At 38.9% G+C, this 144,179-nt stretch overlaps 1 pseudogene; it reads left to right on the top strand.

Moving 5' to 3' along the window:
• The first annotated feature begins 73,695 nt into the window (after positions 1-73,695).
• LOC144454862 (heterogeneous nuclear ribonucleoprotein H2-like) lies at positions 73,696-74,522 on the top strand (annotated as a pseudogene).
• The last annotated feature ends 69,657 nt before the right edge of the window (positions 74,523-144,179 follow it).

The following is a 144,179-nucleotide window of genomic DNA, read 5'->3' as shown; positions in this document are numbered from 1 at the left end:
CTTCACAGCATTCTCTTCTGAATCTCCTCATTGGTGATGGGTCTCCATTTTTTGAGCTGTCTGTGAATCTTGGACATAGATCAAAGTCATTTGGAGGCCCAATGACCCAGGTAGGTGTTCACCCTGAGTAACATGCTTGGGGTCTGAAAGTCATTTGGAATCTTGAGATGATATATAGGGAGAAGTGATTGCTCATAGGTGGGAAGAGATGCTGATAATCTACTTTACTCTGTTCGGTTATCTCTCTCTCTCTCTCTCTCTCTCTCTCTGTCATTTCCCCCTAAATAATCCAGAACACCATTTAGCCACAAAACATTTTCCGCGAGATCTTTGGAATGCCTTTTTTGCTTGGACAGCCGGTCTCTCTTGTTAATCATGCTTTCCTTAGACTAATATTAAGATTCTTTTACATTCCCTGAACATGTGTCATCTGGACAACACAGGGAGGTGGTATTGAAATGGTATGGAACCATGCTGGGTTAGGGGTACTGGTGGGGGTGGGGGAGGAGAAGGGATAAAGGGAGCAAGGACAGGAAAACAGAGTCCCACAATAGCTAATCCACCCAACAAATAATGCACACAATGGATAGTTGAGAATTGACTTTAGGGGTAGGGCATCAGAAATTTCACCTTATTTCATCTTTCTGTCCTCCATAGAAAGCCATGTGGCTGTGTTTATCAATCCATTATTTTTTTGGCACCAGTTTCACTAAGACCTTTGTGGTGGTAGGAAACGTTTTGCTTAAGGAGGAAAACTGTCAGAAAAGGTCTTTTCAAGTGATCATAAACAATGTAGAAATTCAGTCTTTGGGGGATGAGTTTCCAAACACCAAAGAATATACTGCAAATTCAGTTCATTCGGAGTAGAGACAATGTGATACAATGAAAAAGTGTTGGCTTTGTAGCCAGAAAATCTAAGTTTGAATTCTAACCCTGCTCATTGCTACTCATCCCCTTTGGGCCTCATTTTCTGAATCTTGAAATGGGGGCATTGAGCTAAATGACCTTGGATGTCTCTTCCAACTCTATGACCCTAAGATTATTTTTCCATTACTTGGTTGACAGTTGGTTGAGCCAATATAGTTAGAGCCAGTATTGCCACCTTTTAGAATCCTAATTTTAATGCAGTCCAAATTCAGAGCCTCCTTCCTGGGAGAGGATTTTTGAATTCAGGGAATTGCTGCCCCTTATACTTAGAGCCAGACTTACCAGAATCTCTTTTCCAGTTTTATGTATGTCATAATCCATTTATGACCATTTGCATTTTGAAATCCTTGTCACTGCATCAAGGTATTAATCCAAGTACAGGGCAGCTGTTCCAAAAACGGTTTGCTTGCTTCCTGAAAAGGCTTTTTACAGACAGTCCAGAAAACTGCTTAGAGAGGATATTGGGGTTTGCCTGGTTGCATTTTTTCTTCTGCCAGTGGTAAGGTCAAACACTTAAAGGGCTTCTTTCCCCCGCTGCTGCCCTGCACTTTTCTCCTTTTTTGACTCTCAATTGATTAATTTTATTAGTAGCCTATGTAAGGGCATGAAAGTCATTTGCTATTAAACACAAGTGTTGTAATTGCTAAAGGAAAATCCCATGGATTGTCTCCCTCTGATCTCTCTGTCAAAAGCAGGGTCTTGATGTTGAAAATCAAAAGCTCTACTTTAGATTAATCCCTCTAAAAAGCACATTTACCTCTTTATTCTTAGGAAACAGTGCCTGGTATAGAAGGAAAAAGGGGCCATGAGTTAACTTGGAGCTATGGAAGTTGAGGAGATTTTGGTTCGGCTAAGCAAATCAGCCACACATAACCTGGCCACATTTCCTAGAGGCTACTATTTTGTGATTCCAGTGGTCCTTAAAGGGGAGATTTAAGTCATATGATCATAGAATCAGAACTAGAGATCTCAGAGGCCATTTTCTTCAAATTTATTGAAGTCCAAAGAAGTAAAGAACTCACTCAAGGTCTGATGTAGAATTTGGATTTGAATTCTCTGACTCCAGAACCAGTGGCAGTGGTGGTAGGAACTAGGTAGAAATCTTAGCAGGACCAAAATATATCATGGGATTTTGTGGGTTGTTTTCTCTTTTGTTTTTTTTTGGTGGTGGTGAAGGGGGAGGAGCCGTTACACTTGGGAATACCTAGGCTCTGCTTGGAAAAATTTTCCCCCAGTTATTAATTTTTTCATGCATCCTGCAGGTATTTCTTGGGCCCTCCTGGTATGAAGTCCTTCTATCCAGCCCTGGATCCCAGGATAGTTGAAACCATGTTTATGTGAATAAGCGTTAGGTTGGTTTTTCTGATACCCTTTTAATATTCACAAGTCAATTTCTGGGTTTCTGGTATCGGTATTCTGGTTAACCTGTCTGATGGATTCCCTAGATTCTGTGCCCTTTGGGGAAATTACATATTCTGGACAGATGGTTTGTTCATTTGCTTCCCCCCTTTCCCTTATTTCAGAGAGAAAGGAAAAGGAAATACCAACTGAGAAAAGGATATTCTGATCCCAGTGGCCTTCTTGGAAAGAATCTTGCCCCTACTTTTAAATATAAGACTGGGCATGGGGGATGGAGTGGCTGGGGCACATGCATCCCTCTGAACTGAAAATATACTGTGCACAACAAATCATTCACAGTTTAAAAAAGAAAGAGAAAATGGGCCAGGAATGCAGCTGGATTGGATCATTCCTCTCCCTGACACGTTTTATTTTCTTTATCCACTTTAAGATATTCTAACAATTGCTTACCATTGCTGTTGATGACTAGAAATCCACTGGAGCCTCATGAAATTGTCCTGCCTTAGTGCAGGCCACTGAATGGAGGTCACCTGTATTGGCAGGCTTGTGGGTACCTTCTGTAGTTAGCCATGATTGATATGGTGGTTTAGTCTGTAGAGAGAGCTCCCAGTCTATTCTCCAGGACCCTGGGACAGCTCTGGAGACATTGGGTAGTCTTTTCTCCCGACACTCTCTCTTCCTTGGCTTTTCATGACACTTCTCCCTTCCAGTTTTCCTCTTACCTGTTGACCACTACTTTTCAGGCTCCTTTGTTGATAAATTGCTTTTATTCCACCCCTGATCAGAGATATCTTCCTAAAGCTCTGTGCTGAACCTTCTTTTCTTCTCTTGGTGATCTTCTTAGCTCCCATTGGTTCAGTTATCATCTCTATACAAATAACTCACAGATCCAACCCTTGGCTTCTCAGCTGTACTCTTGCATTTATCCAATTCATCCACCACTAACTTGTCAAATTGGTCTTCCTAAAATGCAAGTCTGACATCTCACCTCCCCCTTCCCCATCACCCAAAATATTCCATAAAGACCATTGGTTCTTATTACCTCCAGCATCAAATATTAAAACCTTTGGCTTTCAAAACCATTCATAAACTGGCTCCTTCCTACTTTTCTAGTCTTCTTACACCATTCTCCTCTGCATGTACTTTGTGATTTACTGACGCTGGCCTTATTGTTATGGTCCCTCATACCTGATATTCTATTCCATCTCATTTTAGCCTCCATGGCTTCCTTTATGTCTTAGCTAAAATCTACTTTCTGCAAGGAGTCTTTCCTGGTCCTTCTTAATCTTAGTGCCTTTCCTCTGAGATTACCCCAAATTTGTCTTGTACATTATGTTTGGGCATAGTTTTTGCATATTCTCTCTCCCATTACACTGAAATCCTTGAAATCAGGGATTAGGGTTTGGTTTTTGTTTTGACATCCTCAGTGCCTAGTACAGTGCCTGGCACTGTAAATGCTGGCTGACCACCTGGCTGTTGTACATCTCCATTTGCATACCTCACAGGTGCCTCAGTTTCAACACATCTAAACTGAACTCATCACCTTACCCCTTGATGTACTCTTATTCTAAACTTTTCCAGTTCTTTTGAAGGCACACTCATCCTTCTAGTGAGTCAAGATTTCAACCTCGTTCTCATCCTTTATTCCTCTCTTCTTCACTTTTTGTTGTTGTTCAGTCATTTCAGTAATGCCCAACTCTTTATGACCCCATTTGGGGTTTTCTTGGCAGAGATACTGAAGTGGTTTGCCATTTCCTTCTCCAACCATTTTATGGTTGAGAAAACTGAGGCAAACAGGGTTAAGTGACTTATCCAGTGTCACACAACTAGGAAGTATCTGAGGATGTATTTGAACTCAGGAAGATGAGTCTTCCTTACTCCAGACCCAGCACTCTACCCACTGCACCACCTAGCTGCCACTCTTTATAGCCAATCAATTGCCAAATATCATTGATTCAACTTCCATGACATATCTTACATCTATTCCTTTTTTTCCACTCATCTGACCACAACCCTAGTTCTTGACCTTATCACTTCTTGCCTGGATTACAGCAATAGCCTCCTAATTGGATGCTTAGCTTCTACCAAACCATCTTCCACACAGCTGACACAAGAATCTTCCCAATGCAGATCTGACTGCACCTCTCCTCTGTTTAAGAATTTTAATTGACTCCCTATTCCCTCTCAGATCAAATACATATGCCTCAGCCTGGTGCTTAAAGTCCTTTGCAATCTGGCTCTGGGCTACCTTTCTATGTTTATTTCATGTTACTCCTTTTCATGAACTCTTTATTGTAGCCATCTTTCTACTTTGTACTTTTGCAACTCCAGCACTATCTCCCACCCCCATGACTTTGCCCAGGCTATCTCTTTTGCCTGGAATGCACTGTCTCCTCACCTTTGCATCTAGAACACCTAGCTTCTCTCAAGGCTAAATTCACCATGTACATAGAACAGTGCTTTGGACATAGTAGCATTTTAATAAATGCTCTTTAGATTGAATTGGATTGGATTGGAGATTCTAAATCTACTATGAATCCTAGGAGATCTGCAGCTGGTCCTAGGGGAGGGTGTGATTCCTGGGGTTGAACAGCATTGGCCAGCACCTCTAGTATTATTTTAAACTTTTCTGGAGAGTCCTGGACTTTCTTTAGTCCTAGACTAGAGTATTTTGGTTTAGTTCTATAGTTATTCAGCCTGTCTTCAATGCAGTATGACTGAGAAAGAAGCACCTTCTTGTGAATTCTTTTTTGGTCATTATGTGAAAATGGAGCTTGAGGTCTAGAGGTGGTACAGGGAGGGCAAGAGAAAGGGAGGGTGTGTGGCATAGGTTGCAAGGATTTGACAGAGATCTTGGGTGTACTAATCTTCTTCATATACTCTATGATTACTGGTGTTCCTAGCATACAATGCTTTATCTCCTGTGCCTTTTCACTGGTTCTCCTCTCTCCTTCCTCACTTGTGCCTCTTGGCTTCCTTCCAGACAACTCAAATCTCACCTTCTGCAGGAGGACTTTCCCGGTGCCCCACCCCAAGCTAGTACCTTTCCTCTGGGATTATTCCATTTCCATTGTAATTATCTTGTATATACAATTATTTGCATGTTGGTCCTTTCATTAGGATGTTTGCTCCTTGAGGGAAGAGATTGTAACATGTGTTTCTTTGTGCTTCCAATGCTTAGTACAGCATCTGACACACAGTAAGTACTTAATAAGTGTCTTTTGACTGACTGATTGATTACCTCCCTACAAACTGGGTCCCTCAGTCATTCTCAGTGATCTGAAGGGAGATTTGCTGTGCTTCTATCTCCTCCACCTCCATCCCCCAACCCCCAGACATGGAAACTCACTCATTGGCTTCTTTTTCTTTTTAAGATATACTATTTTTATTGATCTTTTGTCCCTTCCCCCTTCCCTATTCAACAAGTCATCCTTTGTAAAAAAAAAGATTAAAAAAATAAAGAGGAAAAGAAGGTGGACCAGCTAAACTAATCAACCTATTAGTGTGATGGATAGCATATACCATATTCCAACCTCTTAGGTTGTCACCTCTATGATGAAGAGAAGAAAGCACATTTTCTCAACTTTTCTCATGGGCAAAAGCTTCCTTCCTTCCTTCCTACCTTCTACCTACCTTCCTTCCTTCCTTCCTTCCTTCCTTCCTTCCTTCCTTCCTTCCCTCCTCTCTCTCTTTCTTTCTTTCTTTCTTTCTTTCTTTCTTTCTTTCTTTCTTTCTTTCTTTCTTTCTTTCTTTCTTTCTTTTCCTTCCTTCCTTCCTTCCTTCCTTCCTTCCTTCCTTCCTTCCTCCTCTCCTCTTTCTTTCTTTCTTTCTTTCTTTCTTTCTTTCTTTCTTCTTTTTTTCTTCTTTCTTTCTTTCTTTCTTTCTTTCTTTCTTTCTTTTTCTTTCTTTCTTTTCTTTCTTTCTTTCTTCTTTCTTCTTCCTTCTTCTTCCTTCCTTCCTTTCCTTCCTTCCTTCTTCCTTCCTTCTTTCTTTCTTTCTTTCTTTCTTTCTTTCTTTCTTTCTTCTTCCTTCCTTCCTTCCTTCCTTCCTTCCTTCCTTCCTTCCTTCCTTCCTTCCTTCCTTCCTTTCCTCTGAGCTCACTCAGAAAAGCAGAAGGCCCAGAAGTTCTCCCACTCAGTAAAGGTTTAGTAAAACCATTCAATAAGGAAGTAGAACCAACTCTTGAATCCCTGGGCCCAAGCCCAAGCCCTTGCCCTGATTATGAGGGAACATCAGATAATCCTCTGTGAACTAAGGCTGAGGTCCTTGAGTACTTAACAGTATTATCATTCTCATTAAGTTTGTTCCCTGTCATTCACCCTATCTCTCCAGGAAATGATGCATATTTGCATGAGTTTTTTTCTCCCCAGCCACATAATCCATGACGGCAGTTCCCTTGACTCCTACCCACCTTATTAAGATGCTGCATTGCCCATGTCTTTCTATCTACCACTCACTTGGGTACTAATGTGCCCATCAATTTATCTCTGTTTTCCTTCTGCCAAATATCATAGCAACACGACTTCCTAACTGACAGTGGTGACAGTGATGCTAAGGGGGAATGCCAGGTCTGTAGGGCTGCTCAGCTGGGGGGTTAACTTTGCAAAGCCACATAGCTGATCAAGTCTGAGTACCAACAGGGGGTGTCACAGACTTGGGAGATTGACAAGAGCAAGGAAAGTGTTTGCCAGGTGGGACAAGTAAAGCTTTAGGAAAAGAAGGGTAAGTTAAGGAAGAAAAGAGCCCCATTGGAAATTGTTGCAGTGTAACTGGATCTTAGCAGAATGTTGCCTGCCCACAAGTGTTATTCATGGAGCTCTGCCTAAACTACAAGGCACCAGAGAAACAATGCACTTCTAAGTCAGATGTCTAATAAATCAACCAGGCTGCCATTATCCTTTAGCACCAGAATCCTTGGCATGTCTCAATGCTCAACTGTACAGAATCAACATTTGGCTTGCCCTCACCTAGGATGTATAATGGGAGCCAATTTAGATACTTGAGACAGAAGTAATTTTAGCCTTGTTTAGAGAAGAAATATTTCTGACCTATTTGTTATTTGTGCACAACAGGTCCCACTTACATATTCAATTCAACAGCCTTCAGTACCAGATGTAGAAGAAATTGAATTCTGTGCTACCAGCAACCTGAAAGTGAACAGTAAGAAGAAGAATTAGGAGATCCGGATGGGAAGGAGTTGGATGGGCTCCCTTAAATAGATTAAAACTGCACTGAAATTTTTGGGACAACGTGTACTTCAATTACTTAAATAACAATGGATAAACAAATTTAGCAAACACAAGACTTCCCTATTTTACTGATCCCTAGAAACTAAATGAACTCTTAATCCCAGATGCAAAAACATAGGAAAACCAGAACCTTATTTTGTACTCTGTCCTCGGAAGACCACACCTGGAATATTGTGGTCTGTTTTGGGTGCCATATTTTAGGAAGGTTATTGCTTAGCTGAAGAATGTCCAGAGGAAGGTGATCCAGGTGAGGATACTAATAATAGTTAGCATTATGTAGTGTTTTAAGGTTTGGAAGATGCTATGCAAATATTATTTCATTTTATCCTCACAACAACCCTGAGGTCAGTGCTATTATTATCCTTGTTTTATACTTGGGGAAACTGAGGCAAACAGAGATTAAGTGACTTGCTTGGGGTCACACAGTTAAGAAGTAGCTAAGGCTTGATTTCAAGTCACATCTTCCTCACTTCAGATTAACTCCACTTTAGATGGTGAAGGATCTGAGACCATACCATATAAAGACTGCTTGAATCGACTAAAGATGTTTTGCCAGGAAAAGAGAAGGCTTATAGGGGATATGATATCTGTCTTTAACTCTCCTGAGGTCTATAAGAGGGATTATTTACCTAACCCAATTAATTTGCTTGGTCCTAGAGCAAAGACTCAAGAGCAATCAATCAGTCAATCAACAAGCATTTATTAAGTGCCTACTATGTACTAGACATTGTTCTACGTGCTGGTGATACAAAGACAAAAATGAAAAGTTCCTGCCCTTGGGGATCTTACATTCCACCAGGGGTGAAAACTTATACACATATAAGTTTATATGCAAATAAATCCAAAGTAATTTTGGCAGGATTGTATTAGCAGCTGTGTGGATCATGGAGGACCTCATGTCGGAAGCGGCATTTGAGCTGAGCATGGAAGGAAATGAAAGATTATATATTGCCCTGGAATACAGAGAGTTGTTCTTCATGGGAGTTTTAGAGCAAAAGTTGGATGACTACTTACTAGGCATGTAGTAGAGAGGATTCTTACTTGAGTATAGGCTGAGTTGGATTGCCTCTGAGGTCCCTTCTACCTCTGAAGTTCTGTGATTCTGATATTATCTTACTGACCAATACCCTCTGCTTGCCTCCCCATCCTCAGCATGTCTCCTTGGAAATGGAGGCCAAAGCTGTCTCCAATGTTCAACAGCACGCCACCATTAATAACAGCTTGGGAGCATTATCATTTGGAAGTTTCCATTTCTGTCTTTTGCATTTCATTTATACAGATCAGCATAAATTAGACAATCAATTTTCTTTTCTATTGTATTCTGTCCCCATAGTCTCTATTCTCTTTCTTTACTCTGTAATTTGTCTTTTCCAACACTATGGGACTGAAATAGTATTTGTCTGAAATGCGACCTACTCCTGAGATTAATAATCCCTATCCTGGGGAAGATTATAAAATATTTGAGATTCAGAGGTTCCCTACTCCACCTCCCTTGTTTCACAGAGAACGTGATTTGCCCAAATTCAGCATGGCATAGTAAAAAGAATATTAGCTTGGATTTCAATCCCCACCTTAGACACCAGCTGTGTGACACTGGAAAAATCATTTAGCCTGAAACTTAATTTCCCCACCGGTAAAAAGGGGATAATAAAAGCTACTCTCTCACAGTTGTAGGATCTTGGGTCTTGAAGTTTTGGGAAACTTTTTTTTTTTAGCAAGTGAAAGAAAACAGATCTGGTTGGCATAAGGAGATTTGATGGTTTAACTTTACTATTTCCCCCCCTTTTTAGAACATTAAAGCTCAGACCTTCAGGGAAGCAGAGACTGTGGGATGCGTTTGAATGTTTCAAATCAAAGGTTGCTAAAGAAGGGAGAACGATGGGTTTCAATAAGCACCTTCTTTCAGTAATTTTAAGAATTTTGCTTGCTAGGACAGAGAGAACCTGGGGGCGATGCCAGAAATGCACACACATGCACACAAACGCACATGCAAGTATCATAAATGGAATTTTCCTTAGCTTGACTTGCCGGAACTAAGTCCCTTTCTGCGCATATTCTGAAGACTAGCTTGGGTCTAATTGGACCATTTGGGAGCCTCCAATTTTGCTGTCTCTCCCATCCTCTAGCCTTAACCCCAGGGCAGGAAGGTCCACAGTTGGCCATCAGGGCTCTGGGGGCCAATGTGGAGGTAGGACTATTGCTTTGTGCCTCTGGCGAATGCTTCAGCCGTGAAACCTGGATCACCCATGCAAAAACCTGGGTGATCTCCACCCTATTTGTCATATGAAACAAACTATTTCTTGCCACAAATAAAAATTTGCAGACACAGACCAACCTCCAAGTAACCAGGGAACGAACCATTGATTCTCGGTTTTTTTTTTTTTGTGATGGGGGATGGAGAATTTTACCCCACGTTTTGGGACTGAGTTATGTGTCATGTGCCTGGAGGTCTGGATATAAAGATAACAGTACACAGAATGTGTTTTTAATGATAGTTGGGAAGGAAATTTGAATAACTAAAAACCAGCAAATGCTTCATTTTTATAGGTCTTCATGAGTTGGCCAAAATTCATTTCAAGCTGTTTAAAAACAGGAAAAGAAATGCTTCTTAAAAAGAAAAAAGAGCCCAATTGGGTATAGCATTAAGAAAAGATGAACATATTTTGAAAAGACAATAAAAGTCCTCAGAAGATCCATGTAAAAGGACAAATTGACATTTAATTGAAAATGAGGTGCATGAAGAGATCTTGTACTTTTTATAGGATCAAATTACCTGGAAAACAAACAAAAAAAATGGCTGGCTGGGCATAAAATGGTTCTATAATACCAACCTAAAGTGCAGTTCAATGACAAGGGTGCCAACAGGCACTCTTCAAAAAGACTGTCCACCTTAATTAAGTACAATAGAAAAACCACTCCTTCTGGCTTTGGTATTTAACATAATTTTCAAATCCAAAATGAAGAGAAAATCCTTTGTTTATGCCCCATCTCTGCTGGTTTCTAGCTGTCTGTGGGATGCCAGAGGATTGGCTTAGTGAGGTTCACTGTGTTTTCCTTACCAAACGCTGAGAAGTTATTTTTCCCAGAGAGCCAAAGCAATGCTGACATTGGGGATTCTTGAAGGCGAACAGAAAAGAAGCTATTTTGTGGCTTCCTTAAGGGAGCTCATTAGCTTGCAAATTCATGGGGTACTAGGATGAATATTTGCCCGAGGCTCAGCAGACATAGTCTATAGTCCTGGTTCTGTCTCTCTCTCTTGTGTTACAATTGAGCAACTCATTGTCTTTCTATGGGCTTTAGATTTCTGCTCTTTGGGCTAAAGGGTTGGGCTAGCCTGGCCATCCCATTATAAGGATTCATACTCATTTATGGATTCAAAGACTCTAAGGTTGTGGGCAATGGGTGCTTACCTTCTTCCCCTTTGGGACTTCTTGCATTCTGTCAGAGCCATAGCTAGGTTGCACCTAGAACAAACAACATTTACATATGCCCTCAAATCACCTGTGGTGGGAATGATTTCAATACCAAATTTGTGGGGAATTTTCTTGGCAAAGATATTGGAGTGGTTTGCCATTTTTTTCTCTAGCTCGTTTCACAGATGAGGAAACCGAGGCAAACAGGGTTAATGTCTTGCCCACAGTCTCACAGCTAGTATCTGAGGCCAGATTTGAACACAGAAAGATGAGTCTTCCTCACTCCAGGCCTGGCAATCTATCCACCACACCATGAGTTAAAAGAATATAATGCTCTATAAGCCCTGCCTCTTAGGCCAGGTTGGGGCTGGCTACATAGATACTAGGTAGTCTATAATAGAGGGCCTGGGGGTTATAGGGGACAAGGCAAGAAGATGAGTTTCAGAAGTCATAAAAACAAGAACAAAAAATGTGCTTCAATTAAACAGTTCAATTGGAAATATCCTGAAGGCTCTGGGAGGGAGGGTGGTGTAAATGACTTAGAATCAGAAGACGTGGGCTAGAATACCAGCTCTGCCACTCATCAGCTGCCCAAGTGGGGGCAATGCTGATCCCCTTGCCTCCCATCTCAGGGACTTTGTGCTGTCTGCTCCCTGCCTTCCTTCTGATAGTATATCCTGCATAGATCTCTTTTGCATGTGCTTGTTTGCCATGCTTCCTCCCCATTAGGGGATTAGTTCCTTGGGAGCAAGGACTGGGTTTTTGGTTTGTTTATGCCTTTCTTTGTATCCTCATCCCATGTGCATGGCACATAGCAGGCGCTTAATATTTTTGCATGGATTCTTTCTTGGTTTCCCTGACTTTCTTCAAAACTTAGCTGAATGTTTACTTTCTGCAGGAGGGCCCTCCTGCTCCCCCAGCTGTGAATGCCTTTGTCCCTTCAGATTACCTTCATGTACTCTCTATATATCTTATACATATCTAGTTATTTTACGTGTGGCCTCTCCCATCAAAATGTGCTCTCCTTGTGGATGGGGGCTATCTTTTGCCTTTCTTTATATCCCCAGCACTTAGCACAGTGCCTCATACATAGTAAGTATTTAGTAAGTGTTTATTTACTGGTTGATTAACTAGGCAAGCAGAGGCAGCTAGGTGGCTCAGTGGATAGAGTGCGGGGCCTGGAGTCAGGAAGACCTGAGTTCAAATCAGGCCTTGGAAACTTACTAGCTGTGTGACCCTGGACAAGTCATTTAATCCACTGGAGAAAGAAATGGCAAACCACTCCAGCATCTTTACCAAGAAAACCCCATGAACAGTATGGTCCATGGGGTCGGGAAGAGTCAGACGTGACTGCACAACAACAAATAATTGGGCAAGAGGTAAAATTAAAAAAATAATGTTGGACCCACAACCAGGATAGCTTCAGATTTAAATCCTGGCTCTCATACATCCTAGTTGTGGGATCTTGGACTGGCCTTCTCTGTGTTTCTCATGTACAACACTCTACCTCCCATCTCCACGACTGCACTTTCATCTCCCATGCCTGGAATGGCCTCCTTCCTTATCTCAGCCTTTAAGATGTTGCTGAGGCACCAGTTACCGCATGAGGTTTTCTGATCTCACCAACTGCTAGTGAGCTCCCTTCCTAACTACAATGTAGTTAATTGCTTTCTTCATTTCTATTTGTTCACTATTTATAATGTGTACATTTATTTATGAACTTGAATCAAATGAGATCACATGTATAAAGTGCTTTTCGATCCTTAGAGTACTATATAATTACTCTCTACTAGTATCATCATCATCATCATCATCATCATCATCATCATCATCATCGTTGTTTCCTTGTTTGAATGTAACAGGAAGAGGTCTTGTTTCATTCTTTTCTTTTAAAATTTATTTTATTTTCAATTGTATCCTTAGCTTCTAGCATCTAGAATGTGCTCATTAAATACTACTGATTGATTAACTGTACAACTCCCTTAATCTCTTTGAACTTGCAAATTGGGGTTAATGATCTTTCAAGCCCTGGCTCTGTTGTTGAAAGGAGAGGCTTGTGAATTATCATTATTGGTGAGTTATTATTTCTTCTTATCTCTAAGCCTCAGTTTCCTGGTCTGTAAAAGAGAGATAACAATATGGATAGTGGCCTTAGATCATAAATTCAGAGCAAAGGTAATGAGGGAGTGCATTATGGAAAAGGAAAATGAGATCTAGAGAGGGAAGTGATTTTCTCAAGGTCACATAGGTTAGTAAGTGGTGGAGTGTGGGATCTGAACCCATACCAGTTTTAGTTCAAACCGAAAATTCTTTCCAGCTTTGCGGACTACCGTAGGATTGCTGTGTCGGAGCTGGTAAGATAATGCATGTGCAAGTGTGTTGCCACTCCAAAGCACTATAAAAATATGAATTGGCGTTATTATTGTTGCTGTTATTGTTATTATCCTATTATCCAGCGGCTGCTGAAGACCATTTCAACCAGGTGGGGAATGACTGTCAATAAGACAGTCTGCCTGGAGCCACACAAGGTTTTATTCTGTGTGAGAACACTTTTTTCCCAAAGAGTGACAGAAGCCAGAATAGAATCTAGCTGACCTATTTTGTGGTTGGCTATCTAAGCAGCAGACCACGCAGCAGCCATTTTAACCAGCTTTTCAAGGTCAGGACTTTCCGTGCAGATAGAGCTCCTGTGCTTGACACAAAGCCTCCGAACATCAATCGAGTATTTACGAAATTTAAACACCTCCCCTGTCCCCAGTCGTTCTGTGCAGAATCTGTGCTTCCCTGTCTGGGCCAGATAACGAATGCTGGTGCTGGAGTTTGAATTGGCTGCCTGGTTAATGCAGCAGGTGCTTAAAGAAGTCACTACAATTATCAAGCACCTGGATGAGATCAAATGAAAAAGGAGACAGCAGCCAGCCATAAAGAAGTGGGGGGCTCCATTTTGGGCCATGCCGATAAATGCCTGTAACACATGAACACAATATCTTATTTTTCACTTTTATGAGAAAATCATTTGAAACCACCTCTGCACAGATTAAAAAAGAAAAAAAAAGCCATGGCTTTATGTATCTATTACTGTGCTTTTCATCCTGTAGTGCTTTGAGAGAACCTTCTAGTTGTAGCTGAATTTCTTTATGTTTTGATAAAGATAAATTGCATTCAGTGAGGAGAAAAGGGGAAATTTTTCTTGATTATTTTCCCAAATAAAATGTCAGGGGAAATGTGTTCTTAACTCTGAAAGGAGTCAACCCCTCCCCAACAACTTGAAATGTTCTGTGCTATTCAGGATCCTATAAACCTTTGATCCTAAGAGAAGGTCATTATGTTCCAGGGCCTGAAGAGAGTCATCAGAATGGGAGGGTGCTCATCTTTTACCGAGTGAATTTTTGACAGCCCCTGCCCAGGCTTATTAACCAAGGGGAAAGAAGAATGAATGTATCAGCGCTGTGTTTTACAGACCCAGAGAACGGAGAAAAAGGTAAAGGAATAAAAAAGGAAAGGGTGAGGAACAAGGCTGCAACAAGACTGGGACATTTGGAAATGCTAGCCTCAAGCTAGAAACATTCTCTTTTCTCCTTCCCAAATATAGTGGGAGCCAGTTGTGGGAAGAACTTTAAATGTGGAATCAGAGGGTAAGTCTGCTACTTACTATGTGGCACGAGGTAAATCACATCACCCACCTGGGACTCAGTTTCCTCATCTTTAAAAAAATAAGGTTAGAGTAAATGACCATCTGGCTCATAGTCTCCTAGCCCTAAAACTATGATTCCACATGTAACATTTTTCGTCACTGTTTCTGGGCCTCACCAATACAGTGTAACATCCTAGATAAGAAATAGAGAAAATAACCCAGGAATAAGATGAACAGGAATGGTTATAGATACTTACAGGATTCTCCCAAAGTCAGTCACTAATGACATGGGTAGACGTTAGCCTGAAAGTGCCAATTTTGCCTTGTAAATTGCCAGGGTTTTTGACAGAAGGACAAACCAACTAGGTAATAGCCCAAGAAGGCTGTTTGGCATTCACAAGAAAATGGGATTTCTGTTAATGTTCCTTTTAAATATTGAGCCAGTTTGATCTCCTGGCAGATTTGGCTCTGAATTTCAGCAGCATCTGTAAAATGGGAGACAGAGAATTTGAGTGGGTCATCAGTAATAGGTAGGGAGCCCTATGATACATTATAACACTATGAACCTGCAGAAGAAACAAAAAGAAAAAAATTAGAAGATAATGCAAGTCCTCTAGAGAAGGCCTCTAGTAGAACTGCGATGGAGGGTAGGGGAGTGGGAGGTGGTGGGATGGGGGGAGGGCAGAGCCTTCTGTGTAAACTTGAACTTAGCCAAAAGGCCAAGATCTTCACCAAAAGGTTAAGTCAACGTATTCCATTACCCCCTTCTTCAACTAGCTAATTGAACTAGGGTGGAGAGTTTAGGCAGCAACTAGTGAAGAATTCAACCCAATTCAATAAGCATTTATTGAAGGTTTACTATGTGCAAGGCATTGTGACCAGTGCTACAGATAAAATAGCAAAATAAGTGGAAGCCCTTAAAAGATTGTTTTGAATGGCAATCTTATCACAGTGGTAAGAGGAGGATGATGATGATCATGGGAAGTAGGTGCTATTATTATCCTCACTTTATAGATGAGGAAATTGCTGAATGACTTGCCCAGGGTCTCACACAGCTAGTGTCTGAGACTAGATTGAACTCAGATTTTCCTGACTCCAGGCCCAAAGCTTTGTATACTATGGACCCCTCCTAGCTAAGAGGGCCAAAAGAAACAAGGAGAAAAAAGTTCATTGTGATGAGTTGTGTGGCATTCTGGGAAATGTTTGCTAATAGAGTAATAAGCCAATATAATTGAATTCCCTCATATTTACTTTGTGTGTATTTTGAACATTATGATACATGTGTGTTGTTTCCATGGTAAAATCTTCAGTTTCTTAATGGCAGGGACCATTTCACTTGCCCCAGGACCTCACATAGCACCTGGTATGAAGAAAGTGTTCAATATACAATTGTTCAGTTATTGAATTTTCAGGGACATCCCCCCACTCCCTAACAAACAAACAAATACTTCATGGGCAAATATCAAAGACTTGAATTCTAAGAGGAAGTGAGTGAAACAGAAAGATACCAAAAAGAACCAATTACAAATATTAATAGCTTATATTTCTTTATATGGTCTTTTGCAGTTTATAAAGAGCTTTGCTTGTAACAATTCTGGTTGTTGAGGCAGGTGCAACAAATACTATTTGTAACATATTTTACAAATCAGAAAACTGAGGGTCAGAAAAATTAAGTGACTTAACCAAGGCCACACAGCTAGTCATCAGTGTTGGATTGGGGTCTTGAACCCAGATCTTCTGACTCAAAGTCTAGTGTCTTTTCATTATAACAGAGTGTGTCTCCTAGTAAGAATACACACAGACAGATACACATACAACCATAGTGTGGGTAATCATATAACCTTTTTTCCAATCATAACCTGGGTTATTTCCACACAATTTTTCCTCTGTTTCTTCCACATACAACTCAGACAATTCCTTTCTTTCATATACATATCTATCCTCATTTTCCTTCCTTCTGATTTCCTGCCTCTGTCTCAGTTATCTCAGTGTCCTCCCCCTTCCACCTCTTTATTCCATTTGTGAATATTTTCTGTATACAATAATGGAATATACCAAATCTTTTCACCTTTTCCTTCCCCTATCAGTCAAGCTGTCCTGGAACAATAGTACCACTTTGCAGCTGCATCTTCTTCTTTTCTTTCTTCCCCCCAACTCCCATCCCACAACTCTAACATGAGACAAAGGGAGCTTTGACCCAAAGAGTTGACATAGGGAGGGATAGTAACTTTCTTTCCATCACAACTATTGCCTTCATCCTCTTCCTTCTGTGCCCCCCTTCTCCCATTGGTGATTTCTTCCTGGAGTGTCCATTTTGAGGAAAGGACATCAGACTAGTCATGCTTTACTCTCTGGACTTTGCCACCATGCCTTTGCTTTTCAGTTGTCTTTCCTGTGTTGTCTTCCTGTTAGAATGTAAGCTCCTTGAGGGCAAGGATGGTCTTTTTATTTGTAATTGTATCCCCAGCCCTTAGCACAACACCTGGGACATAGTAAATGTTTAATATATGCTCGTTCATTTAATTCATCTCACAGTCTTCTACTTTCTCACAATGCCACACAGTACAACTCCCCTTGGGTTACCTCCCAACTCCAAGGTTCCATTGGGATAGGGATGCCTTCTCCTTCAACTCAGTTACTTTAAGGTTTAAACCAACCCCTCTCCTATTAAAGCTGCATCTACGATTGAACTGTCCTTGATGTCACTGCTACACTACCTGCCTCATCCAACAATTTTTGCCCTTATTGAAAAATTCCTGGTTACAGTTCCCCTCAACCTCAGGGGATTCATGCCCAGATGCTTCTTCCTTTGTTTCCTCTGCTTCTTCTGCATACAGACTCAGACAATGCCTTTCTCTCATGTACACATCTATCCTCATTTTCCTTCATCCTTATTTTCTGACTGTCTCTGTTACCTCATGAAAATTTCTCCCCTCCCCCTCCCTCCTCTTTGTTCCACTTGTGAGCCAAAGAACAGCTCTAATCATGACTGATACACGTAGTCAAACTAGTGATACAGCCTGTCAAGGGAAAGGCAAGCCAGGCATTTTGAAGGGAAATGAGATATAGGTAAAAACCAGCAAAACCTCTATACCCTTGGAAAGTGCTCAGGCATTTCCTTCAGATTCAGGATCCTTTCTAAAGCTCTCATTGTTTTCTAATGAAAGTTGTTTTTCCTCGACCACATTCCAGGCCAATTATTTTTCATTTCTGTTCACTCTTTTTGACAGAGTTACCCCCTTAGCCCTATCAAAAGGAAATACAGTATTTAGCTGAATTATGAGTTAAATTGGAATTTGTTTGCTGATCTGAGTAGCTAACCACAGTGTGGAACATTTTTCCTGTTGGGAAATACATTCTGAGTTTCAGACAACTGACCTAAAAAGTGAACTTTTGCAATACAACTTGTTGTTTTAAGTTGGTGATTCTTTGTGAATTTACATCATAAGGAAATACTCAACAGATACATCTCCTGCCCTCCTAAATTATTTTGGGTTTTGTCTATAACAAATTGAGTGTTAAATACTATGTCTATGCAACTGAAACACCAGATAAAATGTTACATGTGGCTATCTAAACTTCATAAGAGGATCTGGATTAACTCCATACATCCTGAAACTGATTAAGATGCCCCAGAAATCAGTTGAGTAAGCAGGCTTCATCAAGGATCGATCATGCATGACTGACTTTATTTCCTTTTTTTCACAGTCTTACTAACTGGTAGCCCAGGAGAATGTCACAGTTATATTTTACCTAGACTTAAGCATTTGATATTGTGGCATATATGGTGCCATGTGGGTTAGACAGTGGTACAATTATACACATTTCAGAGCTGGTTGAAACCCATACTCGAAGAGTATGGATCAATGTCAACTTGGCAGGAGGTCTTCATTGGTCAGTCACAGGGATCTGTGCTTGACCCTATCTGTTAAGCAATTTTATCAGTCACTTGGATAAAAGCACAGATGGCAAACTTATCAGATTTGCAGATAACACAGAACTGGAAGGGCTAACTCAAGTGATGGATAACAGAATTAAAAAAGATCTTGACAGTCTAGAACATTGGGCCAAATTGAACAAGATGAAATTTAATAGGAAAAATATAAAGGCTTAACTTTATAAATATGAAGAGAAATTTTCACAAGTCCAAAATAAGAATGATATACATGACAGCAACTAGTCTGAAAAAGATCTGGGGGCTTTAGTGGACTTCAAGCTCATTATAAGTTAATGATATGATATGGCAGCCAAAAAAGCTATTGACATCTTGGGGTCCACTAAAGAGAGGCATGGCTTCCAGGCATAGGATAGCAACAGCTTTGCTAGATCTTGCCCTCAAGATGTCATAAGTAGAGTAGCATGGTCTATTCTAGGAGAAGCATTTTTGGAATGAGATTAATAACCTGGAGGGAGTCCAAAGGCAAGCAATCAGGGTGCTGGAAGGCTTGAAGGTCATGCCGTATACCAGGGATCTGTTGGAGGAACTGAGGGTGTGTAGCTTGGAGCAGAGAAGACTTAAGGAGAATAGAACAGTTATGTTAAGGGATTTAAAGTGCCAACACCTTAATGTTTGACTACTTTTGCTTGGTCCCAGAAAGCATAACTAAGATAATTGGGTGCAAGTTTCAGAGGGTCAAATTTAGGCTTAATGTCAGGAAAACATTCAAATGATTTTAGGGGTATCTGAAAATGGAAGGGGCTATTTAGGAAGCTACAGAAGTTATTCCCACTGGAGACTGTCCAGCAAAGGCTGGATACTCAATTGTTAGGGATATTGGAGCAAGGATTCTCACTTAAGTTGGAGCCAGACTACGTGGCTTTGTGGTTCCTTCCAACTGTGAGATTTTGTAATTTTGTGATCCCTTTTGTCATGCAAATATTGCCATTATATTAGGCAGACTTACTAGATATAGGAACCTGAGATATCAATGAGTTGGGTTATGATTATGTGTGGTTTGATAGAAAGTGCCACATTGCCCAGTACCTCCACATGGTCCTAACATAGCATCATAGAATTTTAGGGCTAAAAGTTATTTCAGTAAATAAAGCTGAAAAAATGGAGGGGGACAGAGAGAGAGAAAAAAAAGGAGAGAGAGAGAGACAGAGAGACAGAGAGACACACAGAGAGACAGACACAAAGACAGAAAGTGACTTATTTGTACAAAGCCATAAAGTAAAGTGTTGGTCCACCTTGGCCAAAGGTATGAGCAATTTGAAATTAATTTTCATACCCTGACCCCAAATTTTCTGTATGCTTTTCCCATCTCTAGTCCTTGAGTGGTATTAGGGTTGCTTTATCTAAAGAACATTAATTTCTGGAAGATGGTTTGGCAGAAATTAAGTTTAGTCTAATATCTCATACCATACACTAAATAAACTTCAAATGGATACCTGTCTTAGATATAACAAGTCACATCATAAACTAATTAGAAGAACGAGGAAGAAATGACCTTTCAGCCCTTCAGATCTCTGGAAAGGGGAAGTGTTCGAAACCAACTAAGGGATAAAGAAAGTCATAGCAGATAAAAGCAATGATGTTAATTAGGTAGAAACTAAAAAAGTTTTACACAAACAAATCAGATACAGCTATAATTAGAAGGAAGATAGTAAACTGGGAGAAAAACTTCTCTGCCAAAAAGTTTCTCTGATAAAGGTCTCATTTACACGATATAAAAGGGACAGATTCAAATTTATAAGAATAAGAGCCATTCCCCAAATAAGAAATGGGCTGAGGATATGAACAGGCGATTCTTAAGGGAAGCATGCCCACCACTTATCAGCAAATGCTTTCTAAATGAGTGCCTTTTGTGGAAAATCAGCATCCACACCAGAAAATGAAAATAATCCATGAATAAAACTTCTATATCTGTAGTCAAAGGTATCAAGGAAAATTTTGGAGTATAGTCATCTGGGCCCCAGTCTCAAATGGATAGGAACATGGCTGTTGGAAAAAGATGGGACCCAGAGTGTTTCCACTTTGAGATGTGCTAGGTAATGGCAGTTTCTGGCTTTGGACTTGTTTCTGATTTCTATCAGTGTTAGTGTTAACAGTTAGAAAAAAGCATAAAAGTATAATATGGTATAATTTAAAATGTCTCTAAGAAAGGGAAGTCATCACTTGACTTTCTATAAGCTTTTGCCTCAGACTATATTTTTTTAACTGCAAGTAAGGAAAATTCTGCTTAGCTAAACAAAAGTCAAAAGCAGGATTTTTTTTAAGGTTATTTCTTAGCTGGAAATGAATTGGGGAGTAATGTGACTTCTTCTTGTGCTGTTCATCAAATATAAGAGAAAATGGTACCTCTAAACCAAAGAAAAATTACTACTATTGATTTATAAAATTTAGATAATGAAAGTATGTATTTTAACAAATATCCCTGTCTGGGTTGTTACAAAGAAGAATGATCCTGTATCTTGAATGAGAGCAAGCTTTCCTTCTTAGTGATGGTCTCAGAAAGGGAAAGAAGCCTTTAATAGCCACTTCTTCTGGCTCATTAGTTTAGAGAGCTTGAAGGTTATTGTCAATTGCATAAACAATGAAAATTTATATGAAAAAGAAGAGATGAAGAAATGAGACTTTATCCTAATCCCATTTTAAAAAAAAGTTCATATGGTTCTGGAATGTTCGGGGGAGAGAATTGCTTTGAGAGCAGATCTGATAATGTGCAATTGGAAGATAGGAAAAAAAAACCCAAATGGACTAATGCTTCTTGTTCATTTGTTTCAGTTGTGTCTGACTCTTTGTTACCCCATTTGGGGTTTCCTTGGCAAAGATACTTGGCAAAGATATTTCCTTTTCCAGCTCATTTTACAGATGAAGAAACTGAGGCAAATGGGGTTAAGTGGCTTGCCCAAGGGTCACACAGCTAGTGTCTGAGGCCAGATTTGATGTCAGGAAGACGAGTCTTCCCGGCTCCAGGCCTGATGTCCTGTCCACCATGCCACTTAGCTGCTTAGTGGACTAATGAGGGGGTGCTGATTTATAACCTCACAGTCCTTCTTTGTGCCCTTGAATGTAAATCTCCATCACTTCCTAGAATTGAGAATTTATAGTCACATAGAATAAATTAAATAAGGATTATTTTAATACTTCATATATGGAACACATGGGGTATCTTGTATTTATGAGATGGATCTGTAGACAATTTTAAGAAAAGAGGAGGAAAGAGCCCACTCATACAAGAAGTATGAGTTTCCATTTCTGGTTTTTAAAATGTCAGTTAGTTAGAACATCTGAGGTCTCACAAAGCTGCCTCAGGTTGTGTTTTTCTTTTTCAGTTTTCTTACAGAAAAGGTAGCTCATAGAAAAATTGCTTCTGGCCTTTAAAAAGATAGGTTATTCTGATCTTCTCTAAAGCCAGGTGTAGATAAGCATAGCATCCCAGGGAGGCAAGCAGTGTGTAGGCAATAGGTGACTGACAGATGTTTGTTGAATTAATGATAGGTTTGATCAGGAGTTAAATCTAGAACAGAGATCGGCTGGTGAGTTTAACCCCTTATTGGGCCTTAGGATCACTAGGAGACTCACAGGAGCCAAAGCAGTCACTTGCTTGTGTTGGGGATATCATTCTGTGACCCTGCTATCTTTCCACTGGCATTCCTCCAACTTCTTCATTTCTGTTATGCTCTACAAGTGGCAGCCTGGATTTTATTATTGCTCCCTCCTCTTCAGATAAATAGTACAGATAACAGTGAGATGAGTTGAACATTTTTCTTGGTGGGAGGGGACAGGGTGTGGGACAACTGATTTTCAGTGGGTTTTAATGACACCTCAGGCTGGGTAGGATGGATTTTAATAACACCTTGATGGGGATACTTTGTAAAGAAAACATCATAAGCAGCAATTTTGAGACTCTCAGATTCTCATGGTTTCTTTAATCCCAAGGAAATGGGCATGAAAACACAGTGAATGCAAACTAGATCTTTGAAATTCCCTTCAGTTTCTCCCAAGAAACTTATTTCTGCAGAAGTGCCTTCTAATTGACAAAGGCTCACTTTTATATTCACAATATCACACTGTCAAGGTTTAGTCTAAAATCACCCTTAGAGAATGTTATTCAGTAACCTTAAAAAAATCCTTCTTCTTTTGAATTTATGCATTTCATTTATTGTTTTTCTTTTTCAGAGTTCCTCTCTGCACAGATGAAAAATCTCAATTCTGAAGGCACATCCTATACAAAATGGATCCAGGATTTTGGAAGGCATTTTTGATTTGGAGCTAAAAATGATTTTATTTTACTTTTATGTCTCTGTTTTTTCTTCTTCTGGAAACTACACATACACCTACACACACACACACATACACACACACACACACACACACACAATACTGATGAGGGACTTGATCAGAATACCTTGGATCAGTTGATTTCCCCTCCCCCCAAGTCACTTGATGAAATCACAGAAAATAAGGAGCAGGTAATAGAGACAGTATGATATTAAGATCTTAAACAAAATATAAAGAGAGGTTGATACTTCATTACCCCTTTAAAATGTGTGAAGGAGTTCTCTGATCAAAGTTGATAGAATTAGAGGACAGCTGGCCATTGACTGGGCAAAGATTTGCCATATCCCGGTGGCTCTTGAGAAACCACCTAAGGAGTTAGATGGGCCGGTGATAGCTCTGAGGAAGGTGACCTCTGGCAGCATGGAATAGAGCCAGCTATAAAGGCAGAACCCAGCTCTTTTTCATTTTTTTTTTCTCTTGCACCTCTACTGGATGTAAGTTGTGGGGAGGAGATTTCTTTATTCTTTTCTCTCATCAGCCACTGTGCAGCTAAGGCTATTAGTTCACCAGGAGACTTTTTGCTCAGCAGAAGCAGGTCCAAGAAATCAAGGCAGGAGACAGCTCTAAAAAATGTGACTTCTATGACTTAAGCCTCCCCTGGATTGTAAGAGGTGAACTACAGAGAACATTCTGAGTGATCTGCTCAGTGGAGACACTGTAACCTCGGGCCCTGGAATGCTAGAGGTGTGAATTGTCATGGTCATAACTATTACACAATTAGTTTTCTTGTCTATATGTATTTTCAATGTTTCAAGTGTGCTTTTCTACTACTAGATTACTCTAAGTGTTTATTCACTTTTTCCACTAACACTGGACACCGTATTTAGTTGTTGGGTCATATGTGCCCCAGGTCGATGGAGAGAATGTTTTGTAGTTACTGTTGTAATGATGCCATCTTGAGTCCATTGGTTGACCTGGTAGATGGTAGTTGGAGTTTTATAGTCATTAGCTAGAGTTTTAGGACTTCAGACTCATAGAGTAATTTGCACCTTAGGTAGTCACTCCCGTGGGGATTCAACTTGAAAATGAGAGGTGGGGAAATACATTTGTCAAATTTGGTCTGGCTCTGTGCTTTTTTTCCATATAAATGGCTCCATATAGATCCAAGTAGGTAAAAAAATCTCTCCATCAACACAGATTGGTTGTAATTTCCAGCAGATAAGGGAGAGGAAAGAATCAAAGCCAGTTCTGAGGTTTTGGACCTGGAAGGATGCTAATGCCTTTCATAGAAAAAGGGAAGTCTGGTCTAGGAGGAAAATGATGAGAATGGTTTTGGATATGCTGAATTTGAGAAATAGGTCATGTATTTAGAATTAGAAAGGATCTTAGATGTCTTCTAGTCTAATCTCCTAAATTCACATATGAGGAAACTGAGACCCAGGACAGTTAAACTACTTGCCTGATGTTGGTTAAGTAGTGATAGAGGCAAAACTGGAGTCCAGCTCCTCTGACTGCAAAATCCAGAATGTTTTTTTTTTCTATACCACCAGGCCTTTCTATGATTGGAAGTAGGTCAACTCCAGAAATGCATTAATCTATGAGAAATTAAATAGGCTTGTCTCAATCTGGGGGGAAAACTCTTTTTTCAGAAGCCCATGAAGATGATGAAAAATATTTAGGAGAAGTAACAGAGAGTGCTGATGGTGACAGCACAATCAGGCTGATTAGACAGAGATCCATCCATATGGCACACTCATTCAGGGTAGTAAAGGCAAGGCTGGGCGTGAGCAGGGTCTTTGTTTTCTCAGCTCTTTTTCTGGAAATGGGTATTTCTTCATCTGTTTCACACTCTGGAGCACACCAAATCCAGAAAATAAATGAACTTTGCTTTATTCTAACACTTAAGGGTTTCTTTTGTTCTCACAGTTTTAATGCTTCTCACAAAGTGGAGTATAACCTCACCTCAGAGATGTGAGATTCCTTAAAATTCAGCAGCATGCAACACCATTTGTAATGAAAATGAAAAACATTTAAAAGTAAACTCAATTAGCAAATTTGTAACTATTGTCTGAACAGATTATACTTTTAAATTTAATATTCTAAACATGATCATTTTGGGAGGAAGCCAAGTGATACATCATACACTGTTAGGCTTCTGAACTTTAGATTTGTAGAGAGGCCCCTGTGGTGTCATGAAGCCATAGACCTGGGAGACAGGGAAGCACCACTGACTCCTCCATGAAACATGGTATAGTGGACTGTGTTTGTGGGGACTTTGCCTCCGGAAGACCTGGGTTCAAATTCCATCTCAGACGTTCATTAGCAATGTAACCCTAGGTGAATCATGAATGTCTTTGAGCCTCAGCTCCTTATCTGAAAAATAAGGGGATTAGATTGGGGGTCTCTAAGGTTCCTTCCAGCTCTAAATCTATCATCCCCACTGCTCGATACCACTCATCCCTACCCTAGTCCACCACCAATCAAGCTAGCGCTAGCTGTAAGAGCCATATTCGAAGTTTTCACCTTTAACAATTTCCTTAGCTTTTCTTGTTTTCTTACTACCAGGGTTCTGACCACCTGGGATCCCAACAGTGATATGACCCTCTCCTTTACCTGCTCACAACACCACAAATTTAAAAACCAAACACACATTTATTACAAAGTATTGCTAGGAAAATGTACAGGATGTCTCAAAACTCAGTGCCATTTTAAGCTTTAATTATCATTTATTACAATTATATAAATTTATAATTAATATAATTTATGTTATAAATTACAACAAGGGTGGGATGGTGGGGGGGAATGCAGAAGTTCTCATTATCTAATCCCATTCCTAAAGCAATAACTAGAAGATACCAAGCCCATTGTTCTTAATTTCTTCTTCTGCCTTGTTTGACCTCCGACCGTGAGTTGGCCTTGATGTTAACCCAGTTCTAGATCTTACTGTAGATTGGATTGGCCAAGATGCTGCATCTTAGACTTCTGGAATCTGTCACTCTGACCCTTAGTTACTATGGCAGGATGCCAGATGCTACTTCCTTCTCAAAACCCGGCCAGCACCATCACACCTTTTAAAAAAAAAAGTACAAGGTTTTATTGATAGCTTAACACTGAATATTGATAAAACAAACTAAACTCCTTTAACAACTATTTACATTTGAGTGAATTAATGCCAATACACAAAAGTATCAGAACAATTTTTCAGTCATTCCCTCTAAGTCCTGAGCAGTAAGAATTCTTTGTCCCTGCATCTTAATCACTTTCTGTCTTCTATGGTCATGGGTCATGTATTCCCTGTTCTTCTATATCTATTTTTTTTTTTACTTTGCATTATCTCATCAAGATTTTTTTTCCTTGTGATTTCTTTATATTCCTTTTACTTGTTGGTCTTAATTGCATTATTTACTATTCCATTACATTAATGTACCACAATATTTAATTATTCCCCTACTGGTGGGCATTGAGGTTGCTTCAAGGTTTTTATTTTTTCAATTGCATATTATGCTGCTAGGCAGTCTTTGGATAGACAGCTTCCCTTCCCTCCCCTCCTCCACTTTCTTCTTCTTCTTCTTCTTCTTCTTCTTCTTCTTCTTCTTCTTCTTCTTCTTCTTCTTCTTCTTCTTCTTCTTTCTTCTTCTTCTTCTTCTTCTTCTCTTTGTTTTTGATAACACTTTCAGGGTATCTTTCAAAGAATGGAATTATTGAGTCAATAGCTCTGTCATTTCTCAGGATACATCACCCTTAACCTGTTGGCTGTAGTCTGGGAAAGCGGTTTTCCTCATTATTAAACCTTAACTCTACCCTACCAAGGCTAGAAGAGCTCTGAAATATAGATTTTTCCCTGTCTGGGAGCTAAAGTTTTCTTTCTCTTCATTACCCTCACCCTCTTAGAATTTTAAGCCTTATACAACCTCACCCTGTCTCTGAGATTCTACATACTCTGATAAACCTAGAAGCAGGTCTCTGCCTCTACCTTTATTTATCTCTGTCTCTGGATGCTACTTTCAGAGTAACATCTGTGAGTCTGTCTATCTCTGTCTCTGTCTCTCTGCCTCTGTGTCTGTAATTTTTGTCTCTATCTCTCTGTGTCTATGTTTGTCTCTCTTTCTCTGTCTCTAACTTTATCTTTCTGTTTCTGTCTATCTCTCTCCTTAATCTATTTTCTCTATTCAGTTGATCTGCCTGAAATAGATTCCAGTATAAGAATCTTTTTCTTTTGCAAGTTGGAATGGTGGTCATAACAATTAGAGCTGGATGATAACTCAAAGATCATCTGGTCCTAATTCTTCATTTTTCAGATGGGGAGAATAAGACTGAGAGAGATTACATGATTTGCTTGAGGTCCCACAGCTAGGAAGTGCCAGGATACAGATCCAGTTTTCTTTCTATTGCAACATGTTACCATGTCTTTTCTACCTCTGATCTGTGTGGGTTTTGGTTTACAGGCTTCTCTGACACTAGGTTCTATACCCTACCTACAATATGACCTTTTTTTTTCTTTGCTTTTTGATGAGGCAATCGGGGTTAAGTGACTTGCCCAGGGTCACACAGCTAGTAAGTCAAGTGTCTGAGGCTGGATTTGAAGTCAGGTTCTCCTGACTCCAAGGCCAGAGCTCTATCTACCACGTCACTTAGCTGCCCCTTCTTATTCCAGACCAATCTCCATCTCTTTCTGATCCTCAGTGATTCTTTCAGTCCTCATTTATTGACTGAGCTGAACTAAGCCAGTGGAAACACAAACAATGGAAACAAAGCAATATGGGATCTATTTCCCTATCTTCAGCTCAAGCTCCAATAAATCATTAACATTGTAGCAAACCATGGCTCATGGTTGGGTCTTACCCTTAGGGTTGTATCCCAAAGACTATTTTTGCCTTATTAAAATTTTTTAAAAATGCTTGTGAATACAAGAAGATCAACATGTATAAAATACACCTTCCTACCATTCTCCTTCCTAGGGAAATAATTTTGCCTCAAGCACTTAATGTCATAAGCGGCATTGACATGAGCCTTATCTGGCAGTTCCTTTTTGTCATAAATCTCTGAACAGCCAAATTAATGAGAAGCTATCAGCTTCTAATTCTTATTCATTGCCCAGGAAGTCTAGGCATCCCTTTGCTATTTGACTTACCTTTTGGTCTCCCATGTGTCCTTGATGCCTCTGTATCTTGTGGCTAGGGCTGTAGGCCTCCTGGATGAGCTGGCATTTCTTACTTGTGGCCTAAATTAGAGCCTGAATTTATATTCACAGATCTCTCAATGCTCTTGGGGAAAGAAGCCAATGTACTGTTTCTTTTTCTTTTTTTTTTTTAAAATTTTTAATCTCATTACTGAAAGTTCCCTTTATAGCCTACATAATATTCTAGGAGTCCTTATCCTAACTCATAATCACACTGATTCCTCAGGAAGAGGTCGGCTACATCATCACCCCCAGTGTCCTAGGTGTACACCTAAGGGATTGGGGCTGTGTCTTTATTTTTATTAGCTCAAGCTCCCCATTCCAGCATAATTCGGCAATATCAATCCTACAGTTTGCTGACTCATCTTGTGTAATTCTTGTCCAATGCTCTTGCATAAGTCTTCCACAAAGCATCCCTCACATGTGCCAGATGCCTCCTAGTTCTTTTTTATATTTTGTGGGTACTAGTGCAGTCCTCAGGCTGTACATCTACCATCTGACTTTGTACAAATGATGAAACCAAATCCTTTTCTGATTGTTTCCCCAGTGATAGAATTTAGACTCCTTTTTGTGTTTGTAGCATCAACAGAATATGCTTCTGCCCACTTGTGCTCACCCTGTGTCTCTCCAGTGTCACTCACAATTTTGGTTCTTTGAGAGTGTGGTGTTTTAGGATTCATAACTGTATAACAGCACAAGGAAAGAAATTCTGTTTAAAGAGGTGATTTCCCTACGGAGGAAAGTAGCTTTGAGATCTTTGAAAACACCAAGCATTTTGCCAAATTCAAACTAGCCCATTCTACTCCTATTTATTTCTTAGCCAAATGGATTGTCCATCTCTAGTGCCTGCCTATCCTATTCAATTTCAAAGTTTTCTCTCTCCAGCTGGAATAGGGATAGGGATAGATTTGTCACATTTGCATGGGGAACTGAAAATCTCTCTACTGCTGCATGTTGACCCTTTTGCTACAACTTCTAGGTTTAGAGAGTTGCTCAGAGCTGGGAGAATTTAAATGTCCTGTCCAGTGTCACACAGACAGTTTGTGTTAAAAGTGGAACTTGAACATGTTTTCCTGACTGTGAGGCTGTCTCTTTATCCCCTATGCCACACCTGACCTATGGTGTGATTCAAGTCAATAAATACTTATTAGCCACCTTCTATGCAGAAGGCACTGTGCTAGGTATTATAAATGAAGATAAAAATGACAAAGTCAATGTTTTAAGGAGCTAATATTTAGATGCAAGTTAGGGAAAATTTGTGTGTGTGTGTGTGTGTGTGTGTGTGTGTGTGTGTGTGAGAGAGAGAGAGAGAGAGAGAGAGAGAGAGAGAGAGAGAGAGAGAGAGAGAGAGAGAGAGAAGACATGTATTCAGGTACATATAGTGCAAGATAGGGAGTGATTAGGGTATAAGAGAGATCTAGAAAAAGTGTTCTTGGAAAATTGGAGGAGAGATCAGTTTCAGCTAGAAACAATCAGAAAAATCTCCATGGTGGAGGAGACTCACACACAATAGATAGAATGTTGAACTCAGTAGATGTCCTTGTAAGTTGTGGCCAAAAGACTCATCACCTAGTGCCTGACTCAGTGTTGTACCTCTTCAAACTTTGGCTAAGCTGGTCTTTGGACAACATGCACGCAGTCTATTGCAGGAGATATCAGAAATTTTGCTCCCCTAGCATAGACTCCCCAAACCCATAGTCACCCCCAAGCTATAATGAGGTATTGATGTCAGTGGAGAGGAGGTTTGCAAATTGATCCCAATCATGATGCATGAGAAAATAGATCATCATTAAAAATTATGGATTAGTTTCATATCAATGTCTAGGGACCCAAACCATTCACTTGGGTGACTTGGTGGGCCAGCACGAATACAGAAAATTATGACATTCCAATATATGTGCTTTTCTACATAGAGCTGAATATTTATATTAAGCAACTATAAATAAAATTCAGCTGTTCAACTGAGGAGGCAAGGATGGCATAACTGTTTTGGTAGCTTAGACTTGATGGCACTTAGGGAGATAGTTCCTAATACTGTGGTCCAAATAGACTTTCATTCGGCAACTTATGTTCATTATCCTCTACATAATTTAGATATTACAAGAGCAAGTTCAATTAACTCTACAAAACAAAAATAGCCATTTATAAAAGCAACTTCCAGAAGTTTCTATGTAATTCCATAAGATGTCTTTATGCCGTTTGATGAATATAATAAAGACACTAGAAAAAAATGGCATTTGAATAGAATTTAGAGTAGAAAATGGACTCAGTGGGAATATTAATAAATACACCAGCTCTAAATGAAACTACAAGTCCATTAAGAGTTTTAATGCTACACATGGAAGCCATAATTCCAGGCAATTCCCTGTCTGACTTGGCTTTAGTAAATGTTTATTTTAAGAAATGCTCAGTCATCAGTTTCACGTAGAGCTTCTCCTTTTACCTGAGACTTCCCATAAGAATGTTATCGACATTAAAAAAAATCTACCCCCTCTTATTTATGGGTAAACATCAACCTTTAGGTATTTGCACACACCTACAAAGCCTGGCATTATAGAGGGGCAAAATAGTAATTTTGTTTCTGTATTGTTTTGGACCTATTTGGACACAATTTCACTGGTATAGGATCTTCTAGTATGGAAGTCCTTCTCCCAAAATAGATGGGTAACTTCTAGTCTCAGAGGAACACTGAGAGGGCAAGTTTAATTCATTTTGATTCACTAAGAATTTATTAAGGGCCAACTATTTGCCAGGTACTATGTAGATGATGACAAGAGTGGAAGCAACTAACCCACGTAGTATATGTCATTGGTAGGATTTGAATTCTACTTCATACCGTCTCTCACAGAAATAATAGCTTGTATGGATGCAGTGTTCTAAGTTTTACATATTCTTCTTTGATCTTTGATTATTGCCCCAGTTTTGCAGATGAAGAAACTGACTCAGTGAGGTTAAATAATTTGCTCAAAGTCACCCGAGACAGAGTTAGGATATGATCTCCGTCCAACTCCAATGTTCTGTCTGTTATATCATGGCTTCTCCTTTTTGAAAGTTCTGATAAGGGCGTCTTGCATGCCAAATATCTTTCATGCCTTTTCTCTGATGCTCCATTAAAAAACACCAACAACAGCAACATATTCCTGGCTGGAATTTAGTCCCTGCTCTACTGGGTTACCCAGATGTTTCTAGGCAGCTCTTCCTGTAGGTCTAAGGTTTTTACCAGATGTTCCTAAAACCAGATGCCTACTCCACCCAGGGCCCTGCTAAAATGACATCACCCCTAGGAAGGTCACACTGGAGGGTAGCATTTTTCCTACCCTATTTTCCAGTTAGCCCCTGGCTTCAATAATGGTTTAAAAGATGGGGGTTGGAGAGGAGTTGGTGAATTCCCCTGTGTCTTCTTGGTGATGGCGCCAGACAGAGCCTGGCTGCTGTGTGGCATAGGGTGTGGATGTGGTCTGGTCCCTGGCTCTCACTCTGCACCCCTAAAGGTGATGCGTGGCCTGGTGCCATCGCCCTTACAAGAGAACCAGATCTGGACATTCTTGCATGACTATGGCACATTCTGCTTTGTGTCTTGGATGATGGGGTTCATTCAGCTCCTGGGGCAAAGAGGAAAGCCCAGCATGTAACCAAGCCAAGCTTCCCACTCACAATTTCAGCCTAATTGGCAGGCCAAAAAAATGTGGTCTGTGGCAACATTCTGCCAAGTGCAGTTTGGGGAAAGCAGCATGGACAGGCGATTGTCATTTTTAGACCGTGACAAATAAGAAATCTGGCTTTTCTCAGTTATAAAAAACTCTTCCCATTCCCTCTCTGCCTAATTACAAAAAGTCTAGGTTCTGGAGCTGTTTTATGTCCTCTTTTGAAGGACTATAATGAATTATAAGCTGGAAGAAATTGTACGTGGGAAATACTATCTGTGTATTGTGAATTACATCTAAGTTAAATGTCACATGAGAACAAATGGTTTATGGGAGATTATGGACACAAAAGAAACCGACAATCAATGTAAGCCCAACATTTGGCCCGAATTAGCCTTTTTTCAAATATTTATGTTTGCATTTGAATACAAAGATGCTTGTTCCAAGCCAACTTTCCACACCAACTGCTGCTGATCAGTAGCATAACTTCTGGTGGTTTCCCCTCCTCCCCTGCCCCAACCTCCCAATGTTGGTAGGGGGTAGGAGTGGAGGTGGCTCTCTTAATTAGTCCAGGGCAACCAATGATGGTGCTTCCTGGGTTGAATTGGAACTCATCAAAGGGCAGAGTGTGAATTGCAAATAGTAGGGTGCATGATACTAGGGGTCATAACTGCAGTAGATTTAGTAGAGGTTATAATGAACTTGGAAATGCTTTGATACCCATGATGTCTCAGGACCTTTCCTTTTGTCTTAGGGGATCTGATCAATCAATCAATCAATCAATCAATCAGCAAGTGCATATTATATTTATTATGTACCAGGCACTATGTCGGGCAATGAGCATACAAGTATAAGCAATGAAACTCTCCTTACCTCAATGAGTGTATATATAAATACATACACTTTATATACAAATATAGATACAGTTAACAAACACATCTCCCTCTCTATGCACAGTAGTTAAATACAAGGTAGTTTGGGAGGGCATTAGAACTTGGGGGCAATCTAGAGAAACTTTGTGCAGAAGATGGTGCCTGACTAATGTGGGAATTTGTTTTCCTGGACTATGCAGCTATGTATCAAGGGCTTTCTTAGCTGAAAATTTCTCAGTAGGAGTGAGTGGGTAGTTGGAGAGATAGACTAATTAAAAGTGCTTGTTAATTGAAAAAATAATGAACTACTCTTTTGTAAAAGAAGTTGATGTGTAAGCTGCATCTTAAAGGAACAGAGGAATCCTATGAGGCAGAAGCAAAAAGGGAAAGAACAAAACATGGGGGCACGGAGATGGAATATGGAGTGTTGTAAATGAGGGTTCTGAAAATCCTGGTCATAATCTCTATCACCTGCCTTGTTGTTAGAAACACATCTGGACAGAAAGATTCTAATGGATTATTGAAGATTTACTACATTCAATTTCCTGAGCCTTATAAGGTACACAGGGAGACCTTGGGCTCCGTGGCCAGCTGAGTTTGCCACGGCTTAAAGTTGGCCATTGCTATGGAGACAAATTAGATGGTGGCAGCAAGAGGCTTCCAGCTGCATGTGCCATATGCAGACAGAGATTCAGAGGAAGATGGAGGGCAAGACCAATCAGCTATGGCCAGGCACAAGAACGTCATGCATAGGAAAACTGACTCCAGCAAATTGAGACAACCATCTACTAAGCTCAACTCATCTTGCCTGACCTTAATACTGCCCAGCTTTAGGACTGTGCTTTCTGCTAGATCTCTCAGCTGGTTGTGATCTTAGTTTTGATTTGCTTTTAAATAAATCTCCTTTTCCTACTCTGGGCCTTCAGCTCCCCACAGCCTTCAGTATCCAGAGGGTACTGGAACCAGTTTGAACCAGCAGGAGAGCTGATTGTTAAATTTTCAGTGGGGACATTTACACCTTGGAAATCAGAAAAAGCTACAAATCAAGGTTTGATTTATGATTTTATTGATTGTCTGGACTTAAGAAAGTGATGAAGAAAATGTTAGTAATGGAGATTAAATTTTAAAGTATCCCATAAACACTTTTTTTTAAACACAAGAACTTATATCTCTATTTACTTATATTGGCTTGATTTGAATGAAGATTTAACCTTCTACTTTGACATAAACTTTCAGGCTGCAACCTGCTCCTCCTCCCTTTCATCACGTCCAAACTAGAAAGTCATATATCCAAACCATAGAACTTATATGTATGTGTGTAATTAGTCCCTAACTCTGATCACACTTGGAGGAGTGAGGTCAATGAAAGAGTATGAGCTTTCCCCATTGCATTCAAGTTCCTCATCCCCTACTCTGGGGGAATTCTCAGCCATAATTGCTATTCTTTAATAATAATAATAATAATTGCTATCATTTATATAGCACTTTGAGGTTTGCAAAATACTTTATAAAGTATTATTAGGTAATTTGATCCTCACAACAATGCTAGATCTAAGGTAGCAGCTATTATCCCCATTTTACTGATGAGGAAACTAAGGCAAACAGGTTAAGTGACTTTCAGTCACATAGCAAGTATGTATCTGAGTAGATAAGTCACTTAACCCTGTTTGCCTCAGTTTCCTTATCTGTAAAATGAGCTGAAGAAGGAAATGGCAAACCACTCTATCATCTTTGCCAAGAAAACCTCAAATGGAGTCATGAAGAGTTGGATGTGACTGAAAAATGACTAAATAACAACCAAGTTCTTGTCTCTACAGACAAGTACTCTATCCATTATACATCAAAAATACAGACATATAATACTGTCTTTCATCATGATCTGCTCAATGAGACAAGCCAATATGTGATGTTTGAGGTAGCATGGCAACTGTGAATGAAAGAGAAGACTTGGTTGTGAGGCCAATTTTCCTTGGGCAGAAATTAGTGGCCCACTAAAATAGTATGGCATAGAGGGATCATTGGACTTTGTGTCAGGAAGAACTGATTTCAGATCACACCTCAAACACTTACTAGTTCATTGACTCTGAGCAAATCACTTCTCTTTGCCTCATTTTTCTCATTTATAAAATGAGATGGCTAGACTTGATGACTTCTTTAAGCCGTTATGGCTTTAACTCTATTACCCTATCATCTTCAAACTTCCTAGACAGGTAGCTAAATCTGAAGTAAAGTTTGCTCTCTATCTTTGGTAATTCTGTGCTGACTGTGCCAAATTCTGATCTCCTGATTCATATAGACTATCCTTTAAAACACACCTACCATGACTGGTTCCTGTCCTCTACTAATACATATAAGGGTTCTCTGTAGGAACATTGGAAGGTGTTTGATGTAGGTGCAAGTTTTCCTACTGGTAGTTCTTGAATCCCTGGGTCCCCTGTTCTATTGCTGATCATCTTTTTTTTCTAAACCACAATCCTCCATAACATTCAGTGGCTCCCTATTGCCTCTAGGATAAAATCTCTCTGTTTCTGTCTCTCTCCCTCTCTCTCTCTCTCTCTCTTTCTCCCTCCCTTCCTCCCTCTCTCTCCTCCTCCTTCCCTCCTCCCTCCCTCCCTGCCTCTCTCTCTCTCTCTCCCCCACATACACACATATACGTACATATATATATACATATATATATATATATATACATATACACACACACACACACACACATACACATACATATGTATATATGAAGTCTCATGCTTAATTTTTAAATGAATGAAGAGGAAACAAAAACCAAATATTTATTAAATGCTGTTATGTGAAAAGCAGTATGCAAAGCCCTGGAAGTACAGAGAAGTCAAAATAGGATCTGTTCACAAGGGGTTCATACTGGGAAAAGTGAGACACATAAAGCAGATGGAAAAGTCCCTTTGCAAACTGGGTGCAAACAGTTTCTAGGCCCTTTATATATTACTCTCCCAATCCCTTTCCATTAAGATGTAGTCTAACTGGCCTTCTCTCTGCTTCTAACACACAGCACTCCATCCCCTACCTCTCTGCCTGTGCCCTATGCTTGGAATACACTCCCTTTTTTACTCTGCCTCATAGAATCCCTCTTTCTTCAAAACATGGTTCAAGCTCCACTCTGTATAGGAAGTCTTTCATGATCCCCTCACCTACTAGTTCCCTCCCTAACTACCTTGTCTTTAACTCCCTTGCATTTAAACTCTTTTTTTTTTTGTATTTTGTATTTAATTATATATATACTCTTTCAGGAAAACCACTTTATGCTTCACTTCACCCCTACTTCTCTGGCTACCTCCTCAATAGATCCCCTGCCAACCACCTTGCAGCTGAGCAGATACCCTTCCCTTCCTGAGTTTTGAACCATGAGTATTAAAGAAATCAACTCTGTTATTGTTCATGGTGTCAATGTAGTCATCCCAGATGACTCACTAGCCATCCTTGTAACTTTCCTGGCCAAAGTGCTCCTCCCCAGCTGCTACTCCCCCAAATGTATTCTCTCTTCCATTTGAGTATAAGCTTCTTGAAGGCAGGGACTCTTTGCTTTTGTATTTGCACCCAACTGTGCTTTGCACAATGCTTGAAACATTTTTTTTGTTCTGTCCTTCAGCAGTGTCTGACTCTTTGTAACCCCATGGACCATAGCATATCATGGCCCTTCTAACCTCTACCATCTCTCAGAATCTGTAAAAGTTTATGTTCACTGTTTCCATGACACTATCTGTTTCATCCTACTGCCATGTAGTAAGTGCTTAATAAATGACTTTTTCATCCATTCCTCCCTTCTTTCCTCTGTTCATCTAATTACTAGTTTCTCTGTTAGAATGCAAGTTACTTATGAACAGGAATTATTTCCTTCTTCATATTTGTATCCCTAGTATCTGGTACATAATAGGTATTTAATGGGCAGCTAGGTGGCACAGTAGATAGAGCACTGGCCCTGGAGTCAGGAAGATTATAGTTCAAATCCAGCCCCAGACACTTACTAGCTGTGTGCCTCTGGGCAAGTCACTTAACCATGTTTGGCTCAGTTCCTCATCTGTAAAATGAGCTCAAGAAGGAAAAACAAACTACTCCAGTATCTTTGTCAAGAAAACCCCAAATGGAATAATAAAGAGTAAGACAACTGAAATGATTAAACAACAAAGCTGTTCCATAAATGTTGATTGTCTAAAGGATTGAGTGGCTCAACAAAATCAGATATTTCCTGTGACATGAGGCACCGTGTTCTATTCTATATATTGGTGGAAGAATTCAAGAGGAACCGGGTAAGGGGTTAAATGCCGTGTTGCACCCGTGAAACAAATTTCTTGTATTTTTTGTTGACACTTTTTGTTGACATCCTGTTTCTAGGTATTACCACCTTGCCCTCTTCCCACCCTAATCACCTGTTATAACAATAACAATAACAAAAACTTAATCAGAATTTAATGACATGAAGGATAGTGTCTAAGAGCACATGCAACATTCTGCACCTGCGTTCATTCCTCTTCCATCTGGGCTTATGGCTTTTCTGGATTTCAACACCATGTCCCAGCCACAGTCTCATCCCGAGACCTCCCTCAGCACCTGCGCTTCCTCATCACGGAACACCCATCTGCCTCTGGGACTTTTTGACCCTGGGATATTCCTCTGCCTTGCTAATGCAATTCTTCCATTGGTGAGTTCCCCCTGGAGCCTTCATTTTGGGGAGGTGCCCAGGCTGGCCAACCTTCACTCCCCTCCTGGCCCTCCTTCTGACTTTCTGGACTTTGATCTCATGTTCCCACAAGGGTATCTTTTTTTCCTCTCCCTTGCTCCCACTTTTCAGTTCTCTTTTTGTGTATTGTCTGCCCTCATGCTGAATTTGTATCCCCAGGATTTAACACTGTGAATGATGCATAGTGAGTGCTTAATAAATGCCCTTTGCCTTGCTAACTCTCTGATGAGAGGAAGTAAGTTATCTTATCATCTGTTCTCTGGAAGAAAAATTGGACATTGTATTCAATCTAAGATCAATAGCTTTTTTATTGTTTTCATTTATGTATCATAGTCATTGCATATATTCCTTTTATGTTTCGCTTTACTTTTCTTCAATTCATAGAAGTCTTTCCATGTTTATCTGAGTTCCTCATATTCATTGTCTCTTATAATGCGATAGTATTTGATTACATTTAAATAACATAAATCATTCAGTGATTCTCCAAGCAATGGGTACATATTTTGTTTCCAGTTTTTTTTTTTTACTTAAAAAGTGCTTCTATGAGTATTGTTATCATATGTCCCCCCTCACCTATTATTTTTCGTCTTTGACACCGTTGGGGTATATAATCCACAGTATTGAGAGCTGCTGGGTCAAAGCGTATGAAGAGTTTAGTGACTTTTCTCACTCATATTTAAATTATTTTCCTAAGTGGTTCACAGCTTTGCTAACAGCATAACAGTGTGCCTGTCTTCACAGTGTTCCTCCAACACTTTTTCTGCCTTTTATCATCCTTACCGATTTAATGGCTGTGAGCTGAATTCTCAGTGAAGTTTGAATTTGCATTTCTCTCGTTGCTAGTATTTTGTAGCCCTATTTATTTTTAAAAAATCATTTTTTTTTCTTTTGAAGTTGTTCAGATCTTTTGAGTATTTAAAAATTGTGGAATGGATCTTTTTAATTGCCCATTTTGAATGTTAGACTTCTATCAAAGATGTTGATGGAACCAATCCACCCCTACCCCCAACTTGACAGTTACTCTTATTCTGGTTGCCTTGGTTTTTATTCTTAAAGAAAGTTAAAATTTTTTTTTGTATAATCCCTTTTATCTTTTGTCAGTTCTGTTATCCCTTGTTTGATTATTAATTTACCTCTTAATTATAATCCTGAAATGTACTTCATTCCATTTTTCTCTAACTAAAAAAAATGATATGTCCTTTATTTAGTTCCTTATCCATTCGGAGTTTATTTTTGTATGTAGTATAAGAAGCTGGTCTAAATCAATTTTCTGTCAAAATGCTTTCCAGTTTTGCCAAAAGTTCTTGTCTAATAGTGGATCCAAATAGCAATAGTTTCATTTTGGTATTTGTCAAACACTGAAATGCTTTGTTTATTTACTTCTTAGTATTAATCTAATCTGTTCCACTGATCTACATTTTTGTTTTTTAGTAGAAAAGATTATATCATTTAAACAAATAAAAAAATGGTCACACCTTAGAAAACTGATACTTCCCTGCCTCCCTGAGACCTTCACCAGAAATTATGATAACTAGTTCCCTGGCAGATAGTAATACATAACACTCTCTCCTTACTGTCCTAAACTCATTCAGACAGGATCAGTTTAGGATATTGTAATATAGTTTGATATCTGGTAATATCTTGCCCTTTTAATCCTACTCTTGTTTATTCTTATTGAGATTCTAGACCTTCTGTTTCTCTAAATTAATTATTATTTCATCTAGTTTTATAAAATAACTTTTTGATAGTTTGGCAAAACACTAACCTTATAAATTAATGTAAATACCATCAATTTGTTTTTTATTGTATTGGCATACCTATGAACCATGTTTGAAGTCTCTCCAAAATTTTATTCTTTCTTAATTTTTGTAAATAATGCCTAATATTTGTCTTTATATAGTGCTGAGTGTGCCTTCAGATATGGACTTCCAAAACTTTTTCACATATTTTAGGTATTTAAATGGAACTTCTTGTTTTATTGTTTTCTACTGATTTTTGTTCATTCTACAAAGAATTACTAATGATTTTTTGTGGATTTATTTATACATTTTATTTATTGTATTTTATTTACATGTATACTTATATTTTTACTGTGCTATGAATCATATAAATTACTTTATTCACTACTTCTTTGGTGTTTTCTAATTAAAACATCTTGTCATCTGTAAATATGGATAATTTTTGCAACCTCTTCACTAATAGTTATATCTTTAAGTTTTCTCTCTTGTCTTAATGACATAGCTAACATTTCTAAAACTATTTTAAATAATAGTGAGAAGAGGAGACATCCTTGTTTTGCCCTTGTATTTATTGAAGATTTTCCCAGTGTTTCTCTGTTATAAGTCATAATGGTTCTTGAATGTAGAGGCATATTTTTAATTATGTCAAAGAAAAACCATTCTGTGCCTATGCTTTTTAGAATTAAAAAAATAAATGAATGTTGTATTTTGTTAAAGCCTTTTCTGAGCCCATTGCTATAATTACATGGTTTTTGTTATTTTACGTAATTAACTATGCTAATTGTTTCCTAATTATGAGTCATCCTTGAATCTGGTCTAACCCCAACTTGGTTGTAATGAATACTTTTTGGGACTTATTACTGTAGCCTTTTTGCTAATATTTTAATGGAATATTTTATCCCTTTATTCATTAGTGAAATTGGTTTATAATATTCTCTATTGTATTCCTTCTTGGACTGAATATCAAGATCATACTTGTATCATGAAAGGAGTTTGATATAACACCTTCTTTTTCAATAACTGAGAATAATTTTTGTAGCCTGAACTTAATTGTTCTTCAAAAGTTTGATAGAATTAACTTGTAAATCTATCTGGATCAGGGCTTCTTCTTTCATAGTTCATTCACAGTTTGGTTGTTTTATTTTTTATTTTTTCTGAGATTGGGTTGTTCACAATTCCTACAAATTCCACAATTTGTTTTGTTAATTTGTTTTTAAAAATAATTTTATAGATGATCACACTACTATGTATAGGTAATTAAAACAACAATCCAGTTCTGGGGAATATTCAAAACATACTGTGTCCTTCTATAGGAATTCTGGTGGCCCTGCGTCAGGGATGATGTCAACATTTTCCATCTGACCCATGAATTCTGTGCCTAAAAATCACATGGGCAAACTTGAAATACTGCAACCCCTCTCAACTGTATAGCAATCCCAGGAAGCAGGGAAAAAGTAGTTCAATCTCTTTGTTTTTACCATCTCAAAAAAAGATAGAGATGCCCACAAAAATGTCTCATGTTAACCGTTCTAGCAGCATAGTACGCAGTCCAAGACATAGCATTGCTATTATACAACTGTAACGCTAGGTGTCACTGTGGAGCAAGGAGGACCTCCCAATCAGAAATGGGTGAAGTTTGAAATTCTCTCTGAGTACACCTCCAGAGCTGGGGTGGGGCTTTCTCCTCTCCCTACCTCAAGAAATCTGGGGAGGGGGGATGGGTCTCAGTGCTCCATTGTTCCTAGAGAGTACTACCCAGCCCCATGACTTAACAATAACTGTTAGGCTCTTTAAGCCTCATAGAGTGAAAGGTCCCTAATTCTTCTTGTAAACTTCTGTTTTTGAGAGTTTATAAGATTGTAACAAAACCATAGGATATATGGTCTACAAAATAGGGTCCAGAATTGGGATCCTACCCTTGATTTCCTTCTTCATGGCGATATCTACCATTTACTTATTTAGCCAACAAATATACACAAGGAAATAGACATTTGAGCAAATGGGACAGCTAGGTGACACAGTGGATAGAGCACCGGGCTTGGAGTCAGAAAGATCTGAGTTCAAATCTGACCTCAGACACTAGAGGTGTGACCCTGAGCAATTCACTTAATTTCCATTTGCCTCAGTTCCTCATCCATAAAATGATGATGTACCGGAGAAAGAAATGGCAAATCACTCCAGTATCATTGCCAAGAAAACCTCATGGACAATGTCCATGGGATCACATAGTGTTGGATACGACTGAATAACAGCAACAGATGTTTATGAAAAGTAAAAGCTAGATCAGAAAAAAAAAACTTAACCAATCAAACAAGAAAACATAACAGAGTAAGGAAATAAGGTCATAACAGGTACCATCTACAATCAGCTTAAAGAGAGAAAGAAGAGACAGAATAAAGATATTCAACTCCTCCACATTCTCTGCAATGCACCTACTTTTTTTTTTATCAGAGTGCCAGCCCCATGGACAAACTGGAAAGGCACAAGGTTTCTGAGTAGAGCCATAGGGAAGTTGTCTGATAAATGTTTTCCAGATGGAATTGATTTAATTATAGTCCCCAGAGCAAGAGGTATAAAGTGGGGTGGAGGAGAGGGATATGTAGTGGTTAGATGGATGTCAAGAAGGGGATCATGGTGGATGGATAGATGGGATGTGAAGCATGGACTGGTGGTCAGGGGTGGGCTGAATGTAATGACCTAATGAGTTTGCACTCACTCACTAACCAGGACAAATCAATTCCAAAATAACAGCTCCATGGCTGAATGGATTAAAGTTTCCCAGAGCACAGTTTCAGCATTACAGTGTGCATTGATATTGGAAAAAGGTCATCCTTATGCCCCTTATTATCTCCCATTTTACTGATCAATCAGAGAGAACTAACCACACTAACGAACTGTGGTCCGTTCTGCTGCAAACTCCAGAGCCATCAATTAATCAATAAGCATTTAATAAACACCTACTACATACCAGGCATTGTGCTAAGTACAAGGGATACAAAAAGAGACAAAAGACACTCCCTGCCTTTAAGAAGCTCATAACCTAATGGGGGAAAACAATTAAACAAATATATGCCAAGATGCCATATACAGGATAAATAGAAAAGAGCCTCCCCCCACTCCAATATGGCCTCCATTTCACTGCCGAAGTGATTTTCCCTAAATTATAGGTCTGTCCATATCACTCCCTCCTCAATAAACTTGAGTGGTTCCCTATTGGATCCAGGATCAACGGCCAAATCCTTTGGCATCCTAACCTCTTCCTACCTTTCTGGACTTATACTTCACTCCCCTCCTTGTCTGCTACGATCTAGTGATACCGGCATTCTTGCTGTTACTCATGTGCCAATCTCCATCTCTTGTCACCCCTCCTTTGTACTATCTCTCATGCCTGGAAATGCACTTCCTCCTCACCTCTGTCTCTCCATCTTCCTGCCTTCGTTCAAGGCTAACCTCAATTTCCACCTTCTGTAAGATGCTTGTCCCTGTCTCTATCTCTCCCTTCCCCACCATACTAATTTATTTCCCTCTGAGATTACTTTCCATCTAATACACCAACATACATACACACACACACACACACACACGCGCACACATATATGTATATAATAGTATGTACCTGGAGACAGCTAGGTGGCTTAGTGGATAGAGTGCTGGTCCTGGAGTCAGGAAGATTTGAGTTCAAATCTGGCCTCAGACATTACCAGCTGTCACTTAATCCTGTTTACCTCAGTTCCCTCATCTGTAAAATGAGCCAGAGAAGGAAATGGCAAACCACTCCAGTATCTTTGCCAAGAAAATCCCATGGAGAGTATGGTCCATGGGGTCACAAAGAGTCAGACTCCACTGAACAACTGTATGTACCTAGTTATTTACCTGTTGGCTCCCTCATTAGAATGTTAGCTCCTTGAGGACAGGAATTCTTTTGTTTTTCTTTATTGTAACCCTAGAATTTAGCATAATTCAGGTAGGGTGGTTGTGGGTCTCAGGTGAGATAATGAATATTAATTTAAAGGGTACTATTACTATTATTATCCTATGTAATGTTCCTGTTCTCTCAAACAACTTTCACAAAGAATTTATACACCTTGCTAGAAGCCTGCCCTCTATTAGTGTCTCAGACACCACTAAGATACCACTCAAACTATCTCTCTTCCACCAAGAGTGTGTCAATAAGTTACAGCACTCAATAAATGCCTGTGAATTGATTGACTGACTGAAGGCACTATGAGTAAGAAGGCCGATTCCTTTAAGGACATCAAAATCAATTCATGTTGCCATGTCAATACTGGATCGTACTTGAGAAGGCTGAAGCTAGGGAAATGAAGGGTGATTTTTAAAATCCAAATATAATCTGGGAGAAGTCACATGTGAAGTCATGAGTTTTCATTAACACCTTAATTAGTAAATCTTAAAGAAGGAAATGGGCAGCTAAGTGGTGTTGTAGATAGAGCAATGGTCTTGAAATTAGGAAGTCTCATCTTCATGAGTTCAAATCTGGCCTCAGACACTTCCTAGCTCTGTGACCCTGGGCAAGTCACTTAACCCTGTTTGCCTCAGTTTCCTCATCTGTAAAAGGAGCTGGAGAAGGAAATTGCAAACCATTTCAGCATCTCGGCCAAGAAAACCCAAATGGGGTCACAGAGAGTCAGATACAACTGAAAATGATTCAATAACAATAACAAAAAAAGAGGAAATAGAATTATAAAATAGTTAAAGGGACTAGAGATCTCACTGATGTGGACATTTCTTCCACATGTAGAGACTGCAGTCCATCCATGTTTGTTGAGCCTGTGCTGGTCTCGTCTGTGTTCTACCATAAATTTACCACGATAAGTCTACCTCTAACACTGGGGATCATCCTTGATTCTCTTTGCAAGCCTAGCAGGGGAGCCCATGTGCACATGAGCTTGTGCATTGGTTATCTCCACTCTCCATGTGTCCAGAACATCTTTTTTTCATTCTACACTTTTTGGATTCCATCCTTCACTCTGGTTCTTCATAATTCTATGTTTGTCTCCACTGTCCTATGAATGATACTGGTTGTTAATTCTTTAGAGACCGTGGTGTTCCATGACTTCCAGCTTTGCAGCAACAGAATGTTATAGAAATAGAACGAAAGAGATATATGACCTAGTTCCCAATTGCACTGAGGTCAGACCAGGCAATAACTGTAGCAGGTCAAAGTTCTACTCAAAAAACTTGGTAATTCTCTTTTGCCTTTGGAATAAAATACAAAGTTCTCAACCGGACTTATTCCTTAATTCGTATTGTACTCTGTCATATACTGTATGGTCCAGCCAACTTGGATTATGGACTGTTCCTAAACTTCAACATGATATCTCTCATCTCTGGGCATTTACACAGGGAATCCCCTGTACCCAGAATGTACCCCTCCAACTTCCCCTCATTCAGATATAGAGGATCCTTCTCTTCCTTCAGGACTCAGCTCAGGTTTCATTTCCATTACTGGGTTTCCTCCACAGCCTATAGTTATTTTTGTTCCACTGCTCCTCAAGTTCCTTTGCATTTATGCCTTTGTGTACACATCTTTTCCTCCTAATACAATGTAAGCTTTCTGAGAGCAGTGATCAATTGCTTTACAAATCATTTCCGTTAGCTTCTAGCTCTTATTGTGCCGATCTAGCACATTGGTATATTTCAGTCATATTTGACTCTCCATGACCGCATTTGGGGTTTTCTTGGCAAAGATACTAAAGTGGTTTGCACTTTCCTTCTCTGACTCATTTTGCGGATGAGGAAACTGGGGGCAAACAAGGTTAAATGACTTGTCTGTGGTCATATAGTTAGTTAAGTTTCTGAGGGTGGATTTGAATTCGGATCTTCCTGACTCCAGAGCTGGCACTCTATCCACTGCACCAGCTTAATATATGTTTGTTGAATTGAATTTCAGTTAACATAGAAGGCTGGGCTCAGTCCCCTTTCTTTAAACTGTTGAATTCTGCTGAATCAGTGCCCTACTTTTTTTTTTTTTGGCAAGGGGAGGTGGAGTTCAAGCTATATTTTTGTACTCTCAAGATAATAAAATAAGGCATGTTTTCAACAAATTGGGTAATAACAATCACAATTGTTTACCTAAGGTTTTAAGGTTTGCTAAGTGCTTTACACATATAACTCACTTTATTATCACGATGACTTTGTTAGGTACTATTATTATCCCCAATTTACAGGTGGAGGAACTGAGTCTGAGAGAGCTTAGATGATTTACTCAGGATCTTAGAGCTAGTAAACGTCTGAGGAAGAATGTTAACTTACGTCCTCCGGACTCCAAGTCTAACATTATATCGATTGGGTAAAATGGAAGCAATAATAGCATAGGACAACCATAATAATCACAGTAGTTGACATTCATATAGCTCTTTACATAGACTACATTCAGTATATCTCTGGAGACTTATAACAACCATGCAAGAGAGGTAGCACAGGCACTATTATCTCTATTCTGTGGATTAGAAAATGGGACCAAGGGAACTATCCACTGTCACAGAGCCAGTAATAATCAGCAGGAGGAATCAATATTTGGGTTCTCCTGACACCCATATCAACCCTGCATCCCCTAGAGCTATGCCATGCTAGAAACTGGGATGAAAAAGCATGGAATGACTGTAACCTACATTAATGGATGGGTCCTGGAGTCCTCAAACCTTCTCTCGTGGTGAGCACCATACTCTTTTTTCCCTCATACACTTTTTCCTTAAAAAATTGATTCCTGTCTTTCTTTATCAATAAGACTGCCTCTGGGCAGCATGAGGCCTCTTTAATCAGATCCAGTGGTAACTTCTAGCTTGAGACAGCTAATTGGTACAGTAGATAGAGTATTGGATTTGGAGTCAGGAAAACCTGAGTTCTAATCCTATCTCAGACATTTTAGCAGAGTGACCCTAGGTAAGTCATTTAACCACTTTTGGCTTTGGTTTTCTCATCTGTAAAATGGGATAATAATAATAATAATACCTATGTCCTGAACTTGTTGGGGTGATCAAATGAGTAAATACATGAAAAATTCTTTGCAAACTTTAAATTACTATACAGTGCTAGCTATTATTGAGAGAATTGATGAAAACTTCAGACTGTGTATAGTTTTCCTTTGTGTAGGCTGTCATATAGCTTTGATCATCTTCGGGTCCAGACCTTATTCAGACTGGATCAATGCATTCATAAGTTACCAGGTAAGTTTAGCATTTAATTATTTTTTTCTCCATGGAGCTGGGGATATCAGGGAATCATTATATAAATCTGTTCTTCATGATTCAATATATTCCAAACAACCCCACAAATACTCACATCACCTTCCATCTTCATGGAAGACTCTGACAATTGTCCCTCCAAGGCTTAAGCATCTCTGTGTGAGACTGAACTTTTGTTCCTAAGCCTCCTGACCAAGGAACACTTCAAATCAGCATACCTCAAACTGTGGTAAAGTGGTGATTAGATTTGACCCCAAAAAGACAACAACTGAAAAAAAAAGAGGAATTTTGAGTTTAAGCTGATGTATTCCATATGGTCTCCTGATACCAACTCTCTCAGCAGCAGAGAAGTGTAACTCCAGTGTCATCTTAAGCTGTAGAAACCAAACTTTTCTCATTGCTTATTGTTTTTATGCAGATTAGTCCTGTCTCCCATACTGCTGCTAAACTTTACTTAATTAGACCTTCTGCTAAGAGACTGAGGCAGGGGGAGTAAGGAACAGGATAACAGCAAGAGTTTTAAGTAGACCTAGCTGAGTCTGAGGGGAAAATGTGGCTTAGAGTTTCATTTCTTGTTTTTTGTTCCAGACTTTGTGGTGCTGGAAGGAAAAAAAAAGTGTGTGTGTATTTTGTGTGTGTGTGTGTGTATGTGTGTGTGTCTGTGTCTGTGTATCTGTGTGGTGTTAACGTGTTTAACAGGGTGATTGATTTCACAGATACTCCCTGAAGCAGACCAGAGTACAACTCTCCTAACAGCAGAAACTGGAATTGGAGTGGAGCATTTATTTAATTTCTAGTAGATTGCTGGCATGAGACAAGAACTTCTAAAGGTCCATTCCCGTCCCACCAGATTGGCTGGTGAAGTTATGTGAGATGCTTCCTGATGGCATCCTTAGGAACCCAAGTGGTTTGGCAATAGATGTAATAATATAAACTGAAGCATTGAATGATAAAGAAAAGGTTTCTGTGACTTTCACAGTTTGGGGAGGGGAAAAATCTTTTTCAAAATTTCTTTTAACAACACTGTTATTCAATTCTTCTTTCTCTTTCTTTTCTAGTGAGTCCAGGAGGACAGATGTGTTTGTGAGCATGGTAAAAGAGTATCACTTATCAGCCTCTTGTTCATGGAAGATCAAAGACTTTGCTAGAGTCTCTTGTCTGACCTTGGGTGGTCACATATGGTTGGGAATTATGCTTATTTTATTGAGATCCCAGATTTTATGAAATAAAAGCCACTAGTTGGGGATTTACAGGTGTTGAGTTCCATTTATCTGTAGCTACTTTTACTCTCAGGAGGGCAAAGGACTGGATATTGATGTTTTAAGGTATTTCAACCCCTCTGTTTAGACCAGGTCACATTACAAGTCTTTCGAAAAATGAAAGTCTGGGATAGAAATGGGATATTTGGGATATTTAATTATCTGTTTTGTTATTCGGAGTGGTGGAAGAGACACTGGATTAGAAGACAGGAGGCCTGGGTTCTAGCCCTTGCTGTGTTATTGATTTGCAGTGTAACTTCAAATAAATTACCTCTTTGGACCTTTCCCTGTCTATACATTCACTTTCCCTGTCAATACACTAAGAGGTTGAAATAGACGATGCTGGGGTCACACACCATTGCAGAGTCACTTAAACTCTCTGGAATCAGTTTCCTCATTTGTAAAATGAGGATGGTCAAGGTGAGACAGATAATTTCTATGGTCTCTTCCAGCTCTAAAGCTATGATCTTTCCCACTTTTTTCTCATTATTTATTTACTTTATTTTTGGTAATCATTTTTAGAGCACACCCCCTGTCAAGAAACCCTAAAGCCAACAATATAGCATTTGTTACAGATGCTGGTTATAACCATGGGAAAAAATAACTAGTCTAAAACCAAATAAATGAACGACAACAAAATAGGCTCATTAATTCATGGAACTTGACTTGGAAATGCAGCTGCTTCAAGGAGAGAAGAGGATGTGACAAAACTACAGAAAATGGCAGGATCATAAGTACATCACATTACATTTAAGTCAATTTAAACCAAAGGGGAAATTAGGAAAGTAGGTCTCCGCTCTCTGAACATACCTGTGTAGAGCACACGTATTCAAGTACTTTGTCTTTCGGGAGTCATTATGTGATTTCCTCCCCTCCCCTCTCTCTCCTGTGTCTCTACAGCTTGGCAAAGAGTGGTGGAAAGGGAGGGGGGCTTGGATTCCAAGATCCTGTTGTCCAATTTTTTAGGGTTAAATGCTTTTGAATGTAAGTATCTGACTTCTTTTTAAGGCTAGAAGAAAAGAATGAAGAAATGGTGCTGATGACATGAGCTTTCAGGACCCATGGGCACATATCAATAGCTTATTCACTTCAGGCATGAAGGATACATATGTATCTCTCTCCAGAATGGTTGAATAATATTGACCAAGTTGAGTAAGATTCTTCCTCCAAGAAGGATGGAATGGATTATCATAAATATGTTGATTGGGGGCTGGGGGAGGGAAGGGGCATGGGGGAAAGAGTGTTATATTTAGAGCTAGAAGATTTGGGTTTGAATCTTGAGTCAATTACCTCTGTGATCTTGGTCAAGTCACAAGTGCCAGAGTAATCGTTTCTTCATCCACAAAGTGGAAAGGTTTGGGCTAGTTGATACCTACAGTTTGTTATAGCTTTAAATCCTATGATTCTAGATCAGGGTTAGAGAATGCTTTTCCTCACTCCCACTCTCTTTTCCTTCTGCTCCTTCTCTCCCCCAACAATGTACACATGCCCTTTGGGCACTCTTCTTGGACAAAGTGCCCCTGGCTTGGATCCAAGGTTATGGACATTGCTCGAGCTGGAAAAGGAGCAGAGAGAGAGGGGTGAATTTTTGTGATAAATCTTACTGGCTTTCTTAATTTCCAATCCAACACGTTATTTTTAAGTGCTCAATATGGCATTACATTCAGCATAAGAGATACAAAAGCAAAACACAGAACAACTTCAGCTCAGTAGAGCTTACATTCTATTGGAAGAACTCAGAAGAAGTAGCAGAATTCTGGTTTCTTGACTTCACATGCATAGGAGAGGCCCACTTTGAAAAGCTATCTTTCGGAATAAACTTGTTGGGTAGGGGTGGTCCTGGCTGGCCCCTTCTTGTATGTGACTCAAATGCTGCCTGAGGCACATGCCATCTGTGTATGACTTTGGGCAGTTACTTAACCTTTTTCAGCCTCATTTTTCTCACCTGTGAATTAGGATAATAATATTACCTATATCACAGGGCTGGTGTGAGGATCAAATGAGATAATATGGTCAAAGTGCTTTGTAAAACTTAAAGTGCTATATAAAATTATTATTAATATTGCTATAATTATTATTAGTAAGGGGATCAGGCCAATTATGTCTAAAATTTAGGAATCTTCTTAATTGTATCCAGTATCCACATCTCCTATAGTTGATGTGTTACCTTTTAAAATAAAGTTGGCCCAGGAAGTGGGCTTTATGGCCAATTAGAGATAAAAATCAAGAAAACCAGAGTTGTCCTTTAAAAAATTAAAAAGTCCTTTTTAATGTGCTGCAGAGGTGTCTGCGTTATCATAAAGACTAATTAGAACATTTTACAACATCCTGGTAACAGGGAGGAAACAATATTGTTGCTAACTTTAAAGATTATTAAGCGTCCATAGGACTCCGGGGTCAGATATTTAAGAGGCCATCAGAGCTCACCTGCTGCTGCAGAAGGAAGTACTTTATGGTTTCATAAGGAGAAATGAGCATTTAAAGGTGTAAATGCCTAGTTGTAATGGACAATAGCTCACTTTGCCCAGCCTCTTAAACAGTCACCAGGAAGACTTGATTGAGACTCTGCGTGGTGTTGGCCATGGAGTGTTCATCAGTGAGCCCCTGCCTGAGGCCACCTGGAGCATAGGAACCTCCATGGATGGGGTGGGTTTGTTTTATTTGTCTGGCAGCATGAAAAGGGGAAATGTTATTAAAGATGTTGTTCACTTTGGTGTGTACTGTAATTGATTTGATGCATTTCAGATGGTAGCAGGGGAAGCTTGGAATCCAAAGGGGTGTTTGTAATTCCCCAGATTCATGGGAGGATGTCATTGGGAACCTCAACCCATTACTCTGTGAGATTTGACTAAAAGGCCAAGGCTTATGGGTGAATCCCCTGTTGGACCCCGAAATTTTAATCCATTGGCATTTATCTTTCCTCTCGAAGATCCTGTGTCTTCTAGCAAACTCAGCATTTCCTCCTACCCACACACAAATTAGATGGGATTGGGAAGTGGGGTGGGGTGGGTGACTGCAGAGATTCAAATGTCACAAGTTGTTCTAAAGCTCTTAAGATCTCTTTCTGCAGAGCAGGGTTTTAGCCCAAAGCTCTGAAAATCTTAATCAGTGCCTGATCAAAGGCTCTGCTTTTTAAGGGTTATTTATTTATCTGTGAAAACGTTATAAAGCCTACCATATTTTCAGCTCTTCTCATTGGGACCCAAAGCAGATAATTAGGCTTCATTTAGTTATCAGTGTGAGACCAGTAGATGTTTACTTTGCAGTCTTAATGCTATAACAAGTGTAAAGAGATCAGGCACAGTGATAAGCTACACATTCAGTTCTGGACTGGGAATTGAGGCACATGAACTATTAATGTTAATGGAGACTTTTATACCAAAAACTCAGAATGTGATTGGGAAAAATTGGTGCTACTTTTTAGAATCACAGAAACAGAATGTTAGAGGTGGATGGGGGTGGGTACTGAGAAGCCATCTGGCCCATCTCCTTTGCTTCTCCCCGCACCCCCCTCATTTTACAGAAGAAAAAACATCTATAAATTTTTTGTTTTTGTTTTTGGTGGTGGGAGTGGGGATTAAATTTGTGATTTCATTGGTATAGAGAATTCCCAGTGAGAAAACTCCCTCCACTAAAGCAGATTGGCCCCTGATCTGCAACTTAAAGTTGCCTATGGGGGTGGGGATTGAGAAGTTCTGACTTTCCCAGGGTCATTTGTGTCATGGAGGGGGGGAGGACTTAACCCTCCTGTGTCCTTTCTAGAGGCATCCTCTGAGGTGTCATCATATCAGATGGGTTTTCAAAGGTTTTTACCAGCCCAACATAATTTCTTGTAAGTTCCACTAAGCTGTAAGGCTAATGAGCACAGGCCCAGGGAAGGACAGTGCAACTGCTGTTAAAAGACTAGCATTGGAAGGTTTAGGGAGGCTAATCACCAGCCTATCTATGGGATGATGAATATAGAATCTCAGAGTTGGAAGGGACCTTTGAAATCTACATGGTCCTGGGAAAATGAATCAGTCAATCAGTAAGCAATTACTAAGCACACACAATGTATTGGGCATGGTACTAGGTTAGGTGCTGCCAATAAGAAGATAAATAATGAAATATCCTCCTTGGAAGGAGTTGACAACCTATTGGAAAGAATATTGGATTTGGAATCAAGTCTTTGCTCAGAAACTTTCTACTGGCTAGAACTTAGAGAAGTTCCTTTTCCCTTGATGGGCATCACTGTCCTTATCTCAACAGCTTTGGGGTTGGGTTTGATGCTTTAAATCCCATGAATAAGTCATCTCATGAAACTTCCTACCTGAAGCAAGGATCCCTTCTGTTTTATCTCTGATAGCAGACCATCCTTTTAGCTGAGAGTGAAGAACTGACTCCCTATTCATAGAATCCTAGGATTGATTTGGAAATTTCTCAGAAATCATTAATTTTTTTTTTAGGGAAGAAATGCCTCCAAAAATGTGAAATGACCTGTTCAAGGTCACAGAACCACCCACCAATTGACAAGCACTTATTAAATACTTATTCTGTGCCAGCACTGTGCTAGGAGAGGGGATTCAAAGACAAAAATTAAACATACCTGCCCTGAAGAAGTTTATATTCTAATGGGAGAGAAAAACTTGTTTGGATATACAAAAACTTGTAAGGATATCCAAAATGTATTGAAAGCAAATATAAGGTAAATTCTAAGGGGGGAGGAGAGAAGGCATTGACTTGGGACATCCCAGGCTTGGGACTCACGACAAAACATTTATTTTGATCTGGTATAGCAGAAAGAGCAGTAGTTTGGGGGCCAGAAGATCTTTGTCCTAATCCTGGTTCTGACCCTAGCTATCTATGTAACCTTAGACAAGTGACTCTTTGGGCCATATTTCCTCCTCTATAAAAATGAACAGATTGGAATAGATGACCTTTAAGCTCCCTTTAAGTTGTCAAGATTATGGTCTAGTTTTATCCTTTATTTCAAGGGTTGCTAAAGACTTCTGCACCAAGGGTCAGCCTACTGATAACAAGTCTCTCTGAAATTATCTAGGCAGATCTTCAGAAAGCAAACTCAGTCTGTTTCTGGGACAATGCTTGAAGCCAGAGCTTGAAGTCATGCTTAAAGGCATAGCCTTCAGAAATCCAGGGTCACCTCCACAAGATATATGTATATATACATTAACATTGTTATAGTATGTATTGGGACAATTCCAAAGCAATGCACTATAAATATAATATTTAAAATTTTAAAATTCTGAAAAAAATGACGAAATTTGCCAGCAGATAAGTCTCTGACATTTCTGCTACTTCAATCAGTCAGTCAACAAGCATTTATTAAGTTTTCTGATGTCCAAATATTGTTCTCAGATGCAATCGTTCACTCAAAGTTCCCAATATCTTTTGAAGATTAAAGAGTTTTTATCTGATGTGGCCAGCATTGGTTCATGTCAGAATCCCCAGCCTCCTCTCAACCTCCTAGCCCTACCCTCCCGACCTGTGAGATTGGCTTCTCCAGTTTCAGGGATCTGAAAGATAGGTTTCAACCTGGTTGCACCCAAAGGGTTGTTGTGAGGTAGATATGCTACAGTATTATTATTCCCATGTCATATTTGGGAAAAGAGGCCTGGGAAAGTTGAGTGACGTGCCTTTGCTCACATGGCTTGTAAGGGTCAAAGCCCACAAGGCCAAGCAGCATCTTGAATCTGTTATTGACCAGCTCTGTGACTCTGGGCAAGTCATTTCACAACTTTGAGTCTCAATTGCCTCTTCTTTAAGACAAGGATAATCATATTCCCACAAAGTACTTTACAGGGTGGTTGTGAGGAAAACGATTTTTACATTTTATTCAACTCAAACAACATTTATTATTTAACCTTTCTGGACCTGTAGTCAGGAAGACCAGAATTCAAATCTAGCCTCAGGAATTTTACTAGCTGTCTGACCCTGGGCAAGTCACTAAATTGTTGTCTGCCTGTGTTTCCTCACCTGTAAAATGAGGATAATAATAGCACCTATCTCCCAGGACTATTGTGAGGATAAAATGAGATAATATTTATAAAGCACTTAGCATAATGCCTGGCACAGAGCAGGCATCTAATCCAACCATCCTTCCTTCCTTCCTTCCTTCCTTCCTTCCTTCCTTCCTTCCTTCCTTCCTTCCTTCCTTCCTTCCTTCCTTCTCCTCCTCCTCCTCCCTTCTGTCCTTCCTTCCTTTCCTTCCTCTAGTGAGTAATTTTTAAAAGCTGATTCAAAAGCCACTGAGTCAGCTGCTATCCAGGCCACTAAGCAATCCTCTACTTGAGCTCCCAGCATATGTCCCACATCTGAGAAGAGTGTGTGAGCACAGGCAGACCTTCCTCCTCCCTTCTGTGATTCCCCTGGGAATGGGTTATCAAGCCCTCCCAAAACAGGAATGGGATTTGGAAACAGCAAGTGTTAAAATCAAACCAGACATCTAATCAGTAGCATTCTGAAAAAGGAAAGAGCCCAAACAAATAAATAAGTAAAATAAAGGGATCCTGAGCACACAGTAATTCCCCATCTTTATTGACCTCAGAGGCTGCTTACTTTCATGCATTTTTGCAACTCTTCTTCCCCTTCTCTGCTGCTTTACAGGGGAGCAAAGAGATTTGCTGAGTGGAGGCTCAAAGAGATTCCTGCAGAGCTTAGAGCTGCCAAGAGCAGGAAATGGAACACATGCCTTTCACCAAGGCAATCTCATTTTCATTTCCCTAATCAGGTCAGCAGCAGTCATGCAGGGAGAGGGGCACTACAGTGTCAAGAAATCCATCCACCCACACCAACGTGGCCAGTGGTATATTTGGGTGGACAGCTAAGGGAGAAGAGAGAGCTCTAGTCCAGATTGAGTCATACCTCACAATATGGCAGCATGGAAGTGTCTGTCTCATCCAAATACAGGGCAAATCTTAGACTGTTAGAGCCTGACCAGGAGTTTTCAAGAGAAAGGCAAAATTCTATTTGAATCTTTGCTTCTGCTGTAGATGTTAAGATGCATTACAAGAGATGGACAGATCAGTTAGGAGAACTAAGGAGGCTCTGTAGTGCACAGAGCACTATGCCTGGAGTCAGGAAGACCTAAGTTCATATCTAGACTCAGATAGTAGCTAAGTGACCCTGGGAGAGTTATGTAACCACTATCTTCCTCAGTTTCCTCAACTATAGAATGGGTGTAATAATAGTACCTATCTCCTAGAGTTATTGTGAAGATTAAATGAGATATTATTCATAAAGTGCTTAGCACAGTGCTTGACACATAGTAAGCACTTAATAAATGCTTGTTTCCTTCCTTTCTTCTTCCCCTCCCTTCCCTTCCCTTCCTTTCCTTCCCTTCCCTTTCCCCTTCCCTTCTCCCTTCTCTTCCCTTCTCCTTTCCTTTCCCTTCTCCTTCCCTTTCTTTCCTCCCACCTTCTTTCCTTCCTTCCTTCCTTCTTTCATTCTTTCTTTCCTCCCACCTTCCTTCCTCCTTCCTTACTTCTATCCTTTTGTCTTTCCTTCCTCCCACCTTCCTTCCTTCCTTCCTTCTTTCTTTCCTCCCACTTTCCTTCCTTCCTTCCTTCCTTCCTTCCTTCCTTCCTTCCTTCCTTCCTTCCTTCCTTCCTTCCTTCCTTCCTTCCTTCCTTCCTTCCTTCCTCTTGCCTGCCTGCTTATGTGAAAGGATTTGACTTTCTTTTAGGTTCCAGAAGATCATGGCACTGTGGAATGACAATTGGATTTGGAAACAGAGGTTCATAGGATCATAGATACTGAGCTGGAAGAGATCTCAGAGGCCTTATAAGTCAATACCCGTTTTTTTATAGATGAGGAAACTGGGTCACAAGGAAGCCAAATGACTTGCCCAAAGTTACTCAGAAGTAGAATTTGAACTCAAGTCCTCCAACTCCACAGACAATGCCCTTTCCACTGGACCATGCTGGCTTGAATCCCTACTCTGCATCTTATCACATATATGACCATGTGAAGGTCATTTAACCTTCGTGGGCCTCAGTTTCCTTAACTGTTTGTATCAACCCTCCTAGAGACCAGCAAGAACTGGAAAAACCCTAAGTACTCATACTCCTTCTGGACATCTGTCTCTCTCTGATTTCCATCAAGGTTGTTACAAGTAAACTGAAAGGGTCAGAGTAGATGGTCTCTATAGCCCTGCCCACTCTAAATTCTAGGGTTCTATGGTTCAAATATCTGACAACCAAATCACAAATGAGCATAGCAAGAGGGTCAGCAGAGAGATAAAGCAGAAAGGACATTGGATTAGATGCCCCTAGATCTAAATTAAGCACTTGCTATGTGCCAAGTTCTGTGCTACCCAAGTAGGCATACACATACAAAAAAGTGAGTCTTTCTTACTAAAGGAGCTTATAACTTCAAGAGTTGCAGCATGTATAGGGGACGGGTCAGCAGTACAGAAAGAAATTACCATCACAAGATGGTGAGTGCAACAATAGGCCAGTCTGTTAATCCGCCCTTTCCAAAGCCAGTGCTGGTTTTGATTTGATTACAGTTCTCAGAGAAGGTGTGATGTATGCCCATGCTAGGGTAGAAAATGACCAGGTGTAAAAGATGCTTCATGGTCCCAAGGAGGGTCTAAATGAGTGACTTAGCTCCTCCCAGGCATAATCTCTCGTGTATTCTATTATTTGGAAGGTAGAGATGCAGCAGGGCAAAGCAACAATAGAAATGGAAGAATAGGAGAAAATGCCTTTTCTTCTCTGCTAGTGTGGGGCTTGATAAGGCAACAGTGAGTAGTACAGTTTGGCTGGAACAGCGACTATTTGTTAGCGAGTGGTGTGAGATGGCTGGAAAGTTGGGTTGGGCCTAGGTAGTGGAAGACTTTAAATGCCAGTCTAATTTGTACTTTATTGCACAGGGAGTGGAGAGCTAGGCTATTAGAAGGATATTCTGGCTGATGACTGAAGGAGGAGACATTAAAGGCAAGAAAAGGAAATTAGGATATTGTCTTAATGCTACTGAGAGACATAATGGAGGATTGACTTAGAGTGATGGTAGGAGGAGGCAGATGTGAGATACATTTTAGAAGTAAAATTGACTAGATAGGATGACTGATCACACATTGAAGGTGATGGAGGTGTGGAAGTCAAAAATGACCCCTAGATTTTTACCTTGGGCAATGGTGATGATGGTGATGACATCATGAGAAATTGTGAAGTTAGGAGAAGGAACAGGTTTTTGGTGAAAAATGGCTTTATTTTCAAATATGTTGAATCTGACGGAGGACATTCGGGTGAATATGGCTAATAGGCAATTGGAAATAAGCATTGGGAGATTTAGTAGTTATCTGCAGAGTGAAAAGAATTAAAATCTGGAAAAATTAACACTTCATGGCACGGTAGATAGTGCCCTGGACATGGAGACAATTTCAGATCTTGTCCAAGAGCCTTCATGTGACCTCTCTGTGCCTTGGTTTTCTCATTCGTAAAATGAGAGGATTGGACCTCATGGCTTCTAAAGTCCCTTCTGGCTCTAAATCTGTGATCATATGATCCTATGGAGGATGGACTCTCCAAGGAGAAGGTAGAAAAATTAAAAGAAGGAATCATAGACAAAGATTTGGGTAATGCTTAATTTTAGGATTTGGGGGAAAGGAAAAGATGCCAATGAAGGAACGAGAGGAGTGATTAAAGAGCTACAAAGAAAATGAGGGTAACAGAATATCACTCAATTCAAAAGAAGAGGGAGTTACAAGGAGGGAGTAGTCAAAAGAGTCCTATCCTGCAAAAAAGGCAAACAGAATGAGGTACGAGAAAAAGATCATGGTACTGGGCAATTAGGAAGTCATATGGCTATATGAGTGGCCAAAAGATTTGAACAGCCATTTTTCAAAAGAGGAAATATACATTGTTAATCATAATCTGAAAAATGTTTAAATTCAGTAAAGATAAAAGAAATTCACATTAAAACTGTTTCACATCAATGAAAATTGCAAAAATAATACAAAGCAATGAACTCCAGTGCTGGTGAGGCTGTGAAGGATTGGGTACACTTATTCATTGCTTGCGTTGTATTGCAAATGATCTGTTTTGGAGAACAATTTGGCAAAACATAGCAAAAGTTACAAAAATAGTAATTTCCTTTGACCCAAGAATGGAATTCTTGGGAGTATCCCCTTATCAATAAAAAAGAAAGACAAAGAACTACCTGCTCAAAGACTTTATACGTATTTGCAAAATAAATACATAAATAAAATCGAGGTGACCTAAATATTCAACAATAGGGAATGGTTAAATAAATAGTGGTGCATTAACATAATGGTGTACTTTAATGCAATTGTGAATGATAAACATGGCAAATGCAAATAAATTTGAACAGACCTTTATGAAATGATGCAAAAAATTAAAAAAAAATAAGAACCAGAATTGATAACACACTAATTACAACCATACTAGAAGAATAGTGAATGAGAATGAATGAACAAAATAACTTGAGGACTTAGAGGCAGTGACTAGAAAAATTATTAAAATGTATACTGAAATAAACTAATTAAAATATAAATATTTGTGGCTTATTTGGCTGTATTATTGCTCAATGTTCTTTTAAAAAATATTTTATACAAATAAATCATTGCAGACCTTTGAAATTAAAGGTTTAATCAGATAGTACTTGCAAGCAGTTGTGGATTTTGGTCATGAGAAAAAAGTGAGGAAGCAAATATAGACTATTTTTTCCCCTAGGAGTTTGGTCATGAAAAGGAAGAGAAAAATGGAATCCATAGCTTAAAGGGGCATCTTCATGGAGCAAAAGTTGAGTGACAGGTCTAGATTCAGGGGACTTCAGCTGACATACTCTGTCTCTTAGTACTTTGTGGTTTTCGGATGGCTTACTTAACCTCTCTGGGCCTCAGTTTCCTCATCTGTAAAATGAAAGGGTTGGACTAAATAAACTCCTAAGGTTCCTTCCATCCCTCAATCTATGATCCTATAATTTGGATATGGGAGATCCTAAACATATTTATAGGTAGAGGGGAAATATATCAATAGATACTGAAAATGTCAAAGAGAGGGAGAGAGGCAGGGAAGAGGGAAGGGGAGAGAAGGAGAGAGAGAGAGAGAGAGAGAGAGAGAGAGAGAGAGAGAGAGAGAGAGAGAGAGAGAGAGAGAGAGAAGCTTGACAGTGCAGTCTTGAAGGAGTGGGAGTGTATGTGGGATTGGGGGTTCATTTGGAAAGGTTAGTCATGGAAGGTAGGAGGGCCCCTTCACTCACATTCACTTTTTCAAACTATCGTCAATTCTTATCTGTCCTATTATACAATTTTCCTAACTGCAATAGTCTCAAATTTCTTACCTCTTCTCTCCTTCCTTCCCATAGAGATTAAAGATAGTAATGTTCATAAAGCATAGTTTTAACCATGCCACTCGCTTGCTCAAGAAACCTTTCTGGCTGCCTGTTGCTTCCAGAATAAGATACAAATTCCTTTTTTTTTTTTTTGAGGGGGGGAAGGGCTTTAAAAGCCCGTCACAGTCTGCATACCGTCCTATACATCACCTCCCTTCATAGACTCTACAGCATAGCTAAATGTGTACTTCCCCACATACATTTCATCTGCCGTTTACATGCCTTTACACAGGCTGTCCTCCATGTCTTGGATGCCCCTTCCTCACTGCTGCCCTCTGAAATCCTTTTATAATAAAGGATCACCACCTCCTGAGTCCTTCCTTGATTCCCCAGCTGCAGGTGTCACTCCATCTCTCAGAAAATTTTCCTTTGAATTATCTTTGCACATCATTTATGTTTACAAATCCATATATCCTGTCTGTCTGTCTGTCTATCTATCTATCTATCTATATCTATCTATCTATCTATCTATCTATCTATCTATCTATCTATCTATCTATTCCCTCTGTCTGTCTCTCTCTCTTCCCCTACCCCCATGTTGTTTCCCTGTTTCCCCTTGATAGAATGTAAACTCCTCGAGAGCAAATAATGTTTCCTTTTTGTGTCTATATCCTCGGTGCCTTTCACAATGGAATATAGTAGATACTTAATAAATGCTTGTTATCAATTGCTTTTGCTCTGATTCACAAGAGACATTGGATGAAGGTACAAGGATGCCTTGAGGCATGGAGGAGGGGAAAATTGAGAACTCTCACTTTGAATGACCTTCATCTCAGTCAAAGACGGAGGGCTCTGAAATCAAAAGGAGTGGATCAGGGGGTGGGTTTCTGAAGAGTGGTAAAGGTTTGGAACAGCTGCTCTGAGGAATAAAAACGGGGGGTTTGGAAATACGTGCTTTATAAATCCCAGTGGAGGGGCATGTATGAATGTTTCCTGGCAAATCTAGAGAATCATTATTAGTTGTGTACACTGAGAACATTTAATGGGCTCACTTTTCCCTCTGAGCTCCAATGGGCTCAGAGGGGAGAAGAGCCCCCTTCTGCCTCTGTCCCCTAAGTTCTCCCCAGAGTCAGGTTTATACCAGCCTCTAGGGGAGAACTGTCTCTCAGTTGCCAGCAGTTCCATGGGCTGCTGGCAAAGGCATTTTGTTATTTTATTTCCCAGTCAGTGTGAGACAACACTTTCTGGGGACTTGAGAGGTGGCTGCCATGTGAGAACAGAAACTCCACATAATCCTGTCTCTGGGCTCTGCCCTTGTCATGAAAGCCCTTTTGGGGGCGGGGAGATGTGGTTGCATCCATGAAGACGTGGAGTGATGTTACTGAGAGTCATTTTATTTAAGGAGAGGGGAGAATCAGCTCTCAATCTCTGTGTGAATCCATAAGAAGATAGCAAGACCATTACATGATATTTTAGTGTCTGGAAAGTATTAATGGCCCTGGCAAATTACTAAAAGCATGCTGGGATTGATTTTCAAGATTACTCTGAGATAAGAAGTTCTCCTCTCCCTTTCTCTTCCTAGAAGAGATGATGGATGACATTATTACTAAAAAAAGAGGGCTAACCTGGAGCAAAGGGTAGAAATTGCTAATAAGCAAATTAGTTTGGAGGCAAGGAAGAATTCAATAACAATTAAAACTATATAAATGAGGAATAGGCTGTCCCAGGTTGTGGGTACTGACTCACTAGAAGTCTTCAAACAAAGGCCAAATGATCACTTGGGTATATTGTAGAGAGGATTATTTTTGCCTAGTACAGTCGTTCCCAACTAGAGACAGCAAGGCAACCCAGTAAAAAGAGTGCTGGATATGGAGTTAGGAAGACTGTATTTAAATACATTCTCAGATACCTACTAGCTGTGTGATCCCCAGGCAAGTCACTTAACCCCTCTTTGCCTCAGTTTCCTTAACTATAAAATGAAGCTAATAATAGCATTCTACCCCACCCCCCAGAGTTGTGAGGATAAAGGAGATAATATTGGTAAAGTACTTTGCAAACTTAGGGTGCTACATCTTGTTGTTGTTCATTCATTTCAATAATGTTTGACTTGCCATGACCCCATTTGGGGTTTCCTTGGCAAAGATATTGGAGTGGTTTGCCATTTCCTTCTTTAGCTCATTTTATAGATGAGGAAACTGAGGCAAACAGGGTTAAGTGACTTCCCCAGAGTTACACAGCTAGTAAGTGTATGAGGTCAGATTTTGAACTCATGAAGATGAGTCTTCCTGACTCCTGGCCTGGCACTCTATCCACTCTGTCACCTCACTTCCTAGAGTCTTAGCTATTAGTATTCTAATTGAGAAATACTGTTTCTAAGAAGATTAAAGCAATTATTGTTTATTTTTAGGGCAGATAGTTCATATTGGACCTGCAACACTTACTAGCTATGGGACCCTGGCCAAGTCACTTTCCTCAGTTGCCTAATCTGAAAAATGAGCTGGAGAAGGATATGGCAAACCACTCTACTGTCTTTGCCAAGAAAGCCCCAAATGGGGTCAGAGTGAGACTGAAGTGAGTCAATTAAAACAGCAAAATGTTTACTTTTTCATGTCTATAAAATCTAGGTGGCAATACTCTAAACATGATTGTTGATGAAAATGGGAGAAGGGGATAGAGCTCTAGAAGGTGGTTTTCTACAGTGGACCACATTTTCATAGTCCTCAGACTTTTCAAACAAGGCACATGAAATTGTATTGGTTACATCAAGTCCCAGAGCAATATGGTGCTCAATGGCCTTCTCATGGAGCTGCTTGAGGTCATTCTAGCAACCAAAAAAATTAAAAATAGAAAAAGACCGAGTGGATGAAGGAAACATGCCTAGCTTGTGACAGGCAGTTGGATGGACAGCCCATTCAGTAAGTCCATTAGCACACATATGTTGGGCAGACACTACAGTGGACTATGACTGAGTCAGAATTAAATTGGAAAAAAAGACAGCGTGCTGTGTTTCATTTGGGAAAATCTATAGAACTTTCCATCACAAATTGCTGACTGGCACCAAAGCTCATCTTTCCAATGCAAATATTTTCCTAGTAACATAATACAGCTGCAAATTGAGGGACAAGCTCTGTGACCTCCAAGGAATCAAAACTGTGGATTGCTTAAAGGCCATGGTGGCTAGATGTATTTTTCAGAGTGTTACCAATGATGACTTATATGAAAGAGGTGGGGACAGTGTACTCTTCATTGGAAAGAGTGCTGGATTTGGACCCTAAGGATCTAGGCTCAAATCCCTTTGTCAACAGTTACTAGCTCTGTGGCCACAGGAAAGTTGCTGTGTCTCTATGGGCCTCAGTTTCCTTATCTGTATAAATGGATTTACTAATGCCAGTTGCATTTACCTCAGAGGATTATTATGAGTCTCAATTTAGATAATGTATGTAAAGTATTTTTCAAATCTAAAGTGTTATATAAATGTCAGTTATTATCAGGTCTTAATCAAGGAATAGACTTTTGCCTAAGCTAACATAATACAAGTATAAATAGAACCCTGATCAATGCACTAGCTAATTATTCCTCCCTGGTATAGATTTTATTTCATCATTAGTCATAATAGATACAATAAGGGTTTTTTTTAAGAAAGAAAACTTGGCATTTGGAATGATGAACAGTTTTCCTTATTTCATTTCTCTCTTCATTAGTAAAATGAATGATTAAAAATGTCAGCATTAAAGTCATAAAATGCTAAATCTAGATGGTAACTTAGAGATGATGACATCTAATACCCATGCTTTATGATGAGAAAACAGAGCCCCAGAGATCCCAGAGTCTGAGTCAGAAGGAACATCAGAGGTTATCAAATGCAATCCATACCTGAACAAGAGTAACCTCTTTTGTTTAGTCTTTTTCAGTCATGTCTGACTTTTCATGACCCCTTTTGTAGTTTTCTTGGCAGAGACGCTGGAGTGGTTTGCCATTTCCTTTTCCAGTTTATTTTACAGATGAGGAAACTGGGGTAAACAGGGTTAAGTGACTTGGCCAGGTTCACACAGCTAGTAACCCCTACAACATATGAGACAAGTAGAAGACCTCCAGTGAGTGGGAACACACTAGCTCTTGAGACACCCAATCCTGGTTTTAGATGGGTCTAGTTGTTCAGATGTCTACCTTTAGACTAGGCTAAAGTTACCCTGTTGTAACTTCTGACCCCCAGGATTTAAAAAAAAAAGCAACTTAATCTGCCTTCTATATGACAATCCTTCAAGTATATGCTGATAGTTATCATTCCTTTCCCCATCCCACCCCACCCCCAATCTTTTCTTTTTTCCCCATTGGTTAAAAGTTCTTGGTTTCTTCAACAAATTTTCACCTGGCATGACCTGCATGCTCTTCATAGTCCTGGTGGTTGTTGCTCTCCTCTGAAGCTCTCTAGGTTTTCAGTGACCTTTCTAATGTAGTGAGACCTGGGAGAGACCAGAGTGGGAAGTGGGACAAAGGCTAACATTAACCTGCTCTAGCCAGTCCAAACTGCTACACAAATGGAACTATTTATCCATCTGTCATCTGTCTGTCTGTCCATCTATCTATCTATCTATCTATCTATCTATCTATCTATCTATCTATCTATCTATCTATCCATCTACCTATCTATCTATCTTATCTGTCTGTCTGTCTATCCATCCATTTGTCTGTCTATCTGTCTATCTATCTATCTATAATATAGGAGAATGTTGAAGGACTTAACACTTGCCCTCCTGTACCCTTTCATTAAGTTCCTTTTCCTTTTGAAGAATTAGCCCACTATGGATATTCAGCTAGCTAGGTGGTATATTAAGGGCTAAAATGAGTTTCCAGTCACAAGTTAGATGATAGTTGGACTGAAATATTCAGAGAAGATAGTGGATAAGGATGTTTTCAGAAAGAGTTCAGAGAAGAGTCAAGCAGAAGAATTCTAAGACTTAAAATAGTAGACCTGATCTTAGCCTGGGTCATTGTTACCTTCTGGTGAAGTCTGTTGAAGGAATAACTTTTAAGCATTGGCTGAGAGGGCTGACTGGAAAGAGCTGAAGAGATTTATAGCCCTCCTCTGTAGGTAAGATGTACTAACCAATGCCTCTAACAGATGTATATCAGAGTATAGAAAGTGTGTCTGAAGATAACACTTCAGTTCTTGGATATAGCAGTAGCACTATAGGAGTCTTGAGGAGCTATGAGTTTATTAATCACAGTACTCCACAATATGGTAGAGAGGCTAAGAAAGCTGGTTAATAGAGTTGTAGCCTTTCCTGCTAAAGAGAGGCTTACTAACTACCACATTTTTTGTGCATATTAGACAACATATTAGGTAACTCCAAAAATAGTTAAAGACTAGTTAAAGACAGTGGAGATGCCCAACAGAGAGTAGCTGAGATGCAGAAAGTAGGTACAGCAGACAGAGTAATGTGAAGATAACAGTAGAAGACATTGGCAGTTTTGCAATAGTAGTATAAATAATTGAATGAGTGGGATAATATATATTAAGCACTTAATGAGTGGATATATATCACATTTACTATATAATTGGTACTATGCTAAGTGTCTGAGTGTGTTGTCATACACATGAATTACCCTCTATGTATGTACCCTTATCAAATATGCTCCATATATGTGTGTGTACCGTTTATGATTCCCTTGCAGAGATACTCTTCACACTAAAAGTATGTTTATGTTCATTGGAGTATAAGCTCAAAGTTTATGGCATGTTATTACACTGCTATTTAATTAAAATATCTTTACTGTGAACAAAATGTGTTCTATGACTATCTAATAAAAGGAAATGCATCAGTGGGGCTCATGAGCTATGGTTTGGAAAAGATTTTGATCTACAAGGTACCATAAACATGGAGTGACTGTTTGAGTATCCATGGTTGTAAGGACCCCCAGTTGCTGCAAGAAAATGTGACAGTCCAATTTTAAAGGACTTGCCCAAAGTCACAAAGCTATTTAGAGGCAGAGCTAGGACTAGACCCTGGAACTCATAACTCTTATTCCAGTGTTCTTTCCAATATCTTTCTAGTTTAAAATACTTATTCAGCACCTTGCAATGATATAACTATCATAGATGGCCACACATGTCATATACAACATTCTCTACTATTCCATTAAAAGATTTAAAATAAAAACTCAACCTTCTTAGCCTTGTCATGTTAATTGTAACCCAAAGCAATGTTGCTGACTTTCATGCGGTAGTCACAGTAAACACTCATGGTGCCAGGCCATTTGGCAAAATCTTCAAGAACGGGCATTCATAGCTCTTTTATTTTTTTCTTATTCCCTCTGTAAAAGTACAGAAAGTTCAAGTTACCTCACCAACCATCAGGAAAATACCCAATTTGTTGTGTTATTTCAGTTTGAATGAAACTTTTAAAAGAAGACATCAAAAATAGATATTCTGAAGGGTGGGGCTTAAGCATGAGGCAGGACTCAAGAAGCCACTACTCCAGGTAAAGCCAGCCAAAGGGAAACTATTCTGTCTGAGGGATTCATAGGATCACAAGATTTAGAACTAGAAGGGACCTAGGAGTCATCTTTTCCAAACCTTCCTCGTTTCATTTTATAGATGAAGAAACCAAGGCCAAGCAAGGAAAAGTGACTCACCCAAGGTCACACATTGTGTTTAGTGATGAGTGGGATTGGAAACCAGCACCCCTGACATAAAATCCAGTGTTCTAGCTGGATTAATTTGATTCTAGATCCTTTATTTTACAGATGAAGAAACTGAGGTACAAAGAGGATAATTAGTTTGCTCAAGGTTACACTGGAAGCCAATGGCAGAGCCAGACCTTGAACTCAGGTCTTCTGATGCCCAAAACCAGTTATCTTAACATTGTGCATCACATTCAAAGACAATTATTATTTTGTAGTTTATAGGAAGCCAGGTGGCACAGCGGATAGAGCACTAGGTCTGGAGACAGGAAGACATGAGTTCAAATTCAGCCTCAGATATTTACTAGCTGTGTGGCCCTGGGTAAGTTACTTAACCTTGTTTGCCTCAGTTTCCTCATCTGTAAAATGATCTGGAGAAGGAAATGGCAAAGCACTCCCAGGATCTTTGCTCAAGAAAACTCCAAATGCGGTCATGAAGAAGAGCCAGACTGAAACAACAACATAAGAAAAGTAAGTCAAAATCCATTTTTTAAAATAAGTGAGTATTAGGACAAGGTTGAATTATTCTTTTTTTACAGCTGAGATCTCTTCTCAAAATATGAGGGAGGGAAATATGATGGGATTTAGAAAAGGTTTGGACACAATTCACCAAATTGAGACACAAACTGGAACCAATTCCACTAATTTATTGATCCATGTACTCAGTCTGGCACAATGAATAGAGAGATAGCTTTTGAGTCAGCAAGACCTGGATTTAAGTCTTGATTCTGACATATCCTGCCTTCGTAGCAGTGGGAAATCATTTAATATCTCAGTGTCTCAGATTACAAGTTATAGAGAGGTGCAAATGACTCTCATGCTGATAAAATCATCGATTCATAGATCTGGATTAATATTAACCAAAAAAGACCCCCCCCCAGCAAAAAAACTCAACCAAATCCAAATGTTCCCATATGTTTTATAAAGCTATTAAAATAAAATGAACCCAGAACATCAAATTATTCTTTAAACCAAACTAGTATTTCTTTGTTTCAAATAGATTGCTAATGTGGACTTTGGGAAAATCTTTTCATGCCTCTACACCTCAGTTTCCTTATTGGGAGGAGGGGGTTGGACTAGAAGTCCCAGTCTGAGGTGCTGTTTAGCTCTGAGGTAATCTATACTGTCGCAAAATTCTCTGCTGTGAGAGAGATTGGAGTTTCCAGCATTCTTTGTTTTCAACCTCCCTCTGAAGAACTACCCTTGCAATGTCTACTTACTTCCACCAGGTGGGAGTAAAAGAGTAATGGTTCTTTGTTGGGGTCAGCATGAACTTAAGCTAAGACAGAGAGAAGGGTTTGAGTGAGAGAAGAAATGAACATGTCTGTCTGTTGCCAAGAGAATTCATTTACTAAAAACAGTACTTGACCACTTAATAACACCTAATGCACACCCCATTGGACAGCAACATATGGGCTATGCAGTTTGCCATTTCCTTCTCCGTGGGTCTCAGTTTTCTCATCTGTAACATGGGAATCATAATACTTAGCCTATCTCAAAAGATTTCTATAGGGTTCAAATGAGATAATATGTGCCAATCACTTTGTAAACTTTACTATATAAATGTAAGAGAAATGTCTCATAGGATGCGGACTGGATGAGTTGGGATTTTCACCCACAGAATGAGCATTGACAGCAATTCAGTTAAATTCAAACATCTGCCATGTGCCAGACACTGTGCTCATAGCTGGGGATATAAAAGCCACAATGAAACTGGCCCTGATTTCAAGAAACTGACTTTGTAGTTGAGAACAATGAGCTGCTGGATCAGTAAAAGCATGGAAATAAATATTATTATTATTCTTGTCATCTTAATAGCTGTTAGCCAAACGCACATTGATCTCGCCAAGAGAGCTCACTCTCATTTTCCTCTCTATCCTCAGTTCTCTTCAGTTAAGACCTGTTGGATTTTCATATAATAATTTGTTAGTTAATTAATAACCCTGCTCAACTTTAGAATTGCCTTAGGATATAATTCAATTCAATTCTACAAATATGTATTAATAATAACTGACATTTATAGTACTTTGCATACGTTATTTCACAACAACTCTAGAGGTCAGTACTGCTGATATAATTATTTCCAATTTATAGTTGAAAAAACTGAAGTGGAAAGGCTCAGTGATTGTTGTTGTTCAGCTGTGTCCGATTTTTTGTGACCTCCATTTGGGGTTTTCTTGGCAAAGATACCAGAGTGGCTTGCCATTTCCTTCTCTAGCTCATTTTACAGATGAGGAAATAAGGCAAACAAGGTTAAGCGACTTGTCCAGGGTCACACAGCTAGTAAGTATCTGGGGGGGGGGTTGAACTCATGAAGATGAATCTTCCTGGTTCTAAGTCCAGTGCTCTATCCACTGTGCCACCTAGCTTCCCCAATTCTCCAAATTACAGTTGAAAAAAAAAACTGAAGTTAAGAGAGGCTCAATGATTACACAGCTAGTAAATGTAGAAGTGGTGTTTGAACCCACGTTCCCTTGATTCTAGGACAGTCTGATTTGTAGTCAGAAGGCATGCATTCAGATTCTGCCTCTGATATTTACTACTTATTTGAGTTTGCACAAGTAATTTAAGCTCTCTTAACCTGAGTTTCTTCATCTGGAAAATAAAAATAATTATTTCTGCTTGTATTGCTGACCTCTTGGAGTCACTGTGTGTCTCAAATGAGATAATGTGTGCAAAGTGCTACAAATACCAGTTGTTCTTAATATATGTTTGTTAACCTCTCCTCTAAGGGAGTTGGAATAGCTACCCTTGAAGGTGACCTCTAGCCTCTACATCTTGGGATGGACGATCCAAGTCCAGATGCCTCTCATTAAGGTCTACTACATATAGAACACCATTCTAGGCTCCAAGGGAGATACAGAGTTTAGGTCATTTGGAATTCCTGCCCTTATTCAGCTTAAAATTGCAGATGAAAAATGAGAGACAATTAAATATATGTATGTATATACATATATACACATATATACACACACAGACAGACATGGACACAGACACACACACACACACACACACACACACACACACACACACACACATATATATATGACTTTTTAAAGATCAAAAAACTTAGAACTGAACAGAAACATAAACAAAGTTTTGACTGGTTTCATTTGACTGGTTTTATTATAGGCATGAAGGTATGACCTTATAAGAGAGGATGCTTTACTCTCAACATAATCCATTTCCATCTGCAATTCACCATGGAAGCCAAGACGAAAGACAGGGTATGGGAGTAGGTTGGGTGAGGAGGTGGTGCTGCCCTCAGCATCCAGAGGGCTGCACCTTTTAGTACCTCCTGGGCATGAAGATAATCCCAATGTTATGATAATTGATCTTTATGCTATGGATGTTATATCTCCTTAAGGGATCTCCTTGTATTTGAAATTAGGGTTTCTTGCATATCAGATATTTTTTATTTGTGATTTTTCAATGTTGTTAGGCTTAGAAATATAAACTGTGAAGCATTAAGTACAAGATTTAAGACATTAGTCACTAAGATCTTTGGAAGAAATAAGTAAATAATTTCAGCACCAGTAGGTATAGTGGAATTTCAGTGATTCACCATTCTGTAAATAAGAAATTTTACCAGAAACACAAGGTTTCAGCTGGTTAGTCTTTTTCTTTTTTAGTTTTATTTATGCCTTTTGTTTTTGTATCAATCATTTTAAAATAAATCACGCTTGGTGAACTTTTCCTTATAACAAATAACCCCCCAAAAGTTAAGAAAAGCAAGTTAAGAAAAAAAAGTTAAGAAGACAAGTTTAAAAAAAAAGTCATATCTGATGATGACAACATATCTAATATTACATATCCTTAGTCTCTGATCTCTCTCTATCAAGAGAAGGCAGGTGGCCCTTCTCTTCTCTACTCCATTTGGGTAGACTAGCCTAGACTAAGAGTAGACAAGACAGCTATTAAGGGCACAGAACATGCGCATAGTCCTGATGTCAGTTTCATGAGAGTTACTTTTAATTTGACTTTTTTATAAATGAGCATATTTTTCATGATGGAAAAGCATTGAGTGCATAGGTATTTCATTTGGGAGGTTGGGTCCCATATGGCTTAAAGCCTCTACTGGCTAGCCCCACACAAAGGGCTTCTGAGTCTTGCCCTGGATCTTGGGCTTGGGCACTGACACACTGCCATCTTCATGTCTACCTCAAGCACTGTGTGACTCTGGGCAAGTCATTTGAGCTCTTTGACCTTCAGTCTCCCAAGACATCAAATGAGGAGGTTTGACTTGATATAGGTGATTCAACCTGTGGGATGAATACACAAAACTTACTTTATTAGAAGCATGGGAATTTATTGGAAACCCCAACTTATACATGGATAAGTGATCACCAGTAAAAGAAGCTTTAACTAGCCAATTAAAGAAATATTTAGTAGGAGACATCTTCCTTAGAGACTCCTTAGTTTTTGTTCTCTTTGTTGAAGTATTCCCAAATCCCCCCAAATTAGGATCTACCAGCCTATCTGCTAAATCTATATCTTGTTTTAGTCCTGTCTTAGCTAGGAATTTTTTTGTGGCTTTCTGACACATCCCTGGTGGCTTTCTGACATTCTGAGAGTGCTAGGTCTCATCTGTTGTCTAACCCCTACGGGAATGATCCTTACTCTCTGAGTCTTCACTTCTAGCAGAAGGCAGAAAAGGAAATAGAACTTCCAGAAAGGAAATAGTCAATGGGGGCCATTCCTCTCATTTCCAAATCAACCTGGTTCATCACTTCTTTTTCCATGACTTCTTCCATGACTTCTTGGAATAGTAAAGTTCTGAAGGCGTTTCAGCGATCATCTAAACTCTACATCATCTCTGACAAGGAAACATTTAGCTTCTACTGGAAAGAAGATCCAGTGTTACTCAAGGGAGGAACATAAGTGAAACCACTAAAAGAATTTTTCCAGAATTAAGTCTTCTGGGTTGGCACATTGGCAAATTTTGTGAAGTGATAAGTTTGCAATGGAAAACTACCTGTATTTTTTAAATGATAACTTAGCATGGTTTTAGAATTCTGATTGTTTCAGTGCCATGTTTTGAAATCTTCTCCAGCCCACTTAGATGTGTGCCTACTCTTAGAGCTGTCACCCAACTCTAGCAGTTAAAGTTTTGGAGAAAGGGATTTGCACACATATTACGCACTTAATAAATACTTGCTGAATTCAGCTTCATGTAATAACACCATCTTTTTTTTTTTTAAATCAGGATATTCCAAAACTTTAAGGCTGCTATATCCCACTCTCTCTATAGCACTGTTGTTGTTCATTTGCTGTTTGCCCATGTCCAGCTCTTTGTGACCCCATTTGGGGTTTTCTTGGCAAAGATACTGAAGTGGTTTACCATTGTCTTCTCTATCTCATTTTTACAGGTGAGGAAACTGAGGCAAACTGTTAAGTGATTTGCCCAGAGCCACACAGCTAGTAAGTGTCCGAGGCAGGATTTAAACTCGGGAAGAAGTCTTCCTGATTCTAGGCCCAGCATTTTCCTTAGCTGTGTACAGTATCTAATAAATATTAGTTGTTAATTTTTTCCTCAGTATCAATTCTTAGACTCTTTAAAGGCAGGGACTAGTCTTGTTTTATCTTTATATTCCTAGCACAGTGCACTGAACATCTTAAACCTAACATTAAACATGTTCAAATGGACCCTTCCTAGACTTATTGGATCCAAACTGATCCCACCTCTGGGGGTCTTGTGGGATTTAGGGGAACAAGAAGCTCAAAGCCACTTGGTACATGCTTCATTATGTCTTGTGTACTAGTTATTATGCACTATTTATTTATCTTCTAAGTTAAGAGTAAATGCTAGATTCCTCATCCAGACCTGTGCATCTGCTTCTGCACAGAGCCATGCCATCATACCAAGGTCACAGGGCTAATACTCTCTGAAATATAGAAAGGTCATGGAAGAAGAGGAAGGGTTTCCCCAAAATTAATTTTGGTTGGATAGATCCACAAATCCACACCTCCATTTAAAAGAAGTGGTCACCACCCCACAGAAAAAAGTGGAGCTGAAGGATGGAAAGTCGCTGACTGGTTACTATACAAAACATGGTCCTTACTCAGCAGCTCTACCCAGTCAGGTATGCACAGACTGTTTGGGTGAGGATGGGAATGTCCACTGGAGGAACTATTAGTTGGGTCTACTATTTAAATGTGCATTAGGGCTGCTATTATGGAAAATCAACATATTATTAGAGATATGCTTGTGTTGAGAAATTTGTTCTCAACTTAATAATTTATTTGTCCTCTTTCAAAGCTCCTACCATTAGGCAGTTAGGTGGTGGGCAGTGGACAGAGTTGTTGTTCAGTCTTTTCAGTTGTGCCTGACTCTTTGTGACTCCATTTGGGGTTTTCTTGGTAAAGACACTGGAATGGTTTGCCATTTCCAGGAGCAGCTAGGTGGTATAGTGGATAGAACTCTGGGCTTGGAATCAGGAAGACTCCTCTTTATGAGTTCAAATCTGGCCCCAGACACTTACTAGCTGTATGGCCCTGGGCAAGTCATTTAATCCCATTTACCTCAGTTTTCTCATCTGCAAAAATGAACTGGAGAAGTCTAGAGTGTTGGGCCTAGAGTCAGGGAAACTTGAGTTCAAATCTGATCTTAAGCACCTACTAGCTATGTGATCCTGGAGAAGTCACTTAACCTCTGTTTGCTTCAGTTTTTTCATCTGCAAATTAGGGATAAATAATACAACCTGGCTTTCAAGATAGTTGTGAAGATCAATAAGATCCTCATTGGTGCTTTAGGAGTGCTAGCTATAATAATAATAATAATAATAATAATAATAATAATAATAATAACAACAACAACAACAATAATAATAATAATAATGCAATTATAATAATTATTACCACTGCCCAGAAAAGCATTAAAAATGAACCTTGGTAATGAAAGAGCAAGCAAATTATTTATCATCAAGATCAACACATTTTTTTATATCTTATCACCCCTAATGCACACTGTAGCCACTGAATAAATAAACCATTACGTTAAAGACTGAAATGTCAATGTAGGCACAATCTACTAATTTGCTGTTCGTTGATGTACATCAGCTGCTTGATAGATGTTAGCTGTTTTATGTAATTTAGAGATTAGTAAACAGATGGATGGATGGATGGATGGATGGATGGATGGATGGATGAATAGGTGTGACCAGGCCAATAGTATGAACAGCTCCAGAAAAAATCATCTAAAATGAGATTTTACTCCATTTGCAAATGAATGCTCTTTTGGCATCAAACTTTGCAAACATATAAGTGATTAGATGTATCTGTTCCCTTTGGACTATTTTATTTCCATTTTAAAATAGATCATACTGTTTCTTACTTGTAATTTGGACTAATGTTACGTTGGAAAAAAAAGAGTGATAAAAAGAGGATGAACAAATCTTAGATCATTTATCATGGGGTGGAAAATCTGACAGTGGCTTCAATTAACAGATGGGCCCCTGAAGAATTGCTTAGCCTGATCTACCTCCAATGCTGCTGGTTTAATTGAGTCTAGCAAAGCAGCATTAGCAGGGTCTTGGACTGTTGCCCAATATAACCATCACTATTTTGGGCTCAGGGAAACTACGATCTCAGTCCCATACTGGGTTTTTTCATGAGTTTCTCTTCCAGGGTGATGAACCATAGCAATCCTAGGGTGATGGGATCCTGGATTAAGAATCATCCTCCGTACCCTATTTTTCAATCCTTTCATAAAAAAACCTTCACAGTTAGAACTGATGAGAAAGCATAATACATCCACATGGCTCTATTAGAAGAATTTGGTTTAGTCCTGTATAATAAACTGTTATACTTCAGAGGAATTTAGAATCAGTACGAGGAAAGAGGAGTTGAAATATATGTGAAATGTCTCTGAGGGGGTTTTCCTTTCAAGTCGTGCACACCTCATTGATGAATGTGCTCTTGCAAAAATTTTAATAGTATGCAAGAGTATCGTTTGCAGTGAAGGTCATAGGTCCATAGACTCCTCCCCTTCATCTATCTCTTAGATTGGTGACTATCAATCAGCAAATACTTGTTATGTGCCTACTATGTGCCAGGCACTGTGCTAAGCACTGGGAATATAAAAAGAGGCAAAAAACAACCCCTGCCCTCAAGGAGATCAAATCTAATGGAGGAAATCACAATCCCTTTCTTGTCCCTAGACCCTCAGAATCCTCAAGATCTCTCTTGACCTGCACATTAGGAAAACCTGCCCTCCTGCCTTCTTCCTAAAGTATGTGACTGTTTTCTTCTTAGCCATACTGAAGTCAAGTATTGAATCACTGTCAATGACCGAACAAGATGATGCTAAGCACCAAAGGTGGAGAAGGCTTTGTGGTGAAGGTCAAGGGCTCGCCCTGCTCCTGCTTGGCTGATAAAGTCCACCACTTCTTGGAATGCAAATTCAAAATGGGGTATCAGGCATTCATTTCATCTATACCTGGGAAGGCAGACCAAGTGGAGAAGCATTTGTTGAACTTGAATCAGAAGATGAAATCAAATTGGCACTGAAAAAAAACCCCCAGAAACTATGGGATACAGATATGTTGATGTATTCATGTCCAACAATATTGGATGTTGAAGTATACTGGTCCAAATAATACTGATACTGCCAACGATGGCTTTGTGTACCTTAGAGGACTCCATTTGGCTGTAGCAAGGAAGAAATTATTCAGGGTTTTTTTTTTTAAACATAGCTACTGAAAATAATATTTACAATATTTTTCTCACCACTCAACCCTGTTCAAGTACACATTGAAATTGGACCTGATGGCAGAGCGACTGGAGGAGCAGATGTTGAATTTGCTACTCATGAAGATGCTGTGGCAGCTATGTCAAGACACAAAGCAAATATGTAGCACAGATATGTAGACTTCTTTTTGAATTCTATGGCAGGAGCAAGTGGTGGTGCTTATGCAAACCAGTCCAGTTATGGTGGTCCAGCTAGCCAGCAGTTGAGTGGAGTTTATGGAAGAGGCAATGATGATCAAAGCAGCATGAGTGGATATAGGGGCCAAGGAGCAATGAACAGCAGCCACTACAGTAGCATGAGCTGTGTATCTATGAGAGTGAAAAGAATGGGAGGGATGTCTGGTGTGTCCAGTATGAGTGCTGGATGGGAAATGTAATCCCGATCACTGACTACTGATCAACTCTTTAAAAAAGAAAACAAACAAAAATGAAGTTTAACAGTTTTGTAATACAAGCTTGTGATTCATGTTTACTGTAAGTGAAATTAGGATTGTTTTAAAATCTTCAGATTCAGTATTTTTGAACACAGACAAACATCTAGGATGAATTAACGAAGTTGAGTAAAGACTAAAACTTAAACGATTGTGGCTTTTCTCAATGTTGTAGGAGTGTACTTCAGCAGTAAGCGTATTTAGGTTAAAACGGTTTCAATTGTGTTAAATGTTGCTCTTATACCACATTACATAGAGCCCTGGTTGAGATGCATGTTGGGAGACATGCTATTTTGTAAAACAAATATAGGAGCTGTGCCTGTGACTCAAAAGTGAAACATTTGGCATGTTTGTTCTAGTTTCTTTCATTTACTATCCTGTAAGGCACCTACATTTAAGCTTTCTTTTTTTTTTAAGTTAATGGGGACAATTTTGAGATGTAATACGGATACTTTAGGATTTGGTCTTGGTATTTGCATTAAATTTTGAGGCCTTCATTTAAATCTTTCATGGTATTGTGATTTCCTTGTAGGTGTATTATGCTAAGTGAAACTTGTTAAGTAAATCCTCCTTTCAAAAAATGAGAAAAAAATGTAAGTGACTGATGCCAGCTTAATATGTTTACTTCCCAGAGTGACTTTTCTTGCATCAGGACTCAAAGCTTTACTTTAGCTAAATGAATGGTCCTCTGATGGTGATAATTCTGACCTCAGCCAGCAGTTTGGTGTGGCCCAAAGAATGCCTGCTCAAATCGCATATGCAAAGGATATGTCCAAGACGGAGAATGACCCTGTTGCTTTTCCAATGAGTCTTCCAATTTGGGTGAAGTGGAGTCCCTCCTATTTACCATGGGGCAATATCAAAATTCCAACTCCCAGGACTCACTCAGCTTTTCTTGTGTACGGCTAGACCTCCTTAGGATGCAGGAAGGCTTTTGAAGTCATCACTACCCACCTAGAGCCTAGAAACTGCAGGGTGGTTTAACCTGTGATGGATCCTTCATGCCCTCTTGTCTACAATGGCACCCTCTTTAACCAACGTGACAATTTCCTGAATGCTCCAATTCACTTTACATACACAGGGACAGAGGTATGCTCTGTGATTTGGATCAAAATGGGGAGTTGGAATGTATAGTTTTTATTTAAGAATTTTATTCTTAAAGAGATCAAATGTCGAAGACCATGTCTAAATGACAACAATCCCTTCTCTCCCCAGTAACATCTTGGTGAGAAATAAGGAAACAGAATGTGAAGCTTATTGAATGTTGCAAGGAACTTTAGTAACTAGTCCAACCTCCTGATTTTACAGAAGAGGCAACCAAGGTCCAATTTATCCTGAAGAGGTTAAGTGATTTGACCAAAATAATATCACTAATTAGTGGCAGAGTTTGATAACTAAAACCAACAATACTATCTTCTTTTCAATATGGACAGATCTTTCAGCTCACACTGTTTGGTAACACTACTGGTATCCCATAGAAAGAAAAGCACACGATTTCCTATCCATATTGGTTTTAGGAAGGCAGATTTACAAATCTCCAAATATCAACTTCAAATTAAAGGTGCAAATGGTCATTTACGATTTTAGGAGGTATAGATGAAGAAGTAGTATCTGTCAAGCATGAGGGATGCAAACCCTGCAAAGATATGGAGATGGAAGAAAGAATGTCATGTTGGAGGTATAGCAAGTTGGCCAATTGGATTTATCATAAAGTATGTGAAGAGGCTTACCATGTAATAAAACTTGAAAGGTAGGTTGAAGTTAAATAGGCAAGAGCTTTGACCCTGGAGGTAATAGGGAGTTATTGGAGTTTAATGAGTAGGAGAGTAACATGGCTAGACATGTGTTTAAGAAATAGTAATTTGGTAGCTGTGTGGAAGATGGATCAGGTGTGTGGAGACCAATCAGGAGGTTATTATGACGGTTTAGTTAAGTGATGACGCATTCCAGAATGAACTTTGTGTTTAAGTATGCTAATAATACAAACCAATCTTGAGCTATCGAAGATATATAAGGGAAATTAACTATTAGGGGAAAAGAGCTACAATTAAAAAATAATAGGAGTAATAATCCTAATGCACATTTATATAGTGTTTAAGGTTTACAAAATCACTTTTCCTCATAACAAAACTGCCTAGTAGGTAATACAAATATTAGGACCATTTTTCAGATGAAGAAACTGTGGCTTTGAGGAATAGGTGTTAAAATGGTAGCGGCAGTGCATCCAACTGTCCAAGTGTCAAACTGTCCAAGTATCCAACTGATTACATGTCCATAGTCACCTTCAGACTATAAGAGGACATCAACAAAGATGCCTCTAAACAGTGCAGCAGGCAAAGCTGGGTCTGGTTGTTGGTGTTGGAGTACACCAACAGTGGAATAGAGAAAAAGGTACATGATGTAGGGAATATAGCACTTGGATAGTCAGAGGGTTTGGGTTCAAATTCTGCCCCTTTGATCAGATCATTTGGGTCCTCAGTTTTCTTATATGGAAAATAAGATGATTAGAGTAGAGGAAGGCTTCTGAGGTTCCTTCCATATCCACAACTATGTTTTTAGGATCCTATGTTGTAGAGGAGAAATTGATAAGACTTGGTGACTGATGGTCAATGGGAAGAACTGGCTTATTAGTTAACTGTACTATTTTACATACATACATACACATACAAACACACAGTATGTATATAAACACAACATATACATATACACATCAACATATATATGCATATATCCACAAACCTGTATCTATACATATACACATAAACACATGCATACACACACACATACACACACACACACACACACACACACACACACAAATATACCTATACATATATATATGGGTATATGTGTTTATAGCTTTCTTCATTTCCATCTCCACCTCTCTTTATATGTTTATCTGTTTCTATCTTTAGCAGGCTAGGCATTGCTGATGGACAATGAACTCGGCCAAGAATTGAATAGGTGCAAGAGTGGGTCCCAGATGGTCTTTGGGAAATTGAACAGATCACTTACTTATTGAAAGCTTCTTCCTGAAACGAAGGCCTGTCTCTTTGTGTTGTCAGTTTTTCCCTCATTAGGTTGTATGGCTGCAAATCATGAAAGACCACAATCTCCAAAAATTTAAGGTGGTGGGTTGTCGCTGAGAGCATGGGGACATTAATTGGCCGTAGCACATAACTAATGAAGAACGGGGTGGGGGAAGCTGCCTTAAGCACCCAGATTGAGATCTACATAACGGATAAGGGAGGTGGGCTGGTCATTAGCAAGAGTGAGGGAGGAGTGATGGAAAGCGTAGGGGGCCCAGTTATTTCCATGCCACATCAAGACCTGTAGAAGGAAGCCTCTAGAAATTTGGGGCCCCCTAAGTAGGACTTGCTGGAGGACACAATGAGAGCTCAATAGCATGAGAAGTATGAGAAGTCACAGAGTTCATATCATAAGTTTAGAGAAGGATGGACCTTGGAGATGATCTAATTTAACCCATTCATTTACAGATGAGGAAAATGAAGCCCAGCGGTCAGGTAACTTGACCAAGGTCACACAAGAAATAAATAGAAGAGTCAGGAATTCAATCATAGTCTTTTGATTCCAGATGCAATGTTCTGTCTACTGTACCATGACTGCAAACTCCACTATTAGAGGAAGTACACCAGTGAGATCACACATCCATTAAGGTAGTAGCCCAGTGGATAGAAAGCAGAACCTGAGTCAAGAGGACCTGAGTTCAAACCTGGACTCAGACACTTAGTAGCTGTGTGACCCTGAGCAAGTCATCTAACCTTTTTCTGCCTCAGTATCCTCAACTATAAAATGGGAAAAATAATAGCACCTAACTCCCAGGACTGTTGTGAGGATCAAATGAGACACTATTTGTAAAATGGTTACAGTGCCCGGTATATAGTAGGTCTCCTTTAATTCCAGCTGTTATCATAAAGCATATAATAATAACATATAGTATATTATAATGTCATTGTTGTTAAGTCATTTCAGTTGCGTCTGACTCTTTGAGACCCCATTTGGGGTTTTCTTGGCAAAGATACTAGAATGGTTTACCATTTCCTTCCCCAGCTCATTTTACATATGAGGAAACGGAGGCAAACAGAGTTAAGTGACTTGCCCAGGGTCACACAATAGTAAGTGTCTGAGATTAGGATTGAACTCTGGAAGATAAGTCTTCCTAACTTTAGGCCCAACACTCTATCCACTGCACCACCTAGCCACCCCAGAAAGTTAGATTTACCCAGGTTCAACACACAGCTAGTAGTGAGTGTCTGAGTTACGTGTGGCTTCCTGACTCTCCAGGTCCAGTGTTCTATCCACTGCACCACCCAGAGCCCTTACTTGCATGTATAGCCTCCCAGAATAAGGCCTTTGAAGAGACAAGACTTTTTTTGTCCAAATAAATTGTGGTGTTTGTTAAAAAAAAATCAGTCATTATACTCATATCTCATGTGTATCTCACTCATTGAAGTTCAGAAACAGAAAAAAAAAATCAATACTGCCTACCATTTAGTTTTTAAGAAAGAAAAGAAAAGTTGGGAGGAGGTGACTGAGAAGAAAGTGGGTTTTGAAGTCTGGCATGAAAGATCAGAGCAAACGTTTGTAAAGGATTGTGGGATCCTACCTCAGCTTCCACCAGCTAGCAAGCTGCTCCCTGCCTGCCTCATTCTTCATCCACATCAATGAAGCCTTTTATTGTCCTTTAATAATGAATGGTATTTTGTTTGCTTACCTGACACTTTTATTAACTTCACTTTTCCCCCTTGTATTTCTCCAGGCATGATAAGAACAAGAAAAAAAAATGAAGTGAGGCTTTATTTGAAAAGAATTTGTCCCTAATCTGTTCCAGCTGTAAGGTACCGTGCTACCAATTAAAGGGGACAGACTTTGGCTCCTGCCCCAATGAAGAGACCACGTGTTCTGACTTTGATTGGTCACCTTTGTGGAGCAAAGGGTCAGGGGGGCATCTGTTTACCATTTCCTGTCACGACAGTACAGGGGATGGAAATGGGAAAGAAGCAAACAAACCCTATAAGGGGTTTTCATCTTCAGATGGCTTGTCTGACAGGGCACGGTAGAGATGTATCAATTTGGATATCTTGCAAGGGGAGAAGAGAACAGAATCTTGCAAAGCTGAGCCTTGTACCTCCATTACAAAGGTTTATGCTAAAGTAAAGGTGTAGGTTGCCATGATATACTTGGAAGAAATGCCTCATGGGTTTTCTCATTGGATCAAATGAAAGGACAGAATTTCAAACCAGAGGAAAGTGGGCAACAAGGGAGAAGTGAGGGTGGCTGAAAACATCAAGCAACAATAGGGTGAGACTTCAACCAGCAGAGGAACCAACAGGCACAAATATTCAGCTGTCATAGGCTAGACCTTTCTGGAAGTTGGAAGCAGTAGAGGAATAAGCTGGCCTTGCCATTTCCAGGCTCTTTTGTGATGAGCTGATAATCATAGGCTGTATCTCTCAACAAAAGTATACAGACCTGAGATTTCTTTGGCTTGAGCAAGCCAACAGATTCATTTTAGACTTACTCATTGTTTTATTTCAGGCAAGAATACTTTCTTGTTTGGTCTGAATTGCTCGGATCACTCTCTCTTTGTCTTCTCCCAGCATGTGTAGATTTTAGTTGGGTTGGATCCTTATACAGAAACTATCGTGAAGTGGGCCTCTATCAACATGTGATACAAGGTAGCCCAGATCACTGGGCCAGTGGGGAAGGATCAGGACAGAATAATAGTGACCAGGACCAAGAGCTCACTTGATGGTGCCATGTCTGAGCGCTGACTAGGACATTGGTTTCTTCAATTAAGGGCCTGGGAGAGGAACTAAATCTGATTCCATTGGTACAGAAAATTCTTGGATAAGGAAACTCCCTCTACCACTATAGGTTGGCACCTTCTCTACAACATATAACTTTATGGAGTTGCTGAGGATGCTCAGAAGTCAAATAGCTTACACAGGGTCACATAGCCTATATATACCAGAAGTAGGCCTTCAAACCTGCCCTTCCTGGCTCTGAGGTCAGATCTCTGTCTACCATTCCAAGCTTCCTTCTTCAATTAAACCATGATTGATACATAAATCACAGTAAGATTTGGTTGACATTCAAGAGCTGGAAGAAAAATTACCCTAATGTTAGGGTAGCTGTACTCATTTACTTTGGTCATCTGTGAAAAAAAAATCATAATTTCAGGGAAGGGCAGCCAATCATGATGTCTTGTGGGCAATCAGAAACAGGCATTCCGACATAGTTCTCCATTAAGACACATCACAGATGACACTGGTCTGCCATTCCTGGAGCCTTGGATCTGACCAGGGTTTTGAGAGATCTTCTTACATGTCAGTATAATTCTGACTAAGATCAAGTGTACACAAAATGGGAACAGATCTATCTGGTAACAGAGTATGTATGTATGTATATACAACTTGATTGCATGAAAGAAAAATAGCTGATGTAAGCCCATTTCTGACTGTACCTAGGATGGGAAGTTTTAATTGAATTTGTCTTAGAAAGTATTGTTTATTCTCTGTTAATTGTTGATTCTCTATTAACTAAGAACAATTAATAGCTGACCACTATTACCTGCAAATACTGAATATTTTCTGATATAATGTAATATAATATATTAAAAACCATGGAGGAAAGTCTAGTGTACCTTCTCTGCCCCTTTTCTCAATTCCCCTCTTTGGTTGTAGCCAAATTTGCTGCCAGAGAGTGATATTTTCCCTTGGCAATACAACACATCTTTACTATCTTAATTAGCTCAAAGAGGTTAGGAAAGAGAACATTGTATGGGAGAGTTTGAGTCCATATCTCCCTTCCCTCATTATCTAAACCATTTACTTTTCTCCATGTCCATTAATAGGCTTTGTAGGACTTTTTTCCTAGGATGCTATCGGTTGGAGATACAGAGAGGAAATAAAGGACTGAGGACAAGAGAAAGAGGGATGCTGAGGGTTAGGGTTAGAGTAGGAAGGAGAAAGAGGAAAGAATCATAGAATTAAAGAGTTGAGCTTGACCTCAAACCTATTCTTGAACAACAATTATTTCTACAAAGTTCCTGATATATGGTTTCCATTTGAAGATCTCCGGGATTAGGAGGCCTACAATCTACTGAAGCAGCCTTTTTATCTGGGAATAGCTCTAATTATAAGGAAGTTATTTCCTTATGTTGAATTCCACCCAGTTTTGTCCTCTAGAGAGGAGCAAAAAAAGTCTCATCCCTTTTTCTCAAAGTGCTCCTTCAAATGCTGAAAAACTTCTACTCTGTTTTCCCATTATGCTTCTCTTATCTAGGCAAACATATCTGATTTCTTTAATAGTCATGTGGTATGATTTTAGGTTCTTTCTCTAACCTAGTGGTATTTTTTTTCACAATAATGCTGTGAAGTTGGTAGTACAAGCATTAACCTCATTTTACAGAGGACAAAACAGAGACTCAGAAAAATGAGATGATTTATCCAAAGTCACCCAGCTGGGAAAGGTCAGAGTTTTGGTTTTGAACCCAAGCATGACTTTTGGTCATTCCTGTTGGAGACAATGTAAAAAAGCTGAATAGTTATGGTAGTGTCAGACAACAGAAGACCTAGAATGTCAGGATGAGAATCATTCATTCAACGAGTTGATTAAGCATATATTAAGCAGGGCCAGGAACTGTGTGCTAGGTTCTGTGAGAATGAAAGTAAAAATGAAGTAAATAATACCTGCCTTCTTGGAGCACACATGGAGTATGTCATAATCAAACCAGAGAATGACCCAGTTGTAAGAGATCTTAGAGATAAAGCACTTAGGTGACTCAGTAGATGGAGAGCCAGGCCTCAAGTCATCTTTTTAAGTTCAAATCCAGCCTCAGATACTCACTAGCTGTGTGACCTTGGGCAAGTCACTTAATCCTGTTAGCCTCAGTGTCCATATCTATAAAATGAGCTGGAGGAGATAGCAAACCATTCTAGTATCTCTGCCAAGGAAATCCTGAATGGGGTCACAGAAAGTCAGACATAACTGAAATGGCTCAACAACATGAAGTCATTTTATGGATGAGGAAACAGGCCTGGAGAGAAATGAAGTGACTTACTCAAGGTCAAAGGGCTAAGTAAATGTCAGACTGTTGCTTTCTATTATGTTGTGCTATGACAATTTTGTTTTGCCGTCATTTCAGGTACCAGGAACAATGAGGAGACTGGCTTGGCAGGTTCATTAGACAAATATTGGGGTGATAAGCATGGATGGGAAAGGTGGTTGTTGAACTAAGGAGAGACTTGAAAACCAGCAGAGGATTTCAGCCTTTATCTGATGGGCAATGGGATCTATCACAAAGTGTTGAGAAGGGCAGCGATCCAATGGGAAAAATATTTTTGGGAGATCCATTTGACAGCAGTGGGGAGGATGACCTGGAATAAAGAAGGTTGAGAGCCAGCAATGCCAGCTGGTCGTCCAGCAGCAGTCCAGCCATGAGGCACCTCTAGGCCACCCTAGACTATGGTGGTGCTATCGGGAATAGCAGCAAGTGGCGACAGCAACGAGCCACTGACACTTGTGGAGCCCTCTCGACTGTCCCATTTCATTTTAGGAGGGAACCTAGACTAAGGGGGGGGAATTTCAAAGGCATTTGTAGAGAAGACATTGCAGAACTTGATAGATCGGATAAAAGATATGAAGGAAAAGAAAGAGAAATGATATTCTGAAATTTAAAGCCTAAGAAACTTAGGGGAAGGGATGGACATTGGAAAATTAGGGTGGGGAGATGGCTGTTGAGATCAATTTCAACAAGCATTCATTTATTAAATGCCTACTATTGTGCTAAACAATGAGCCAAGTCCTAGAGTTATACAAAATGCCCCAAACAGTCCCTGTTCTCAAGAAATTCAGTCTAATGGGGGAGGCAATATAGAAATAACTATGTACAGGCAAAATACCTCCAGGATCGACTGGGGAAGTCTCAGAGGGAAGGCATCTTGCTGAAGGTGGGCCTTTAGTGGAGGCTTGGAGGAAGCCAGGGAAACCTGGAGGCAGACATGAGGAGTACCAGGAAAGGAGTCAGCTAGAGAAAAAGCTTGGAGTTTTGAGATGGAGTGCAAGGATTCGGAGGAACAACGATGACCTTAGTTTGAGATTTATTGAGTTTGAGATGATGTTGGGACATATTGAAGGACTGATCCAGGGGGTCTCTTTCCTCCACCCAGATGGAGAATAGACTCCCTATTTCTGAGTCTAATCAAACCAGATCTTGCCTTCTCATTCTTCTGTTCCAGTTTAGTGGGCAGAAAATGTGTATCTGAAAGATTTGTACAGGTGAAAAACAAGGAAAGATCCAAATGCAAAGTTTATCTGAGAACTGCATTTTGAAATGTAAGTACATTCGTTTTCAAAACCGAGTATTTAAAAAGATCAATAAATTTGACTGAATTTTAAACATCAAAGTTGGAAAAACACATAGTCCCTTGTGTTTATTCACCAATTCATGAGTCATAAACACCACTAATGCATTTATTTTAATTTTCCAAGTATTTAGTGTTTTACTTCTCAAATGACCTTTATTTCCTCAGTCACTGGCTGCTATTCAACCATGAAACTGGTTACTATGAGCAGCTAAGATAAATAGATGATGACCTTTTAACCTTTAGACTTTGACTGACAGTTTGAACTCTACCATCAACCTTCTACCATGGAGAAAACAAAAAGGAATCTCTTAAGTGAGTTCGAGGGAAAAATGAGTTTTAGGTCAACTAATTTTATCTATTGAGAGGAGGAAAAGAACAGACTCTAATCTTACTTTTTCTATTCCTTGAGCTCAGAAAGATATGCCTGTGTGGCTATACATTAAATAAAGATTGCAGGTTTTCTTTCATACTATAACCTATTCATGTTATCATGCTTTGAAGAGATTAAGACATTTTTAACTGTTTTTTTTTCTGGCCAGTGGCATTATGTTAAAAATATCACGCCATCCATCTACCTCGCCTCAAAGGTAAAGCTCTGTGCCAGTCCATTTTCAGTCTTTCTGATCTAGATTTAAGATTCTGAAAATATTTATTTTTTCATTTCCCCAAAATGTTTTGGCCTTGAAAGAAAAACATTGTCATGTGAATTCTTCAGATGTGTGATCTCAAGAAACAGAATCCTGGAGTGTTCTCGTTAATGTCGAGTTCTGAAAACTGAAATGAGAAAACACTCACACTATTTGAGAAGGAAAATGTTCTATGAGAATATTGGAGAGCAGAGTTAAAATAAAAACTTACACAAACATGGAAGAAAGCTCCTGGAGGGGGCTTAGCCCTTTCTCGTAACACACTTAGAATGTTCCCAGCCCCGGATTAAACTACTCAAGGTTACCTGGAAGATGGTTTCTGAACCTAAGAGGAACCTCTATAGGAATGGTTTCCTTCATTCAAGTGGCATTTCTTTTTCTTATGATTCCCCTTTTTCCCAATGTATGTCATTAAAAGCACAGGGTCAGAGTTTCCTCCTGGTTATGGGGAAGAGGCCAGTATAAAGGGATCCTAAGGGCACATGGTCCCTCAAAGGAGATGAGCTAGTCTCCCAGCTTAGTTTATTATTCCAGAGTACTCTCCTTCAGATGAAAGACTTATGAACAGTTCTTATAGAGGCATGACTTCTCTGCTTCCTCCGGCCACCACATAGCTACAAACAGCTGCTGGATCTCTGCCTAACCTGCCTAAAACAGAAATTATGATGGGGAGGCCACTCTCGGCTAGATGCAGAAGGGTGTGTTGTTAGACCTTTCACAGGGGAGTCTTAGGCTAAAGAATTTTTTTCCTCATAAGAAAAACATGTCTACTATATCATTATTACTGCTCTGAGCCCTTTCTATTGTTCCTACACCTTCCAGGGGGATGTCTGAACATGAATTCTTGTGTCAACAAGCGGCATCCTATATTCATTATGCTGACCACCCACTCGGTTTCTCTCTTGTTCTCCTACTCTCCCACCCACCTTTTCCCCACCTCCGGATTTACATACCCACTCTTCTCCCCACCAATCCCCTCTCTCTTAGCTACCCACACATGTTCTTGCTTATGTGCTTGTCTGAGGGAGAGACAAAAGCTCAGATAGTCAGCCTGATATTTTAAAAGGTCTGTGTTCAAGCCTGTAAGAAGCTGTTACTGCTAAAACAATAGTTTCATGTGTAACAGTTTAGGTGCTCTGAATTTCAGAAAGATTTCCCGTTGCTCCCTTGAGACAGCTAGGTGGCTCAGCATGTGGAATGAGGACGACCTGAGTTCAAATCCTACCTCAGACATTTATTAGCCGTGTGATCCTGGGCAAGACATAATCCCTATATGCTTGAATTTTCTCATCTACAAAATGGAATTAACAATAGTACTTTCCTGGGTTGTTGTGAAGACCAAATGAGGTAACCCATCTAAACTCTTTTGCAAATCTTAAAGCACCTTGTTAAAGTGCTGATATTATTATTATTATTGAAATTTAGGAATGGAAAAACAGTCTAAACATGAAGAACCAAAGCCAAATTAGCCACTTCAGTGAAAGATTTATAATTTGTAGGATTCTCAGAAAAATCTCAAGTAATGATGACCCTTTTGTGATAAACTCATGTTTTTGTTGTTGTTATTCAGTCACATCCAATTTTTTTGTGACCTCACGGACCATACCATTTATAGGGTTTTCTGGCAAAGATACTGGAGTGGTTTGCCTTTTCTTTCTCCAGCTCATTTTATAGCTGAGGAAACTGAGGCAAATAGAGTTAAGTGACTAGCCCAGGATAACACAGCTAGTAAGCGTCTGAGGTCAAATTTGAACTGAAGTCTTCCTGGCTCCAAGCCCAGGATAAGTCAATCCACTTAGCCACCTAGCTGCCTTCTAGGAAAACAAAGATTAAATGATTTGCCCAGGGTCACATAGCCAGTAAGTTTCTGAGGCTAGATTTGAACTCAGGTCTTTCTGACTCCTGGAACAGCTCTCTATCCACCAAGCCATCTAGCTACCTCTTAAACTCACGTAGGTCCAACTCTTGAAAACAAGTGAGAAGTAGAAGAAATTTTTGGTGCTTTTCCCTTTCTGGGGTCCTCTCTTTTCTTCTGGTTCCTTGCCTTCTATACAAAAACACATAATATCTATTCTAGTCCTACAAAGCCTTGTTTTCATTTAATTGTTAAAATTTCTCCCAAAATATTATCTGGGCATAAGCAAGGAATTATCATGGTGGGGAATGTAATGGAAATATCTGTATCATGTTAGGATTTTTTGTTTGTTTGTTTGTTTTGGTATTTTTGCAGAAAAAATTTTCAAGAGTTTTCCTTCTGGCTGAATGATGCCATCATCATAAGAAGGCATATACCTCAATTGGTGAATTTTTCAAGTAGAGTACAGGTCAATGGGAAAGATATTTGGTGCGTTTCCCCATGACCCTTCAAATTGCATTGCAGAGATGTTTCGCAAAGCCCTTTGCATAGATTGGGTCATTTTTATCCTCACAACAACTCTAGAGTTTAGGTGTTATTCATATTCCCATTCTATAGATGAGGAAAACTGAGTCAGAGAAGTAGAATGACTTGCCTAGAGTCTCAGCTAGCAAGGATCTGGGGCAGGATTTTAAATTGGGTCTTTTTACCTCTGTGACCATCTAACTGTTCATTCTATTTAAAAGACTACCTACTTTGCTAACACTGGCCCTAAACGTAGACACAGCTGAGGCTAAGCAGATAGCTTTATTTTTTTTTCTCATTACATGAAAATTTAAAACCAAAATTCTTTCTTCTACTCCTACTATTTTGGAATTAGTTATCGCGTATTACTTACATTTTACCAACAAAAAGAGAAGAGAGCATCATCTTCACCTATGTGCAAAATATAGTTCAGTTGCTTCACATACAAACAGAATATACAGTCCTTGTCTTCCAGCCACTTACATTCTAATGGGATCTCTCAATTCTCTGCCTTTTCATAGGCTTTCCTCCATGTTTAGCACATTCTCCTTCCTCCTTGCTTCTCTGGCTTCCTTCAGATTCGGCTGAAATGTCACCTTCTACAAGAAGTCTTTCTTAACCCCTCTGTCCCACTGCTAGTATTTTCCCTCTGAGGTGACCTTCCATTGACATCTTGTATGTACACAATTATTTACCTGTTGACTTCTCCATGAGAATATAAGCTTTTTGAGAGCAGTGACCATTATCATTTGCTTCACTTTATATTCTGAGCTCTTAGCACAGTATCTAATACGTAGCAAGTGCTTAAGTAATGTTGGTGGACTGACTGATGTATACAAGAAGCAATAACTTGGTGTACAGTGCAACAAATGAATGTTTGATAAAGGACATGGGAGTTCCAGAGGGGAGAGGAATGAGAGCAGGAGCACTTGAGAGAAAGCTTCAAGAGATGGGACTTGAGAGGCATTGGGTCAAATATTGATATTGTTCCCTAGAAGGAAAGTCTGGTGGCTGATGAAGCTCAGAGCACATCTACCTGCCAGGTTGTTATGATGCTTTTGATGATGCTTTATGAGTAGGTAATGCTATGGGAAATGTGAAGAGAGATTATCATTCTTCCATCTGTTTTCAGCACACTGGTAAAACTGAATAAAATTCATGTCTCTTAGCCCGCTCTTACTAAGTTTTCAGAAGTTCTGCACTGGTAATGTTGTTACTGCTGATGATGGCAGCCTGATGGGGGCTGGAGAGACATGGAGGAAAGAAATTTTAAAAAGGAAAAAAAACCCAGATCTTATGTTTCCTTAGACATGGGATTGCAAAGAAGTAATATGGCATACACTTCTGTATAGAGATCAAAGGAATCATTTCTGAACTATGTCCACCAGTCAACAAGCATTTATTAAAGGTTTACTATGTGACAGACACTGGCCAAAGGGCTGGTGATACAAACAGAGGCATAACAGGATCCCTGTCCTCAAAAAGTGGGTGAGAGTAGAAAAAAGATGGCACCTAGTAGAGTGTAGGCAACATTCTTAAGGAGTTTAGCCAAGATGGGGAGGAGAGTTAATAATTAATAGGGATGGTCAGATCAAGGGAAGATTTCTTTTTTAAGTATGGGGGCTATATGGACATGTTTATTGGCCATAGACAAAGAGCCAGTGGAGAGGGAGGGCCTGAAGGTTAGAGAGAGAGGGGGTATGATCATGGAGACATCTTCTGGAGAAGATTGGATGAAATGGGATCAAGGGTGGACATTACTTATGTTATTTTTGTCTCATTGGCTACACTGTGATGCGCCAGAAAGAATTCTGGATCTGGAATTAAAGGACATAGGTTCGAATCCTGCTTTTCCCATTTACCACTTGTGTGACCTTGAGCAAGTCACATTGGATCTCAGTGTCTTTAAGTATATTCTCTTTCTGACTCTAATCCGATGATACTGTGATATGGAATTAAGGGCTTTTCAGGGTTGAAAGGTGAGGGTAGGACATCATAAAATGTATGTGTTTCTCTGAGAGGAGAAAAGGAAAGATGAGTCCCATGCGTACTGTGCATTCACACAACTGAAGTAGCAGCTGCTACTCTAAGGTTCACTCCTGAAATCTTAAAGATCCTTCAATGGAAGAAGGGTATTAAACCTGAATTCAGACTTTGGAACATCTGGTGATTTTTTTTTTCATTTTTGAAGGTTTGTCTTCTGAAATCCAACTGATCTAAATGACTCTAGCTTCAGAAAATTTTCCAAGGAAGGAAACAAAAGCTACCATGACTTCTCCTTTTTTTCCCCAGGACTTTCCTTCCCTGCTTCACTTTGGGGGTTTTCTAGCTAGTTCAAGGGTAGAATGGTTTATATCTGTCTATCTCTACAACTCACAGGTGCTAAAGAAGCCCAGAACTGGATGTTCTGAAAAGTCATTGACACTGGCTGAATAGCCAGCACACAAAGGGAGATGTAAATAATATTCATGTGTATGTCAGGTTGATCTCTCCATAAGTCAGGACTTCACGTGCCCAGTTCACCTGCACTTGATTGTAAGTGCCATAAACCTCAAGGGCTCTCTTTGAAAAGAAATAGAGAAAAGAAAATGTTCATAATTGCTTTTTCTTGTTAAGTCTTTCCAAAGACTACCCAAAAGGTGAATTTTTTTTTTTAATTTAACAAGGCGTGATTGAATGTGTTTGCCCTTAAGGCACTAAATCCATCAGTCAAAATGTATTTCCTGAGTCCTCACAGTGTATCCAGCTTTGTGTTCAAAGCCAGGTGGGATGCCTGAGATGTGTAAAACATACTTAGTCTCTGCCCTCCAGGAGCTTAGAACCTTGTTGGAAAAACAAAACTGATCCACATGAGGAAAAATCATCATGGAATGGAAAGAGCTCTAACCTGTAAGTCAACAGAACTGGGTTCGAGTCTTGGCTTGGCCAGTGGCCTGCGTAGTTTGAGCCACTCAAAGCTCAGATGGCTTATCTATCAAGTCAGGAGAGCAGAGGGATAATTTGGACTAGAGAGTGTTGAAGGAACCTTCTAGATTAGAGAACGGGGATAAGAGGAATCATTCTGAATTATGTCAGTCAGTCAATGAACATTTTATTAAATGCTTACCATATGCCAGGCACTGACCACAGTACTGATGATACCAAGAGAGGCATAACATGATCATTGACCTCAAAAAGCTCACATTCGAATGGAAAAATCAATATTCACATGACTATGTATACATGATATATACAGGGTAGATGGAAAGTGATCTTAGAAGTAAGGCACTAGCAGTGGGAGTTGGGGTGGGAAGGATTTGAGCTGAGTCTTGAGAGAAGCCAGGAAAGCTAAAGTTTGGAGGTGCAAAGGGGGAAGGGAGCATCTTATACATGGGGGTTAACCAATACAAAGACATGGAAAAAGCAGATTTATATTGGTCTATATCTGTTTGTAAATGGCAAAAGCAAAGTTTCAGGAAACTATTTAAGAACATATAAATGCTAGATGGTTGCTTGTTTATTTGTTATCCTTCATTCTTGAAGAGGACCAAAATGACATCACTATGTTAGAGTCAAGTTACAGTGTGTCCGACTATGGCTGATCAGACCAATATGAACTCAGAATGATCTACCACAAGTTAGGCACAAATAGTTCATGCGAACATTTGAGGTGGATTCTCTAAATTTGCACATCTTGTGTTTCTTTTGAGCTACTTCAATTCTGCTTTGCTCATAAAGCATAGCACCTTTTCTGATGTGGGCATGCCATGCTGAGCAGTCCTGTGCCAGTGACTTCCATGTCATGCAATCAATTCCAAAGTTCTTCAGAGAGACCGTAAGAGTGTCCTTGTATCACTTTTTCTGACCACCCTATTAATGTTTGCCCTGTGTGAGTTCTCCATAAAATAGTCTTTAAAGCAAGTATACTTTTGGCATTTGAACAACATGGCCAGCCCATCAGAATTGTGCTCTCTGCAGTAAAGTCTGAATATTTGGTATAGGGGTAATGAAGGAGCTTGAGGTGTACAGAGTTCAGAAGAGGGAGATCAGTATGGACTAGTGAGTCCATGAAAGCTCTGGGGTTTAAATAGGAGTTGTAAGGTTGGGAATGTTTGGAGAAGCAGAGAAAAATATTAGTAATTCACATTGATATTAGCTACAATAACCCTAGGAAGTAGGCAGGGCAAGTATTATTTTCCATTGTTCACATTGGGTAACTGGAGGTCGGAGAAGTCAATGAATATCTACAGGGTTGATTCGAACCCTAATCTTTTAGCATTGAGTCTATTAATGCCTTTTCACTCCATTTTCTTATGCTAGCCTCTTCCAGTAGTGGACTTGTCTTCTTAATCCACACTCACACATTTATTGAGCACTTACTGTGTGTAGAGACTATGCAAGAGAAACAAAGATTAAGGCATGGTCTTGGTCCTTAAGAAACTTTCAAGTCTAACTGGGGAGATAAGACTGAATAATAATAGTTAGCATTTATATAATGCTTCAAGATTTGCAAAGTGCTTTGCATATATTATCTCATTCAATCCTGACAATAATCTTGGATGACAGGTGTTATTACTAACCCCCTTTTACATATGAGGAAACTGAGGCAGAAAGGGGTTAAATGACTTGCCCAGGGTTATTCCACTCTTGTCTGAAGCAAGGTTCAAACTTAAATCTTCCTGATTCTAAATCTAATACTCTATTCACTGCACTACCTTGCTGCCTACAAAAGTACTAATTATCAATATAAGGCAGGACATATTCAGTGCCAAGTAAGTGAACATAGATGTTACTTTGGGCTGGGGATGTTGGGGAGGAGGCTAACAGTGGAGGCTGAACATGTTCTAGGTCTTGCAGAATGAGACTGAGCTTGAATAATCAGACAGGAGTGGGGAATAGTCTTCTAAAGAAAAAAGGTGTAAGAGTAAGAATAAAAGTTTTTTTGAAAGGAGGCAATGAAACAATAAAGGTAGAGCAGAAAGAATCCTGGAATTGGTATGAGAAGACCTGACTTTGAATCTGGGCTCTTCCACTAACCATATGTGTGATTTCCTCTTTCTGAGTTTCAGTTTCCTCATCCGCAAAATGGGTATGATTGGGGTGTTGGGAAGAGCATCAAATGACATAACATATATAAGACACTTTGCTAACCTTAGAGTACTATATAAATGTTAAATGTAACAATACTGTTGTTGATGGTGATGATGGTGTGGCAGCCTTACCTAAAAGATATGTGTCATCACATAGCTTTCTGTTCACCAATGTCTTGAGCTGGAGGGACATCTCTGTCCTTTATTCCATCCTCAGGCGGATGACGAATGTCTCCTCCTAGCCCTGGCATCTTTTTGTTAGGTCAGGAATTTAATCCCTTTCCCAAGAGGGTTCTTCTAAGAGTTATTTCCCCCTCCCCATTATTGCTCCATTTACTACCAGGAAGCATTGGGGCCATTTAGGCCAAATATCTGGAACCATCAAAGACTTGTCCACATGGACCATCAGGTTCAGTCTAAGCAGTATTCTGGAAGCACCTGCTATACGCAGGCTATGCTCAGGCTATGAAGATGAAAAAAACAAGGAGCTTACATTCTACCAAGGCTCCACACTCCACACAGTCCAGGGAGAGGCAGAGAAATACAAGTCCTGAAGGCCTGACTGAATATTTGTAAGTATCATAGAATCACAAGATTTCAGAGTTGGAACAAATCCCAGAGGCCATTTAGTCCAACCAATCCCTGAAAAAGAATTCCTTCTGCAACATGCTAGATAGGTGGTTACAAGTTTAAATTCTGCTTCAGACACCTACTAATTGTGTGATTCTGAGGAAGTCACCTGACCTCCCTCAGTTCCAATTTCTTCACATAAAATGAAGAGGTTCAACTCAATGGCCTCCTAGGTCCCTGTTAGCTCTAAAGCTATGATTTTTAAATATCTTACTTTGTTGAATTTTTTTTATTTCCCTGAAAATATTCTTTCACATAATAGAATGTTGATCTATTTCAAGCACTATGTTTGTGTCTTTGGGAGACCAACAGTCCATTTTCATGGGGGAGATCCTTCTGGGCCTGAGATGGACAATATTTCCTCAATAGCAGGTTCTGGGAGGCTCAGTAGGATTCTTCAACAGAGGTACTGCAGGAATCTGTAGGTTCTCACTGTAAATAAAGGGGTGCTTTCAGTGGCCCCAGATGATTTGCCGTCAGTGAAGCAAAGCAAACATTAGACTGGCCTCAGTATTCTCAATAATATTTCCAGTAACATCCTTCAATCATGGGCTCTAGCTGGGACAATGGGGTGGGAGTGGGAAAAAGGGTAGGGAGAAATGTGTAGGTATCTTCTGATCTAATGTTTGAATCAAGGTAAAATCTAGTTAAAATGAAGACCAAGAATTGCCACGATCAGTGCTAGAAATCAGTAGGAAAGGGGAAAGAAAATCAAGGATTCCCTACACTAAGCATCTATTATGCATATTGTGTGTGTGTGTGTGTGTGTGTGTGTGTGTGTGTATAAACACTGTCTTTTCCATTAGAATATAAGTTCCTTGTGCATAAGGGTTCATTCTTCGTACTTGGATCCCTAATGCCTAGCTTGGTGCTTGGTACGTAATAGGTGCTTAATAATCACTTATTGATTTCAAGGCACTGTCCTAGGTGCTGGGGATACAAAAATAAAATGAAAAACAGTCCTTGTTCCCAAGTAGCTTACATTCTTCTGGGGGAACACAACATGTAAATACTTAACTATACATACACATACACATATATATTTATTCTGTCTGGATTACATGTTATGTGTGTGTATGTATATATGTATACACACATATGCACCTATGTCTATGTATACTTATATTAGCTGGATACCCAGCCCCACGGTCAGGAAGCCCTAGATCACAGAACTACAGATTTATTGCTAGAATGGATCTTAAAGGCCATCTAGTCTAATTCTTTCATATTACAGATGAGGAAACTGAGGCCCAGAGAGATTAAATAACTTGCCAAGATAGTATGATAGCTAGTAAGAGTGTGAGACAGAATTTGAACTCAGCTCATTCTAACTCCAAGCCCAGCAATCTATCTATTGAACCACCTGGGTTCAAATTTAACCTCTGACACATACTGGTTGTGTGGCCCTAAACAAATCACCTAATTTGTCAGCATCCTAGGTAACTCTCTAATACAGGGGCTGTTAATATTTTTTGTGTCATGGACCCTCTGGGCAGTGTGATGACGTCTGAGGACCCTCCCTCAGAATACTTCTAGATGCAGAAAAGAAAAAAATAAGATTACTCCATTTCAGGAAAGTGCCCAGGCTAGCCATCTCTTCATTTCTTACCAGGCTATACTTCTCCATCATTCCCCTGCATTGGCAACCTTCTCTCCTCTTCCCTGTGCTTTTCACCTTCCTTTTAAATGTTGTCTTCCCGTTTAGAATGGGAGCTCCTTGAGGCCAGGGACTGTCTTTTTGCTTGTATTTATATTCCCAGTGCTTAGCACAGTTCCTGGCACATAGTAAGCACTTAATAAATGCTTATTGACTGACTGACAAAGGACATCAATTATATTGAAATAAAATTATCAACTTTTTTTTTTTTAAAGTCTGCGAAATTAGTTCATAGACATTATGTTGAGAATCCCTGCCCTAACACTCTGATTTACACAGCAGGTGCCCTGCTTCATTGCCAAACAGTTACTACCAGGAACTATCTGTACCAATGAAATCACAGGTGTGATAAAAACAACAGTCACAACATGTACACACAGAAGCACACACACATGTGGAAAAGAATACAACTAAGCCATCAGGAAAGGAAAGATTGTACATGAGTCAGACTTTGAAAGGAGATCTAGAGATTATTATTATTTTTAGATGTACCCTGGAATTCAACTAGCCCAGAGTTTATTCTTTGTTTAGGTCTGGGGCTTGCTTCCTGGTTTTAATATTGTCATCATCATCACCATAATAATAATTATTATCACTTTTGTCATCATCATCGTGAAATCAAGCATTCTAAGAGCTGATGATGAGGGAGTTCATTCTCTAGCTGAGGAATAGCTTACACAGAAGTCCATAGGCTAGAGATGGAGGAAGGCCAGGGTAGAGAAAGATCGGTGGATGGATGCTTCCAAAGTGTGACCTGCAACCTGAGAGGCCTGGGTTGGAAGGCAAAGGAGATTGTGTTGTTTTGGTAAATGCAAATGTATTTTTCCTTCAGGTTGTCTTTAGCATGAGGTGGCTGGACTACCCCCTTCTGGCTTCTATTCACTCTGTGGCCCCCAGTTGTCCTAAGGTACTGCTTGCTTCTAGCTACCTGGTCTCAACATAAAGAGTACTTATTTGTCTGAGCAGGTAGGTGGTGAAGTACATAGAACTCTGCACTTGGAATCAGGAAGAGCCAAGCTTTAATACTTCCTTAAACATGGCTGTACGACCCTTGGCAAGTCACCTAATGTCCCCTAGCTTCATCTCTAAAAAGGCTGTAATAGTGAGCCTGCCTTATACTGGTATGTGAGGATCAAATGGGAACATACATAAAGTGCTTTGCAAACCTTCAAGCACCATATGTTATTGCTCTAGGGGTATCTCTGTCTCTAACAACACATCTGATGGCTCTTACTGCAGCATCCAAATCAGGTAACTTTCTCAAGGTCAAAGCCTAGGTGGAGAACTCAAGTTGTTGGGCAAAGAAGTGGGTGAGCCCATCTGTAAGCACACCTGGAATGTTCCCAGGCTGCCTCTGGAACGTGATCCCTTCATCATCATCACCATCATCATGAAAGTAAGGATTCTAAGAGTTGATGGTGGAGGAGTACATTCTTTATTTGAGTACTGGGGTGGCCCTTCTCAGCAATGTCACTAGGGCTGCTTAGATAAGAGTGACTTTAAAAGCATCAGGATGCTTTTGATTCCAGAGAGCAAGTAAGGACTTGTCAACATTCTGCTCCTAGGATTGATGCATGTCCTTTCTATTTCTTAGGCTGCCCTAAGTATCGGGTTTGAGGACAAAAGAGGTTGCTCTGTCATCTGTGAGCAGAAAATGTGGGGAGGGAGGAGGCAGAATTTATTTTGTCTTCTATTCCTTCACTTCAAACAAACACATTCTGACCTGGCCAATCCATGTTTATAAGAAGAATTTTCCATTACCCCTATTTCAGGAGAAATCAGATTTATGCAAGTATCCAAACCCAGGATTGTATCTGCATACCACAGAATATTAGGATAGAGTACAATGTCATCAATTTACTAATGTAATAGATCTGAAAATACTCAAGTAAACTGGAAAAATAGCAAAATGTGGACCAGGAGGAAGGAATAACATGAGGGAGAAATAACACATCCTTCAGGACAAGGAAGTAGGGGGTGGAGGGAGCCTCATAATTTAAGACAAGGAAGGCAATCTTTCAGCTGACGCCTCTTGGCAGTTGGTGGCTGATAGGAGGAAGAATAATGATTCTCCAAGCCTCCCCAGCACTTTCCTCCCCTGCCTTCACCTGCAACCCTTACCCTTTCCTGACTCTTCTCTAGGGGGTTGGGGGGCAGGAACTACCTCTTTGACATAAATCATTTCTGGTTTCATTGCATTTAAAATGCAAAATCCCTTAAACTTCCTTGGTGGCCCTATGATCATGGAACAAAACTTTAGACACTGCATTTTGTCTCCCAATATGATACTAATAGAAATATAAATGATTACCTAAGAAACACACATGCACACATATGTGCATGCGTGTGCACACACACACACACATGCCTGCACACACATACACCCTCCCCACTCTCACCTTTCTCGTTGTAAAGGAGTCTTTATTAATGCCTGCCTTAATACTTCTACCTGCTTGGGCTTTTTTGTAAATGGGGGAAAGGAGGAAAAAGTGGAAGGAAGGAAGGAAGGAAGGAAGGAAGGAAGGAAGGAAGGAGGAAGGAAGGAAGGAAGGAAGGAACAAAGGAGAGAAGGAACAAAGAGGAGAAAGAAGGAATGGAGGAAAGGAGGGAGGTATTAAGGAAAAGAAGGAGAGAAGAAGGGGAAGAGAATGGAAGAGAATGATAGAAGGAAGGAAGAAAAAAGCAGGGAAGGAGAAAATGAGGGAGAGAAGGAAAGGATTCAAATCCTGCTTGACACACAAGCTGCATTAATCTGGTCGAGTCTCTTGTCTGTGCTGGGCCTCAGTTTCCTCATCTATATAAGGAGAGAGTTGGGTCTGGTGGCTTCGAACATCCTTTATAGTTCAAAGTTTACAAGTCTAGGAAAGAAAGAAAGAATGAGGCAGATTGAGAATGGACAGGTCAAAGAATGTGTCAGCGGCCGAGCTGGACCTCCTGCTTCCTAAACTCTTGGGAAAATAGAAACTGTCTTTTCCAGATCTTTGCCAACTTTGCGGTCCTTCTTTGTTACTTGTCTTCTAGTCCCAGCTATGCGACTCACTTGTAGTATGACCTTGGACAAGTCATTTGCCTTGTTTACTTATCTGTGATAACATTACTAGTAGGTGTCACTTGTATGATACTTTACAGTACACAAAATGCTTTCCTTATGGTGAACCTGTGAGATGAATCATGTAAGTATTATTATCCTTGTTTTACAGATAAGGAAACAATACTTGATAGGTTAAAGGGCTCACTTAACATGACACATCTGGTCATAGAGAGAGAGACATGGAATGAGATGACCTCCAAATTTCCTTTCATTTCTGACATTTTGTGTAATGTCTTTGAATAGTTTTTCTCAGAATCTTTATTTAGAATTAGAGATTAAAAGCTGAAAAGGATCTTAGAAGTGATCTACTCCAATTCCCTAATTTTATACAAGGGGAAACTGAGGCATAGAAAGATGAGACAATTTTTCCAATGTCTCACTAGTAGTAACTGGCAAGGCCTGGGATTTAGGCCTGCATCACTTTTCATTTTGGCCACAAGGATACACTCTTTCCCTTCCACTGCAGAGGCCAACATCTACCCTTTTTTCCCCCCTCTGCCCAATGTGAAGCATGAAGGGATGGCTCCCACTGTGTCCGTAACCAGCTGGACCTTGGCTCCTCATTTAATACCGGGAATAGGATGTAGCCTATTATAACTTCAGCTGATATGAAGAGGGTTGTAATGCTTTCTAGATTTGCTTCTTTCTGATCTCTCTCCTCACCTGTCTTTAATTTTTCATCCTTACCAGAAGCAGGAGATAAGCATCAAAAGCCTTATCAGATGAGTAAACCAAGAAAAGATGAAATGCGCCATCTAATTCAGCACTGTCGGAATAACTACCTTTCATTCAGTTCAAAGAATGGCACTGTTTGCTTGCTGTTTCTAAAAATATAAATACAGACAGTTCTAAAAATACAAACTAAGTCACTCCTCTGGCTAACTGAATCAAGACCAGCCATCACAAAACTAGACGACAAAGAGGAAGGGGGGGAACCCCTAAAAAAACTAAAGGCAACTGAGTCAGCAATTACGGTTGCTCAAGTTTTCACAGAACCCCATCCCAGTTGGTTGGAATTCTTATGCCACTGTAATATCCCTGGTTTAACGTAAGTACTTTAATAACTGGTTAGAAAGAGGGGAGAAAAAACCCCAAACCATCTTTCTTTCCCAGGCAAGGAGCCTTTCAGTTAGATGTCTTTCACCACAAAGGTCCTTTGTTGCCACACAGTAATTTTGCCCCAGGACTGCCGATAAGCTCATCTGAAGGAAGGAGGCCTATCTTTTTGAGTAAGAGAGAAGCATTGGCTTTGAAGGGGAATTGAAAAGAAAATAAACTGATAGCACTTAGGCTAGAGGCCTATTTGTCTGCACATGCCTTTCTCCCTTGAGAAGTCATGCAAAACCAACACTAGCTTGGGTAGAATGGGAAGGCCAAATAATCTCCTGGCAGTGACTCCCCTCCTCCACCCGCCACCATCTCACTTTTTCTACATTGAATAGAAAAGTTCAGTTGCTTCAGTTGCTCAGGAGGCACCTTCAAAATTAGAAAATGGTCAAAAAGCCTTTCAACCAAGAAGATCCCGTGCCAAGTAAATAGAGGACCTAGTAAGCAGCTGGTTGACAAAGAAACAGAAGTGAAGGTTTCTAGCAGAAGATAGGAAGCTGAGCCTTGAAGGAAGCCAGAGGAAACAGAAGGTGGAGGCCAGGAGGGATGTGGAGAGCCTTCTGGGCATGGGGGACAGCCAGGGAACAGGAGCAGAGCTAAGGGATGAAGGTGGGGATGGGAGACAGCAAAATGTCTAGTGCACTGGAGGGTAGAGGATATGGAGGGTACTGGCAGAGGAAGGGGCTCAGGGAAGGCCTCAAGTAGAAGGTAGTATTTGAGCTGAAATTTGAAGGAGGCTAAGGATTCTAAGAGGTAGAGATAAGGAGGGAGGGCATTCCAGGTGGGAGGTACAGCCAATGCAGAAGCACAGAAAGGAAATGGCATTCTGTGTATGAGAAACAGTAAGAAGATAGTTTTACTGGTCTGTATGGAATGTGAAGGCAGCTTGGTGGTACAGTGGGTAGAGTCCTGGGCCTGGACTCAGGAAGACTCATTTTAATGAGTTCAAGTCTTACCTCAGACACTTAATAGCTACGTGACCCCGGGCAAGTCACTTAACCCAGTGTACCTCAGTTTTCTCATCTGTAAAATGAGCTGGAGAAGGAAATGGCAAACAACTTTAGTATCTGCCAAGAAAACCCAAATAGGATCATGGGGAGCCAAACAGTGAGTTTAAAAGAAAAAAAGAGGTATGTAAAGCAAATGTTGTGGTTTATAAAGATTCTCTAGATGGGCTCAGTTTTAAAGAAAAGATCAAAGGATGAAAAAAATATATAGCCAAGGATAAATCTAAAAGTTGGACCATTTCTGTAAGGACAATTCCAGGAAGGCTAGGATTTGGAAGAAACTTGAGGAAAAGGGGCTAAACTCTGAAGTTAGCAAGAAAAAAAAATAAAGAAAAGACCTACACACCACAAAGTAAGGGTTTCTTAAGTTGTGTTCTGAACAAGAAGAAGAAAATATTTTGACCCGGTTCATGGAACAGAGGGCATAATATGGTCAATTGAAAGAGAGAAAGCAGGACTACTGAGCTCCTACTTTGCTCTGTCAAGGATAGTAATCCCCAAACAAGAAAGAGTAGAACATGGTTAGAGGGGACTAAAGCCTCTATTACTTGAGAAGATAATAAAAGAACTACAAATGAATTTGTTTCCTGGCATGGTACCAACAAGGGCTTATAGAAAGAACTTGAAGACCATGGGTAATCTTTGGGAAGTAGTGGAGAATAGGAGAGGTTATACAGACCTGAAGACAGGAAAATGATACCTTGAATCTCAGAAAGGGGAAACAGGAAGATTCTGGAAATTATAGATCAGTCATCTCAATGTCAATCCCCAGAAGAATTATGGAATGGATTTTTAAAAATTTATGATGATTTAGAAAGCAGAACAGTGGTTATTAGGACCTAGAATGGTTTTTCTAATAAATTTAATTTAAAAAAAAATCAACTCATTTGTGTGTGTATGTGTGTGCATGTAATTATTACACTGATAGATCAATAAAACCCTTCAGGCAGCTAGGTGGAGCAGGGCATAGAGTACTAGACCTGGAGTCGGGAAGACCTGAGTTCACACTAACCTCACACACTTACTATTAGTATTGGTATTAATATTAGTATTAGTATTAGTATTAGTATTAGTATTAGTATTAGCTGTGGCAAGTCACTTGACCTTGATATGACTTGATTTTTATCATCTGTAAAATGGGAATAATAATACCTCCTAGGATTGTTGTTAGGATAAAATGAGATAATATTCATAAAATGCTTTGCTAACCTTAATGTGATACACACATGTACAAACACATACATACATATATGCACAATATCAATCTATCTGTAATATCTATGTATTAAAATACATTGTTGATAGATAAACGTATATAAAATAAATATACATATTTACATACATTACACATGTTATGTATAATATATGTATATGTAATGGACTATTATTAAACATGGTATACTTAGATTTTTGCAAGATATAGTAACAAATGATATTTGTATATCACTTAAAATTTTTCAATGTGCTTTATAAAACATTATCTCATTTGAGCCTTACAGTCACCCTTTGAGGAATACACTATAGTTACTGTCCCTAATTTTTCAGATAACAAAATTGAGACTGACAGGTTAAGTAGATTGTCCAAGGTAATATAGCTAGCAAGTGTTTCATGCTAGATTTAATTTCAGGTCTTCCTGTCTCTGGCTTCACACACCTCTCATGTATTGAAGGAAGTGTCTTATGATATCTTAAAGTTCAAAAAATCAACTGTACAAAGACAGAATAGCAGAGACTTGATTTCTACAGCAGATCGTATAAGAAAAATACACAGTTTGAGTAGAGTATAAGTTGACGAAATGTTAATGTAAACATAGCTTGAATGATCAGAAGCATAGTGTCTGAAACAAGAGAAGACAAGTACTCCAGTTGGTCAGAAGATGATGGAATGGAATGGGACAGAAAATAATATTTGGTTCTTGGCACCACATTTAAAAAAATGATTTATTTTTAGTTTTCAACATTCACTTCCATAAGATTGTAAGTTCCAATTTTTTTCCCCATACCTCCCTTCCCCGCCCATCAAGACATTGTGCAATTTGACTTAAGCTCTATATACGTTCATATTAAGCCTATTTTTACATTAGTCATATTGTAAGGAAGAGTTAGAACCAATGAGAGAAACCATAAGGAAGAAGAAAGAAAAAAAAAGAGAGAGAAAGCAAATAGCATGCTTTGATCTGCATTCAGACTCCATAGTTCTTTTTCTGGATGTGGATAGCATTTTCCATCATGCGTCTTTTAGAATTGTCTTAGATTCTTGCATTTCTGAGAAGAGATGAGTCTATCAAAGTTAGTTATTACACAATGTGGCTGTTACTGTGTACAATGTTCTCCTGGTTCTGCTCACTTCACTCAACATCAATTCATGTAAGTCCATCCAGGTTTTTCTGAAGTCCACCTGTTCATCATCTTATAGCACAATAGCATTCCATTACATTCATTTAACACAAGTTGTTCAGCCATTCCCCAATTGATTGGTATCCCCCCAATTTCCAATTCTTTGCCACCAGAAAAAGAGTTGCTATAAATATTTTTGTACGTATGGGTCCTTTTCCCGTTTGCATGATCTCTTTGGGATGCAGACCTAGGAGTGGTATTGCTGGGTCAAAGGGTATGCACATTTTTATAACCCTTTGGGAATAGTTCCAAATTGCTCTCCAGAATGGTCGCATCAGTTCACAACTCCACCAACAATGCATTAGTGTTTCAATTTTCCCATATCTTCTCCAGCATTTATCATTTTCCCATTTTTTTTTTGTTAGCCAACCTGTGATGTGGTACTTGAGTTGTTTTGATTTGCATTTCTCTAATTGGTAGTTACTTAGAGCATTTTTTCATATGATTATAGACTTCATCTGACATTCATATGATTTCAGACTTCATCTGAAAACTGCCTGTTCATATCCTTCTTGGTACTACCACATATTAAGAGAGACATTGGCAAATTGGAGCATGTTCAACTAGGCCAAGCAAAAGATAAACTCCTTGAAGTCATGGACTGTGTCATTTTTTAATTTTTGTATCCTCAGTATCTATCACACTGCCTTGAATGTGGTTGCTACTTGATACATGTATGCTGAATTGAATTGAATTGAGTTAAACTAAGATGTCAATGGTCCTGGAAAGCATTTTATATTAAACATGATTGAAAATATTGGGGCTAGTTAGGCAAGAAAAGAGTCAACTTAAGGATATCTTAATAGCTGTCTTCAAATATTTGAAGAGTTGTTACATGGAAGAAAACTGAGTATTACTATGTGTAGCTAAAAAACAAAAGAAACTAAGACCAACTGAGTAAGAGTTACAGAAAAAACAATTTCACCTCAATATATTAAAGAACTTACCAGTTATTGACCTACCTTGAATGGAAATGATCTAATTTTAACCCATAGACGTTCAGCACTTTGACATGCTCACACGTTAGAAAGTGAATTCCTTGTCACTGTCTAGTATACAAATACTGAGATGCTGCATAGGGGATTACTGCATGGGATTAGAAGTTTGAATCAATGATCTTGAACGTTCCTTTATGATGATTCTCTTACTTGCAAAACCATGGAGTATTTAAACTAGAAGGGGCCTTTGACATCATCCAGTTTACCATCTCCTACACCCCATTTTTTCAAGAAGAAACTGAGCCCCACAAAGGTTAAGTGACTTGCCTAAAGATCACAGAACTGGTAGTTTAGCAGGAGGCACACCTTAAATTGAGGTCTTCTGTTTTCTTGTTCACTGCTCTTTCAACAACATCAGCTGATATTTTTTCTGATTAATCCAATTCAATTGAAACAAATATTGGTTAATGAGGTGGAGAAAAAGGGACAAAAATGGTCTCACCCTCTCCAGCCCCAAAGATGTGACATCTCACTCTACATTCACACTGAAGCATACCCTTCTCCTCTTCTGTCTTTTTCCTCTCCTTCCTACTCATTTGCCTTTATGGAGTCAGGAAACTGACTGACTGAACTCAACGTATTTCCCCTGTTCAATTACCAAAATCAATTTTTGTCAGATTCTGAGCTTGAGCCTACTCTTGTAGATGTGAAGATGACTTGCAAATGTTTTCTATTCCAGAGTATAAAAATACATCTCTTTGAAAGCACTTATCTATCCTTATTTCATTTTTATTTCTTTCCTCATTCTACACATTATTGTAATTTTTTTAAAAGAAAAAATAATCCTGTTGTGACTGCAAAATTTCCAGAAAGATGCATAGAGAAAAGCAGGCTGCATGCTATTTTGGACCTGTCCTGTATCTTGCAAAGGAATCTGTTTTTGTCAGATTCTGAGCCTGAGCCTACTCTTGTAGATGTGAAGTTGACTTGCAAATACTTTTTCCAAATCTGTCTCTTTCACTGGTTCTTTTCCTTCCTCCTACTCACTAAATGTGGGTGTCTCCTAAGGCTCTTTCCTTGGGTCTCTTCTTTTTTTTTTTTACTTCTCTATTCTCTCTCTTTGATTCCATCCACTTTTGTGGGTTCAATTATCACCTCTATTCAGATGATGTCCAAATCCATGACTTATCTCCAAAGTTCTCAACCTTTATTTCTAGCTCCTTGGCTGTATCAATGGCATCTCAAATATGATATGCTCACAAATGAACCAACAGAACATAAGTTCTTTTTTTAATTTTCTTTTTCTTTTAGGCAATTGGGGTTAAGTGACTTGTCCAGGGTCACACAGCTAGTAAGTGTCAAGTGTTTGCTCCTAGGTCAGATTTGAACTCAGGTCCTCCTGACTGCAGGGCTGGTACTCTATCCACTGCACCACCTAGCTGCCCCAGAACATAAGTCCTTGAGGAGATGGCCTGTTTTTGTGTTTGTCTTTGTATCCCCAGTACCTAACACAGAGTCTGGTACATAATAACACTTAATAAATACTTATGAATAAATAAAATGACGGTGAGCTCAGCATCTTCCTTATTCCACCAAATTTCCTCATTTTTGTGGATGGCATCACACTTGTCTTGGAATCATATTTGAGTCACTTCTTCCTTACCCCACCATCTAATAATATGTTAAGTTCTGTCATTCAACTTTGCCAGTATCTCTCATTTTTGTCTCTGTTCATAGTTGCAGTTCAAGCCCTCTTCATTTCTCCCCTGAGCTATTGTATTCCAGGTGGTTTCCCTGCTCCCATCTTTAGTCTTAACCACTGCCAAAACAACTTCTTTATTGCCCAGATCTAAGAAAGACCTTCAGAGCTCTACCCCAATTGCCCATAGAACAGAATATAAGCCTCAAAACCTGTTATTTAATGTCTCTCATAATCTACCTCCAACCTTTTCTAGCCTGCATTCATACATATCCTCCTTAAAGGAGTTTCTTGTCTTCTGAGACAGATACTCTAGTTTTCCAATGTCTCTCTTAATATTCATAGTACTTGAAACTCTTTCCTGTTCCATTCCACCATCTTCTGACCAACATAGGGTACAGTGAGACTCTTACTTCCCTTGTTCTGGACTCCAAACTGAACCACTCACTGTTCTGTAGTCTTGTTCTGGCCACTTCCCCTTCTGGGCATTCATGAAGTTTACCCCTCATGCCTGGAATACACTTCTTCATCACATCTTACTCTACCTGTTGAATTGAACTAGAAGCTCAGTTGCCTCCATGCCCCATAAAACCAGATGCTCCCTAGCTGAAAAGGCTCCCATCCTTTTCAAATTTACAATAATAACTTGGCTTTTTCCCTTTGATCATATTTGTGAACCTGGTGAACATGTCTTCTTTCCCCATTTAATTGTAAGCTCCCTGAGGGCAAGGACTATGTCATCATTCTGTCATCCCTGTCATGCAGTATCTTCCACTTAGTAAGCTCTGGCTGAATATCTAGGTTTTATTTCAGCCAATCTAAAACAGTTGAGATGTTCTTAAGTACCTATTATATATCAGACATTGTGCTAGTTCTGGGGATACAAAGACAAAGAAAGAAACAGTCCTTACCCTGAAAGAACTTACATGGAGCAGGGAGGTAGGTCAGAGAGAGGGAGTGTATATACATAGAAAAATATATGCAAAATAAATAAATAAATTCAAAGAATTTGGTAGGGCACTAGCAGCTGGGGGATTAAGAAAAATTTCATGTAGAACAGGGCTTTTCCCTCTTCTGAATCGTGGACCTCTTTGACAGTGTGGAGAAGCCTATGAACCCATTCTCAGAATAACATTTTAAATGCATAAATAAAATGCTTGGATTATAAAATAAAACAATTATATTGAAATATAATAGATACACTACATTTCTATGTATGTGTGTATGTATACGTACATGTATATATGTGTGTGTGTGTGTGTGTGTGTGTGTGTGTGTGTGTGTGTGTGTGTGTATGTGTATGTGTGTGTGTATACATATGGACCTCAGATTAAGAAATTGAGCTGGGTTCTATGGGAAAAAGGAGATTGTAAAAGTTAGAGAACACAGGATTACATTCCAGGGATGGTGAATAGCCAGTGTAAAGACATGGAAATGGGAAATGTAGTGCTGTATGTAAGGAATATCAAGGCCAGTTCAACTAGACTATTGAGTGAGTAAAGGAATAATATATAATAAGGCTTGAAAAGGAGTTAGAGGCCAGGTTGTGAAGGACTTTAAATGACAAACAGATGAGATTGTATGTCATGACTTATTGCTAGCATAGCTAATGATCTGCACCACTATTTGACCCTGAGGCCACAGCAGGGCTGATCTTTCATAAATACTGAGTATGTAATCCAGTTCATTTCAATTAGCATTTATTAAGTCTGTACTATATACCTGGCATTGTGCTAGGTGCTGGTCACATGAAGACAAAGTAAAATAGTCTCTACCCTCAAGGGGCTTATATCCTACTGAAAAGAAACTACATGTATATAGGTAAATAAATATGAGATGTTTTGCAAAATAAATTCAAACTGATTGCTAGGTTTAAGGGAGAGGAATCCATCAAATGGGGGTGGGTGGGTGGATCAGAAATGATGTCTTGTGGCAGCACTTGAGCTAAGTTAGGAAGTTATGGAGAGGGAAGCAGTTGGGTAGAATTAGGATGAGTTTTGGTTTCAGCGTGTTTTGTTTGAGATGCCTATGGGACGTCTATCTGTAAATTTCTAATAGACAGAGATACAGAACTAGAACTCAGGATAAAGACCAGGAATAGATGTATAGGGCTTTTGTTTGTTTTTTAGCTTTTACAGAAGGGAATTTACTTTGAAGATGTAGCAAGGACATACAAACTCCCCCCAATACCTCAGGACAACATTCAGCATGGTCTGTACATTGCGTTGGTCTCACTGAGTTCACATTCAGGTGTGATACAATTGCCATACGAGTCTTCATCTCTGCTCTACCTAGTCTGTGTCCTGAAGCTCACTCCCAAAAGTCATGCCTTCTTCATTTAGCCTTCAATGTTGCACTGGCTTCCTAACCTGGATGCTGTAACACTAGGATGTTGAAGGGTCATCCTGACCTTTTGAAACTCACAAGATCAGAGCATCCAATCCCTTCACCTAAAATGAAAAAGAACAATTGTAGAGGCTAAAGACCAAGACCTATTTCAAGAGGCCATGTGGCCTCTGAGAAAAGAGGTCCAGGGTCTCTCCTTTTATAGTATTGGCTCTCACTAGGCACCATAAGTAAAGTAATCAATGATATCCCCACCAAGAACATAACTGAAGCAAAAATGGCCTGGAGAGTGGTTATATAGTTCTGGGAATCATCTGCATATAGATGATAGCTGACCTGCTCACCAAGAAGGACAGTGTATAGTTAGAAAAGAATTTGCAGGACACCTACAAATAGGGATCTGAGCATGCATTATGATACAGCTGAAGAGTCTAAGAAGGAGCAGTAAAGAAAGTGTCTATTTAATCTCGGAGGTTAGAAGGAGCCACTGAAGGTTATTGAGCAGAAATGTGACCCAATCAGACCCTACCTTTCATTATATCAGCTTGAAAACCATGAGCTGTGTAGACTAGAGAGAAGAGACAGTGGAGCCAGGAATTTCAATGAGATTATTTGCAATAGCCCAGGCAAGAGGAGATGAAAGCATGAATTAGGGTGATGGCTATGTGAATAGAGAGAAAGGAAGATGTGTAAAAAACATTGGAAAGGTAGACTCTTACATGCTGTCATTTGTGGCAGGGGGAAACAAGGTTTGTGGGGAAGGAGAAAACCTTTTTACATGTCTACCACCAATATCTGAAGTCCATCATTAGAGATTCATACCTCTGGGTTAAGGAAGCCCCATCTCCCAGAGGGAGGACAAAGAGATTAATTTATCCATTTTGGATCCTATGATGTAGGGGCAGTAGAAATCATCTTCTCTAACCTTTTACTCTCAGAGGGTTTAGCTTAATATGCTCTATGTGACAGCTACCTGAGATGAAAGGGACATAGGACCTACCTATGTACATTCAACCTCCTTGATAGAGGGGAAGTAGAATGATAGAGGGAGGTGAAAGGTGTTCAAGACAGTCCTCAAGGTAAACGTATTGCCTAGAACTGTTGCTGGAGCTGAGCCAAGGGACAACAGACCACTACATGTTTTTGAAGTGGGCATTAATAGTTAGAACACAAAATCCAGAGTATACCCAAAGTCTCAGTGAAGTTTTAAGCTTTAATAACTTCAGAAGGCTAAATGCAACAAACGTACAAAACCAAAAACATTTGAAGATTAATTATTTAAAATTTCAAAATATTGGTATGTTTCTTACTAAAACTCAACATGATCACTATTTGGGGCTATGTATCTTCACAGTCAACTTTTAAATGTTGTAAAAACTTCCATCAGGCACTATTCAGTGACTGAAAGGACTGCTTTTGTAAGCCTGCACTTAAGATCATCCAAAGAAGAAAGTTTTGATCAGTGTTCAAAAAATTTTGACTTGATTTGCCCTCACAAGAAAAAGTCTAATGAAGTAAGATCAGGACCTGAGAAAGCACCATCCGGAACTGTCACAAACTCAATGCATAATGACAGGATGCCCCATCTTAAAAAAAAATCATTGTTCAAAATTCACAAAATGTAAAAGAAAGCTAACCAATTAAATTTTCAAATGATGCTAACCAAACGGTTAATGAAGATTATAATCCAGGTCTTTTGATTCTTTGTCCAGTGCTTTTTCCATATCAAACCTTTCAATTGAGCAGGATCCATTCCTATCCATCAGAAGATAAATTCAAACTATAACAGTAACTATATGTCACATAATAATCAATGCTACCCTTTTGGTGGTGTTTTGAGATTTGCATATTATCTCATCTGATGTTCATGACAATCTTGCAAAGTAGGTGCTTTTATTATCTCAATTTTTCAGATGAGGAAACAGAACAGACAGAGGTTAAGTGACTTGCCCAGGATGAAACAGCTAGTAAGTGCCCAAGACTAGATTTGGGCTTAGGTCTTCCTGGCTCTTGGTCCAGCTTTCTGACCACTTCCACACCTAGCTGCCTCTTGTAAGTTGATGGAGCAGGGATGAACGGGGAATGTTTCTGATTTTCTGGATCATAGAACCTCAGTAAGAGGCTGCAAGAGTTGCTTAGCTCCATGGGAGGTGGCCCAGTGCAGCCAATCAGTGGTTTATTTCCCTCTTCAATCCAATTGATTCCCTGGACTGAAGCACCTCTCATAGAGTTAGTCTGTGCTCTGGTTTCCTCCTGTCCAGCAAATCAACAATTTCTCTGTCACTTCTGTTACAAAGCAATTTATGATTTACAAAGATCTTTACATATATTGTATTATTTTATCTTCACTACAAACTATGCAACTTAAAAAAATTAATTTATGGAATGAAATAAGCATTCCCATAACATAGCATGATAAAAAAGATGATTTTACATGAAACTGCAAGTCTACTATACATAACTTGTTATTCCTTTCAAATACACAGCAAAATTATCATGCAAATTTCTCCTTTTTTCTTTTTTTTCTTCTCCCCCCCCATCCTAGAGATGGCTACCATTAGACACAAATAGGCACATATATATGTTAAATTATTATATACATACTTCTATTTATCAGTTCTTTCTCTGGTTACCAATAGCTTCTTTCTTCATGTCTCCTTTATAGTTAATTTGAGTATTTATAGTAGACAAAACAACTTATTCACTCAGTTGTTCTTAAAACAATACTGCTGTTACTATATACAATGTTCTCTTGGTTCTCCTCATTTCACTCTTAGGTTTTTCCATGTTTTTCTAAAATCATTATTTCTTACAGCACAGTAGTATTCCATCACAATCGTATGCCACAACCATAAAATAAAATAAAAAGATTTTGCTTAAACAAAACAAATACAACCAAGATTAGAAGGAAAGCAGAAAATTAGGAAAACATTTTTATAAACAGGTTATTAGATAAAGGTCTCATATGTAAAATATATAAAGAACTTTGCCAAATCTATAAGAATACGAGTCATTCCCCAATTGATAAATGGTCAAAAGATATGAACAGGCAGTTTTCCAATGAAGAAATCAAAACAATTTATAGTCATATTAAAAAGTGCTGTAAATCATTATTGATTAGAGAAATAGAGATTAAAACAACCTTGAGATATCATTTTGTATCTACCAGATTGGCTAAAATGACATAAGGAGAAAGTGACAAATGTTTGAGGGGATATGGAAAAATTGGGACACTAATACATTGTTGGTGGAATTGTGAAATGATACAACCATTTTGGAGACAACCTGGAATTATGTCCAAAGAGTTATTAAACTATCCATACCTATGACCCAGCAATACCACAACTTGGCCTATTTCCAAAGATGATTAGCAAAAAAGGAAAAGAACCTATATGTTCTAAAATGTATGTGGTGAAAAAGAAGGGGAAATTGCAGGGATGCCCATCAATTTGTTAATGGCTAAGAAGCTATTGATAACCAGAAAAGAACTGATAACATATATATGTATTTATTTGTGTCTAATGGTATTTATGTTATTGAAATTATCCATTTTATACCTGACTTTGCTCTCTGTCGTTGATTCATAAATTGTTCACCTATCCATAAGTCTGATGAGTAATATGTTTCATATTCTTATACGTTTCTTGTAAAATCCGTCTTTATATCTAAGACATGTGTCCATTCTGATCTTGGTAAATGTTGTGCCAACTAGGCAACAGAAATTATAGCTCTTAGAATTAGAATTACCTTCCAGGACCATCTGGTCCAAATCTCCATTTTACACAGAAGGAAAATGAGACCCAGCAAGGTTAAGTAACTTGACCAAAGTCACACAGGTAGGAAACAGAGGGTTTTGATCCCCCTTTTCTCAACTTCACCCCACCCCAAACACAATAACACATAAACTTTAATGATATTTTAAAAATTATTATTTTATTTGATTGTCTTTGGGTTTAGTTCAGGATGTGAGGATATAGATTTTGATTTTCAAACTCATCTGAGAGGTTAAACTCTAGACAGAGCTTAGTTAATCTTTTCAATCCTCTTAACCTTGCTCATCAGCTAACACTTGACCATATGCACTAGCCCTCTCCCCCCCTAACCCCCCCCCCCCCCCCCCCGACTCATTGCCTCTGGCTTTATTTTACTAGGTAATTCCATCAGGCTCCTGGTCACAATTATAAAGTGTTATACATGGGGATCTGTTTGGTCCTAGGTCTAATTTCAGAGAGTATTTTGGAATTTCCCAATTAATTTTATTGTGTTACTTGTAAAGACGTGTTACTTGAAACTGGTGGTGTCTCTTGGTCCATATGGATGCAAGAATCCATGTACATGGTTAGGTAATTAGATGGGAGGAAATGCTATAGCCACTAAAAGTAGAGAGGGATTATGAGCATGGAGCTCTTTATCTGGCCTTCCTAAGACACACTGGTGGTAGAGCCCACCCTAGTTAACATTTTGAATTAGGGGAAGTTAGTTACTTAGCACCTCAGCCCAGTCTTCCCATTCTTTTCCTGTGGCACCCCCTTATGTCAGCTTTTCTTCACAACTCAGTACCTTAAGAAGCGCTCAAAAAATGAGGCAGTGTGATAGAACCATGCCTTTGGGAGTGACCTGGATTTTGGAGAAGACTTGGGTTCAAAACTGGTTGTAATATGACCCTTAATGTCACCATAGAGACGTTTCTGAGCTTCTATTTCCTCATATGTAAAATGGAAATGATAATAATAACCTAGAACTTATCTAACAGAATTGTTGAAAGGCTCCAAAGAGATAATGCGTCTAAAGCACTTTGTGAATCTTAAAGTTAATGCAAACGTCAGTTATCATTCCCTTAATTTCTCTCTTCAGAAATGCACTTTCCTTCTTTCAAAATCTGAATGACAGTTCAAAAGGTTACCCTTTTTAGGAGCATCTGCATTTTCACAGGATTCAGAGTTTTAAGATAAAAAGATGAAGCTAGGTTATTGTGTGCTTTTTTTGTGGGGGGGGCATGGGGAAAGCCAGAGACACTCGGGAGAACTGGATTTCAGGAGACAAATCTGCCAAAAGAAAAAGCCTGAAAATTCTAAAGCCTGATCTAAGTATAAGACTCTTCCCCTACTGAAGAATCTTTAAGGCTTCATGAAATCCTTTGTAAAACTTTAGAGTAGCTGCTATTACTTCTGTCATTCAAATGGGCAGTATACATGGGACTTCACTTCTCTTTCATTTTCCCCCCAAAACTCTTGTATAAATTTATGAGTCTAATAGTGTTCTGCCTTCACTTCACTTCTCCCCCCACCTCCCACAAAAAAAAATCCTTAAATTCCATATCACAGGATCATGTGATCAGTGCAGGGGTGTGCTTGAGCTAACTTAAACTGTGTAATGAAAACTGATTGTTAAAATTTCATTTGATACTGAGGAAAGTGGCAAACACTACGAATTAGGGCTTTATGTATGGCTTTGTTGATTGTATAGACTGAAAGTGAAGAAGAAAATATTAACGATGCTGATTACACTTAAAAACTGTGTCTTATGTACATTTTTTTTTCCTGGAGAGTTTATTGTTAAATATTTACCAGCACTCTGCTGTACATCAAAATACACACATGCATATGCTAACATATAAGTGTATATGTGTATATATATATATATGTGCATATCTATATATCTATTCCATCCATCTATCTGTCTGTCTGTCTGTCTGTCTATATCATATGGGACAGGGGTCTACTGAAATCCAGTGGGTCCTGTTCTATGAAGCTTCAGAGGACAGAACTAGAAACAATGGGCAGAAATTACAAGAAGGACTATTTAGATTTAACATGAGAAATGCTTTTAAATGTTTTTTTAAAGTATTTATTTGGCAAATAGTGCAATCCAAAGAGGGAACTAACTAGCTGCCTCATGAAGCAGCGAGCCTACCCATCATCAAAAGTGTTCAAGCAAAGGTTAGATGACCATCTGCTACAGATTGGATTCCTCTTTGAGAGGGAGATTGGCCTAGATCACTGAAGACCCTTCCAATGAATCAAAACCTACTTAGACATTCAAAGAAAAGAAAGTGATTCTTTTTTTGTGTGGGGGGTATATAAAATCAGAATTTGGAAGGAAAAAAAGTTTACCCTGAGTGCCTTTCCTGCCAATGCTATTTTTTGCTCTCTCCTGAGCACTGTTCTGCTTTTTTTTTTCAAGTGGTACTTGGGTGGCTCTAGTTTGCTAATTTAGGCTTGCATGATTTCCTTGAGACAGAATAAATTCCTGCCCTGCAGTTTTCAAATGCAAGGTCACTGAACAATAGAAGACACAGCAGAAAATGGCATCATTTTCATTTTCCATAAACAACTCCGATTAGCATTCATTGGAGAATATTAAGGGTGCTGGGAGTAAACAAGGAAGCTTTATACCCTCATCTAAATGGGCATTAGCTAAAGGTATGCCTCTTCTGTTTTGTCAAGATTCATAAATCACCCAGCCCATAAAAATTAAAAAGATAGAATATTCTGTTACCCACAGCAGTGACAGGACTTTCTATCAGTACCATTTATTTTGCTGACCCATGTTCTTCTGAAGAACCAGAGCCTTTTTGCCTCCAACTTTGACCTGGACTTCCTGTTGCTATATAAACATCTTGTCTGTTTTACTCTGACAGATGCAGGGTAGATCAGTGAAACATTAAGAAGCTTGAGTGTGTTTGTGTTTATTTGGTTCCCTCTGCAAAGTAGTCTAGCTGAATGTAGTCAATGTTGTCCCTCTGTTTTGTTCCTTTAGCTCAGCAGCATAATGATATGCAGATGCCAAGCTTGAAGAGTTTTGGCCCAATGTAGCTCCGACTCCACACTCATCTGAAGCAATGACTTAATTTCCTTGGGGCTGGGGTGGGGAAGGGTTTCCTGCAAAACAGATAGAGAAAAGCAGCTCTGGTCAGCAGCAAGGGGAATATTACTTCATAAAAGGGCACAGAGCACTTAGCTATTGGTTTTGAAGTCCAGGCCACTGGAAATGGACCCAAACAGCTTGAGATCTTTCTTGCTTTTTAAGCTAGTAACTTATGGGTCCATTCCTCAGGCCACACCATTCAACATAGGGAGTTTAGAAGCCCATGCCAATAAAAGAGACCATTACAAGCCATTGGAGAATGGGTTGGGGACTAAAGTTCAGCTTATAAATACTCTGTTAAAGTCCTGATTATGGATTTTAATGAGTGGAAGGTTGATATGTTGATATGTTGAACCCTTCAGGCCCTCTGGCATTGCTGCTACTACAGAGATCTTCTGTTGTCCCCAGTTCCCAGGGACTGAAAATGGTCCCTGGTGGAGTCATTTGTATACTAGGTGCTTCTGGTCCAGCTCAAGGGGTAATTTCTATGATCACCATCATTTTTGAATATTTAAAACTAGGAGAAGATCCCTTGGGAAGAGTTTGGATTTCCTATCTCTTGGAGTTGCCGCTTTCATCAAGTTTATGAGGAAATAGACAATCCTCAGCTAACATAAGTGGGAATCACTTTTCAAAGTACAGATGGGAAGGTCCTGCATTCTTTTAAAAATACATATTTTATTTATTTTAACAGACAAGATCCACCTTCTTACCTTTCTGACTCTGCTCTCCAGTTAAGTACAGAAGAAAAACAAAACTCATTACAAATACACACATGCATACATTTAATCAAAATAGACTTCCACATTGTCTGTGTCCAAAAAAAAAAGTCTCATTTTGCATTCTGAATCCTCCAGCTCTCTATCACGAGGTAGGTAGCATGTTTCATCATTACTCCTCTGGAATCATGGTTGGTCATTATGCTGATAAAAGTTCCTCACAACAGTATGTCTTGTCTTTATGATGTCTTTATATAACATAACTTGTTCATCCATTCCTCAATTTAGGGGTACTCCTGAGCATCCCTATTTTTTCTCCTTAAAAAGAGCAATATTTTTTTTACATTCTTAGAGTGTGTTTTGATTATGACTAATCCCTCCTTTAATCAATCTTTCCCCTAATTCTCCTTCCTTTCCTCTCTCCTTTCATTTCTATTTTCCCGAATGAAATTATTTCTGTACTCATTCATGTATGTGCATGTATGTGTGGATTTTCCCTTCTTTTGACCAGTTCAGATGGGAGAAAATGTTCAGATGAGAGTGCAATTTAAGTGTTGTCTGATCCTTACCCTTCTCCTCATTTGCATATATGTTTTAGTTATGAGTGAAAATTTTCTCTAATCTTCCTTTCCCTTTCCCCCTCTTCCCTCAGTGTCTTCCTCTTCCCTTCACTTTCCATTCTTTTCTAAAGATCATTAAGATATAACAGAACTACTCCCAGGTCCTGTCTAATTGTACTCTTTCTATGAACCCTAACAGTGATAGGATTCAGATGGGACACATGTATCACTTCTTTATATTTGAATTTAATATTGATTTTAAGTTTATCTTGTTTAGTCCTTTATCATTTTTCATTCATGTTTGCTTTTTTATGTTTCTCTTCACTCTTGTGTTTGAAATTCAAAGTTTCTCCATAGCTCTGGTTTTTTCATCAGCAATGCCTATCAGTTCTCTTTTTCGTTAAAGGTCCATTCCCCCTCTATAACATTATGCAATTATACCAAATTTTGCTTGCTAAGTGATTCTTGGCTGGCAGCTTATATCCTTTGCCTTCTGGAATATCATATTCCAAATTCTCTGCTCTTTTATAGTGGTGGATGCTAAATTGCATGTGATCCTGACTGTGAATCATCTATACTTGAACTCTTTAAAGACTTTCACTTAATTTATTAAAATAAAGATAACAATAGTCCCTATCTTATAGAACTATTATGATAATTAAATGAGATAATATATGTGCAGTACTTTGCAAACTTAAAAAGCTGTATAAATGTTAGCTATCACTATTAAAACATTTCTTACATAAGACACTGCCCCTAAATATGAACTCAGAAAAGAAAAGGGAAAACAATGGAGAAAAAGAAGAGAAGGACAGGGAAGACAAAATAGGAGGGGTGCTCTGCTGGGTTAGAAATTGAAGTGAGTAAATTTTTGATCATTGGATCAAAAGCCATGAAAAGGAAACCTCTTGACTTGACCTTCCTTTCTCATCTAAACATTTGACATCCTCATGACCTTCTCCCATTTAGAAAAGGAATGTCCTCAAGGCTTGTCTGTGTTTCCGTGAATTGAATACCATCCTTGCTCCCTACTAGGAAAAAAGAGGCTATTTATTATTATCATTTCTTTCTTTTTTTTTTGGTAGCATTGCACAATTATTTATTAAGGTCTTCCATATGCATGAAACTGGGGTTACAAAGATAAAAGGAAAAATAGTTCTTGTCCTCAAGGAGCTTACATTCTATTGGGAAGATACATTTGGCAAGATAGGTAAGCCCAAGATAATTTGAGAAGGGAGAGAAAGCAATAATGGCTGAGGGTCAAGGAAGTGTTTCCACAGGAGGTGGGACCTGAAGTCAGTCTTGAAGGAAACTCAAGAATTCCAAAGATGGTGACAGAGACGGAATGCATTCTAGGTGTGTGGACGGTTCATGCAAAGGCTTTGGGACACCAGTGGAATGCATAGTTTCAGACGTAGGAAGTAGCTCATTTTGACTGGAATAGAGAGTGTATGGAGGGGAGTAATATGAAAGAAGTGAATCAAACAAATGATAGGGTACTCTATAAATGTCATCGATAAGCTATTATTACATTATGTGTATATATATATGTATATACATATATATATATACATATATATATATATGTATATATATAATATTATTATATTATTCTACATCTCATTTTGTCCACAGGAATACATGAAAGACCTCTGCTAAAATCCAGATAGGCTGTGTCCATGGCTCTCTGCTGATTTACTAGCTCAATGATCCTATCAGAAAAGGAAATGAGGTTAATATAGAATGACTTGTTCTTAATGAACCCTTGCTGACTTACAGTGATCACTTCCTGTCTTTCTCAATGCTCACAATCCATTACCTTAATAATCCATTATTAAAATTTTTTTTTAAATTTTTGCCAGCTCAGGCTCACGATCCCATTATTTGAAGTATTCACCTTTGACTTCTTGAAATTCGTCTGGGTACCACTGGTCTAGTTCTAATCCTTTCTCCTTTGCTCCTCTTCACCGTGGTACTCTCCTTTCTCCTCTATCCTGCGGCAACAATGTTCTATTCATTCAGAAACTATAGAGGCAAAGGGGCTTAGTAAACAGAGTCCTTTCCCAGAAGGACAAAAAAAAAATGCAGCACTAGAAAGAGAAGTGGAATTAAAATTGGTTCAGTGGAGATGCAGATGTCACTTATTTTGCCCATTTTCTGGCTGCGAATGTAGAAATCTGAAAATGTACACATCCAAAGTGTTATTGAATGCAAGTATTTTCTTTATCTGGGGGAATGGATGATCAGGGACAGTGATATCAGAGATCAGAGAGAAGTAACCACACAGGATACATTATGAAGTAGATCCTGGTTCTGTGTGTATCTGGACCAGATACCCCAGAGTATCCCAGAAATAAAACAAGGAAGCTCCATCGGCATTCTGTCCCAGGATCATAGGATCTGAGAGTTAGAAGGGACCTCGGTGGACATCTAGTCCAGCATATACCAGAAAGTAACCCCCAGGGCAACAGACTGAACGAATGGTCCCCAGCTTCTGTGCGAGGACCTTGAAGGAGGCAGATGCACCATCTCTTGAGACATCACGTCCTGCTTTTGGATAACGTCAATTAACCACTGGGGATTGTCCCTGACTTTGAGTTTAAATTTGCCTCTTTCCAACTTGCAGCCACTGTTCTTGGTTCTGTCTTGTGAGGCGTAATAGAACAAGTCAATCCTTTCTGTACACGAGAGCCCTTCAAATACTAGATGGCAGCTATATTATCCCCCTGAGTTGCATCTTCTTCCTTGCTAAACATGCTCAGTTCCTACAAGTGATTCTGATCTGATATGGACTCAATGCCCTTTACCATTCTGATTGCCCTCCTCTGGACACTTTCTGATTGTCTTAAACTGTGGTGCCTAGAACTGAACATCTTCTACCATATAGGGGCCTAAAAAGACCCAGTACAGTGTTGCTATCACTTCTTTCTTTCTTTCTTTCTTTCTTTCTTTCTTTCTTTCTTTCTTTCTTTCTTTCTTTCTTTCTTTCTTTCTTTCTTTCTTTCTTCTAGGCAATGGGGTTAAGTGATTTGCCCAGGGTCACACAGCTAGTAAGTGTTATGTGTCTGAGGCCGGATTTGAACTCAGGTCCTCCTGAATCCAGGGCCAGTGCTCTATCTACTGCGCCACCTAGCTGCCCCCATCATTTCTTTCTTTTCGGAAGTTGCACCTTTATAAATGCAGCCCAAGAATGCATTAACTTTTTTAAATTTAAATTTATTTTATTTTTAATTTATGGAATAAAACAAGCATTTCCATCTCATAATAAAATAAGATGATTGCACATGAAACTGCAAATCTATTATGTACAACTTGCTATTCCTTTTGAATATATAATAAAGTTATCATGTAAATTTATTTTCTTTCCTTTTTTCTCTCTCTCCTCCCCATGGCTGGCATTAGTCACAAATATATGTATACACACACACACACACATATGTATATATGTCACATACATACACACACATATATATGTAGTGTGTGTGTAAAATCATTCTATACATCTATTTATCAGTTCTTTCTCTAGATTCAGATAGTATCTTCCTTTATATGTCCTCTGTAGTTACTTTGGTTATTTATAATAGTCAAAATGACTTATTCACTCAAAGTTGTTCTTAAAGTAATATTGCTATTCTGTATACAACCTTCTCTTGGTTCTGCTCATTTTACTCTTCATTATTTTGTGCAAGTCTATTCAAGTTTTTCTAAGATCATTGAGCTAGTGTTCCATCACAATCATATATCACAACTTGTTCAGCCATTCTCAAATTGATAGGCATCCCCTTTGATTTCCAATTCTTGGCCACCACAAAGAGAGCAGCTGTAAGTATTTTAGAACATACAGATTCTTTTCCTTTCCCCCTAATCATCTGTGGAAATAGACCTAGTAGTGATATTGCTGGGTCAAAGGTTATATAGGCAGTTAAATAACTCTGGGCAGAATTCCTGATTTTTTTTCCCCTATCATCTTATATTCCTTGACTGATGCTAAGCTTGCAGTTTACTCAAATCCTTTGACCTTTCATAATATCAAGAGCTGGAACTAAAGCCCAGAGATTCAGCACAAGGAGTAAGTAACTGAGCTGAGATTCAAATCTAGGTCATGTAAATCCAAACTGTTTTCTTTTTTAATCATACCAGAGACTTTCTGTGTAGCTAGTATAGGCAAAATTTGACTATCAAATAAATTATGCATTTTCCCAATATAAATGCAATATGGACTAAATTAAATTGAGCCAGAAATTAAAAAAAAAAATCATAGCATGTGCTGATTTGTGTTTCAGAAAGTCATGAAAACCCTAATAAATTTAATTAAAGGCAGAATTTAATAATTTTCAGTAGTCCAAGGCAAAATTTGAAGGTAGGGATAACTGATTTTCATGTTCCCAGGTCCCCTCTTCCCTCAAAGCTCAAGACCTTCATCTTTTCCTTTCCTATCAAAACTGACGTCTCCTTTGTGGCCTTCTAGATAACTAGGATCACCACCACCACCACCACCACCATCACTATCTATCATCATCGCTGTCAAATCATCCCAGATGACATTTCATAGCTTTTTAGGGCTTGCAGAGTGTTTTACAAACATAATCTTATATGCTATTCACAAAGTTTAGAAAGGCAGGAATTAAAAGTATTATTATTCACATTTCACAGATCTGGATCATGGGATTTAAAACTGGAAGGGACCTTAACAGATAATATTGTTCAACCCCTTAATTCCACACAAGAGGAAACTAGGGATTAGGTAACATCATTTACCTAATGTAATGCAGGTTCAGAGGTAAGTGGCAGAGTCAGGATTCCAACCCAGCTCTTCTGGCTCCAAATCCAAAGCTCTTCCTTTTAAGCTGGGCTGCTTAGCCAACTAAACTCTGATAAACCAATTCAGCTAAGTGTTAATGGCTTAATTAGTTATCCCTCCTGGGCTATTTGCCCTCTAACACAGAGCTTTTTGGGGCCTAGACTTAACCTAACGAATGACCCACTAATCCTGGCAATTTTAAACAGCCTGATTTGAAGAATAGGAGGGGGATGTTCAGCTGTATTTCTCAAACCATATTAGAGAGGTGAGTACCCCCTCTGTTTATGTGTAAGTCTGACTTTGGAGGTAGCTGTGCCTATACTCTACTACCTATACTGTGAGTGACTTTTGAGGGGGAAATAGTCTGTGGTGGAGAGGAGAGTCCTATGAAGCGTGGGTGGTCATAGGGCTTTTACTTTTTCACTTCTCTGCTCAAGAGAGCACTTAGCTAATATATCTTCCTAGGCTCTAAGTAGAAAAGAAAGCCTATTATCACTAACTATTTTCCAACTGAAAAGACTTTCCAAAGAAAGATTTGGCCTACTGAAAAATATCAAATTCTGCCTTTAATTAAATTTATTAAGGTTTTCATGACTTTCTGAAGTATGGATCAGCATGTGCTGTGAAAATTTTATTTCTGGCTCAACTTAATTTAGTTTATATTGCATTTATATTGGGAAAATGTATAATTTATCCAATAGTCACATGAGTGATGGAGAATGATTAAAGAATTAGTCTGCATCTTTCAACTATTTATGATTTTTCATCTTTAATGCATTTTTAGCTCTTTAGCTACCCATAAAACCACAAGGAATTTACTGAGAGTTGTTTTATTTGTATCATAATTAGGACACATCTTTTGCAATATGACAGTTACCTTTTCATGATTTTTAAAGATGTCAGGTGATTTGTATTTTGAATTTTAGGGCTTTTAAAAAACTATCTGGAACAGAAATAAATATAAAACTAAAATTAGATGTGGAGTTGTATTCTTTTTTTAAAAAAATACAGTTACTCTGAAAAACTCAAAGTAGAATGGATATGATACAATTATCTTTCTACTTAATTTGCCTAATGAAAAATAGCCAATTAGGATAATTGAACCTTCAAATATGTTGTTTGGACCCAAATCATCCAGTTTGATTATTTGTTATTGTTTAGTCATTTGACCCTTGGTTACTCCATTTGGGGTTTTCTTGGCAAAGATACTGGAGTAGTTTGCCATTTCCTTCTCTAGACCATTTTACAGATGAGAAAACGTAGGCAAAGAGGGTGACTTGCCCAGGGTCACATAACTAGTAAGTATCTGAGGTCAGCTTTGAACTCATGTCTTCCTGACTTCAGGCTCAGCACTCTATCCACTCCACAACCTAACTGTCCTTTGATTATTTATGTGAGTCAGATGATTATCAAAGGACGTATAACTCCCAGATTTCTCTTTGATTCAAACTGTGTAGTTACTATCAATTTTAAGATCCCCTTTTCTACTTTGGTGGCAAAGTCTTCAGTATTTTTTTTCCCATCTCTTTTCTCTTGCTTACTGATGTACACTACAGAAACACACCCACACACCCACACCCCAGAAGAATGAATGTTTGATACAGATATTCAGTGTCATTCTAGTAATAACACTGGTGAGCACATTCTGAAAAGCTGAAGTTGGAGAGTTGATTATCATTACCCTCAATTCTACTGTAATTAAACTGATCTGGAAAAGACTGCAGGAGAATTGGGAAGAAGAACCCCTAAACTTCTCAGTAGCCTTGGGGGAGAGTTAAGGGATTCTTCAGAATCATCAGGGGGACAGGTTGCTGCTGTTTCTCTTGCAAGGTCATTTATTAGCAGGCAGTTAGGGGGAAGGGAAGTCAGCTCTGGGATACTTTTTCCATCCTCTTCCACCTCCTTTGTTCCTAGGAACACCTTAAGGTCTGATGATTTTTGTGGTTGTCTCTTTAGTAACTACACCTACACTTTCTGGAACTCCCCACCTCTAGAGTAGCTGCATTGGGGAAAAAAAGAAGTGATCACTAAAGAAAATGAAGAACAAACTGCTGATATTCACTCTTCATTAATATATGTTAGTAACTGGAGGAGATTTTTTTTTTTTGGCTAGGAAATGGGGTTAAGTGACTGGCTCAGGGTCACACAGTAAGTGTCAAGTGTCTGAAACTCTATTTGAACTCAAGTCCTCCTGACTCCAGGGCCAGTGCTCTATTCACCATGCCACCTAGCTGCCTTCTGGAGGAGATTTTTGAGGAAGAGGATCATTGTATAACTTTGCCTGCTCTATTTCAACGTGGGACAGCCAACTTTCTGGGAAAGCTAATTTTCTTTTTAGCATTACAAATGTTCCCAGGATCATAGAATTTATGTACATAGACTTGGAGTATGTCAGTGTAAGGGCATCTTAGAGATCATTTAGCTCCTCCCCTTCATTTTAGAAATGAGGAAAATGGGGCCCAGAGACACAAAATGATTTGCTTAAGATCACAGGGGGAGTTAGTGGCTCGAACAGGACCAGAAGCATAGTATTTTGATTCCTAATTCTGTGTTTTTTCTTTATGGCCAATAGAAAGTAAGTACTTTCCTCTGCCACCCTCCACACCCCTCCCTCAGCATTGTAAATGCTTCTCATTATCACATTTCCCCACTTGTTATTGACTGTGGCACCTTTGTTTAAGAGGTCATGGTGTCTTATTTTAATTTTATGAATATTCCGAAAAAAAATACACCATAGTAAACTTGACACGTTAATGCCGCCATTTTTTTCCTTCACATTTTTTTTTTCCATTGACATATTAGCTGTGCATGGTTTTTATACACTGGTGGCTCACCAGAATGAAAAGCTGTATAATTAATTTGCAAGTCTACCTAGGAATTTCTGATAGTTCTAAATCTAATTAAAAAACCCCCCTACAAACTCTAATAAATTAGTCTTTGACTTTAAAACTAATCATATACACACCAATATATTAGACAAAAATTGTATTGAAGTCTTAAGATCAATGGATTGTACTGATTTTCTTAATTTAAGATGGTACACAAAAATTCACAAGCATGTAAAAATAGTCCAGTCCCTTTGTGGATGAAATGCTAACTTTTCTGCTCACAGAAAAAGAATCTTCTTTGCAGTGCATTCTGTAAACCTCACAATCCAGAGGATATCTCTATGTCCTGGGTATTATTTTAAGAAACCAATCGCTTCCATCAATCAACTTAACAACCCTGATAAGCCAATCATCTTTTAATCGATGTTGAGCTGCTGAAAAGTTGCCATAGATACCGAATCCTACAGCCATCACAACAGAAAGTGGGGTTGGAATTGGAAGTGACAGGTGTATTCATCACATAGTTAACAAGCCTTTGAAGAGAAAGAGAAGGTTTGCAAGAGTCCTTAGGCTGTGTATAAAAGATTGCATAGACCACTCATACAATTCCCCAAGAGCACTTCAAAAGCAGGGGGCTAAGCACGTTTTTCATTAGAAATGCAGGAAAATGTTGGCCTGAAATTCAAGCTCTAAGTAACTGAGTTCCTTGAAGTTTTGCTCAGCTGTCATTTGTCAGGGGTCAGTGGCAAATTATCTTGTGAACAGAGAGGCTTTTCCATTTCCCACCCCCTACAGGGTGGAAGGTAAGAAGCAGCTGAAACCAACGGGCAGTAAGCTTGATAGTGGGGAAGAGAACAGAGGGGAGGGGAGCGGAGGACCTGCTTATGCTGTTTGTAAATAGAGCATTTTAAGGGGCTAGTTTCTGCAGAGCTCTTCTGTGTATGTATGGGAGGAGGAAACATAGACCATTCACAAGGGCTGGCATTGGATACCATGCAAACAAAAAATGTGCCACTAGGGAAATCATCTGATATTTGGTATAGGCAAGTCTATAATGCTCTAGTTAAATATGTGTCTTTTGGAATCCTGGGAGTGGGGTTTCAAAGTCCTTCTGGCAAGCTAACTTTTTACCTAGTTGAGGAATTATTTAATTGTGTACTCCCCTCCCCCAAAGTAGTGAGTAGGTGGACAAAATTCGGATTATCAGGGAGTTCAATCCCCATTTTCTTCCTCCTAAAGAAGTCTACTTGTTCCTGATGATATCTAATGAACTCATAGAATCATAGATTGAGATAGAAAGGACCTAAGAGGCCATGGAGTCCAATTCCTTTTACAGAGAAGGAAACTCAGGGTAAGGGAGGTTAAGTGACGTGTACAAGGTCACATACCTAGGAAGTGCCTGAGTCAGGGTTTGAACAAGTCTTTCTGTCTAACAAGTATTTACGGTGCCATGTTGTCTATGTGCTGTCTTTATCTAGATTACTCACGAGAACTGTATTTGGAAGATGCCTGGGGTTTTGGAATGTCTGAAGAAGTTGTATGTGATTGTGATGGAATACTACTGTGCTATAAAAAATAATGAGCTCAATGATCTTAGAAAAATATGGAAAGGCTTGCACAAAACAATGAAGAGTGAAATGAGCAGAACCAAGAGAACATTGTATACACTAAAAACAATGTTGTTTTAAGGTTTCTTGGTGTGTATGAAAAAGGTATTGAAAAAGATTTCCTTTTTCTCTTCTGAGCTTTACTCCTCTCCTCTTCAGCCAAATGAACATAACCTGTAATTCACCATAGGACCAGGATTGCCTGGTTCTACCTACCTACTACCTGGGTTTCTTTGCCTCCCAGGTTCCAGAAAAGACAGCTAAGAGATTGAGTAGCTAGTAAAGTTGACTGACACAGCCATCCTTGCTTCCTTTGTATGTGGTCCATTGATGCTTTGTGTATCATTAATAAACCTGATAGTTAATTTTGAGAATATGCAGCTGTGTTTTCTATATTTGAAATTGAGAACTGGACTAATTTGTTTATCTCAGGTTAGCACCAAAACTTTAGGGAAAAAAAAACATTGTACCTAAAAGTCAATCTGAAATGTGTCACATATATTCTTAAACAGACTGTCATTATGATAGCTTGGTCTTTTCTCCACCAAAGGTTATTGTTAAATCTATCAATTATTATACTGTAACTTACTTTGCAGTAATATCCCTATTGAGGCACCTACATGCAAGATATGTATAGCATAGGAGGGTAAACTTAGAGGGAAGGGGAGTGGGAACATCTGAGAGGGAGGGTGGAGGACCTACAGAAGGTGGGTAGGATTTGAGCATTAAAGGAAACTGAGGCAACTAAGGAGGGAGAGCATTCCAAGCTTGAGGGCCAGCCCATGCAAAGACAAGAGATCAGAGATGGAGTGTTGCTGTGATGAAAATCAACATAGCCAGACTCATTGGAATTGTCTGTAAATTTGTAGGCCACGTGCTCCATAGGGTCTTCTAGTAAGTAAAAAATATATGCTAGGCATTTTAATAACCATTTGCTGATCTTAAATCAAATACCATGGATGTCGTGATGTTTTAGTTGCTCTAAGAACTTTCTCCCCCCCTTGGATCTAGGCTGTATTCCAGATAAATGAGGTTAACAAATAGCTGAATTATAAATAGATTAAGTGAAACCAGTTATAAATAGGTGAAGAACAGTACCAGGGTTATTCTAGCACCAGTTTGAACTGGCTTAGAAAAGCCAATTGTTAAATTTTCGGTGTGAGCATTTAAGCTCAGAAATCTGCATTGCAGCTTGATATAGTGTGTTGATTGCTTAGACTTAATAAAGTGATGGAGAAAATGTCAATAAAGCAGATTAAACTGAAATATGTGTCAAGTGAAACTCCCCCCCAGAGAGCCAGTTGTTAAACATTTACCAATATACCCTTGAGAATAACTCTTAACATTTATATAACACTTACTATGCCAGACACTGTACTAAATGCATTACAATTATTATCTCGTTAGATCTGTACTTGGAACTACACTTAAGCTCTGTTACAGAAGGAAGGAAAGAAGAAAGGAAGGAAGGAAAGAAAGGAAGGAAGGAAGAAAGAAAGAAAGAAAGAAAGAAAGAAAGAAAGAAAGAAAGAAAGAAAGAAAGAATCTTTATTAAGCACTTACTATATGCCAGGCACTGTGCTAAGCGCTAGAGGTACAAATACAAGCAAAAAAACAAAAACAAAACAAAACCCAAAACTGTATAGTTCTGCCCTCAAGGAGATTACATTCTAATGGGTATAAACAATACACAAAAGAGAGCTGAAAAGCAGAGGTGTGGAGAGGGATAAAAGTAGCTGTCATGAGACCATGATTCTGTAGTCAGAAGGTCAGGAACAGGAATGGAAGGGAAATGAAGGCAGGCTGGCCTAGGCCCCTTCGAAAAATGGAGGTTGCATGAGGAACTCATCAGTGGCAGAAGGAAGGGGACAGTAAAGGATGGCTTTTGTGGAGGGATATTCTGTGGTGAGCAGGCTACAGGGGTGGCAGAATATTTCAGGGCAAAGAGGCTCCAGGCAACGAAGGAAATGCTATGATGAGACAGCAGTAGCGGAATAATTTTGAAGTCCAGAAGTTTAGTTAGGAACAGATCTAGGAAGGGAATGAAAGCAGGCTGGTCTGGGTCCCTTCACAAAACAGGACCTTCATGATGTATGTAGTAGGCAGGATAAAATAGGCACAGAGATTCCTTTTCCTGGCTCAGATAACTGACAATTCAGGGAGACCATAACTCCTACTCTAACATGTTTACCATAGGCCATCCAGTCTATGGATGAAGTGAGGAACTGATGCTTCTAATTAATTCAAACCCTCCCCAATTGCCATCTCTAGATCTGCAGACACAGTTTTCACCTCTAAGGAAAAACAAAAAAAGCCTTTGCTAGAGCTGTTCACTGTCTGTTCAGTGTAGAGTTAATTCTTTAGAGCCAATTTGGGGGATGGGGGTGGGATGGAGTGGGGAACCCAAAGACAGGGTGAGAGTTTGGTGGGAGTGGGAGGGTCCTGGGGATTGGGGGAGAGCCTGGCATGACAGTGGAGGCTCTAGTACAAACCTTTTTCCTAGGTGACTTTCTTTTCTCTTTTCCCTTCTCCTTTCCTCCCTAGCTCTACAATGGTTCTAGGTAGGGTCAAAGTAGGGAGAAATAGTTATGTGAGTCCTGGGCCTCTCATTTCCTTCATCTCCCACTTATCCTGCTCTTTCTCTCTATCCTTTTTCCCTTCCCTTGTTCCTTCATTGAACAAGTGACTTTCCCTCTCTGGGCTATTTTACACACACACACACACATACACACACACACACACACACACACACACACACACTCCTTACCTTATAGCCTTATATGTAAAATGAAAGGTTTGACTGGACTAGATAATTTTTAGTTCCTCTTTAGCTCTAAATCAGGGGCTCTTAACCTGGATCCTATGGCACTCTTGAATGGGAAAAATTGCAGCTTCATTTTCACTAACATCTGACTGAAATTTAGTGTTTTCTTCCAGTTTAATGTAGGCAACAGCCCCTAGTCTGAGAAAAGATCCATAGGCTTCCTCAGACTGCCAAAAGGGTCCATCCCCACAAAATAAAGTGCCTTGGCCCTATATACTATGTTCCCTGGCGATGACAGTGACTTAGGGGCTCTGGAAGGAGAACTAGCACTCCATGTAGATTTCCTTTCCCTTCTTCCATTTCCTTTCCCCAGAAGCTGAGACAATGGGGCTTGCAAGGTGAAGCCTGGAGGTCTGTGGCTTGAGATAGGTAAAAAGATATTGGTGGGCAGACCTGTCTCTCTGAAGGCAAGGGGAGGCCTGCAGCCCCTGGAGCAGCAAGCTGTAAGCCAATGGGACCAAGGTAAACCAGAGATGGCTTATATCTATTTTGGAGGAACATGCATGAAAGAAAAGTAACTGCAGAGGGCAGTCACAGGACAACACAGAACCCTCAAAGAGAAGAGCTCACAAATTTTGAGTCTGAAAAATCAATCTATGTGTTTGTTCCTTATGTGACTCATAATTTTAACATTTGAAGTGCAGATCTGCCTTTGCCTTTCTCCTTCTTTTTCTTCCCTATATTCCTCAGCACCGTGTCTGGACACATACTAGACACTCAGTAACGATTGTTAATGTTGCTCTTTCCCTATCCCTTATATCTAGAGAACCTCAGCAGAATGGTAAGAGTATTAGATGTAGCTTCCAACAACCAGGCTCTTCCACTTACTAGCCACAGGACCTTGGGTGAATCATTTCCCTTTGCATGGCCTTAGTTCCCTCATTTGTAAAATGAAGGTGGTAGTATTAGATAATTTTGGAGTTTCCTTTCATCTTATAATGACCTTCACAGGACAAGGCAGAGAGGGGTAGAGTGGATAGACCCCTATACTTGGAATCAGGAAGACAGGGCTTCAAATCCCACCTTAAACATTTAGCTGTGTGATTCTGGGCAAGTCTCTATGCCTCAGTTTCTTCATGTGTAAAATGAAGGTGTTGAACTCAATGACCTTTGAGATCATTTCCATCTCTAACCTAACAATCCTGTGAACTATGGATGGTCGAACTAGCTGAGAAGATCTTTATAGGAGAACCTGCTACATGAAAGACATTATCAGGAATACAGAAATCTTAGATATAGAGCTGGAAGGGGCCACTGAGGCCATCAAATCCAATGCCCTTATTTCAGAGGAGGAAACAGAGGTCAAAGATGTTACACGACTTGTTCAAGATCGCACAGGTGGTGTTTGAGGGAAGATTTTGACCCAGGTCCTTTGACTCAAAATCTTCCATTGTAAATATAAAAACCATGGTCCCTGCCTTAAAACCTTAAGAATTAGTGGAGGAGATGAGACATATACAAATAATGTGTTATGCAAAGCTGGATAAGTAGTATGAAAGCTCTAGGATTACAGCAGAGGGGAAGGTTGTTGTTCATTGTTTCAGCCTTATCTGATCCTTCATGAGCCTATTTGGTATTTACTTGGCAAAGATACTGGAGGGGTTTGACATTTCCTTCTCTGACTCATTTTACAGCTGAGGAAACTGAGATAAACAGAGTTAAATGACTTACCCAGGGTCACACAGCTAGTAAGTGTCTGAGGCCAAATTTGAACTCAGGTCTTCCTTACTGTAAGCCCAGAATTCTATCCACCTATTCACCTAGTTGCCTCCTGTGGACATCGTTAAATGTAGTAGCTAATGTTTGCAGATGTAGTAAGAGTAGCAGATACAATATCATTTGAAGATACAGTTTACAATGTGCTTTACTTGAAAACCACCACCACCACTACAACAATGTGTGAAGTAGGGGAGTTGAGATACTATTATAGCTATTTTACAGAGGATGATACTGAAGCAGAGAGAGAGAGAGAGAGAGAGAGAGAGAGAGAGAGAGAGAGAGAGAGAGAGAGAGAGAGAAAGAGAAAGTTCCTTGCTCAAGATTTAGCTGACAAGTAGCAGAGCTAAGCTTCAAATTCAGGTCTTCTGATTAGAAATACAGTATCTTTTCAATATTCCACTGCTATCCCCTGTGGCATGTCATAGAGTCATCTCAGTTGGAACAGTTTCTTGTAGAAAAAGATAACATAATACCCCGAAATTCCACTTGGCAGGAATATTTTTATGATTGTTATTAGCTATCATTATATGTAATGATATTATTATTGTTACATTATTATTATTATATTATAATGCTAATTCCTATTCAGATACACATTGGACAAGACAACCTCCAAGGTCCATTCCAGCAATATGATTCTACAATTCTTAAATGATTCTGTCAGGATGACCAAATATTTTTTTTTCTGTCTAGTCCTCCAGCTGAGATTCTGCCAGCTACAGAATTTTTGCCCAACTACTTTTGAGATCTCTCTACTTGTCCAAGTATTCCTAGCATCTTTTCATCTTGTGAATCCCTAGCTACAATCCTGATTTTCCTCTTCAAGTATACTCCTCTGAACCAATTTCAAAACCGAAAGTGAAAAAATACATATCTACCTAGAATCATTACTAAGGTTAAGATTTGAAGTTTTTTGGGAAAATGTCTCAAGGGAGTGATCAGAAGGACGTATATTTATGAATAAACCTAACTCCTACTGACAGAAACTCCATAGATATGGTTGCTTTATTTGGGGGGGTGGGGTATGAGTATAGTTAGAAAAACTCTATATCTGTATTTTGCTCTAGCCCTGGTCATGGGCTGTGGACAGGGGACATGAGATAGGAAATACATTGGCCACAATCATACACCTCCAGGAATACTGTGATGCTCCTTCAGTAGAATTTAATTCTATAATATTTGATTTAATAACTCAATAATCATCAAGGGCAGGGACTATATTTCATTTTGTCTTTGTATCCCTGGAACTACAGAAGCAGCAGAGCATTGTAGTAGTCGTCCTCAGAGTTAGGAAGGCCTGGTTTGCCTCTGATACCTGTTAGGTGTGTGACTTCGGGCAAGTCACTTAACCTTTTGGGGACCTCAAAGCTACAGAGAAAGTGCAGGTTTTCATCACTAACGCAAATTCATCAGTGGGCATTTCTCACACTGGTGAAATCACAGACCTGGAAACTGTTCACTGCGCTCCCCCTCCATCACTTTGCCTTGCACATAGTAGGCACTTAATAAATATTTGTTGGGTGATCTTCTTCCAGATCCTAAGGAGGCTACCCTGTCTGGCAGAGGCAGGGATGACTTAAAGGGTATCACCAGAGTGAACTCAGGCAGAAAGAAACATGGCCCCAGGGATCATAAAAAGAAGGTCTTTCTTCCCCTGGGAGGTCCTTATGCTAAAGTAATGTCAGGTCCAGTCCCTGTCCCAAATTTGTATGTTCTTACCTGTGTACATGCTGATTTCCCTGACAGAATGTGAGACAGAAGCTTCTGGAGGGCAGAGGCTATTTCAGTCCGGTATTAGCATCCTCAGTTCCTTGCATAGCATAATAAGAGGGGCTTGGATTTTGAAGAACTGAGTAGGTACCTAAAAGACAAATGCTTATTGATTATTTGATTGGTGATGAGGCTAAAGGTGTTATGGCAGGCAGGAAAGACATAAGCAAAGCTGGTTTTAACAGCAAAGGGATCTAAGGAAGATGTTGCTTTGTTAAATTTCTCAGCCTGGAAAAGCCATTTATCTGTGACTGGACAGAGAAGCTTAGTCAAGAGAATAAATAAATGCAAGGGAGTTAAATACAAGAGTGTCAGGGAGGGGGAGCACTACCAGGGTTGGGAGGGAATCTACAAAAGCTTCATGCTTGAATTGTATCTTGAAGGAAGAGAGAGATTCTTTGAGTTGGAGTAAATTAGGGAGTCCATTCCAGACATGGAGTGCCCAGATGCAAAGGTACAAAGACAGGAGATAGAGAGCACCATGTGTAAGAAACAGAGAGGAGGCCCCTTGAACTGGGTGGCAGATTTTGGGATGGGCAGTAACGTTTAAAGTACATGGAAATATAGGTTGGGATCTGGTTGTAAAGGATTTAAAAGCTAAACAGGAGTTTTTATTTAATTCCACAAGCAATGGGGAAGCCCAGAACTTTATGGAATAATGGGGTGACATAGTCACATCTGTGCTTATGGAAAATAGCTTTGGTTTGTGGATAGACTGGAATGGGAAGTGACTTGAGTCAGGCAAACTAATTAGGAGGCCATTGCAATCATTTTGGTGAAATGTAATGAGGGCTTGGTAATAGTCCTGTGAATGAAGAGAAGGAGTTGGGTGGGAAAAAATGTAATGGAAGTAGTAATGGAAAGATTTGGCAAACGGTTGGTGATATCTATATGTATCTATGTATCTATATTTCTATATGTCTATCTCTCTCTGTCTCTGTTTGTCTCTGTCTCTTTCCATGAACATATCTGGTAAGGTCAATGATAATGCCAAGAGGATTGGTGCATCTACTTGTACTCACACCCCTTTATCTGGTGGTACATGTATAAACAGCTTATACTCTTCTTATTGGTATACTTTCTCCCAACATAATCTTCCATTTCCTCTCTCCCCACCCCCCCACCCCTGTCACTGTCTCAATTTTGACTTCATTTTGGGAAGAAAATCAAAATAAAGGAAAATGAAAATTTTATCTGTTTCTTTTCTTGCTTTGACATATCACCTATATCTGTTGACATGCTACCTGATAGCTTTAAGAATATCAGTTTCATAATTACATTCAGACAGCTGAAAGAGTACCTGCTTAGACTGAAGGAAGAAATGAGTATTCAGAGATCTAGGAATGATATTTTTTTTCAGTGAATGATGCATACTTGCGAGTGCAATTGTAGCTTAGTGACTATTCTTTCATAACAGGGGTGAAATTCTCATAAAGATGAATGGAGATCATTGCACGTTATTACTCAGGGATTACTCAGGTAACTAGATCTTAGCATCTTTAATGATGGAATGATTTAACTTAATGATGAAACCAGGCAAGCCATTTAAGGAAATACTCTGCATTCATTCAACAAGTGTTTTTGTGAAGGCATCCCAGTCATATTTTGCCTCAATTCTTACCTAACCTTTAACCACTGAATGGGTGTTGCCTTAGACAACCTTGTACCTGGGAAGGATCTTAGCTTAAAAAAGCCAAGGTCTCCCATTGCATCTGACACCATCACCAGTGGTCCTGACCTATGTCTTGCCACTGGACTCTGATGACTCTGGAGGAGAGAGTGAGGCTGGTGACTTCACACAGCTCTTCTTCACTTGAATCCAATTCACTTAAAAGTCAAGACATCACCCTCTTAATGTCTTTGGTCCTCTTCAAGAATGAAGGATTAACAACAACAATAACAATCTGTTTGTTACATTCCTATTGTATGCAAGACACTGAGCTAATTCCTGGTGATAGGAAGACAAATAAAGAGAAAAAATTAAAAAAAAAATCTGCCTTCAAAGAGCTTACATTATATTTTGGGTACCTTTTGACAGCCCATCTATCATGTCACTGTAAGTAGCCACTTACTCCACACATCCATATGGCTGGCCTTGTCAGCACATGGCCCAGAAATCATTTCCTTGAGTTTCCTCTTAATCCAGGGAATCTTATTATCACTGATAAGTTGGTTTCTTTTCACTGTTTTAACAAAGTAAGTGAGTTATAGCAATAACTGCTGCACAGCCCAGAAGAATCTCGAGTCAGCCCTTAACCTCCTGGTGTCTTGTATCCCAACAGGGAGCCAACAGTAACCAGCCTTCAGCTGCCCCGGTTGAATGGTGTGTGAGAAGGCCAAGTGTAAGAAGGTGAAGATGAATGAGGTGAGAAGCGCTCCCATCACTCTGAGCTCAACCTGACAGATCAGAGGAACTAGACCCAAGGGTAAGGGAAAGTTAATGAGGCGAAAGTGGCCACAATTGACCCCTTCCTCTGCTCCTTTCCATTTTGTCTCTTCCAGTTCTTGGAGCAAGTTAACTGAAAGGACCTTGTAGATGCCCATGCTTCTGACTGATAGCACTGTTTCCTGGGATGTAGCTTTTAACCAAAGGTAGGAAATGCTACCACTTTTTTTTTTTTACTGACTCTTCTTTATTTTCCTAATAGTAAAAGGGAAAAAAATTCTAATGATGAGAACTAACCAGAAGTGGAATGGGTTATCAGAGGGGTTAATGGAGTCCATTTCGTTGGAGATCCTTAAGTGAAGGTAAGAAGAATACTTAATTGTCAGGGGCATTGTAGAGGGTTCCTTTTCAGATGCAGATGAAATCAAATCAAGTATTTATCAAGCAAGTATCTACAATGTGCAAAGCACTGTTAGGTACTGGGGAAGCAGACAAGAAACAAACAAACAAAACCTGACAACAGAGAAATAGTTCCTGCCCTCAATAAGCTTGCATTCTGTTGAGGGGTGGTGAATGAGATACAACATAGACCTAGATAAGTATAATACAATGCAAAGGATGAAGAAGATAAAAAAATCAAAGAGGAGAGGAGACAAAATGCTCTAGAAATACTGGAGGGTAGAGGAAGCATTATTAGTTGGGGGAGTCTGGGAAAGTTTTTCAGAGAAAATGGCACCTGAGTTGAGTTTTGAGGAAAGATAAGTCTTCTAAAGGGCAGAGATGAGGAAGGAATTTATTTGGGGGACTGGGAGCTATTTGGACAAGAGAATGGAGTTAGGGGATGGTGTGCTGACCTTGGAGTATAGAATATAGTCTGATCTTCCTGGAACACAGAGCCTGTGGGGTGTGATAATGTTAAAGAGGGTTGATTTTCAATTGTGGAAGGAATCCTGAAGTCTCTTCCAACCTGGAGTTCTGTAATGCTGTGGTTCTCATGGCTCAGATTCCCAAGTCAGACTTGTTCAACTATGAGACACCTGTGGGTGTCCTAGGGTTGTTGTGAGAGTAAGATAATATAAGTAAAGTGTTTTGTAAATCTTAAAGTTTTATGTAAATGCTGGTGGTTGTGGTCATTGTTGTTTTTATTATTATTATTATTATTATTATGTATACCTTAAAGTTCTAAGGGACTGTGGGGGTCTATCAGTTTATCCTTCTCATTTTGCAGATGGGAAAACTAAGATTCAAAGAAATGAAGTGACATCCTAGAGGTCATATAGCTCACGGTCACACAAGGCAGAGTGGGGACTAGAACCCAGGTTTCTTAACTCCCTTTTTGGTGCTACTTCTAATTCACCCCACTGTGTAAACATAGCATATGTTATTCAGGAACTTTCTACTTTAATTTTTAAATGGTTAATTGAACTTCATCAACTAAGATAATTACAATACTTCTGAAGATGTATGAGGCTATTTTATATGCAATAGAAAATGAATCTGGAACATTTTGCTACTATGTCAAAAGGTAATAGGACAATCATCTGATTTGACTAGAAACAAATTTTGGTTAGAATTTGGAAAAAGGTTTGCAATTTCTTGGGGATGATGGGTGTGTTTCATTGTTCACATTTTATTAGTTCTTGATGAATGACTTGGAAAAACCAAATGGGTACATTTTCTGTTGATGTACATGACTTCAGATTTCCTAGTATCTTTAAAAAAGCATTTAAGACCTTTTATAGCACCTTTCATGGAAAAAAAAGGTTTTAAATATATCTTTATTTACTTTTTCACATGTTTTATATTTTCTGGCTTTCTTAGTTCTGGCTGTAAAAAAAAAAGGTGGGGGGGCAGGGTGGCTTTTCATGTGATCATTCATCCAGTGATTCGTCTAAATCAAGGCCTTTCCTTTCCTGTGAATGCCTGGCCAGCTGTCCCAGCTGCCTGCTAAAGTGATTTTTCTCTATTATGTTGTCACTTTACACTCCCAAAGGGTCCAATCTTGCAGCCTCTACATGCATGGAACTCACATTAAAGCCAATGGGAGACTTAAGTTGTAAGAATGTAGGTTTGTGGCCCAAAGAAAGAGCCTGTGTTATTTTGAAACCTCCCAATTTATGGCCCTGGTCACGATGAGAGCAAAAATATCAAACTTCTCTCATCTATTCTTCCCCGAGAGACATGTGCCATAGTTATGCGAGGAAGTTGGAAACCAATGAAGTATCCAGCACCCTCTAGGACTGGAAAAGTAACAGTTTCTTTCCTTTTTAAAAATCATTTTTATTTATATATTTTTGCTTTTATATCACCTTTATTTCCAAATGTATATCTGTCTTTTTCCTTTCCCATTGAGTTATCTCTTGGAATATATACAGATAAAGATATATGGGTGTAGAATGTTATATATATATATATATATATATATATATATATATATATATATATATATATATATATATATATATATATATATATATATATGAAAAAAAGCAAGCCTGCAAAACCAACCAATGAATCCAACAATTCTTAGATAACGTGCACCATTCTATACCCATAGTCCTCCACTTCCGCAAAAAAGGGGCAAACAAATGAATTTATTCACTTTTTCTTTAGGTCTGAGTTTTTTGGATATTATAATTATGCAGCTTTTAGTTCATTTTTTATTTGTTTCTATCATCATTGTCATAGGCATTGCATGCCTTGTTTTTTTCAGTTCTGCTTACTTTTTATCAGTTCACAGAAGTCTTCCTATAGTTCTCTGAATTACTTATATTCACTATGTTGGAAATTCCTTTAATGTATAGGTTGGACTAGATAGCTTCTGAAAGCCTTTCCAATTTTCCAATTTGGTGATTCTGCAAAGCTTTCGAAATTTAATCTATTCATAAAATCATAGCTCTAGCTAATCTAACCCCTTCATTTTGCAGGTGAGAAAACCGAGGACCAGAGAGGGTAAGTGATGTGGGGAATGCTTCCTACATGTTGTAAAGCTAAGGTTTTACTTACTTTTGCATAATCCTTTCCATGTCAAAGAATAAAATTGGAAACATGTCAAAGATACATTGTAAGGCCCATAGAAATTGGATTAAGATTAGACATTTCAGTGGTTTGAAAGTGGCAGAGATCTATAGTTGTATGATGTTTGGAAATTTAATATTGTTGTGGGATCCTGCCTTTGTGATGAATTTTGAGGGACTTTTATAATTATTTGTCTTCCAGAATCTCAATAAAATGTAAACAATATGAGCCATTTCATCCTGCAAATATAAAGCAAGCCCAGGTTTTGACATTTAGTGCTGCTAGGTGGATCAATGGGATGTTACTCATGTAGACAGTGGACAGATCCTTGCTCATGGGTCTTCTTTCAACTGGGATGCCTCCTCCTCAATTTCTTAATTCCCTTTGGGCAAGATAACTGACACTGGTCATCTGAAAAAGTTGCCCCTTTCCATTTTATTTTCTTCTTTGATCAACTTTGCCTATCTGATGGGTGTGAGTTGGAAACCCAGAACTATTTAAATTTATTTTTCTCTTATTATTAGTGATTTGGGACATCCTTCCCCCACCCCCTAATGGTTGCTGTTGACTTTCATTTCTTAGTTTAAAACTGCCTTTTCATATCCTTTGACTATTTGTCTATTGGAAAGTGACTTGTTGTTATATATTATCAGAGAAATTTACTACAAGGAATTTTCCCAATTAACCATTTCCTTTCTGATTCCAGGTGCTTTGATTTTACCTACCCAAAATCTTTTTCAATTTTGAGTAACTGAAATTGTCCATTTTATCTTCTATCATCACCTCTATCACTTAATTAGGAATTGCCCCTTGCTTTAGTTGTGAATAGTATCTCCTTCCCTTTCCTTCTGATTTTTCATGACTGTATATTTAGATCACATGTACATTTAGATCTTCTTATGGCATCTGATGTAAGTTGCTTATGTAAACCTAATTTCTGCCAGACTACTTTCCAGTTTTTGCAGAAAGTTTTGTCTAATAAGAAGATCTTATCTAAATATTTTGTTTCTTGGTTTATTAAACACTGTGCTTCTGTATTTGACTACTACAGGGTCTCATGGACAAAATATGTTCCATTGATCAACTTTTTCTATTTTTAAGCAGTACTAAATAGTTTTGATAATAATAATAACAATAATAATAATAATTATTATTATTTTTGGCTAGGCAATGGGGTTAAGGGACTTGCCCAGGGCCACACAGCTAGTAAGTGTTATGTGTCTGAGGCTGGATTTGAACTCAAGTCCTCCTGAATCCAGGGCCAGGGCTCTATCCACTGCACCACCTAGCTGCCCCAATAATTATTCTTTATCACATAGTTTAATATCTGATACTACCAAGTCTCTTTATGCCTAATTTTTTCATTTATTTTTTCCCTTTACAGTCTTGATCCTTTCTTCTTCTAGATGAATTTTCTTAATATTTTGCTTAGTTCCATAAAATAAACCTTTTGTAGCTCAATGTATATGTCATTAAATTTATGCATTCATTTAGTTCATATCATTTTTATTATATTGGTATGGGCCTAATATGAACAATGAACATTTCTCCAATTATTTAAGGCCTCTATTATTTGTATAAAGGATGTCTTATAGTTGTCTAAAGTATGTTTTTTTGGTTGACTTTTAGATATTTTATACATTTTGTAGTTTTTTTGAATGGAATTTCTTTTTCCTTTTCTTCCTGCTTTGATTGATTAGTAACATAGAGAACGTGTGATGATTGTATATTTGATATCCTTCTACTTTACTGAATTTTTCTTGTTTTGATTAATTTTTAGTTTAATCTCTAGGATTTGCTAAATAAACTATCATATAGCTAAAAAGTTATAATTTTGCCTCTTATTTGCTTATGCTTATTCCCTTCATTTCTTTATCTTGTTCTATTGTAATAGCTGGCATTTCAAAACTATATCACATAAGGACAGTGACAGTGCCGTTGATCCCTCATTACACTGGAAAGCCCTTCAATGTTTCTTCATTATATGTTAATGGTAGATCTGCTTTTAGATAGATATGTTGACTACATCAAAGATAATATGTGCTAATATATTTATTCCAATGCTTTTTGGTAGTATTAATATAAATAAGTGTTATATCTTGTTTAAAGATTTTCATATATCCTTTGATATAATCATGTGATTTTTATTTAATTTACTATTGTATTTATTATTTTTCTAATATTTAATCAGCCTCTCATTCCTGGTCATATTGAACAATATTTTAAATATGTTGGGTTAGATCTTTGCCAATATATTATTCAATATTATGACATGAATATTCATTAGAGATAGTGGTCTACAATATTTTTTCTGTGCTCTATTTCCCCAGACTTGGGGATCAAGATCATATTCATTTCATAAAATGAATTTTGTAGGGTGGTTATTTTTCTATTTTTAACAAATGCTATGTGATGTTGATATTAATTTTTCTTTGTGTGAGTTATAGAATTTATTTGTAAATTATTCTGTGCCTGGACCTTTACACACCACACACATGTATGCACACTCACACACAAACACAAACACACACACACGGCTTGTTCATTCTTTCTTTTCCCTTCTCTCCGCAAGAGATTAGGTTTTTAAAATTCTCTTTTTCTTGTTCCCTTTGCCTGGGTGTTTTATATTTGAGTGAGTATTTATATATTTATCAGTTTTGGTAGCATACAATTTGGTAAAATACTTTAAAATAATTTCTTTTATAACTTTGTTGTGATTTCTCCTTTTTTGTTTTTATTTTGATAATTTAGTTTTCTTCTATTTTTCTGATCAAATTACCAATAGTTTCCAATTTTATCTATTTATTTTTTAAAGTTCCTAGGGGTTTTTTTTTTGTTGTTGACTCAATAATCTTTTTCTTTTTAGTTTAATGTACTTCTACTCTGATTTTTAGAATTTCATTTCTGGTTTTTTTTTCATTTATTCATTGCTTTTGGATTTTTTTTAGTCAAATGGTCAATTTATTGATCTTCTCTCTTGTATTGATAAAAGCATTTAGACAATTTTTTTTATGGATCAATGTTATGTACAGAGTTTTATGAGCTGTAGATTTAACTATGAAAATACTCTAGTTCCAGGAGAATTCAGAGTGTCCTGGAAAATCTTCATGTAGTTTGGAGTTTTGAGCTTTAATACCTATAGTGTATATATATGTGTGTGTATGTGTATGTGTGTATATACATGCATGTATGTATATGTATGTATGTAGGTATTTATTATGGTTGTGTATATCTATATCTGTCTATCTACATACCTGCATACATATGTTAAAGTTTGGGGTTTGTGTATGTAGCATAGAAATTTGTTAGTTTATGAATGATAGTGAGATTCTGATGTATAGTTTTGGCTCCCAGATTATATCTTTCTTTGTATTTAGTATGTGTTAAATTCTATTATTTGCAGTGATATGGTGCTATACAGTTTTTACTGTTTGCATGAATAATCTGCATTGATCCATAATTCTGGACTTCTTAAAGGTAACCTTTCTCTAATTTTTTGTCCTGATTACTTACCTTCTACTACTTACTCCACAGGGTTGTCATATGTAGAATTATGTAAACTTTAAAGAGTTAACATAAATGTGACTTGTACTTGTATTACAATTATAAATTATAGAGATGGTGCCAATCTTCCTTAATAGAGGAAATTTACTTATCTAGAAATTCTCTTTATTAGTGAAATCACAGGCATAGTATTTATTGTTATTATTACTTCAACAAGATTGTACATTCCATAGGGTATGTGTTCTGTTGTGTATGAATTCTTTGTTAATTCCTAACACAGGTTGGCAACCAATGTAGGTGATCATTTGACATTAGTGTGGTGGATAGAGTGCTGGATAGAATAAGGAAGACCAAAATTCAAATCTAGCTTCAATTATTAGCTATTTCATCTTGGACAAGTCAATTAACCTCTGTCTGCCTGAGTTTCCTCATTTCCAAAATGGGAATCACAATAACATTAACTCAGAGGGTTGTTGTGAAATAAAATGAGATATCTGTAAAGTGAATTCTAAACTTTAAAGCACTCTTTAAATGATAACTAATAAATGCTATCTATTGCTAAGTTACAGTATCACAGTCAACAAACATTTATTAAGCACCTACTATGTGCCAGACATTTTATTATCAATGAGGATACAAAGAAAATAAAAAAAAAAAACAAGGGGCTCACAATGTAATGGGGAAAGCAACATACAAATGATTATGTACAAACAACGTAGGGAAGAATTGGAGATTGCAGACAGAGAGAAGGCACCCAGTTAGTGAATGAGCACAGGGAGCCTGGGAAAGGTGTTTTGTAGAAAGTGGGCTTTTAGCTGGAACTTGAACAAAGCAGGGGAAAGAGGCACACATGGGGAGAGACATACTTCTAGGTATGGGGAAGAGACAGAGAAAATGAAGTCAAAGCGGAATTATCATGAGTGAGAAACAATGAGGAGGCTGGTGTCACAGGATTGCAGAGTTTGTTGGGCTTGGAGTGACAAGGTGTAAGAAGCCTGGAAAGACAAGAGGGTACTAGGTTGTAAAGGTCTTTAAAAGCTAAGCAGAGCATTTTATGTTTTACCCTGGAGTCATGGAGTTTATTGAATGGTGGTGGTGGTGGGGCTGATATGGTCAGACCTGTACTTTAGAAAGATCCCTTTGGCAACTTGGTAGAAAATGGACTAGAGCTGGAAGAGACATGTGGCAGGTAGACCTGCCAGCCAGCTATTGCAATAGTCTAGAAGTGAGGTGATGCTGTTCTGGACTAGAGTGTAGCAGTGTCAGAGGAGAGAAGGACATTTGCAAGAGAGGCTAAGAAGGTAAAAAGCTAGGACTTGGTAATTGATTGAATGTAGTGGGGAGTAAGAGAGAGAGAGAGAGTAAGGAGTCAAAATGACTCCTACATTGTAAGCCTGAGCAAATGGGAGGATGGTAGTGCCCTTAACACTACTAGAGACATTAGAATCTGTTGTGTTTACAATGTATATGAGACATTGATTTTGATATATCTAATGGGGATTTGAACATCAGAGCTTGGAGGTCAGAAGGAAGGTTCTTTTATCACAGGATTATAGAATCAGAGGCCATGGAGCCCAACCTACATAAGCCTAATCTTACAGAAGAAGAAACAGAGGCCTAAAGAAATAAAGTAAATTGCCTGAGGTCACACTGGTAGCAAGTAGCAGAGCTTAGATTTCAATCAGCTCTTCTGACTCTAAACCGATCATTCTTTCATTTCTTTCTGAGTCTGATTCATTATCTGTAAAGTAGGAATAATAATATTTTCACTACTACTAATATTTTCAACCTTACAGAGCTGCTATGAGGTGAAGTGTTTTGTCAGACTTCAAGTGCTATAGAAATGTGAGCTATTGGCTGACCATAAAGACAGAAAGTCCATGTTTTTGGATTTTTTTTTCATTCTGTAAAACAACATATTATTTCTAAGATCTGTTCTACCTTCCAGTGATGCTATTACCATGGTGCCTATCTGACCTGTACAACTAACTTTAACTCACTCAGAAGAAAACAAGCACTTACTATGTGCCGGGAACTGTACTAAGTACATTACCAATATTATCTCATGCAATCCTCACAACAGCCCTGGGAGATGTAGAATGCCCATTTTTATAGTTGAGGAAACTGAGGCAGTGATTTGCCCAAGATCACACAGCTAGTAAGTGTCTGAGGCTGGATTTGAACTCATCTTCCTGAATCTAGGCCCAATACTCTATCCACTGTGCTACCAGCTGCTTCTGCAGTCAGGCAGTCAGGAAAAATGATGTTTTAGAAGAGTCATAAAACTTGGAAATACCCGAATAGTGAAGGAAAAAAAAAAAACCTTGGGGATTTATTTTATCTACAGAGGGAATCAGATTTGCCCAGTTTCACAGAATTTCAGAATTCCTAGAACTTCAAAATCTCAGAGTTGAAAGAGACCTCAGGAACTATGAAGTCCAACACAGAAGGATTTGCCTCTATAATCTACTCAGCAAGTGGTTATGTATTTATCTGAAAATCTCCAACATGACTTCCCCACCATTGAAGGCACCATTGTTCCACTTTTGACCATAGCAGGCTATCAGGGATTTTCTCCACATGTTAAGATATTCATCCAAGTTGAAGATTAAAAAAAAGAAGTTGAACAGTATAGGGACAAGGATGGTTCTTCTGGGACACTCATTTATTTAGAGACCACTTTCCAAGATGACATCATTCCTTTCATGACTACTCTTTGGGTCCAGTCATTTAGCAAGTTCTAAATGTCCTATAGACTAGTCCACCTCTCTCTACCTCAACCTCAAAGGCAGAGGAAAGAGCACCTGACACAGAGAATCAGAAGGCCTACACCTCAGACACATGACTTACTAGCTGTTTGACCCTGGATCCTTAATATTTTAGCTTCATTGTCCTTTCCCATAAAAGTGGAAACAATGACACTAGTATACCTCACAAATTGTTCTGGAACTCAGATGAGATAAAGTATGCAAGGTGATTTGGAAATACTCTGAGAATATAAAAATAAATATCAATAATATCTGTTGTCATAGCTCCTCTGATATGTCAATACAGGGTGGAGCTTCCCTTGGGCAGATTGCATCAGACATAGAGTGATTTTATCGATTTCTCTGATAGCAATCTGCAGAAAGATATCTCTAGTTTGGAAATCCAGCTTTGGTCCCTGGCCTTTTTCTTCCTTTGGATTTGTCATTTCAGAGAAATTGGATATCTGACCTGGGCTAAACTCTTCTTTACTGTTTTACACACCTCACATCTTTTCCCAAGAAGACTCCCCCCACCACTTACATACAAGGTGATTACAATCTTTGACAAATCAGCTCTCTATAGGGGGGTTCAATAACTTACCATGACTATCATCTTGTTATATTTTTGATGGGGTTCTGATAAAAACAATTCTGGGACAAATCAGTATCCTATTATGCTTTTATATTTAATATTCTTTGGCCTATTCCACAGGCTGATAAAATAATAGCCTTTTGTAGTTGAATAAAAGTATTAGGGTATGAGCTTATCTTGCGTAGGGTCACTGAAACATCCTTGGTTTAATTGTACTAGCAGATAGGACAAGAAGGACAAGATATAGCTCATTCTGTTCCTTCATGGTTTTGATCTTCTCTGCCAGATTTCTATGTTTGAAAGACGCTTATTCCACGTTTTTTAAAATTATGAGTTTTGGGTGTGGCAACACCTATTAAAAAAAAAAGTCCTAAGTTATCACTGATCAATGTTATGTTTAGGACTTGATGGGCAAACCTGTGATAATACCCTGGTGACAGTATTGTTTTTCAGTTGACTTTTCAGGAACATTTTCAGATAGTATAGGAATCTGTCTTCTGTTAGTCCATGAAACATATATATCATTTCAGCCTATAAAAAAATTAACACCTACCGAATATAAGATGTGACCTGCTGGCTAGATTAGATATTAGAAGGTCACATCTTATAATATATTTGGTAGGTGTTAATTTTTGTTTTTGTAGGCTTTTTTTTTGCACATTTTTTGTGTACTTGTGTCATTAATTAACTCTTGTTTCCTTAAGGGTAATCTGCAATTTCTGATGGTGATGATTCCATCCGAAGTCACCATTATAATCCTCCAATTTCCCCACATAGCATCATGGCAACCAATTGTTTTATGCTTTGTAATTGATATGTGTTTACTCAGTTTTTATGTTTGTCACCCACAGGGGCCTTTTGACTCTATTCTTAGGTCTTAGTGGTTTCATGGGCTTCCTCCAGAGTGACAAGATTTTCAGCTTCATTCCACAAATCCAATAGTGTATACTTGTTATTTATATTTACTATTGCTCTACGAAATGCTGTCTGATTGCTCCGAATGTCTTTCTTTACGTTTCTGACCTACTTATCATGTGCTCTGTCCATCTTCTCCCTTTTTTTTTTTTTGGTGAGGAAATGTTCGTCTTTCTATAGCTTTCTTAGGGTGATGGGCTCTGTGCTTCAATAATACTATATTGGCTTTTGTTAGGATACTTTCTAAATATGCAATGGTACTTATTACAGTTCTGTTAATATACATTGACTGGTATTATGCAGATGTCATTTGTTTTAAACATTCTTCTCATTTATCTTTGATTTGACAATGCCAGTGAATCTCTTAACATATTCAAGTCCAATCT

The sequence above is a fragment of the Phascolarctos cinereus genome, unplaced genomic scaffold (assembly GCF_003287225.1).
Source record: "Phascolarctos cinereus isolate Bilbo 61053 unplaced genomic scaffold, phaCin_HiC Scaffold_7;HRSCAF=346, whole genome shotgun sequence".
NCBI classification, from domain to species: domain Eukaryota; kingdom Metazoa; phylum Chordata; class Mammalia; order Diprotodontia; family Phascolarctidae; genus Phascolarctos; species Phascolarctos cinereus.
The sequence above is the reverse complement of the archived record's forward strand: the minus strand, read 5'-3'. Positions and strand labels throughout refer to the sequence as shown.